This window comes from Choloepus didactylus, chromosome 6 (genome assembly GCF_015220235.1).
Source record: "Choloepus didactylus isolate mChoDid1 chromosome 6, mChoDid1.pri, whole genome shotgun sequence".
In the NCBI taxonomy this organism is placed as follows: domain Eukaryota; kingdom Metazoa; phylum Chordata; class Mammalia; order Pilosa; family Megalonychidae; genus Choloepus; species Choloepus didactylus.
The window spans coordinates 131,977,768-132,121,946 of NC_051312.1; the positions used below are offsets into that span (position 1 = coordinate 131,977,768).

The 144,179-nt window shown below is 43.0% G+C and overlaps 1 long non-coding RNA gene across 1 annotated transcript; it reads left to right on the forward strand.

The window, feature by feature from the left end:
* Positions 1–37,278: 37,278 nt before the first annotated feature.
* LOC119537657 lies at positions 37,279–104,222 on the forward strand. The gene is made up of 5 exons (XR_005217451.1): positions 37,279–37,612; positions 63,662–63,818; positions 85,014–85,159; positions 87,674–87,733; positions 104,207–104,222. It is a non-coding gene; the product is annotated as an uncharacterized LOC119537657 (long non-coding RNA).
* Positions 104,223–144,179: the final 39,957 nt, after the last annotated feature.

Sequence of the window (144,179 nt, forward strand, 5' to 3'; positions counted from 1 at the left end):
AGCTTTTCCTTTGCTGTATACCATTCCACTATATGAGTATTCCACATTTATCCACTTTGCTGTGGATAGATATTTTGGTTGCTTTCAGGTTTTCATAATTATGAATAATGTTTCTCTAATCATTTTTACAGGTCTTTTGGTATATATACTCATGTATTTTAGGGGGTATATATTTGGAAGTAGAATTGCTAGAATCATTGGGTATAGGTATGTTCAGCTTTAGTGTAAACAGTTCAGTAAAAAGAGTTTTACAAAATGGTTGCACCATATCATGGGGCTGGCCCACCTACACTCAGAGACCCAGAAGCTCATAGAAACCTCATCACCATCACCAGCTGCCGTCTTAGGTGAGCTATAGGACCTGCTCCCCCACCTCAACTCACAGTTCCCTCTTTTCATCTCGCTTGTGTCTTGGCTCTGAACTCCAGATCCCAATAACCATGCCAGGCCCTCCTTGCCTTGATGATGCCTTTGGATAGGCTTTTGTGGATCCCTGGCCAGTTGTTCTGCCCAATTAAGCCCTCAGTGGCACACTCCTCCACCCATCCCCACCCCGGTGCCACAGAGTGAGGTAAGTGTTCTGGTTTGGGCCCCAAAGAACTCACTCAGACAAGCCCCAGCTTCTGGCCTGGGTCAGGATGATCAGAGGTAGAGCCTGTCACCCAAGAAGAGAAGCAAGTGAAATCGAGGAATTCAGCATTTTTCTTTACTAATGGGCCTGATTTGTCCTGGGTGAATGGCTATTTACAAACTTTCAAGATGCCCCACCCTTTGAGCGTCTTCTCTGCATCCTGGCACAGTGAGTGTGTGCATGGCGACTGTGTGTGTGATGTGTCTGTGCTTCACAGCTCACACAACTTCCGCATCTGCAGCACAGAGCTCTGCCTGGAGGACGAAGCTGGAGGAAGCGCGCGGTGAGTCACGACATCTCTGCAAACACCCCCCTGGAACACGGGGGCAGGAACCTCGCACTTGGCAACTCGGGCTGTGGCTGCTTAGAAACAATCCATGAAATGAGTCAGATCAGTCAAGAAACAATTAAGTCAGTGGGAAAAGAAAATCAGTAAAATGAGTTATTTGGCATGGTGGAAAGAAAGCAGCCCGTTGTTTGGTGACATTTCCAGCTGGTCATGGTGACACTGACTTAGGCTGGGCTTTTAACAGTTTTGACCCAGACTGTGTCTACACAACTCTAAAACAACTGAGTGATTCAGTCAAATGATCAATCTTACTCTTTGCCTGAATAGTAATTCTGCTCTAATAACCATTTTATGGGGATCCCATAGAAAACTCCCCCAGGCTTACTCAAGAGAGACAGGGTTTTGGGGGGCCACATCTGTCCTGTTGCACTCCATGCCCGGGGACCCCGTGGTTTCAGGCAGCTCCGGATAATATCTAGCTACTGGGCGTGGGAGGCAGAGGCAGAGGTCAGATGGAATTCAAAGCTGTGAAATCATGCCACCCAAATGTTTTCCTTTCATCTAAGAGCATTGAATGAATGCCCCCAAGGAAACAAACTTCTAATTTCAGGCCTTTTGGAGATCATTAACAAATCCCCAGATTTTAAAAGAGAGGAAAGGAAGGCCCTGGGAGGTAGAGAGAGGTGCACAGGATTACATAGGTAAGACGTGGGCACTTACTTGGCTAAGTTCGACTGCACTGGCCCATCTCCAGGAAGGGTGCTGATGAATCAGGAGACCAGATGCAGTTTAGGAACTTGTGATGGACAGACTCAAAAGGTGCAGGATGTGAAGTAGAAGAATCTAAGAGCTGCGGTGATTCTCCTAATCCTTTTTAGGGCACTGAAATAGGTTGATTTGTGTCCCCTAAAAAGGCATGTCTAGTCCTTACCCCCAGTATCTGGGAATGTGACCTTATTTGGAATTAGGGCCCTTGCAGATGTAATTAAGTTAAAACTCTCAAGTCAAGATCATTTGGGATTTATGGTAGGCCCCATAACCCAATGACTAACACCCTCATAAGAGAAAGGTGAGAGAATGTTGAGACACAAAAAAGAAGGCCATTTGAAGATGAAGACAGAGGCAGATTGGAGTTATGCTGCTACAAGCCAAGGAGCTCCAGGAGCCCCCAAAGGCTGGAAAAGGAAAGGAAGGACTCTCCTCTAGGCCCTCTGGAGGGAGCATGGTCCTGCCAACTCCCTGATTTTGGACCTCTGCTCTCCAGAGCTGTGAGAGAATACACTTCTGTTGTTTTAAGCTACCAAGGTGGTGGTGCTTTGTTACAGCAGCCCTAGGAAATGAATCCAGGGATATACTGTGTATCGCAGCTGCTCTTTACCTGCAAAAGCGCTCATCAATTTCCAAGGAACAAAAGTGTCCAAAAGCAGGGGCGCGGGTATGGATGTGACTTTGACTGGAGCGTATTTATGACCTGAAGTGTGCTCTAATTGTGCAGATATTCCCATAAATGTTATTTTATTAAGTTGAGCTACAGTAAATCTGTCATCTGTATAAGTAACACCACAGTGAATCTGTAGGTGAGCTCAGAACACAGCCGCGAGCCATGCTGGGCCATTAGCTGCAGCTCGACATTGTTATCTGTGCAGTTAGAGTCTCAGGGGCAAAACTCAGGTGCTGGATAGACAAGATTTGGTTCCTTACAGATGCCCTGGCTTGCCACAGACAGCAGAAATTATCAAAGACAGAGGCAAGGAGTCCAGAGAACCCTAAATGTTTACTCCCTCTAGTCTGTTTGGAAACAGTGTGGACTTGTGTAGAGAGCTGGAAGAGGGAATTACTAGTCTTGGGTTCTATTCCTCTGCTTACGAGCCTTTCAGGCTATGGAAAATCACTTGGTGTCTCAGTTCTTAAAAGTGGTGACTCCTGTTCATGCTCCTCCAGAGAGAACACAGAGGTCCTGCACACCAGGGCACTGAGTTCTTTGAGTTAAGTGTATTCTGCTACTTGGTCCAATCTCTCCTGACCGTCCATCTGCAAGGGGCAACACTACCACCCACCATCCACCTTCTTTTTCTCCAGGGAAAGAAAAGGAAGGAGGGGAATGTGTGTCTCTGCTCCAAGACTAATTTAAAACAAGTTGATATTTAAACACATAGTTGACGAACCAGGATGACTAATCATCTACTTGCAGTATAGAAGCCAGACTATTGTAAACATCTTAACAGTCCTTAGGTATATTAGGTATTTTCCAGAGCTGGCAAAGCTTAACATCAATCAGATTCAGTCACACTCCTTGCACCCCAAAATTGATCATGGGCTACCATTTCTGGGGCAGAGCTTGAGAGTGTTCAGAAGGCACTGTCTTGGAGGGAAAAAAATTGGGAGGCATTTTCTTTAGGACAAAAGATGGAATTTATTGTTTTTCATTACAGGAAATCACATTTCATAGTTTCTAAGAAATAAGGCAAACTTTTTCAAGATTTGATTCCATATCCAGTAGACTGTCTATCCACAGCCTTCTCAGAGAGTCTTTGTAAAATGTCCTCCCCTTTTTCATTAACGTGAGAAGGAAATGAACTGAGTGCGGGCAAGGATGTTGGAGGGACGCAAGGGAAGGTTTACAGACCAGCACTGCAAACTGTGCTTGATGAAAAATGCTACAAACTAGAGTCAGCAGAAGTTCAATTACAGACACTGACTATGGTGTATCCAGATTGGATAGAGCATGTTTCTTTGTAGCAGTAAAAAAACAAGAGGCATTAACAAGCAATGATGTTTGATGCACTTAAGAAGCATGCAAAAAATGAAATGAAAAATTAAGGCATTAACCTTCCAATGCCCAGGGAGCTCACCCAGTCAGTAAAAATGCAACCCTGTCTTTCCCACCATCTCTGCTACCAATGGGAGACAGTGATTGTAGTGGGCAGAAGCCAACAGCTGCCATATGTGCTTGGGTGTCTGTCCTTCCAGGACCCTCCAGATGGCTGTAGGTGACTAAGTGGCCAGCCGAGCACAATACATTTTGATTGTGAATTTTGCCTCTCTGGCTAGCTCCCTGATACCTCCCTGATACAGGCACTGCCATATATCACTGCTTTTCCACCAGTGCGCCACCCAGATAGCATCCGTAAGATTGTAAACAGGATGATTCACAAACTGGTGGCAGCAACTAAAAGCAGCTCAGTTCACGACCCTAAGCACAATGCCAAGATTCTAAATGGAATGTTGCAACAACAAAGCCGCCTGAAGATTCTAAAACACAACTGTGTCACCGGGGCATCCACTGGGTGGTGTAACCTGTAACTGACAAGCGTGCCCGCCATCGTTTCTCCCTAGGAGAAATGCACTGGGCCTCCTTTTGCATTGCTGCCGTTTATTTGCATCCACAAGCAGCAGAGCAGGTATTCTGCAGAGAAACCCCCCAGTGGTGCTGATTCCCATAGGCCTTTGCAGCCAGCTCTAATGGAATGATTTCCAATCTTCAATTACTGAGCATTCTGACCATGATATGCAGACTATGGCAGATCTTAATGACAATAAAATCATCTCACATTTGGATGCTGTTTAACAGTTTACAAAGTGTTTTCACATACATTACCACATTTAATCCCTTCGAGGAAGATCTCCATTTCATTGGCAGCTCAGCACAGTGGAAAGAACTCTGAAGTCAGAGGGAGTTGAGTTCAAATCCTGATTGGAACCCTCAGTGGCTATCCAACCAAGGACAATTTGCTTCATTTCTGCTACTCTGTTTCTTATCTATAAGACAGGGAATAATTTCTATTTGTGGTGTGGTGAGAATTGTGTAACATATGGAAAAGCACACAGCATAGGGCCTGATGCATAGAAGCACTCAATAACCATTAGTTTCTATCTACTTACAGATGAAGAAAATGCAGCTTGAGAGGTTAAGTTGCTCAAAGTAACAGCTAGTCAACAGCAGAACTGAGGTCTCATTTATTTTACAAACATTATTGAACATTTACTATATGCCAGTGCCTTGGGCATAGGAAAGTAGATAAGACATCATTCTAGCTCTTGAGACGTTCAGAGTAGAGAGCCTGAGTCTGAAATGCAAATAATCAATTACAATCTAGTGTGATCTTTGGGGCAAAAAAGTATTTACGGACTATCCTCAAGCGATGGGTATACCCAGGAAACTTTGAAGGAGGTGGTAGGAGAGTTAAGCCTGAAATAGAATTTCACCCGGTAGATGAGGGTAAGGGAGGTGAGAGGCACTCTGGGCTGAGCACATAGATAGAAAGAGGTCAAGGGAACTTGGCATGCCTGGCTGCAACTTGGAGGGGGGACCTGAGGGGACAGGTGAGAGGGGAAAGATCTAAGGAGGCAGGAGTGAGAAGAATGGGGCGGGGGGTGGGGGTGGAGGCTTGCAGGTAATGCTGAGAAGTACGGACCTTAGTCCATACCGGGGCAAACCCCGGGATTATTTTACGTAGAGAACCAACATGGTCAGATTTACATTTTTTATTGGCAGCAATATGGAAAATTGACCAGAGGAGGGAGTTAATGGAGGCAGTAGTTCAATGAGAGATAATGAGGCTGTGAACTAAGAAAGTGGCAGAGCAGACAATTTCAAGAGGCATAGCAGAGACAGAATTGACAGGATGCAGCAATTGATTAGATGGATGTCCAGGCATGAGGGGAAGAGAGCGGGCTAGAAGATCCCCAAGCTATGAGCTTAGATGACTGGGTGAAGGGTGGTGCCCATCACTGACACAGGATGAGAAGTGGGTGTGGAAGGGCAAAATAATGAGTTCGTGTGCACTTGTTGATTGGGAGGGTCCCATAAACGTCTGAGAGAAGATGTTCCAGAGACAATAAAAAACATGGGTCTGGAGCTTGGGAGAGGACTGGAGGCTAGAAACATTGTTCCAGGGGTCACTGGTTTTTAGATGATGGTTCAAACAGCGTTTATGCCAAAATTATAGAGCATGAAGAAAAGAGGGTCCAGGAGAACTCTAGAGAAAACCAAGGTTTAAAGGGCAGAAGGAGGACTGGCAGAGAGGTGGCAGCTCTGGGAGGAAGGGGGTATCAGGGGCCAAGGGTGTCAAGTGTTTTGTGATGACGAAAGTAAAAGAAGGCATCAAACTCCATTGAGGGGGTCAAGGAAGATGGACTGAAACACTATCATACTTAGCAACTACAAGGTTACTTTGGTGACTTAAGTTTAGACAAGGTGGCTGAGAGCAGTGGCTTTTGACTTTTTTTTAAACTGTGACCATAGTTAAAAAAAAAAATCCTACTGTCACCCAGTACAAAAATTTCATGAAACAATACTTATCTTCTGATATTTCAAATTCTATTCTATTCTATTCTATTCTATTCTATTCTATTCTATTCTATTCTATTCTATTCTATTCTATTCTGTCCTATTCTGTCCTATCCTATCCTATCCTATCCTATCCTATCCTATCCTGTTCAAAATCCTCTTTCCTATCCACTAAATTGATTTTATGCCCAACTAATGTGATGCAATTTGTATTCTGAAAAATCACTGGTTTAGACAAATATAATTTTCCCACTTGTGAGAAATGAAGCGTGGGATAGAGAAAAGAACCCTGGATTTCCAGTCAGCTATTTACCAACCATGTGACATTATATGTACCTGTTAACCATTCTGTCTCTTTAATCATCAGTAAAATTCTGACAATAGGTCAGCTGCAAAAGGATCTTCTGGGCATCAAGTAAAATGTGTGAATGAAGAGAGTATATGTAAAACAATCCCAGTCATACTAAAGTTATCCCCTTCAAAAAAAGAACAAAATGGCACATTGTGTATCTCAATCATTCTGGACCCTTTAATTATCAAGCACGTGACAGTTGTCACTCTCATACCTGAATCCAGGAGCAACATCTCTCCAGAGCATACCAGAAATGGGACAGGAAATTTAATCAGGCAAAATAGGTGTTGCTGCTACAGCGTTTATGTGAAAGAAGGGAGCCAACTCCATCTCTGTGTTCCTGCAAAAGAAAGTTTTATTCTACTCATTCCTACAGGTTTTTATAGCATACAAGGTAGTCTCCTACATGACTGTTTTCAGGTGCATTTTTTCTAAAGCCAAAAGGTGTGATTGCATGTCTTTGATCTCAAAGGACAATCTCTTTGGGGCTAGATGGGAGACAGCAGGAGCAGAAGGCAGGAGCACGGAAGGAGCCCTGCGACTTTACCCTTATCTAAATTGGTTCCTGCCTTCAGACACACAAAGCTCTGGCCTTCTCCCAGCCTGGTGCCCACCTTCAGGCTCCCAATGCTTAGGAGGCGGCCCCCCTGTATAACCTATCAAGCCAGGGAAACTTCCGTGTCCCCACAAATTTATACAACAAAAATCAAGAAATTTACTGACACAGAAGCCCCTGTGCCATCCACTCAGGATCATTGTGCTCTTGTTCTACATACTTTTTTTAGCCATCATGGTTTTCTGGTTTATATCCAGAATCCTCTATTCAAAGCAGCAAATTACGAGAGGGGAGAGGAGCCGATGCAGGAAGGTATTCTCACTACAGTGTGAAATGACAGCTGCAGGGAACATTTGGTTTAGGAAATAATCCCCATGATCTTCAGTAGGCCCTGGGAGGATCACTGTATTAAGGCATAAGACAATAATTGAATTTTATGATGACTCATTCACAAACTACTACATTTGAATGCCCAATATATGCACTGACTGAGGTACAAGGAAGACAAAGAAGACAAAGGCATGGTTCCTGACCCCAGAAGTCTACAGTCAAATGGATAAGACAGACATATAAATGGGTAATTTCAATATAACAGGTAGGGGAATGCATCTGGGCATGGTAGGATGTAAATATAACATGGGGAAAAAAAGAAGAGCAGCTGGCCCAAAGTCAAGTTCAGGGAATGCTTACTGAAGGTCATCTTGCCCTAAATGAGTCTTGATACAAGGGTTAAAGGATGATGGGAAAGAAATTTCAGAGAGAATAGTCTGAGAAAGACATGGAGGTGTGAAACCCTGAAGAGTGTCTCCAATATTCCTAGAGCATTAAAAAAAATGAAAGGCAGGACCTAGGAGGTGGGTTTGGTCCCATCACCGAGAGTCTCCATAAAAGGTGACGGTGCCTGGAGGTAATTACCTGGGCTGGTGGAAGCCACTGATGGACCCTGACAAGATTAGATTTTCTCTAATAAGAAAGCCTTATTGAGGAGAAATTTAAAGAGTGGGACAGGGGCACAAATTAGGGGCAATTGCAGTGGTCCAGGAAATAAATGAGGGCCTGAACAAGAGTAGTGATAATACGGTCAGAAAACAGTTAGATTTGGGGAATATCTTGGATACTTTCTTTAGATGTGGGAACTGAGACTAGATAATAAATAATCTACTTCAGGGACAAAAGGAATAATATCATATATTGTCCTCAATGGCTTCAGGGTCCAGTATAGAGAAATTAAGACATGTCTACTAGGAACTGTCATATGAGGTAGGAGGTGCTAAGTGTTGAAAAAGAGGTATAAACCCATGACTATGGGAGTCAGAGGAAAGAAGCATATGTTCTAATTGGGTGTTCAGGGAAGTCTTCATGGAGGCAGTGGCATTCAAGATGGGCCTTAAAAGATGGGTAAGATATTGCCATTAGTTGATAAGAGAAATAGACATTTCTTGTAAAAAGAACATCCTGAGAAGAGGTACAGGATGGGAGATGGCATAGTATAGGCAAGAAAACATAAGCTCTAGAGTCACACAGACCTGGGCTACAACCTCAGCTCTGTTAATTGGGGGCAAATTACCTTACTCCTCTGAGCCTCTGCTCTTCATCTGTAAAATGAATATAATTATCATTTTTTATTGGGTCGGTGTGAGGACTTAATGAGATTATGTATATGGCCCTGCTTGGTTCAAAGCAAGAAGTAATACATGTTAGCTGTTATCCCATTATTACGATGAAGTAAGAGGGAGTGGGGTTGGCGGTAGGGTTTGTCATGCAGGGTAGAAGACATATGGCACGGAACAAAATGGAGAGAATGAGGTGGGTCAGAGAGTCAGGGAAAGATTATGGAAGACTTTGAGTGCTAACAAAGGAATTTGGACTTGAGTGGTAGTAGGGAGCCACTGAGGGTTTAGGAGCCTATTCAGGGCTGAGTTGTTGAGCTGAGTCAACTAAGATTAATTGGAAGCCATGCTAAAGATGGTTCGAGGAATCAGAGATTGAAAGCCCGAAGACCACTTATGAAATTATTACAAGAGTTCAGATGAGAGGTCATGAAGGTCTGCATTTGTGTAGTGTTAGTAAGAATGGAGAAGAGATTACAAACATGAGGGGAGGGGTTAAGGTGACAGGGATGGGCCAATGGATATGGCAATGAGGAAACGGGAAATATCATAGGTTAAGTTTTGATCAAGTTTCAAATTGTGGTTACTGGCATGAGCATTTGCAAATATTAATAAAAAACAACAGGAGAAGTAAGTCAGGGTAGGAATTATAGGAGTCAGGAAATAGAGCAAAATGGCAGTTTCAGTTTTGCAGTGTCAATTATCCCCACTATCCATTCTCCCCTGTGTTGTGCAGATGGCCATCCAGCTAGGACTTCATTTACTAGCCTCCCTTGCAACTAGGTATTGTCATGTGATTAAGTTCTAACCAATGAGAGGAGAGCAGAGTGATAGATACCACTTCTAGGCCATCCCCTTAAATAGAAGCTACTTGCTCTTCATTCTCCTTTCCTCTTCCTGAAGGTCTGGGATGGGAGCAGAGCAGTGAGGAGTGAGTAGGCAAAGGCTACATCTAGCGGAGCTGCCGTACTCCCTCTAGACCTCTACCAGTTACCTTTTTCACATAAGAGGAATATCAACCATCTACCTTGAGTAGAAGATAGCCTGGCATGTGTTAAAGCAGCAAAAACAGAGATGATGAGTTTGAGATACAGTAGAAGGTGGAAGTGGCCAAGAGAGAGCTGGGACTGAGGCTCTCTGTTGGAGAAGGCTTGGGGGTGGAGGTATTGATTTAGGAGTCATCTGAACAATGAGGATGATTGAAGCCATCTAGCAAATTGGAGAGAGAAGGAGGACCTTTATGATACATGTGGTGGGGAGAGGGGAGGAAGAAAAGGAACAGAGATTGTGACTGAAATGGAGGCAGGAATGAAATGGTGAGGTAAGAAGGAGAAAGAGAAAGTAGATGTGAATAATGGCAGGGCAATTGGGAGACTTTTTTTTCTTCCTTCATAAGAGATAGTGGCTGACAATGTCACATTCTACAGAGAGATCAAAGAGGGTGTGAACTGAGAAAAGGTCACAAAATTTAGGGGATTAGAGTATACTTCTGAAAGTAAGTGATCAAGAAAAAAAATGTGTTCAAAATTATCCATGTAACAAGGCAGGGAAATTTTATAATCAAATTTAGACAGCTCAATCTAAACTGCGTTTTTAAAAATGTGTAAAGCAAATAATATATGTAGCTACTTTTCCCTCCAAGAGATGGAGCTTAACCACCAACCCCCTCCCCCGGTACAGGCTGAACTTACGAATGACTTCCAAAGAGTAGAATTCAGAAAGGGAAAAAAAGTAATTTTACAGTGAAGAAACCTGGAAATCATCATGTTAACCAGGTGCTCAGGATTAACATCACCAGGGATAAATCACATTGATATGATGTGATGAGAAGGGACATTCTGCAAAATACCTGACCAGTACTCCTCAAAACCGTCAAGATTGCAAAAAACAAGGAAAGACTGAGAAATTGTCATAGACCAGAGGAGACTGGGGACATATGACAACTAAATGCCATGTGACATGTGGTATCCTGGATTGGATCCTGGAACAGAAAAAAGACACTAATGAAAAAACAAAACAAAACAAAATGGTGAAATCCAAATAAAGTCTGGAGTTTGGTTAATATTAATGCACCAATGTTAATTTCTTAGTTTTGACAAATTACCATGGTTATATAAGATGTTAACAGTGGGGAAAACTGGGTGAAGGGTATACAGCAACTCTCTGTACTATCTTTGTAACTTTTCTGTAATTCTAAAATTATTCCAATATAAAAATTTGTCTTTAAATTTATTATTATTATTTTAAAGTAAGGCATCGACAAAGCTTTAGGGTGGTTCTTATCGAGGAATAAGCAAGTTTGAAATATAAAATACCTACCCTTCCACTCCTCCCTCTCCCCCAAGAAAAATTTTTCCATTAGTCCATTATTACAGTACAATGGAATGTTCAATTTCACACTGTGGGTGACATTCTATGCCAACCCGAATAGTTAATGCGACTTTACATTTATGACTCTGCTTGGGTGTGAATTATTGTGTTTATGAAAATCTCCATATTAATGTCTGATTGTAAATCATTCTGCCGGCTCCCTTTATTAATAGCTCAATTCCCACTACTCACTGCTGCAAGCCATTCAAATTACTGCTACTGTACAGGAAAAGGACTGCTTCCCATTTGTTTACCATCTAAATTTAACCATCTGGGGCTTTACTCTAAAGCCACCATTCTCTGAACTGCTGAAGCCAGAGATTTTTAACTGTGTTTCTTTGTTGGTGAGTTCTGGCGGCTTCTCTGAGGAGTAGCATTTACTATTTTCTGTTCCCACATCTCCTATTCTTTAGAAACAGCACGCTGGAAAGTGATTTGGGCATGGATTCTGGAATCAGACAGCTATGGGTTCAAATCCTGTCTCTGTCACTTATTGGTTGCATGATCTTGGCAAGTTATTTAAGCTTTCTGAGTCCCAGTTTCCTCAATTAAATTGAGAATCATCACACAGACCTTCTGGAGTGGCTATGCAAATTGTATGTGGTGATGTTTGTAAAGTTAGTAGTACAATTCCTGGCAGAAAGGGAGCCCTCAATGATCTTTTTGTCATGGTAATTATACTAACAATAATGATAACAATGTTGATAGTGGCAATAGTGGAAAATAACTTTTGCTGGCAGTAGAAGTTCTGGGTTCTAGCTCCAGTTTGTCCACTGGTGATCTTGGACAAGCCATTTCATTTCTGGCTCTCTCCCAGTTTTCCTCTCTGTAAAATGAGGAAACTGCCTTTCTTGAAGATCCTTTCCAGGGCTAGAATTCTAACTCTATGCATAGAACAAGTGGTTCCCCGTAAAAGGGGTGCCACCCTTCCAGCCCTCCCACACCCCCTGCCCTTTCTCTTTGGTCCGCACTGGGCCTCAACCAGAGCTTGCAGAACTGTCCGGAAGGGGGCCTTGGTTTTCCATGCTTCCTCACGTGCCAGCTGCAATCAGACCCCCCACCCCAGGCCCCTTATGGCAGGAGGGGAAATATGAAATCTCAGCAGGCAAGGAGGTTTTTTATGCTTCTCTAAATCATTAAAGTGGCCAATATTTTTCTTTGCTGCACTTCTCTCACCTCACAATATTTTTTTTTCCTGCAGTGAAATCCATTCCACCAGCCTGGAAATGTGGGCACTTTATAGAAAATCTTTAGCTTGTACCGGCACAAACGGATGGGTCTTATTTCCTGTCTGCAGCCCATGGTGTTGCAAAGGCACTGCCAAAAACTACTGACTGAGACATAGAAGCAAAAAAATGGATGGAAAAGAATGTCACATTCACACGTACATTTACGAACACAGAGATACGAACATGGTCAAGCCCAGGTTTAAGAGGAAGAGGTTCTGCAAGGTGTGCTTCTCATTCATAGCCCTGCCCCCTACCCTGCCCACACTCAGAACCTAATTATGCACTAGAGGAGGGAAGGTAAAGTGATTTGAGGGGCCTGGGAAGCCCTAGATCCCCAAAGCATCTCTCTCATCCAGGTGTCAACATGCTGGAAACAGCATCATTAAAGACCCATCCATTATATAATTTTAAAAATTAAAAGAGAAAAACACACTGAATGCTCTGGAGTTGTTTTCATAACAATACTTCTGAATAATTGTTGTGCTTTGCAGTTTAAAAAGGATTTTTTTTTTGGGTACATGTAATGTCACATACAATCTTAACAAATTTGTGAGGATACTGTTACTGTCCCCATTTTACAGATTAAGACACTGAGGTCCACAGGATTGAGGGAACCCATTCAACATCACCCAGTTAGTAAAGCCGGGCAGCTGGGATTCAAGCATTGTCTTCTGAGCTCAATCTCAATGTCCTTTCTGCTTGATCACATTACCCCCGTGAGTATTCTGAAATGGAGGGTGATTAACCTTGGGAGCATGGCTTCTTTTTGAAAGGAGAGCTCCTGGTGTCTGTGAGAAAAGGCAAAGGAAACTGGGCAGCCAGGAAGAGAGCTGGGGCACACAAAAGTTAGTGGGGTACAAACATCACTCACTTTCCATTCACTGTGTCTGCAGAGCCAGTGGAATAGTCAGGAACCCTGGGCTTGGGCACCCAGACGTGAAAAATCCACCTCTGTCCTTTACTTACTCCCCCTGTGCCCCTGTTTCCTTGTCTTTAGAAGGGAGGGACAATAATCTCGTGCAGGTGCTGGGGAGGATTGCAAGTGTGATGCAAGCAGGCATCATTTCCTTCCTCCCTCCCGCCCTCCCTCCCTCCTTCCTTCTTTCCCTCCTTCCCTTCCTCTCCTCCTTCCTTCCTTCCTTCCTCTCCTCATCCTTCCTTCCTTCCTTTCTTCTTTCCCTCCTTCCCTCCCTCCTTCTTTCCTTCCTGCTCCTCTTTCCTTCCTTCCTCTCTTCCTTCCTTTCTTCCTTCCTTCCCTCCTCCCTCTCTCCCTTCCTCCCTCCCTCCCTCCCTTCCTTCCTCCCTCCCTCCCTTCCTTCCTTCCTTCCTTCCATCCTTCCTTCCTTCCTTCCTCTCTCCCTCCCTTCCTCTGTCCTCTTTTTCACCATTTGAACCCAAATGACCTGCATTAATTCATTCAAGGAGCCTGAATTGTCCCCATATCTGCTCTCCCCTCACCCCCACCTCCTCTTCCTTGGCTGTTCACAGCACTTTTCCTCCAGCTCAGGTGGTCCAGGGGCCACAAGCCTCCCTCCCATCAGAGACCTATGGGCCAGGCCCTGCAGGGTCCCTCAGCCCTGGCCAAACTCCTTCAGGGTGAGAAGCCTCCCGTGCATCCTCTTGTCTCGGGCAGACAGAACCCAGGCGCCTCTCCTACTGTTGGGGGAGGGCTCTTACTTTCAGGCCCCCAGGCTCTGACCAAAGCCTGGCTCCCTTGCGTCCTCCCACCCTCTCCAGGGAATCCTAGTGCATGATGATAAAAAGCCCCGAGGGGAGAGGTGGGACTCAGGGACCATGTTTGAAGGGCAGCAATTCTCTTTGCAGAGGGAAAGGGGCAACTCACAGAAGTCAGCACAATGACACCCCTTCTCAGTACTCTGTGCCACCTCAGCCCTTCACCCTGGCAGACCCACCCTCACCCTCTCCTGTGTTTCCCCCTCTTGAATCTTGTTCTCAGCGTCTCTCCGGTCCCATCACATCCCCCTTCCCAGGACTGCACCAAATTCTAGGGCAGTTAGGGGACAGTGTCTGTTTTCTTTTTGTTCCTCCTTAGATGTTCTGTTTGTTGAGCGAATTGTTTTCTTCCTGGCTCCAAGCTGGCAGCTGACTCGGCTCACCCGCGCTAATTAGCTAAGCCAGCTGGTGCGTTGGTAAGGTTTTTTTTTGTGCTCCTCAGTGTGGGTTTCTTTTTTTAACTGTGATCAATACCTTCTCCGGCTGGGCTCCCTCACACTCTTCCTATTGTTCTCCTGTTTGCATCGTGCCCGAGTTCTGGTCAAGGACTCTGCGATCCTGGGAAGACAGGCTTTTCCCCGGGGCAGGCACTCAGCCTGGAGCTGGGGACAGACCATGCAGCAGATGTGGCTGGATGTCCCCCTGCCTCCCGGGCCTGCAGTGCGGGCCACTTCCCGTAGCTGTGGACAGTGGCCTGGGAAGCCCACGTGGGCACCAGAGAGTTGAGTAACAGTGAGAATGGCCGTGTGACTCCAGGGCAAACCCTGTTCATTCTCTGGGCCTGTTTCCTCTCTCGTAAAAGGAGGGGTCGCTCCTGATTCTGGTATGATTTCCTGTGCCCTAGGAGTTTCAAAGGTCCTGAGGGGCATCCTGAGATTTGGACGCCCTGGTGGGAGCGGTATGAGAAAACACCTTCACAGACAGGGTCTCCTTGCTGCTCACCTCAGGCCTAAAGATGGACAATGCAGACCTCCAGGTGAGGGCCGGGGCGGTCTCCCCTGGCCAGCCTTGCACGCCTCACAGTCTTTAGCACCCACCTACTTAGTTCACACAAGGGACATGAGAAGCTTCTCTGAAACACTCCCTTCTCCCGCTCCATAATCCAGCTGCAGTGACTGGGTGTGTCCGAAGCGCAGACTGCAGAGAAAACGACGTCACCAGGTTTTTCCTTTACTTCTTAATTTTTTTATAAACAGACGTGTGTTCAAATATGGTTTGAACAAATCATTGTTGAAGACTCATTCTGGGGTTTACATTTTGCCTGCTGCCTCCTTTGGATTAATAGTTGTTTCCTCTGAAAATCTCTGACTGACCAGGTGCTTAAGAGATTATCTTTTACCTATGCAAACTAATGAAAAGGGTTTTTTCCCCCCTTATTCTAGAAAACAAAAAGCTATAGCAATGATCTCTTACTTTTATTGAGAACTCAGTGTGGGCCAGATATTGTACTAAGCACCTAATGTAAGCTATTTTATTAATCCTTATGAGGTACTTATGTCATCCCATTTTACAAAAGCACAGAGAGGGTACGGAATTTGCCCAAGGCCACACAAGGTAGTCAGTGGTGAAGGCCTGTCTGGCCTTGGAGGCCCTGCTCTCCTGGATCATCTCCTGGGCCACTTGTTTTGACGTTCAGCAACCGTGACTGCTAAGACACTTGTCATGTCTGATTATAGCGTGGGAGAATAGAAAAGACACTGACTGGCCTTAGGTCCAACTCCTGGCTGCCAGCCCTGACTCTGTGCCCTCTCGGCAACAAACCAGTAACCTCTCCAAGCCTCTGTTTCCCTCCTTCACACAGACACCAGGAAGATTAAATAAGATAACATTCATGAAACATTTAGAAAACTATAGAGCACTCTAGGACTATTTAGTATTGTATGTTTTCCTGACACTGGGCAAGACAGAGAATCGTGCTAACTCTGCAGGGCCTGGCATGGAAAAAGTCCCCTTGTGCCTTAGTAATGACCAAACCCCCTCCCCCAGTCCTGCCACCAAGGAGCTGCGAGTGTTAAGCAGCCCCTGGCACTGGCCTTGCAGCAATCCCCAGCTCCTTTACTCCCAAGACTCCCTCTGGATTTAGAGGAGTCTGGAATGGCTGAGTCAGCTGCATTTTCCCTCATCTTAGAGCTCCCTTAAACCTGTTACTGAAATTGGCTCTGTGGTACCAGCAGGTTTGCTTGCCATCCAGTAAGTCCCCTGGGGTAGCCCATTAATCACATTTGCTCTCTCTCCCCTTTCTGGCCAGTTCGGAGGACAGCAGGTAGCTGCACAGCGCCTCTGTGTATATGTGTGTGAGTGGGAGTGTGTCTGTCCCCTGGGAGCAGCTGGGGACTGAGTTCCCTGCAATAAAAGTGAGCTAGTTGCTGCTTTCCTGATAACCATAATCCATCCCACTTCTTCCAAGGGAGTGACAGGCCCTGGGGTGATGCATCTCCATAACTGGGAGAAATCGTCTATTTTAGTCCTTCCCTAACACAGAGCACGCTCTCGGAGCTATCCTGCAGAAGCCTGCGAGGCCCTCTGCTATTAAAACCACCCTCTTCTATTTTGTTCTTTGGTTCCCGAGCTTGCCACAATGACCCAAGTAGGCTCCAGAGCCCAGGAGACACCCGGCACTGCTCTACCAGGAAGCGGGCCCTCTTGAGGAGGTGGGATATCCCAGAGCCTTTCAAATGTTTCCACCTGCTGAAGTTCCCTTCTGGCAGAGGAGCCCAAGCATGTACCCTTAGGGGGTCTGCGGACACAGCCTGAAGCAGCCCTGCCACAAATGCAACAATTCTTTGAAGTTTTATGTTTTATCTTAGGAATTTATGTGAAGTTTGCCTTCCATTTCATCATACATACGTGTGTGTGTTTGTTTTAATTTAAAAATGTTTTAACTCTAAATCTTCAGGTAAAATGAATGCCCCAGGAAGAGATAGTCTGTTTTCTTCTATGCCTTTATCCTGTCTGGTTTTTCACTGCATACCCCCAGCAGGACAAGCTTGCTAAGTAAAGGACCATCTGCAACAAGATCAACAAGGGACGAGTCCTCAGTGTCTGACCCCTCCCCAGTCTTTTACAAATATCCCAGGTCTGTTTGCTTAGCTCTCATGCCTTTTGTTCAGCTCACTAGACTAATGGGGAGAGATGAACTGAGGAGGTTGGACTAGCTATGCTGATCCAGAATGTCTAAATGCTCCAACATGTTTTTTGAATGAATAGATTTCTCTCCTGCCTTAGCTCAAAGTTACCATCGAGTATTTGGAAGAATGGAAATTTTTGGTGATGGATGGTGATGATGGTGGCACAACATTGTGAACATAATTAACAGGACAAAATTATATATTTGAATGTGGTTAAAAGGGAAATTTTAGGTTGCATATATGTTACTAGAATACAATTTTTTTTTAAATCCATGGAACAGCACAACATATATAATGACCCCTAAGATAAACCATGGACTATAGTTAATGGTACAATTATAAAAATGCACTTTTAACAACTGTAACAAATGACCATACCAATGCCAGATGTTCATAATAGGGTGATATATGGGAATCCTGCATTTTATGCATGATTGTTCCGTAAACCCACAACTTCTCTAAAAAAGAGAGAGAGTGTTAAGGTAAACCATGAATAACAATGAAGCAAATATATAATGTATGCTTTAAAAAAAGAGATTCAAATCCTAATCAGAGATAGCACTTTAGTCAGTCCTTAGCTGATAGCAGTAACCACATATCATTGGAGAATGAAAGGGAACTTCTTCGTAAGTTGTAAATTCATAGTGAATATGATCCTGAGAAGTTTGGGGGAGAAGAATGTTGTTTTTTCCAATTCAAATTGTCTCAAGGAAAGGTCAGTTAAGAAAACAAGGGATTGAGAAGTCCAAAGAGAAGTCTAGGGGATCCTAGAAAATGAAACGGGGAGAATTGGTTTGATGAGAGGAAACCTTTTAGATAATCAAAGAGATTCAATCTGGACTAGGTAAGTAGGATAACCGGGTCACTGGAGAAAGTCCCCAGAGGCCAGACAACTCTGCTTAGAACAAATCAGAAGCTTCTCCTTGCTTGGAGGCAAGGGACTGTACCAGACAACAACAGGTTGCAGCCTTTCCTAGCCACTCCCCACTCCTTCCCCACTACCTACTATAGTCCCCAAAAGGTATAACTATAGGTGAGATAAATTATGGAATGCAACCAGATATAATATTTGCAGTATTTCTTAGACAGAGAAGGAAAACATCCAGCTCTGGTGATTTTGCTTGATACAACAATGCCAAACCTTTATCACATAAACGTATGGGGGAAACCAAGAGAGAGAGAGCTGTAAACATCTCTGCAGCTCTGCAGACAACCCCGTATGGAGACACATTTCAATGGGAGCAGCAGAGGTGGGGAGGAAAGATGAAGCTTGCCAAGTCTCAGCACTCTGATTTGCAGGGTGTGTAGCATGGATATTTGAAATCATTTCCTTTTCGTTAGTACCTGATCTCCCAGCTGTTCTCTAAGCATTGGCTCAAATGCTTGGAAACAGTCGGCCTCAAATGTAAAAGCCACAGGGCTCCTTTAAATTATGTTGTCTTGCTACATTGGTGTGTCATGTCAACCCAAAAGCCTGTACAGCTTCTGGGAGAAGGGAATTTTGTCTGATGAGGAATTTAAAGGACAATGAGCCATTTTTATCAAGGCCACTTAAAGTTAAAAATAGCTTGGGATCTGATCTTATTTGAGGACTCAGAAGTACTTGAGGGAGTTAATGTTGCAAGTACTTTCCCTGAACTCCCTTGTATCTCTCTGAACTGTGGGGTCTGAAGTAACTGGGAGCAGACAACCATCAGAAGGAAGAATCGGTATTTAACACCAGATCTCCAGATGGAACTTGATTCCATTCATGTTAATTGAATTCTGCTCTATGAACTGTTAGATCCATTCATATAAATTAACTCATTTATCCCTATGCAGTACATGGTATTGGCTCCATTTTTTTCACATGGGGAAACTGAGGCTCAGGGGGGTAAGGCCACTTACCCTAGGAGGGCATACTAAAAATCCATGTAACCAGAATTTGAACTAAGGCTTCTAATGTCAAAACTTGGGCTCTTGCTACTCCACCACTCCATCATGCAACCTCATTCCACATTCATTTATTCATAATTTCATTATTTATACACTCAATAAACATATATTGGGCATCTACTGTGTGCCAGGCAGTGGGGACGCAAACATGACTTAGATATCCCTGCACTAAAAGATTGCAGAATCTGGTGGAACTCACAGACTAGTCTTGAAATATTTATTCAACAAATATTTAACATTTAGTAGAACAAACAGCTGGCCCGATGGAGCACAATTCTCCAGCAGTTGTTTTACTGAACCGTAGTTGTTACTGCTATTGTTTATGGTGGTGGCATCCCCTCTTACTCATATTCAACAGGCAAAGCAAACTAGTGGTCCATACCCGGAAGAACTTGTCTCTGCTTTAGGAGGTCTGGGGGCTGGGGCGAGGGGGGCAGATGCTGTGGTTCTTAGAAGCTGTACAAGTGAATCATTAATTCACCAGGCAAGAATCGCTGGGAACCAAAATTTGGAGGAAACACATTCCTTTGGGAACTGGAATATAACTTTGCTTTATTAATTTTTATCTTTCGTTTTTGGCCTGGAAAAATTAATGAAGAGGATTTACCCCCTTTAGTTTATGACTTGGGGGTTTGTTATATTGAACAGACCCTCAGTCTCAGTCTAGACATCAGCCTGCTAATGTTAGACATTAACCAGTTTGAGAACTATTCATTTGAAACCAGCATTGTTCAATTGGCTTGACATTCATTCTAGCTCCTTCCATTCATGACCCTTCTGAAGCCACCCCTCTAATAGGCCTCATCCTCTGCCTCCCATTACTTCTGAAAATCTCTTTGATGCTCCTCCCCAATGTCTGTTCCCTCACCCATTCAATATCACCAAACCTTCGCGTCAGCTCTGACAACTGCTCTCAGTCTCCTTGCCCCACACTGTCTCTGGCCCCTCAGGCCCACACTCACCTGAACATACTCCAGTACCTCTAGCCTGTGAAATATGGGGCTGGTCTGGCCCCCTTCTCCACTCGGCCCTGCTTCCTAGAACCCCAGGCCCGGGGAGATCAGAGAACTTTCTAAGACCAGAACAACAATGGAAAAAGGAAGAGCCGTGGGTGGCTGTGACACCAGTCTCCTCTCTCTCCACCTCAGGCACGTATATCTTGGTCTTGGGACCAGTCGTTCACCCCAGGCCCTTGGCATCCTCCTTTTCCTTCTCCTCCTCTTCCTCCTCATCCTTCTCTCTTCCTCTCCCTCCTTCTTCTTTTTCAATTCTACCCAACATTTAACCCAAGAAAGAGGATCATCTGGGAAAAAGGAATCAAGCAATCCCAGTCCAAGTACTTTGTTTAATCCCTTTATTTTACATATAGTAAAAATGAAGTCCAGAAAGGCACAGAACCTGGCAGCACTTTTGGCTGGGACTGGAAGCCAGAGTATCTGAGTTTCCTTTCTAAGTGAAAATGAAAGGACCATGTGTTTATGTCAAGCCCTCCCAAACACAAACCTCCAGATGGCCAGGGATGTCAAGTCCCTTCTCAAGTCACTCAGACTAATACCAGGACAACTTCTCTGGTAGAACCAAGTAGAAGAGAACAACTTCCATGGGGGGTCAGGCCTGGGTCTGGGCAGGCAGCAGTTTCAGCCAGCTAGCTAGGGGGTCATTAGCATTCAGGAAATACGGCAAGCCTCTGCTCCTCGTCTTCTGCCGTGCTCTGAGCATAGCATTACATGACAGCAGTGGCCCTGGCTGAAGAAGGGAATTGAAGGCAGGACCATCCCTGCAGCTGCAGGTTAATAGTGGACAAATTACACACTTGGAAAACAGTTTTCCCCTTGCTGCATTATCTGGACCATTTCAAAGTCCTTTGTCTGGGCTAAGCTGGCTGCGGGTGATGTTTTCAGGCTGGGGACTTGCGGAAAAGATGTATTTTCTGACAGGGAGAAGGTCACCCGGGCAGAGGCCATTACAATGTGCTGTGGTCGGGTTGGAATTTCCCGGATCTGGATCGATGTGGCCTTGGGGCATTACTCAAGCATTGGGATTAGAGCGCTGGCCAAGAAAATGCTCTTCAAATTGGTCGACAACTCAAATGCCATGGGAAAGTCACCCTCTCATTTACCCTCAATCCCTCAGTGCTTAGAGCTGGGGTTCTAGGGGTCAGCAAGACTTTAGGAAGCTGGAAGGGAGAGCACAACAGATGGGGGTCCTGTGGAGGAGTGAGCTGGCGTGGGGGAAGCTGACCCCAAGAAACTCCAGGCTGGTGGGGAGGACGCCGGGGTTCCAGCCCCAGCTTTGCCCTGGGTTCACAGAGTAATCCTGAGTAGATCACTCAGTGTGCTGTGTCTCGGTTTACTCATCTAGAAAGTGAGACTAATGACTCTTATACATGTCTTTGGTTCATTAGACACAACAGATATAAAAACTCTTTGAAATCTTAAAAGTGACCCCATCTTTAGGATGTAATTCAGGGAAACAAAAGCCCTTCTTCACCAAACCCCTTAGATGTGTCTAGATAGGAACAGAATGGGTCATAATCAGTCCTTCTCACAACCCAATCAAATGTAGAATGTGATTAAAAATAATTTAGACTGAGCTCAGATCTATGAGTGTTGCTCCCAGGTGGCCTAATATGGGAAACATCTCATCTTGCCCATCCCACGTGAGCTGAGCTGTGTTCCAAATGCAAGCCTACCACAACTCTAATCTTAATTTTAGGGGATTGAGTTGGGCTAACTAACTTGTAAGATTTCTTGGTTCCCAAATGCTGCAAACTTGTGATTTTATGGTTCAAAATCAGACCCTTGATCAATTGTCTGCAATGAACTGCATCTGTTCCTAGAGACTTGAAATTGACTGGCTCATTAAACACAATATGAAACATTCTTGGGTATCGGAGAACCCTATGGTCTACCCAGTGTTTCTGTCCCCAGGAGCATGGGGACAGCGGGACACAGATATGAAGTGGGTCCAATCTCAATTTTTCACCCCAGCCTTCTGTCCATCATGACCCTGTTTCCCTAAGGCCAACACACGGGACTCCTGCTGCCTATCAATGGGAGGAAATGCCCACGATGCTCCCGGTGACAGTCCTGAGCCTCCTGTGCATTCCTGACCAGCTCCCACTGGGATCCAGTTACTCAGTTCCCATGCTATTTCTGTGACTCCACTCACCCATTCACTGCCCTGTCCTTTGTTCTTGGTGGTCACGTCTAGTATCCCCAGCTTCTGACCCTCAGCTCAGCTTCAAGATCTCATCTTAGATTTACCCCACCAGCTCTCCCTAATCCAGACCACCTGGGTGGTAGCAATTCCCCATGAAGAGAAGCCCACCATAGAGCTGTTTATCTAGACACAAGTCATTTCTGCCATTGCCCTCTGGGGCATTAAGACTCCGAAGAAAGGGAGTGAGTTTCACACACACATCACAGAACGTTCTAGCTGGAAGAACCTTTAGATCCCATCCAGTTAGTCATCGAACTCTTTCTTCTAATGAAATGTTAGACAGAACCACAGATTTTTTTAAAAGGTGGTGCTTCTCTGATTGAAGCAGAGACTCCTGAGATGCTGTCATTATCCCAGTAGCCCCTAAGGGAGTCCTTAGAGACCTAGATATTCCACTGAGCCTGGTTCAAAAATCACTGATTTGGTCCAACCCCTTTATTTTATAGGTAAGGAAACTGAGGCACAGAGAGGTAAAATATCTTTCAGCTGGGTGACTCAGATGTAGGTGGCCAAGCTGGGAAAAGTCTCCTCCTCCTCCTCCTCTCCCTCCCCCTCCCCCTCTTCCTTCTTCTTTTTCTCCTTCTTCTTCTTTATCACAGTGGATTCCAGTCTTTAACAAACATTGCTAAACTAGCTTCCTTTGTGTCTGTTGGCAACTTCAGAGGTTATCTGCTAAGACCACTGTAGTGTCTCTTCCGGTGATTCACAGCATGAGAGCCCAGGTGGGAAGGAGAACTGGCATTGCTTAGAAGAGACCTGGAATGAGAGGCAGAGGATCTTACACAGCTTCTCTGTTCTGTGCCGTCTCTTTAGAACTCACTTTGCTCGTCTTCAAAGTGGGAGGAGCACCATCCACTTTAAAGACACATTTTGAGAATCCAATGAGGTAGCGCCCATTAGAGCACTTGCCACTGTGCCCTGCACATAGCGAGCACACCATTAAAACGCATTCAATTTGAATCAGAGGCCCCTGGGGTACCAGTTTGAGGAGTTTCTGCTTCGCCTGAGTGGAGCCAGCATTTCCAGCAAAATAAACTCACCTTCTTTTCTCTATATTAATGTTGCCTTCTTTGGCTGCTTCTGTGGCCTTCGTTGAAAAATAAATAAATATACAAGAGATGGGGTGAGAGGTTGGGGGAAGGATGTTGCAAAAGACAAAGAAAGAAAGAGAGCCGGAGATTGATTTCTGGGCAGAATTTATACCTTTTGGGCTTTTGCAAAGGTAAATGAATAGATTGTTGTTTTTCTGCCTGCCGCGGAGAGTGTGTGCGGCCCTCTGTTATGTATAGACCCTTTTAAAGGCTTCTGGAAGCAATCCCTAACATTTTCTATAGGTGCAGACGAGATAATTGAATGCTTTCAAAGACTACTGTGCGGCAGGGAAAGTTCAATTTTGCAATGTGCCGCTGCCCGCATTGACTGAACCTGCAGTATGTTGTTTTCCTGGGGAAGCTGAATTTCCTTTTGCTTTTTTTCCCCACTCCTGCCCCCTCACCCCTTGCTCCCAGCCCCCCATCTCTGATGAAGCACTTAGACAGAGGACAAGAAACAATATATAATCGCCCCAAAGTCACACCAAATAAACACAGCAAAAGCTCCTAGCCACTTCTCTGGCTGTGAATGAAAAGCGCTGCCTCTTCGCTTCCGGGCCTGACCAACAGGATCCTTTCTGCTCAGCTATTATTAGAGCCGACGTGGCAGAAGCCCAGGCAGCTCTGGGCAATAGGGGGTTCTTGTTTTAATTTGTTGCCTGTGCAGGCAGAACAAAGTGACATGGGGAGAGAAGAGAGGGGATTTCCTCCTGCTGCTATTTCTCTGCACGACAGCCACTGGGTGCGTGTGTTGGCATGTACTGGGGAAGTCAGTGTGAGAGTGAGCGTGTGCTTGTGTTTGAACGCACACAGGGGCAGAGGCCAGGGGCCTGCTCGGTGGCAGGAGAAGGTGCTGCACCCAGGCAGCGAAAGACAGGAGAGATGCATAGGTCTTAACGTAAAGAGGAAAAGGAAGTCCTCCCTTCCCGACTCATGTCAAACTCAACTAACATTTACCATCAATCTTTACAAATGATACCTAGTTTAGTTCTCACAACAACCCTTTCAAATATCGCCTTTCTCATGTTTTAGATAAAGAAAACCGAGGCTTAGAAATGGTAGGTGAATTTCCTCAAGTCTAGTTCAATAGACTCTAATTTCAGGGCAATTTCTGCTATATTTGGCATCCCTGGGTGTTGGTGGGTTAGAGCAGAAAGAGAATCCCTTAGGGTTTCAGATCCAGACCCTGGGGAAGATGTAGCCAGGCTCTTCCTCCTGGCAGACAGGGCAGGACAGAAGATACGGGGTTCCACCTAGACACATGGAGAAAAGGGGTGCCCCATGGCATTGCTAGGTGTCTCCAAGACTGGACTCAAGGTCTATGTGCATTATCTCCAATCCTCAGACCACAAGTCAGAAAATATAACTCAGCTTCTCAAAGGCATCAACTAATAAGGGACCAAGCTGGAATTTTAACTTGGGTCCTTCCCTTAAGCTAAGCAGCTTTACCTTCTGGGGTGGGGGTGGGGGATAGGGGCAGCAGAGCATACTCACTTCCTGGGTTCAAGGCCCATCACATGGGTGTCTGGGTTCTCTCCTGGTCTTGTGACAGCTCCTCCCACTGGGCTGAAATGGCACTCCTTCCAAGGCAAACTTCTGTGTCCTCCTAAGCTTATCAGGAGGCTCAGCAAATGCCCTTCTGGCTTCACTGTTGTCCATTTTGTTTCTCTTCATGGAATGTAAACACTCCAAAAACTGAGCCCCAGGGCCAAGAAGTTTTCATTTACTTTTACCCTTCACCTACTCTAAGGCCTCTTGCAACCACTACACAATGTGCCAGGCTGAGTGCTTCATGTGCATTACCTTATGCAATCCTCGAAACAGTCCTAGGAGTAGGGATTATTATTATTCCCATTTTACAGATGGGGAACTGGAGGCTCAGCAAGGGTAAACAACTTACCCAAGGTTAAACACATAGCAAGTATTTGAACCATGGAACCCAAAAGTCCATGTTCTGCTTCCTTTCTTCTGCTTCACAGGGTGTGTTGAGGGCTTTTTCCCCTTTCTCTTCATCTGGTTCTCCACTACCTTCTACCCTATTCTGCTTTCTCATGGACGCCTGGTTCCCCTAGGCAGGGATCTGTCAAATTGGCAATGAGGCTCTGTTATGTAACCCTGGGGACACAGAAGCAGTCAGTCCCTGTTGTTTGGAGAGTTCTGACGTGAACCTCCCCTTGTCTGCCTCTTGTTCCCCTCCAAGGCGGTAGTAGTTAAGAGCTGGGCTCTGCAGCCAGATGGCCTGAGCTGGAATCTGAGATCTGCCACGCATTAGCTGTGGGAACTCGGGCAAGGTAATTAACTATTTATGACTTGGTTTCCTCATCTGTAAAATGGGGATAGTAATAGTATCTACCTCATGGTTTTAATGTGAATAAAATGAGCTATGTTGATAGAAAGCTTAGAACAGTGCCTAGAAGATAGCAAACCCACAGTAAACATTGGCTAATATTAATTTCAGTATTAGTATTTTCTACAGAATCATAGATTTTCGATCTGGAAGGAAACTTTAGAATCATCTGGTTGGTCCAACATCCTATCTTTAGGAGATTTGTAACCAGAAGACCTATTTTTTTTAATACAATTTTATTGAGATATATTCACATACCCTACAATCATCCACAGTGTACAATCAATTATTCACAGTACCATCATATAGTTGTGCATTTACTACCAGAATCAATTTTTGAACATTTTCCTTATTCCAAAGGAAATAAAAATAAAAATAAAATAGAACACATAAAACATTCCATCCCCCCATCCCACCCTATTTTTCATTTAGTTTTTGTCCCCATTTTTCTACTCATCTGTCTATACACTGGACAAAGGGAGTGTGAAACATGAGGTTTTCACAATCACACAGTCACACCATGGAAGCTACATAGTTATACAATTGCCTTCAAGAATCAACGCTACTGGGTTGCAGTTCGACAGTTTCAGGTATTTCCTTCTAGCTATTCCGATACACTAAAGACTAAAGAGGGATATCTAGATAGAGCATAAGAATGTCCTCCAGAGTGACCCCTCGACTCCGTTTGAAATCTCTCAGCCACTGACACTTTATTTTGTTTCATTTCACTTCCCCCTTTTGGTCTCTTTAGAGGATTTTCTCAATCCCACAATGCCAGGTCCAGGCCCATCCCCAAGAGTCATGTCCCATGTGCCAAGGAGATTTACACCCCTGTGAGTCAGGTCCTACGTAGTGGGGAGAGCAGTGAGTTCACCTGCTGCATGGACTTAGAGAGAGAGAGAGGGTCAAATTTGAGAAACAAAGAGGTTCTCTGGGGGAGACTCTTAGGCACAATTATAAATAGGCTTAGACTCTCCTTTGCCATAACAAGCTTCGTAAGGGCAAACCCCAAGATTGAGGGCTCATCCTACTAAACTGTTAGGCCTCAAAGTTTGTGAGAATATCAGTAATAACCCAGGTGGGGAAGTCCAACATTTCTGCATTTTTCCCCAGTTCCTCAATGGGGCCCTGCAAAGATATTTTTATTCTCTGCCAAAATTACTTTGGGATATATCGGGATTTCACACTAACCTGTACAAACCTACCAGATCTCACTTCCTATTCAAAGTTCCATGTAATTACGGTGTTTGAATAAACTGACCATGCAAGTTAAATTATTTAGTGTGGTGCAGAAAATATAGATCCTACACCAAACAAACCTCTAGAAGACCTAACTTTGAATCACTTATCTACCACTTACTACTGGTATCTATCACCTAGACAACTTGTTTGACCTCTCTAAGCCTCAGTTTCTTCAAATGTAAATAAAGAAGAAAACTAACAAATATCTACCTTTCTCATAGAATCATTGTAAGGATCAAATGAAGGGATGTAATGAAGAGGGGAGATAGAATTTTCCATTAATATTGATTAACACCTGAAGACAAATGAGACTCGAAGTAAAATGGTTTCTCCAGATGAGTCAGGGATATGTATGTTTTGCTTTAGCAGATACTGCCAAATAATTTTCCAAAGGAGTTATATATATTCACTCCACAATTTAAATGTTTAGCTCATCAAGCAGTCATTGAGCACCTATAATGAGCCAGGCACTCCACTAGGCACTGGGAATACTGAAAGGAATCAGGTAAAAAAACATCCATAGACTAGGAGCGCTAATAGCCTGGCAACCACACCAACTGCCAATTTTTTTATTCAGTTTTATTGAGATATATTCACACATCATACAATCATCCGTGGTGTACAATCACCTGTTCACAGCACCATCATATAGTTGTGCATTCATCACCTCAATCTATTTTTTGAACATTTTCCTTATACCAGAAAAAGTAAAAATAAGAATAAAAAATAAAAGTAAAAAAGAACACCCAAATCATCCTCCCCACCCCACCCTATTTTTCATTTAGTTTTTATCCTCATTTTTCTATTCATCCATCCATATGCTGGATAAAGGGAGTGTGATCCACAGGGTTTTCACAATCACTGTTACCCCTTGTAATCTACATTGTTATATAATCATCTTCAAGAGTCAAGGCTACTGGGTTGGAGTTTGGTAGTTTCAGGTATTTACTTCTAGCTATTCCAATACATTAAAACCTAAGAGGTGTTGTCTATATAGTGTGTAAGAACGTCCACTAGAGTGACCTCTCGACTCCATTTGGAATCTCTCAGTCACTGAAGCTTTATTTCGTTTCATTTCACATCCCCTTTTTCGTCAAAAAGATGTTCTCAATCCCACGATGCCAGGTCCAGATTCATCCCCAGGAGTCATATCCTGCGTTGCCAGGGAGATTTACACCCCTGGGAGTCAGGTCCCATGTAGGGGGGAGGGCAATGATTTCACCCACCAAGTTGTCTTAGCTAGAGAGAGGGGGCCCCATCTGAGCAACAAAGAAGGATTCAGGGGGAGACTCTTACACACAATTATAAGCAGGCCTAGCCTCTCCTTTGCATAACGAGTTCCACAAGGGCAAGTGCCAAGACAGAGGGTTTGGTATACCTAACTACCAGTCCTCAGTGTTTGTGAGAACATCAACCAACTGCTGATTTTTGTATAATATTGGAAGTGCTGGGTCAGAGGTGTGCCTAGCAGGGGAGTCCTTTCCCCAACTTTGAGGTTCTGGGGTTGGCTTCCCGGACTTCAGATAACCTACTAGAGGGCTGAGGAGGGGAGGAAGGGAGGCTGGGGGGAGAGGTTGCAGAGGCTCCCCAGGCCCTGCAAAGGTAGCTCTGCTGGCACGCGGAGCAGCCAGGCCCTGGCAAGGCTGTCAGGAGTGAACAAACGGCTGCCAGTGTGAGCGATGATTTAGAGGAGAAGCTTGAGACGTGGGTAAGATGAATGCCACCGACTCTGCTGCCATCCTAGAAGCAATCCATCAGGGTGGCTTGGCAAAGAGGGGGCATAAATCCCCAGGCAGTGAGGCCAAGCAGTGCGGAGCACGATGGGACAGCAGTTTCCAGGGCTGTCTAGGGCTGGGCCCGAGTCAGCGCCAGCATCTTGAGAAGTGTCCGTTTGGAGGAATCCCCAGAGGAGAGTTCTGGAGTGAGGGTCCCTGCACTCCGAAAGGGGCATCCCCATGTGTCACTGATCATATTTGCTCTTCATTCTGTGTCCTTGCTGGGAGGCTTGAATCGAAGGAGGATCTGCTTGCCTTTCTACTCCCCAGTCTGAATCTTGCCACACCCGGAGTTGGACTCAAATGATTTTCTTAAATGAAAGGGGAAGACTCTGGTTTGAAGTGCCCACACTCCCCCAGCCTCCGCATCTCACACTTACCACCCTCCCCCAGCAACCTGAGGCCCAGAGGGAAGGAAACCTGGAAAGTCAAGAGGAGCAGATCATTCAGTGGGAACAGCCGAGCGCGTGAGTGAATGAGAGATTTTTATGAGTGAAATTTGCTCACGAGCTTCTTTAATAATGTTATTCATCTTTCTGTCAAAAAATTGTCACATTAATGTAGCGGGGAGAGATTTAGAGGAGATGAATTAAGACTTAAATACACAAAATGACTTGGGGAATATTTAAATACAATACATTTTATTTTGGTGAGGCACCCTTCCTCGCGCGTGTCGCTCGTGACTCTTGCCAAGCTCACACAGCCTGGGAATTCACGAGTCCCTCCCGCCCTCCCTCCCACATGCTTCATTCATCCCACGTTTGTTGTGCACCCACCGTGTGAGAATTCATAGACTAGGCAGATTACACACGCGATAGCCTGGAGAGTGGGACACTGGGACGCCTGTTCTGGCTTAGACCTGACTCTTGTCCTTTTGGGGAAAATAAGGGGAATTTCACTTTGAATTGCAAAGAATGCAGAGGCTCTTCGGGGACAGTTGTAAAGGAACAAAAGGGAGCTGGGATGCAGCGTTCTGGACACCAGCTCCCCCCACCCCAGCACTCCAGAGCAGCTAATTGCTCACATCTTGGCAAATATTGGCAGCTGTATACTATTTCATTTAAAATAAAAGCACTCTGGCTTTGAAAAAAAGGAGAGGTTATTTGCTGGTTCATTCATTCATTCAACAAATATTGATTGAACTCCTGCTCTGAACCAGGCACCGTGACAAGGATTACAGATCTATCAATGAGCAAGACTGACATGGTTCCTGTGCTCTTGGCACTCGCAGCCTGCTGGGCCGCCTCTCACAAAGAGTATGTCCGGATGGGGTTAAGCAGATAAAGCTTCCTGGAGAGGTGGACTTCAGAGGCCATCTGCTTCTCCGTTTGCCGTGCCGGGCTTCTGGGCACACAGAGCTAGTGTTTCCCATGGGAGTGGGAAGATGCAGCTTTGGCTGCAGAGAGGGGGGAAGTGAGGACATGAGAGTAGAAGCCAAAAATTAGAGACAAGAAGGACAACCCAGACATTGGGCCATCTACTCTCATCCATCTCCCCACTGTATGACTGGGCCAGAGCCAGAAGCAGGAGCCCTGGAAGATTGGGTCCTAATCCCTCATCCTATCTACATTCTGCCCCCTCTCCCCTCCCCCATCATCCTCATCAACCTGTGCCATCCCTTCCCTCCCTGCTGAAACCTCTGTTCAGAGTATTTGGACAATGGGAAAAGCACATCTTCTTGGAATAGAGGTCCACCGACATCCCACCACCACCTCTGTCCTCCCTCTGAGCCAACAGCAAAGCATCTTCACCCAGAGCATTCCAACCCTCCAGAAATCCTTGCTCCCATGTCAGAGCCAGAGACACACCTCAGCCTCCCCAAGATGGTTTGTTTGGACAGGCTCTGAATCATGTCATACAGAACGCAAAGAGGAAGTGGATCCATGGGGGTCCATAGAAGCTAGGGTCAATTGCTTTGTTCTGCCTTTTAAAGCCAAGTGTCTCAATTATGCTGTGTGGATTGCACCCTTAGGTTCAAGGAAAAGAAGCATACTGAGGTGACTGCAGGTGACAACAGGTTGTTGTCAAAAGCACAGGAGAGCAGCCTTTGGAAGGATGGCCTTGGAGGTCCCTCAGGAGCCAGCCCAGCCCTTGTGACCAGGCTACAGAACCATGTGCTTGGCAGCAGGCATTGCCCCTGCTCTAGGGTTCCTCCACTATGGAGGAAAAGCTACTCTGGGTCTTCAGTTCTTTGGCTCTTATTCCACCCATTTACTTACCAGCCCATTCTCTGTACATCCTACGTTCAAACTTCTGAGGAAGAATCTGACTGTGTTGGCTAGTCCTCATCTGGGGCTGGTCACCCCAAGCTGGTGATCTGCCAAGCCAGAACACCAGGCAGACCACTGGCAGGCTAGAGGTTGTCTGCTGTGGGGTCCGAGACTGCCTCCTTGTCTTTAGCTGTGGAGACCGATAGGTAAATTGGCCTCAGGCATGGAGACCTATGAATAAAAAGCTCTCAGCAGAGGGCTAGGGCTATGAGCAAGGCAGAGCTGGCATCTGCTTTACTCCCCAGGACACTGGGGGGACCAAGAACACACTTGAAGGGAGGGATCAAGCTATAGGAACTGAGCGCCCCCAAGGTACCTGGGCAGGCATTTGCAACCGGAGCTTCTCAGAACCAGGGCTGTGTGTGACCGACTTCCTGTTTGCCCTGAAAGCAGCTTATACAGAGAAAGAATCAGAAGTCCTCAAAGAGAGCACCTCTTTTCTGCCTAACGTGTGAGTCTGAGGCAATGGTCCAGAATGCAGGTATCAGGGGGATGAAGCTGGGAAGGTAAACTTCTCTAGACACGACGGGGAAAGGGTTGGCATCCAGGCCAGAAGAATCACTGGCAGGGCACTAGCCTCTTGGCACTCCATCAGCAGAGCCATGAGTTTCTTCAGACCCCTAGCTCCACTCCAGGGAAGGATTCCAGGTGGCACGTTCAATTCAGAGAGCTCTGTGGAGGAGTAAGACCCTCAACCTTCTTCCTCCCTCTGCATTGAGTGGGTGGATCTGGTTATTCAAAGTCCATTCCCAAGCTCCTCCCTCCACAGCCCCTGAGGCCAAACTCCAGGAGAACATGCCTATTGTCTACCTTCTTTGGTAGGAAGAAAAGGAAAAAGGAAGCGGTTGCTTCCATCCCATGGCTGTGTGTGGGAGCCATTTTCCCCAGTGTTGGGGACCTCTTTGCCATTTTGGAGATGTGTTTTAAGTCAGATAGCTGGGGCAGAAATAGTGGGTCCCACAAGAACTGACGTGGCATGACAGTCAAATGTAAGAATAAATGGGAGCTGTTGCCTTGTTTCCCCGTCTCTGTCAGAAGCCAAGGCCATTTGGCAAGTCTATCATTCAGTCAAGGAACAGGAAGAAGCCTCTACAGCTGCCGCCAGGTTTCCCAGACCATCAAGGGGCCATTCTTTCTGGAGCCAGGAAAGGCATGAGATGACTTCAGGAGGCCCAGAGAGGCTTAGAGCCAGAGGATCCTCCAGAAACTGATTTCTATCTGAGAAAGACTCGAGAGGATCTTGGGACTGGGATGGGGCCCTGACTTCATTCAATAGAATGAGGCCAACTTTACCAGTTTGTTGAGCATATGCCTGCAATAACCACATCCTACTGATATTTGTACTGATAGCTTCTTCTAGCTAGCCCCCTCCCCTCCCCAATTCCTTTTACAGGTTCATGGAGAGAATCTCTCTACCTTCCAAATAACAAGATTGGGAATGTATGAATAAGCACATTTACCCCTGACAGAGCTCATGTCATATTCCCTTCCTCGTTTCCCATGTCTGTCTGCATCCTACCACATGAGGGACTTCAACCTCATCCCTCCTGGGATTACTGAGTCCTGGCTTGGACAGATGGCAGCCAGCAGCCTGGGGACAGGATAGATCCAAGTGCTCTGAGGGCCTAAAAACTCTTCTTCCTTGTATGCGTCTCGGGCAGCAGAGAGGCAATTTATGTAAAGCATTTTGTAAGCTATTTGTTGAACCTGAAGCTATTATTCTATTATTACTATTATTATTAACAGTACAACATGATTGCTGCCCTCAGATAATTGACGGTAGAATTGTTCTCCAAAGATTACAGCTCCCTTGAAGACCAGCTCTCTTGCGGGGGTATCTATTTGTAATTACTCTAACCTTTCTCTTCCAAGAGGACACAAAAGTCCCAACCAAAAAGATAAATTACCACTCTAGAGTTCAGAGGCTCAGAACTCATTAGACCCTCTATTCTAGAAATCTAAATATAAAAGAATGTATGTCTAGGAATGAGACATAAATTATAATATCAATGTAAAGGTTTTTATCTTCATCCCTACTTTCCACCACCAGGTCATAAGCCCAGGTCTCTGGCCTTCTGGTAGAATCAGGCTCCAGATGCTAAGCTGACACAGAGCACCTTCCATCCATGTAGCATCCATCATGCAATGAGGAGAGTCCCAGGCCAAGAATCAAAAAACCTAAGTTAAAATCTTCATCTGCCCCTGAATAGCTTCAGGCTCTTGACAAGCCCTTTGAACCCTTGATTTCTTCAAAAAGTAATTAACAATACTACCTATTGTTAAGATGCTGGGAAGACCAAATGACGTCATGGATATTCACTCCCAAAGCCTGGGGCATATTAAGTGCCTAGTTAATAGTCAATGAATCAGAGTTGAAAGAGCTGTCCACACGGGGTAGGTGGGATTCCAGGGAGGACTGGTGGGAACGGGCTCTCAACAGGTTAGTCAACCACAAATGAAGGGAAGCCCAGTTAGAAGCCCCAGCCATGGGACTTGTCAAGTCCTAGTAGCATGTGAATTCTGTAAATATCAGCAACACCCTTCTCTGCATTCATTAAAACAAACAACCCCTCTTATTTATCAATGCTATTCACTCCGAGTGAAGATGACAACAATCAATTAAATAAACAAATCAAGTTTAAAAAAGCTGAAGTCAAGGCAGACTTGATTAATTTCCTCATCATTGATTGACATTAACCATATTAGCCAGCTTTGCTATGGCAACAAACAAGCCCCCAAATCTTAGTGGCATATCTCCACCAACATTTATTTCTTGTTCACGGAGCATGTTGGCAGCTGCGGATATGCTCCACATGTCATCTAATTCCGGGACTAGAGCTGAAAGAGCAGCTCCTGATTTGGTACCTGCTGTTCTGACAGTAGAAAGAAACGGGCAAGAGAACTGGCGGAAACACGCCATGCTTCTTAGAGCTTCTGAACTGGCTCATTTCCCATTGACCCAAGCGAGTCAAATGGTCAAGCCTGACCAGGGGAGGATGGCACACAGGGACGTGGTGGAGAGTATACTCCACTTCCTGAAGGCCACAGCAAGTCACAGGGAAACGGGCAAGGGTGCAAAAGGTGCTAATGGGAAGGGAGTGAATATCTGAGACCAACCATACAATCCACGGCAGAGTCTGCTGACCCTCTCCTCCCCATGCCACGCATACATTTGGATTTACAGAGCCTTCTCATTTAGAAAATATTTTCTGTTCTGTTAATGTCACAAATCTGCTGCATTCAGTGAGTATGATTTGTAGTCCAAGCCAGGTCTCTGGCAGTCTTCTGTTCAGGTGGGAATCCTTCCATCAAGCCAGTCTGCAAGCCTCTTCCCAATGGCTCCCTTCATGTCTTCATGCCCTTCAGACTGGGGTCACTGAGGTGCCCTTTCCCACGACAGGTCAGCAGATGCAAGCTGCTTCGATGACCTCCTTGGATCCAATGCCAAGGCAGGATGTTCCTTAGCCCCAGGGCTTCCACAGAACCCCTGGGACAGGGTCAACCAGCTCCTCTCCAGCCATCCCCTCCAGATCGGTGCCAGCAAAACAAAGTTTCTGCTTCAGGTAATGCAGCTGCTGCTCTCTGAATAATGCATGCCACACACCACACCTGACCAAGGACAAGCGGTTGAGAAATTGGGGAGTTTTCATTTGATTTCATTATTTTGCTTTTAGACCCAGGCATTTGCTTCTGTCAGGCATTTCAAAGAGGACAAGACAACAAGCTGTTCTGAGACAAGCAGGGAAGGTCAGTCCTTCCTGGGTGTCAAAGGGACTGCAGTGGGGAAGGCAGTGCCCTCCCCACGGGGCACAAGGCTCTACCGTGGGCACCTCTGAAGAGTTTTCTGTAGGTGTCTGAGGTAGACTTGAAACCTTGAGTATTAGACTTTCTGGTGCTGCCTCCATGGAGTGTGGGGACTAATGCATCAGTTATACATCAGTTAGTGACTGAGTGAGGAGACATGAGAGATGAGCTGGTAATTAGGAATCAGAGTCAGGGTTCAAAGCAAAGGATCATCCTTCAGTAGAGCAAATGGTCCTTGATGAGGGAAATGCAACTTCAACAAATAGGTAGGATTGGAGCCAATGAAATTAGCCCAGCTAGAGTCAGAAAGCAAAGCCAAGCTAACTACCCACAGGACCCCCACAACCTGCTTTTCCTGGTTTGGGCTTCCAATGGGACCTGCCTCTGAGGTCTCAACATGGACCGCAGCTGATCCTGCTTCAAAGATGACTTGGTACCCCCACTCCAACCACCTCCAGCACCACTGCGCACACATCCTCTGCCCTGACCAGCTGCACTAGCCCCTGCAGAACACGCGTCATTTCCCATCTCCATGCCTTTGCCCACAGGAAGCCCCCCACCTGGAATCCCCTCTGCCTACTCTATCTGCCCAACCAGACACTTGCCAGGGTCTAAGGATCCCAGGTGTCCTACAGCTATTTGAGCACTGAAGTTCACATTGATCTCTCCCTTCTCTAAATTCCTACAATTACCTCCACTAATGTACTGATGACCAATTTTGTATTATTATTAATAAACACAACAATAAGCAATTTCAAAGCGTTTTCTCACCAGTCATCCACCTATATTTTTCAGAGCTATAGGGTACTCATGGTGCCTCAAGGCCACTCTGGGGGCAAGGAAATTCTGAGTCAGTGAGTGAGACTTCCCCTCCACCCTGCCACCTTCAACTACAGCAGCTCAGTTCCAATCTGTTTTATCTTAGAGTTTCACATGAGATTTTTCTTTATAAAAAGAATCACACTATTGATTTGAAGCCACTGAATTTTTTTTTTTTTTTTTTTTTCATCCTCACAAGAAGCCAGTGAGTATACAGGACTAGATATTATCAGCCATATTTGTGGCTGAGGAACCCAAGCCTCAGAGAGGCTGACCATCTTGTCCAGGGCACACAGCTAAGGGAAGCCAAAGAACCCCAACCTTTGTCTTCTGAGTCTAAATCTGTGTATTTGCAACCTACACTTGGGAGTGGCTTATCCTGATTAATTGTTACCTTCTCTCAGAAGCAGAAACTATATTTTACATTTATTTACCTTGCCTATAACCTATGTGGAGCTCAGCGGAGGGTGCACAGTAGGTGTTCACTACATACCCAGGCCCTGACTTTGCAGAAGACGCGAGGCCTGCCATGCTTCCCCTTACAGCACATTACAAGGCTGTATGAGGTACCGGGTGTTTTATGTAATCAAAGGGATACTTTCTTGCTCCCTTTCTCTTGTTGTTGACATGGTTACAAAATCTTATCATTAGCCCCGAAGATGGGGTAATAGGACATGACATTCACATTGTCACTGTTTTAAAGAGCTGCAGCTACCTCCCAGAGAATAATCTGTGTTTTGCAGCCACAATGCTGTCCCAGCTCTGGGAATGAGGTGTTCCCACCAGGAGGAAAGATGGGGTGGCCTTCTTTCTTGGGTGTCCTCTGGCCACACTTCGGGTATACAGCACCATCTCTGCCTCGTGACCCAGGAGGAGGCATAAACCGATCGACGCCAGGTAGGGAAGGAGCAGAAACAGTGTTCTGACTCACAAAGGGGGAAAAAAAATGAAAAATCGAGGTAAAATTGTTTCCAAATTGAATGTTTTTGACTATTTTCAGTGTGATGTCTGCAGTGCTTGAAGATGATTCCCTCTCGGGGGCTTCAGAAAAGCCGTAAATAGAACGAATTGCTTTTAGGGACCTACTCCGGTAGTTCGCCTCTCAAGAAAATATATGCTAATGCATGTAGACTATCATTATTGGGGAGACCTATGTACCAACTCTTTTATGTCTATAAAGAGTGGATTTCTGATTGCGAGCATTTTGCTGAAGTCTTTGTCATGCGTGGGCTGAATATCTAGCAGGAGGAGGCGGATTCAGCCATGGCTACGTGCTGTGTCTCTCCTAGGCCACGGGCAGAGGGGGGTCTTGGTTGGCCCAAGAGAAGATTATTATCAAGCCAGAAATAGGGAAAGCACGGCTTTATCTAGAGATGCAAACAAAAGCCCAGCCAGTCCAGAATCACCTGCAACTGTGGGAGGCAGGGAGGCTGGAAGGAGGCTGGGAGGTCCTTTCTGGAGGGTTCCAACTTGGCTCAGCAGGGTGTGGTGCTACACCCAGCCAGAGGGTGGCAGCATCTTCCACATGCCCCTACAGCTGTCTCTTCTGGCCCTTTGAGAGCGTTTTTTGTGGACTCGCCTTCCTCTCGCCCAGCCGGCCTCCTCGGCGTTTCCTTCTGCTATGGGAAAGTGGGTTAAACAGCGCTCGACTCCATGAGGAACACAGCCAACAAATGAGATATCAAACGCAGCTTCCCGTGTAAGAGATCAGACTCTCGGGCGCGCACACACGCCGGCACTCCGCTGGAGCTCCTTGGCTCTGCAGCCAGCTTCATTTAGAATTCATAAATACTTCCGTGCACTCCCGCACATACAGCCGCCAAAGGAATTTCGTTCTGTATCATCTGCATTCAAATGTAACAAAGTGGGAAAACGTGGACATTAAAAAGAAGGAAGAGCTCTGAAGAAAGTCTGAGTGGTGGGTGAGTGGGAGCTGATGATGGGGTGGAGGGTTCTTTGGTCTTTATTTTTCTGCAGAGGAGGAGTCCCTTGAGTTAGTGGGGTGAACGCAGCTGATACTGGCTAGCATGGGGGAACCTTGGTAATGACACTTAAAAATGCTGCCTAAGGTAAGCGTTAACTTTTAGCATCCTAAAGTCCCTCCTTTGAGGCTTCTGGGGAGCTGGACCCTTTTGAGCTACGACTCAGACCCAGGCCCGAGTAGCAAGCCCAAATGCTTTTGGAAACCAGGCCGGGAATCTAAACATGGTAAGATGGTGAGTGACTTGCTGGTAAGTGGAGCATGGCTGCCTGGCCTAAAGGGATAACAGTTAACTCAGCTCCAGTTGATTATTGCCAAGTGGGAGTTGTCAAATCTCCTAATTAACCAAAGGAAACCAGAAATCTGTATTTTTAAAAAATATAAAATCTCCCAATTTCCTAGTGATGACAACTAATTTAAAAAATGAAATACTATGCAGGCCAAACAAAACAATTTTGGCAGGTTATACCTTGTATCAATACACCCTAAATACTCTAGTCTTTCAAAGATTTATCTTCTCTGATTGTTTGTAACATTTGTGATCTGTGGTGCATAATTTGCCAGATTCTATTTTTCTGTCTTGTTCCCTAGCTTTGCATTGTTTCTTCAGCAAGACTATACGCATTTTTAAGGGCAGGGCATGTCTTAAAATTTTCCACATAGCTGACAGTAAATGCTTAGCATTTTTAGTGCATTATAACTTACTTCATTCCACAAAGGAGTTGAAGAATCCTATGTAGATACATGTACAGAGAAATAAAACTTGAGAACATCCAGGTAAATACATGGAATTGACTTGCAGGTTGGGTGCCTCTTAGGTGTGGGGCTTGTGTGAGTTTCCTCAGCATAACATCCAGTGTCCGTGTGTAGAGAAGGTGCCAGGCACATGGGAAAAGCTCACAAATAAGAGTGGATGAAGGACAAAGGGAGTGAAATGGCCTTGGAGAAGGTGGTCTATGGATGGTTAAGGAGAGAAGTAAGAATATGAGCTCCAAGCCCAGCCTGGCATAATGAATGGCAGCCTCTCTATTCAGCCTTTTTCAGTTATAAGTGATAAAAATATCACTAAATTGGGTTTTAGGTAAGGGGAATGTACTAGAAGGATATTGACACAATATTCTGGAAGGATATTGACATACTGTCCTTCCAAGTCATAGAAAAAGAGGAGATTCGTTTGCACCTACAGGAAGAACTGAAGCAGATATATTGTCACAGCCTCTCCGTGTTTCATCTCTGCCTCTTCTTTTGAGCATTGGCTTTATTTTTTTCCCTTAGCAGTCAGACTTCCTCCATGCATTAGGGAACAGAGGCACCAACGCCCCCCATGCCTTGCATCCAGCAGCTTCCATTCCCAGAGAAAAATGCTTCATTCTCTTCCTGGTAGAAAGATTAAAAACCCTGGGGAAGGGCTCTGCATGTCTGAATGTCTGTGTAGCTGCCTGTCTCAGATGCCATCCCCAGTCAACTGTGACAGCCAGAGAAGAGGTGCCATGATCAGCTGAGCTTTGGTGATGCTCACCCATGGAATAAAAAAGGTTTGTTTGGGGGAAGGAACATTTCCCAAAAGATGAGGCTTCTGTTCCTAGAAGAAGGGACCGGTTCTAGCTGGTCACAAATTCCCTGGAACCCATTTAACATCTGGCTACAAGTGGCTCTTTTATATATCTCATCTCATTTTGTTTGTCCCTTACAATACTCGGTGAAAAAAGCAGGACATTTTTTATTGTTCCCATTTTGCTGATGGAAAAAACAAGGTTTAGAGAGAGTAAGCAACTTAAACAAGCAAAGCCACATTGCTCTCCAGTGGTCAGTTCAAGATCATTTTTTTTCCCACTTCAATCTCTATGCTTATTCCCATATACCAGGAAGTGTGTGGGAAGGTTGTGAGTCTTCCAGAAAAAGAATTTCTTACCATATCTTAGAGCTATCAGAGCTTTGTCTGGTATATCTTCAACTTGGTCACTGCTCCTCAGCTCCTCTCTAAAGTTTGTTGGGATTCCCTGAGATACACGCAGCTGACTCTAATGGCCTACTTCATTCAGATTAGGGATTTTGCTGTCTGCCCAGGATTCATATCCAAGAATTCCAGCCCCAGCCCCACCCCACTCTAGACTGTCTAATTTGGGGTATTTAGGGACACTTCTGCCTCATGAAGTGGCAGGAGTCCTCTGGCCCAGAAGGACTATTGCCCATGGGAAAAAAAAGAATGGGAGGAGGGGAGAAAATTCACCTGGGGGTTGCAGTGCCAACCTGTAGGAAGAGGGCCATTTTCATTTCTTCAGTTACAAGCAGCTCCGGTTGCCTTCAGGAGGTGGCACAGCTTGTAGTGACCTCCTAAGTCAATGGCCACAGTGCATGTGGCATCTTCCATCCAAAGATGATGCAAGAAAGAGGGCTTCTCAGTTGAATTATCTGAAACGTCCAGTAGACTCACCTATGTCTCATGGCACCCCTGCTTTCGAGGCAAATCATGGACATGCATCTTTCTTTCACCCTGCATGTTAGTGCGCAAAGAAGTACTGCATCTAACTGATTAGAGCTGTATCAGCCAGACCCTGTGTCCAAGCTGCCTTGCCCGAGTGTAGTAAGTGCGGCATACTGGAAAGGAAGAATTACTTCTGACACCAGGATTATATCGCTGCCAAAGGTATCAATAATCTATGAAAGATGTGGAATAATTTAACACTAATTATCAACCGAAGGATCCCATCACAAGGAGGAGGCAAGTAAGGTTTCGATTGCCCCTTTTGGATGAATTCTACTCCTCTATCCCACAATAATTTGCTGTTCCCTAGGTTTGGCCTCATGCATAATGCAGTGATCTGTGTGGCAGGAAAATATTTAGAAAACTTCTTTTGCCTTCTCTAGGAGGCTGGGGCAAAGGTGGCTTGCAGCTATTCATCCATGCAAGGAAAGCTATCTCTACGGCAGCCTGCTGGGTGACACTGAGGCCTCTGTCTCTCTCATTCCCATTTGGTGACTTGCCTATGGCAACAGGATGATTGCTGTGACCCAGCCAGAGAAGGAAAATACAGGTTGGATAAGATCAGTTGGTGCCACCCCAGACTTTCCTGCATTCCTGAGGGTGAGGCCTAGGAGGTTTGGCTCTCTCAGAAGGAAAACTTGGTGGTTTTATATTACTGACAAAAGTGAAGGAATGGCGTTCTCTAGGGGTGTTATAAGGAAACATCTGACTTAATTGGGTAGTCCCTAATTTTATCCATTGGTTCATTCTAAAAATTTGTTGAGTGGTTACTATGTTCTAGTGCAAGGTTCTGAGAATGCAGTGGGAAACATCTTCAAAAACAAAGTATATTGGGAGAGAAAAGCAAGTATGCAGTCAATTATACTTTGCATTTCTGATGCCTGAACCATTTATTCTTTCATTTGTTTACCAGACAGATAATTATTGGCACCAAACATATGCCTGGGCCTGCACGAAATGCTAGGAATAATACAAGACAAGGTTTCTAGTGAGGAAGATGAACAAAAAATATACACACAAGATAATTACAAATTGAAATAAGGGCTTTGAAGGAAAAACTGGGTGATACAGTAGAAAGTTACTGGGGATGGGAGGGTAACATCAGATAAAATGATCTTTCTGAAGAGGTGATATTTGAGCTGAAATTTATGGATTAGAAAAAGCTTGCCATGTCAAGAAATAAACAGGAAGATTGTTGGCAGTCATGTGCTGATAAATGTTTTACAGCTGGCTAATGGAGGATGGTGGGGCTGGAGAGAGCAGGATAAAGCTGTAGCGTTTGCCAATTTCCATGGTGTAAATACTCCCACACTGTCGATTTCAAGCTGCTGGTACCATATCACTGAACGTAGAGTTGGGAAGAGATGTGCACAACGGGTTCTCACTAGCCTGTGTGAGCGGCTTCCTCAGGTTGCGTAGTCACCTGGCCATACCAAGGAGCAAGTAGGGGTTGGGTCCTGGTCAAAGTTAAGGGGTCAGGCAACCAGAGTGATGGGTGCAGAGAAAGATCTCTGGGGATATAGCTTAGGCATAAGGGGCTGCGGCATTCCAACACAACCACCAAATATTATATGGATAGCACAGACCACAATTAAGTGCAAAAGGCCCAATTTTAAAATTGGATGCCCCATACCATCAGCCTAGATATTTTTCCTCATTTTGTTCTACTTAATTTAATGAGTATAAGTGCTATTGATGTATCTGCTTATATGTATGGATTGATGGAAAAGCCATGGTTTGGGAGGTATAAGAATGAAAAATACAGAGTCTCTGCCTTCATGGCACTTACCATCTGATAGAGAAAAGGGAAACAAGGAAAGAAAAGTCACATTTATTAAACATCTACCACTAATATAAATTAGGTCAGGAGGCGATAACATGGGAAGATAACACACATTTGCTGTGATATAAAGAATGGATTTTTATAGAGCTTGATATGACTCAGAGTTTTCCAGAAGGACAGGCCACCTGAGCCAGATGGGTGGTTCCTTTGGTGCAGGCCAGGAAAAGATCACTTGATAAGATTTGTTTTCATTAATCTTTGATGATCACATTGTTTACCCATCAAGGAGATTTTGGGAGGGAAGTTTAACTTATAGAGTTTGGCCATTGGTGCCTTCAAAAATCAGTAATTTAGAACTCAGAAAGACGGATAACAACAAAGAGTTGTCTATCCACAAAATGCCTTAATAGTACCCACAAATCCATGGAAGAGGATATTACCACCTTCTATTTGGCATGCAGATGCTATAATTTAAAATATTAAGTTTATATAAAAGGGGCTGTTCTCTCTGATTGGAGTTTTGAAGGACGGTCCCTGATGGCAAGTGCACTCCCTTGCTAATAATAATTTAGCATTTGGCCTTTTCAAACAGCTTTACGAAGACATATTGACTTATCTTGCAAAAACAATGAAGAGTTTGAGATCCTGGTGGGAAAACCAGATGCAGAAATCCAGCAGGATTGCAAACCTGGGACCACTGATTGGAAGAGAAGTCTGAGCTGGTTGTGCACACACAGGAGACAGTTGGATCCTTGGGAGAGATAGAGAGCATGATTCTAAGCAAAGGAGTAACAGCATAAAAGGGAAGAGCACTTAGGGGAATGCAGATGTTAGAGGCAGGAAGAGGATCCCTAGAGGGAACTGAAGAAGAGATGTTAATTTCTAGAAATCAATGAATAGAAAACCATGGAAATAAAGTTTCACAAAGGAAGACATGTGGCCAAGATTGGGAGCAGAGGAAAGGCCATTGCAACAGGTGATCAGGGTGTCACTGGTCATCTTTGGGGCAGCAGATTCTGTAAGGCTAACCTCTGTTATCTGTAGAGTGCTTCTCAGTTTGGAAGGAGGACCTCTTTCTCATTCATTAGCTCATCTGATGCTCCTAACACGTATGATTTAAAAAGTGAGGCTCAGGTAGTAAGCAACTGACCCGGAAACTGAACCCAAGTTTTTTTCCAACTACAAATCTCATCCTCTTTCTGTTATGCTACTCAGCACCTTGGGGCCCAAGCTGGATTGCAAGGAAGAGATGAGGCAACAAGGACATAGTAAGTGGGCAGCAAAAGTAGGGCACTCTCTTTAAAAATCTGGGTGATGAACAGAGGTCAAGTAGTAATTTTAAGAACTTTTTTGTTCCCAGATAAAGAAATGCAATGTTTTGAGCCAGTAAAAAGCAAATATTGGATCTCAAGAGAGATGGAGCAATGTCCCAGAAGGGGAGAAGATAAATGAGATCAAGAATGCATGTGGAGAGACATATCATGGCAAAGAGAAAGTCTTTGAGGGGGAAAAAGGCAGAATAAATTCTGAGCTGGAGAAAAAGGAATTTGAGGAAGAACCCATTGTTGGATGAAGAGATGGGGAGGTCATCTTCTGAAACTAAGAGAGAGCCCCTGTAGGTTCAAAGCTTGAGAAGAGAGGATATTTTCTTGATGATCTCCTGACACCCCCTCATATTCCACTCATGTCTCCTGGGGTTAGTGAAGACCTAGAGACTTCCTAACCCAGAGTAGCTACCACCTTTGACCCTGACTGTCCTTCTGTGGGTTAACTGTAATGTATGGCAAAGAGTCCTGGGCTTTCAGAGGACCAACATGCAGAGAACAGTTCTGGCCTCAAGTAGTCTCAGCTTTATACCCAGGAAATCCAACTGCTGGACATAGTTCCTGAAAATCCACTCTTATCTCAAACTCAGTGGAACTAAGACCATCACAAAATCAGAGACTCAAGGGCTGGAAAGATTTCCTGGATTAATTCTTGAATCACCTTTATAGCAAAAACATCAAGGACTCTGCCTGATAATTTCCTGTGACATGGAACTCACTACTTCTTTAAGCAGCCTGTTCTACTTTTAGGCATATCTAATTGATTTAAAATTCATCCTTATATGTGTCTTAGCTCGGTCCTCTGAGCAAAACAGAACACAGCAATAAATTGGCTAATTCCTATTCCCCTGGGAGTGGTCATCAAAGATTTAAAGAGAGCCATCATGCCTCCCTACATTTTCTGTGCTTCAGGGCAAGCAAGCCAAGTTCTTCCTATTATTTCTGGGATTCTCACTGTCACATTCATTCTCCTCTGGACACAACCCACACTGGTAGGTGTGCCTCTTGTGAGCCCATCTCTGACTCTACATTTTTACCTAAAGCACTGATCCCCTCAGACCTTACCAGAGTCTTTTTGCCTCAAGTTTATCCTCTCAGGTTTATCCTAAACAATCCTGTCAGACTATCCTAAAATCTGTTTTTTATAGCTCACTTCCCTTATCAGAAAAACTGCAGTGGTTTTCCATTTACTATGAGATGAAGTACAAATCTGGTATTAAATATCCTCCAAAATAATACATTTCAGTATTTTTCTAAGCTATTCTCTGTTCATGAATATTTTTCTACAACCAAGTTTACTCATTCATGCTTCCATTCAGCCATCCATTAATTCATTTAAGAAATAATTATTGAGAGTCTATTATGTGCCAGGCACTATGATCCTTAACATGGCCCTTAACATGGAGGTGCTCACAATGTGTTGAGGCAGAAAACTATGTGTGTACACAAACAATGTGGATTATCAATTCTGGCAAAAATAACCATTAATCACACCAATAATGTGCAATGGTAACAGAAAAGGAAGTGATCCACTTGAAGTGGGCAAGAAAGGATTCACAGAAAGGTTGACCTTCAAGTTGACATTTGAAGAAATATGCATGCTTAAAGAGAAAGAAAATGCATTATAAGAAAAATAAAGAACATCTGAAAAGCCGTGTCCTAGAAACTTCAAGTTGTCTAATATTTCAATAGGGTATTGGGTATGTGGAAAAAGACGGGAGAAAGCAATGTTGAGCCAGCAAATTTTTAATGTGTCTCTTTGGAGGAAAATAATGTCCTGATTTGTGTTATTTGCCTATTTCTATGGTATAAATATTGAGAATCAAGATTGCAGAGTGAGAAAACTCCAGGACTCCAGGACTCCATCCCCACACAGAAATTTTAAGCAACAACAACAATCTTTCTCAAAGCTCTGGAAAAAAGTTAAAGGGGTGCAGTAACAAGGCAAGTGCCAGTCAAGAAAAAGCAACTTAAAAACAGTAGGATCTTGTGGTGCGCTTGCTAGCCCCTCCCCCACCATCTCTCCTGCTTGGCATGGAGTTGGCCAGCATTCCCAGTACAGGCCGCTGGTCCCAGCTCTGGAAGGGCAGAGTAACCTCTGTGCATACACTATGGTTCCTGTTTGTCCATGCCAATCCCTCTGGTAGCGGTATGAAGGACTAAACCAGGACATGAATTGCAGACTTGCCATCCTATAACTTGCCCTAGTCAAAGAAGTGGCTCATGGAGCTCTTCTATAGAAGCCTACAGTGAACAGACAGCTGCCTTGGTCACAGGATTGCTAGCATGGGAGATAAAGTGTGGGGCCTAGGACCATGAAAAAACTCTTTAATGGGTACATTCATATCCAGGTAAATGGGGGAATTCCTAGGGCCAGGGAGGCATGCCAAGGGCAAGATGCATGTGCATAAAATATTAGGGAGAATTTTATGCTTTTGCCTTGGGCTGTTCTCTAAACTCATTATTATGACAACTAAACTCTGAAGAAGATCACTTATACAGGGCAATCTGTAAAGACTGGGAAAGGTGTTATGTTTTTTTCCCCTTTTTTCTTCTTTTTTTATGTTAGCTTCTGGCATTGAAGGAAATCTCTGTTATAATACTAGCTGAATAAAAGCTTAGGAACAGATGCCTCAGTGTCTAAATCCCAGAGATAACACATTAAAATATCAAAATATCTATGTTGCAACAAAAGATCACAATATAGGATATCATTGTCATACAAAGGAGCAGGACAAAGCATTAGGAACCACCATGGCAGCGAAAAAGATCTGGAACATACCAGACAAAGAGTTTTTAAAAATGATTGTAAATGTTTTCAAAGAGCTGGAGGAAAACATGGACAAAGAACTAGATGAAATCAGGAAAATGATAGCTGAACACAAAGATAATACAAAAAAAGAGACAGAAATCATGAAAAGGAAACAAATAGAGTTGAAGATCATAGTAACAGAAGTTAGTAATTACCTGAAGGGATTCAAAAATCAGATTGGAGCTAGCAGGAAAAAGAATCAGTGAACTTGAGGATAAAACAATCAAAATCATTTAATCTGAGGAGCAGAACGTAAAAAAACAAAGAAAAGTGACCAGAGCCTGAGAAACTTGTGGAACACCATCAGGTGTATTAATATACACATTGTGGGAGTCCCAGAAGGAAAAGAGAAAATGGCAGGAAGAATATTTGAAGATACAATTGCTTAAATTTTTCCAAATTTAATGAAAGACACGAATATACACATATGAGAAGCGCAATGAATAGGATAAACCCAAATGGAACCACACTGCAACATATTACAGTTATCCCTTCCACATCACAGCTTTCCCATCACAGTTGCAATATATTATGGGTCAGCAAAAGAAATTAAATGGGAATTTTGAGGGAGTTTTGCAGAAGCCATGGATAGCATGTGAAGAAATCCTTGAAGCTGTTGCTACAGTTACACCAATAACTGCAAAGCATTTGCATTAGCCATGAGATCTCTATCTGTCATGTGCAGAAAATGCAACATTCTTTTGGGGGCAGGATTGCTACAAAAAAGGCATTCTAGTATACTCTGGCATCATATGAGAAAAGGCTAAATCCTTATATGATTCCCTAAAAGAAAATGAAAGTGAAGGGTCTACCCTACAGATTTTCAGGCTAGCAAGGGCTGGTTTGAAAAATTTTAAAAAAGGTTTAGCCTACACAATTTAAAAGTAATGGGAGAGGCAGCATTTGCCAAACAAGAGGCAGCTAGGGAGTTTCCTGAAACCCTGAAGAAAAATTTATGCAGACTTTCCAGATTGCAGGATTCTGTGCCTCTAACCCCTGCGATGTGCAAGGGATAACTGTATAATCAAGCTATCGAATATAAAAAATAAAGTGAGAAATCTAAAAGCCGTAAGAGAGAAGCAGCAACACATCATGTAACAAGGGATCCTCAATAAGGTTAAGCACTGATTCCTTATCAAAAACCATGGAGCCAAGAAGGCAGCAGGATGACATATCTAAAGTGCTGAAAGAAAGCAATTGCTAGCTTAGAAACCTATATCTGGCAAAACTGTCTTTCAAAAATGAGGGAGAACTCTGGTGTAAAACAAGATTTCATATTACTGTGGGTCTGCTTCACAGTTCTCTTTTCTGATCTTTTGGTCTATCAGTCTATCCCCAAGCCAACATCACTCTACCTTTATCACTATAGCACCAGAATAAATCTTGATACCCACTATAGCAACTTGTTCTTCAGGACTATCTAGGCTATTTTTGACTTTTTGGTTTTGTGTATAAATTTGAGAATCATCTTATCAAATTTTGTGAAATAAAATTGCAATGAATTTATGGATCAATTTGTGGAGAATTTATATCTTCATGACATCCAGTCTTCCTAACCATAAACATGATATACTTGCCATTTATTTAGATCTTCCCTAATATCTTTCAATAAAGTTTTAAGCTTTTCTCCATGATGCTCTTGTACATTATTACTTCCATTCCTAGACATGTGATATATGTGTTTCTTTGACAAATGGCATCTTTAATATTTTGCCTTTGTATCCAGAATCCTTTCAAATTCTCTTATTATTCCTAGTAATTTGTTAGATCCTTTTACTTTTTCAACCTAGATAATCTCATCTAGAGTGTTTTGTTTCTTCCATTCCAATCCTTATGCCTTTTATTTCTTTTTCTGGAGTTACTGCACAGGCTAGGATTTCTATTATAATATTGAATAAGAGGGGAGAGAGATGACACCCTTCTTCTGTCATTTTATTGATGCTTTTTTATCAGGTTAAGGAAGTTCTCTTCTATTGCTAGTTTGCTAAGAGTTTTTAATTATGAACGGAGTTTTAATTTTATCAAATACTTTATCCTTTACTTTGTTAATGGATTACAGTAATTGGTTTTCTAATGTTAAGCCTCCTTGTATTCCTGGGATAAACCCAAATTGGTCATTATGATATCTTCCTGAATTTGGCATGATAATTTTCTGTTTAAGCTTTTGCAAAAATGTCCATGAGTGAAATCAATCAATTATTTTCCTTTCCTTTATTCCTTATGCCTGGTTTGGGTATGAAAGTTACATAATAGCATCAAAAAATTAATTGGGAAGTATTACTTATTTTTCCAAAAAAAAAAAAAAAATGGGGGAGAGATTGTGACACTCCCAGATAAGTAAAAGCTGAGGGAGTTCATCACCACTAGACTGGCCCTAGAAGGAATGCTAAACAGAGTTCTTCCAGTTGAAGACTAGACAATAGATTGAAGCTGCATGAAGAAATAAAGACTGCTATTAAAAGTAATGACATGGGTAAATATAAGCACCAAGACTATTGTATTTTCAGTTTGTAACTTGACTTTCTACTTCCTACATGATCTAAAATACAAATTCATAAAAAGTAATGATGTCAATGGTTAAGACTCATATAAAGATGTAATTTCTGACAATAACTACACAAAACTGGAGGGGTGGTAGAGGGGTATAGTAACACAATCTGTGTATGCTATCAATGTTAAGTTGGAATCAAAACAGAAAGGACTGTTGCAGATTTAGGATGTTAAATTAAAGTACCATTGTAACCACACACACACACAAATCTGACAAGTATGCACAGAAGGAATGAGAATGGATTCTACATGAAAGATCAACTAAATATAAAAGTAGGCAGTAATGGAAGAATTGGAGGACAAAAAAAGTATAAGATTTTAAAAACTGAATGACAAAATGGCAGGGGAAAGTCCTACATTATCAATAGTTACTTTAAATATATATGCATTAAACTCTCTAGTCAAAAAGCAGAGATAGGCAGAACATATGAAAAAGAATAATGTAATGATACAGTGTTTTCAAGAGTCTCACCTTAAATACAAAGGCAAAAGTAGGTTGAAAGTGAATGGATAAAAAAATATTCCATGCAAATAGTAATTAAAAGGGAGCAGGTTGGCTATACTAATATCATATGAAACAGACTTTAAGTTAAAACTGTTAAAAGGGACAGAGAAGTGCACTACATATTGATAAAAGGGTTAATTATCAAGAAGCTATGACAATTATAAACATATATGCACCTAACAACATTGTCCCAAAATACATGAAGCAAACACAAACAGATTTGAATAATTTGAAGAAAGAAGTAGATGGCTTTACATTAAGAGTAGGAAAATTCACTGTCAATAACTGGTAGAACATGTAGACAGAAGATCAATAAAGAAACAGAGAACATGAACAATACTATTAACCAACTAATCCTAGTAGACATATGGACCACATCATCCAACAACAGCAGAATACTTATTCTTCTCAAGTGCATGCAGATCACTCTCTGGGATATACCATATTTCAGGTCACAAAGCAAGTTTCAATAAATTTAAAAAGATTGAAATCATACAATGTATCTTCTCCAACAGCAATGTAATGAAGCAAGAAATCAATAACAGAGGGATAATTGGATAATTCCCAATTATGTATAAATTAAACAATACTCTCTCAAACAACCAATGGGTCGAAGAAGAAATCACAAGGGAAGTTAGACAATATCTCGAGACAAATTAAAACAAGAACACAACATGCTAAAACTTACGGAATGCATCAAAGACAGTCCTCAGTAGGAAATTTTTAAGCTCTAAATACATTAAAAAGAAGAAAATCCTCAAATCAGTAACCAAGCCTCACACGTTAAGGAACTTGAAAGAACAGCCAGCCAACCCCAAAGTGAGTAGAAGTAAGGAAATAATAAAGATTAGAACACAGTAAACAAAATAGAGAATAAAAAACAATAGCAAGAAACAACCAAACCAAAAATTGATTCTTTGAAAAGATCAACAAAATTGACAAATCTTTAGCTAGACTGATAAAGAATAAGAGATTAGACACAAATAGCAAAAGAAAAAAATGAAAGGGAACACTACTACTGACCTTACAAAATTTAAAAAATTTATGAGAGGATATTATGAACAATTATACACTAACAAATTAGAACATCTAGATGAAATGGATAAATTCTCAGAAACATGCAAACTATCTAAACTGACTTAAAAAGAAATAGAAGAAGCGGGGCAAGATGGCAGACTGGTGAGCTGTATGTTTTAGTTACTCCTCCAGGAAAGTAGGTAGAAAGCCAGGAACTGCGTGGACTGGACACCACAGAGCAATCTGACTTTGGGCATACTTCATACAACACTCATGAAAACGTGGAACTGCTGAGATCAGCGAAATCTGTAAGTTTTTGCGGCCAGGGGACCCGCGCCCCTCCCTGCCAGGCTCAGTCCCGTGGGAGGAGGGGCAGTCAGCTCCAGGAAGGAGAAGGGAGAACTGCAGTGGCAGCCCTTATCGGAAACTCATTCTGCTGATCCAAACTCCAACCATAGATAGACGGAGACCAGACACCAGAGAATCTGAGAGCAGCCAGCCCAGCAGAGAGGAGACAGGCATAGAAAAAAAACAACACGAAAAACTCCAAAATAAAAGTGGAGGATTTTTGGAGTTCTGGTGAACATAGAAAGGGGAAGGGCAGAGCTCAGGCCTGAGCTCAGGCCCTGAGGCGCATATGCAAATCCCGAAGAAAAGCTGATCTCTCTGCCCTGTGGACCTTTCCTTAATGGCCCTGGTTGCTTTGTCTCTTAGCATTTCAATAACCCATTAGATCTCTGAGGAGGGCCCTTTTTTATTTTTATTTTTTTTTTAATCCTTTTTTCTTTTTCTAAAACAATTACTCTAAGAAGCCCAATACAGAAAGCTTCAAAGACTTGCAATTTGGGCAGGTCAAGTCAAGAGCAGAACTAGGAGACCTCTGAGACAAAACGCAATAATCCAGTGGCTGAGAAAATTCACTAAACACCACAACTTCCCAAGAAAAGGGGGGTGTCCGCTCACAGCCATCATCCTGGTGGACAGGAAACGCTCCTGCCCATCGCCAGCCACATAGCCCAGAACTGCCCCAGACAACCCAGTGTGATGGAAGTGCTTCAAATAACAGGCACACACCACAAAACTGGGCGTGGGCATTAGCCTTCCCTGCAACCTCAGCTGATTGTCCCAGAGTTGGGAAGGTAGAGCAGTGTGAATTAACAAAGCCCCATTCAGCCATCATTTGAGCAGACTGGGAGCCTCCCTACACAGTCCAGCAGCCCAGAACCGCTCTGGGGGGATGGCACTCACCTGTGACATAGCACAGTCATCCCTCAACAGAGGAACCGAGGTGCACGGCCTGGAAGAGGGGCTCACTTGCAAGTCTCAGGAGCCATACGCCAATACCAAGGACTTGTGGGTCAGTGGCAGAGACAAACTGTGGCAGGACTGAACTGAAGGATTAGACTATTGCAGCAGCTTTAAAACTCTAGGATCACCAGGGAGATTTGATTGTTAGAGCCACCCCCCCGCCGACTGCCCAGAAACACGCCCCATATACAGGGCAGGCAACACCAACTACACATGCAAGCTTGGTACACCAATTGGACCCCACAAGACTCACTCCCCCACTCACCAAAAAGGCTAAGCAGGGGAGAACTGGCTTGTGGAGAACAGGTGGCTCGTGGACGCCACCTGCTGGTTAGTTAGAGAAATTGTACTCCACGAAGCTGTAGATCTGATAAATTAGAGATAAGGACTTCAATTGGTCTACACATCCTAAAAGAACCCTATCAAGTTCAGCAAATGCCACGAGGCCAAAAACAACAGAAAATTATAAAGCATATGAAAAAACCAGACGATATGGATAACCCAAGCCCAAGCACCCAAATCAAAACATCAGAAGAGACACAGCACCTAGAGCAGCTACTCAAAGAACTAAAGATGATCAATGAGACCATAGTACGGGAGACAAAAGAAATCAAGAAGACCCTAGAAGAGCATAAAGAAGACATTGCAAGACTAAATAAAAAAATGGATGATCTTATGGAAATTAAAGAAACTGTTGACCAAATTAAAAAGATTCTGGACACCCATAGTACAAGACTAGAGGAAGTTGAACAACGAATCAGTGACCTGGAAGATGACAGAATGGAAAATGAAAGCATAAAAGAAAGAATGGGGAAAAAAATTGAAAAAATCGAAATGGACCTCAGGGATATGATACATAATATGAAACGTCCAAATATAAGACTCATTGGTGTCCCAGAAGGGGAAGAAAAGGGTAAAGGTCTAGGAAGAGTATTCAAAGAAATTGTTGGGGAAAACTTCCCAAATCTTCTAAACAACATAAATACACAAATCATAAATGCTCAGCGAACCCCAAATAGAATAAATCCAAATAAACCCACTCCGAGACATATACTGATCACACTGTCAAACACAGAAGAGAAGGAGCAAGTTCTGAAAGCAGCAAGAGAAAAGCAATTCACCACATACAAAGGAAACAGCATAAGACTAAGTAGTGACTACTCAGCAGCCACCATGGAGGCAAGAAGGCAGTGGCACGATATATTTAAAATTCTGAGTGAGAAAAATTTCCAGCCAAGAATATTTTATCCAGCAAAGCTCTCCTTCAAATTTGAGGGAGAGCTTAAATTTTTCACAGACAAACAAATGCTGAGAGAATTTGCTAACAAGAGACCTGCCTTACTGGAGATACTAAAGGGAGCCCTACAGACAGAGAAACAAAGACAGGACAGAGAGACTTGGAGAAAGGTTCAGTACTAAAGAGATTCGGTATGGGTACAATAAAGGATATTAATAGACAGAGGGGAAAAATATGACAAACATAAACCAAAGGATAAGATGGCAGATTCAAGAAATGCCTTCACGGTTATAACGATGAATGTAAATGGATCAAACTCCCCAATTAAAAGATATAGATTCGCAGAATGGATCAAAAAAAATGAACCATCAATATGTTGCATACAAGAGACTCATCTTAGACACAGGGACACAAAGAAACTGAAAGTGAAAGGATGGAAAAAAATATTTCATGCAAGCCACAGGCAAAAGAAAGCAGGTGTAGCATTATTAATCTCAGATAAAATAGACTTCAAATGCAGGGATGTTTTGAGAGACAAAGAAGGCCACTACATGCTAAGAAAAGGGGCAATTCAACAAGAAGAAATAACAATCGTAAATGTCTATGCACCCAATCAAGGTGCCACAAAATACATGAGAGAAACACTGGCAAAACTAAAGGAAGCAATTGATGTTTCCACAATAATTGTGGGAGACTTCAACACATCACTCTCTCCTATAGATAGATCAACCAGACAGAAGACCAATAAGGAAATTGAAAACCTAAACAATCTGATAAATGAATTAGATTTAACAGACATATACAGGACATTACATCCCAAATCACCAGGATACACATACTTTTCTAGTGCTCATGGAACTTTCTCCAGAATAGATCATATGCTGGGACATAAAACAAGCCTCAATAAATTTAAAAAGATTGAAATTATTCAAAGCACATTCTCGACCACAATGGAATACAATTAGAAGTCAATAACCATCAGAGACTTAGAAAATTCACAAATACCTGGAGGGTAAACAACACACTCCTAAACAATCAGTGGGTTAAAGAAGAAATAGCAAGAGAAATTGCTAAATATATAGAGACAAATGAAAATGAGAACACAACATACCAAAACCTATGGGATGCAGCAAAAGCAGTGCTAAGGGGGAAATTTATAGCACTAAACGCATATATTAAAAAGGAAGAAAGAGCCAAAATCAAAGAACTAATGGATCAACTGAAGAAGCTAGAAAATGAACAGCAAACCAATCCTAAACCAAGTACAAGAAAAGAAATAACAAGGATTAAAGCAGAAATAAATGACATAGAGAACAAAAAAACAATAGAGAGGATAAATATCACCAAAAGTTGGTTCTTTGAGAAGATCAACAAGATTGACAAGCCCCTAGCTAGACTGACAAAATCAAAAAGAGAGAAGACCCATATAAACAAAATAATGAATGAAAAAGGTGACATAACTGCAGATCCTGAAGAAATTAAAAAAATTATAAGAGGATACTATGAACAACTGTATGGCAACAAACTGGATAATGTAGAGGAAATGGACAATTTCCTGGAAACATATGAACAACCTAGACTGACCAGAGAAGAAATAGAAGACCTCAACCAACCCATCACAAGCAAAGAGATCCAATCAGTCATCAAAAATCTTCCCACAAATAAATGCCCAGGGCCAGATGGCTTCACAGGGGAATTCTACCAAACTTTCCAGAAAGAACTGACACCAGTCTTACTCAAACTCTTTCAAAACATTGAAGAAAATGGAACACTACCTAACTCATTTTATGAAGCTAACATCAATCTAATACCAAAACCAGGCAAAGATGCTACAAAAAAGGAAAACTACCGGCCAATCTCCCTAATGAATATAGATGCAAAAATCCTCAACAAAATACTTGCAAATCGAATCCAAAGACACATTAAAAAAATCATACACCATGACCAAGTGGGGTTTATTCCAGGCATACAAGGATTGTTCAACATAAGAAAATCAATCAATGTATTACAACACATTAACAAGTCAAAAGGGAAAAATCAATTGATCATCTCAATAGATGCTGAAAAAGCATTTGACAAAATCCAACATCCCTTTTTGATAAAAACACTTCAAAAGGTAGGAATTGAAGGAAACTTCCTCAACATGATAAAGAGCATATATGAAAAACCCACAGCCAGCATAGTACTCAATGGTGAGAGACTGAAAGCCTTCCCTCTAAGATCAGGAACAAGACAAGGATGCCCGCTGTCACCACTGTTATTCAACATTGTGCTGGAAGTGCTAGCCAGGGCAATCCGGCAAGACAAAGAAATAAAAGGCATCCAAATTGGAAAAAAAGAAGTAAAACTGTCATTGTTTGCAGATGATATGATCTTATATCTGGAAAACCCTGAGAAATCGACGATACAGCTACTAGAGCTAATAAACAAATTTAGCAAAGTAGCGGGATACAAGATTAATGCACATAAGTCAGTAATGTTTCTATATGCTAGAAATGAACAAACTGAAGAGACACTCAAGAAAAAGATACCATTTTCAATAGCAACTAAAAAAATCAAGTACCTAGGAATAAACTTAACCAAAGATGTGAAAGACCTATACAAAGAAAACTACATAACTCTACTAAAAGAAATAGAAGGGGACCTTAAAAGATGGAAAAATATTCCATGTTCATGGATAGGAAGACTAAATGTCATTAAGATGTCAATTCTACCCAAACTCATCTACAGATTCAATGCAATCCCAATCAAAATTCCAACAACCTGCTTTGCAGACTTGGAAAAGCTAGTTATCAAATTTATTTGGAAAGGGAAGATGCCTCAAATTGCTAAAGACACTCTAAAAAAGAAAAACGAAGTGGGAGGACTTACACTCCCTGACTTTGAAGCTTATTATAAAGCCACAGTTGCCAAAACAGCATGGTACTGGCACAAAGATAGACATATAGATCAATGGAATCGAATTGAGAATTCAGAGATAGACCCTCAGATCTATGGCCGACTGATCTTTGATAAGGCCCCCAAAGTCACTGAACTGAGTCATAATGGTCTTTTCAACTAATGGGACTGGGAGAGTTGGATATCCATATCCAAAAGAATGAAAGAGGACCTCTACCTCACCCCCTACACAAAAATTAACTCAAAATGGACCAAAGATCTCAATATAAAAGAAAGTACCATAAAACTCCTAGAAGATAATGTAGGAAAACATCTTCAAGACCTTGTATTAGGCGGCCACTTCCTAGACTTTACACCCAAAGCACAAGCAACAAAAGAGAAAATAGATAAATGGGAACTCCTCAAGCTTAGAAGTTTCTGCACCTCAAAGGAATTTCTCAAAAACGTAAAGAGGCAGCCAACTCAATGGGAAAAAATTTTTGGAAACCATGTATCTGACAAAAGACTGATATCTTGCATATATAAAGAAATCCTACAACTCAATGACAATAGTACAGTCGGCCCAATTATAAAATGGGCAAAAGATATGAAAAGACAGTTCTCTGAAGAGGAAATACAAATGGCCAAGAAACACATGAAAAAATGTTCAGCTTCACTAGCTATTAGAGAGATGCAAATTAAGACCACAATGAGATACCATCTAACACCTATTAGAGTGGCTGCCATTAAACAAACAGGAAACTACAAATGCTGGAGGGGATGTGGAGAAATTGGAACTCTTATTCATTGTTGGTGGGACTGTATAATGGTTCAGCCACTCTGGAAGTTAGTCTGGCAGTTCCTTAGAAAACTAGAAATAGAGTTACCATTCGATCCAGCGATTGCACTTCTCGGTATATACCTGGAAGATCGGAAAGCAGTGACACAAACAGATATCTGCACGCCAATGTTCATAGCAGCATTATTCACAATTGCCAAGAGATGGAAACAACCCAAATGTCCTTCAACAGATGAGTGGATAAATAAAATGTGGTATATACACACGATGGAATACTACACGGCAGTAAGAAGGAACGATCTCGTGAAACATATGACAACATGGATGAACCTTGAAGACATAATGCTGAGCGAAATAAGCCAGGCACAAAAAGAGAAATATTATATGCTACCACTAATGTGAACTTTGAAAAATGTAAAACAAATGGTTTATAATGTAGAATGTAGGGGAACTAGCAATAGAGAGCAATTAAGGAAGGGGGAACAATAATCCAAGAAGAACAGATAAGCTATTTAACGTTCTGGGGATGCCCAGGAATGACTATGGTCTGTTAATTTCTGATGGATATAGTAGGAGCAAGTCCACAGAAATGTTGCTATATTAGGTAACTTTCTTGGGGTAAAGTAGGAACATGTTGGAAGTTAAGCAGTTATCTTAGGTTAGTTGTCTTTTTCTTATTCCCTTGTTATGGTCTCTTTGAAATGTTCTTTTATTGTATGTTTGTTTTCTTTTTAACTTTTTTTTCATACAGTTGATTTAAAAAAGAAGGGAAAGTTTAAAAAAAAAAAAAAAAGAAAAAAGACAAACAAGTTAAAAAAAAAAAAAAAAGATGTAGTGCCCCCTTGAGGAGCCTGTGGAGAATGCAGGGGTATTCGCCTTCCCCACCTCCATGGTTGCTAACATGACCACAGACATAGGGGACTGGTGGTTTGAAGGGTTGAGCCCTCTACCACAGGTTTTACCCTTGGGAAGACGGTTGCTTCAAAGGAGAGGCTAGGCCTCCCTATGGTTGTGCCTAAGAGCCTCCTCCCAAATGCCTCTTTGTTGCTCAGATGTGGCCCTGTCTCTCTAGCTAAGCCAACTTGAAAGGTGAAATCACTGCCCTCCCCCCTACGTGGGATCAGACACCCAGGGGAGTGAATCTCCCTGGCAACGTGGAATATGACTCCCGGGGAGGAATGTAGACCTGGCATCGTGGGACGGAGAACATCTTCTTGACCAAAAGGGGGATGTGAAAGGAAATGAAATAAGCTTCAGTGGCAGAGAGATTCCAAAAGGAGCCGAGAGGTCACTCTGGTGGGCACTCTTATGCACACTTTAGACAACACCTTTTTAGGTTCTAAAGAATTGGGGTAGCTGGTGGTGGATACCTGAAACTATCAAACTACAACCCAGAACCCATGAATCTCGAAGACAGTTGTATAAAAGTGTAGCTTATGAGGGGTGACAATGGGATTGGGAAAGCCATAAGGACCACACTCCACTTTGTCTAGTTTATGGATGGATGAGTAGAAAAATAGGGGAAGGAAACAAACAGACAAAGGTACCCAGTGTTCTTTTTTACTTCAATTGCTCTTTTTCACTCTAATTATTATTCGTGTTATTTTTGTGTGTGTGCTAATGAAGGTGTCAGGGATTGATTTGGGTGATGAATGTACCACTATGTAATGGTACTGTAAACAATCGAAAGGACGATTTGTTTTGTATGACTGCGTGGTATGTGAATATATCTCAATAAAATGAAGATAAAAAAAAAAAGTAAACAACTTTCTGTATATATGTTATATGTTACAATAATGGAAATAACTGAAATTGTGGCACTGTAACCTATAACATTCTTTGAAATTTGCTCTCTAACTACTTGTTAAATCGTACTTTGAAAGTTACCACTGTTTGTATAAATGTTAAAGTTCACAATAATAAAATGCATTTGAAAAAAAAAAAAAAAGAAATAGAAGATCTAAACAGCCTAATGACAAATAAATAGATTGAATCAAAAATAAAAAAACTTCCTGTATTAGTTAGGGTTCTCTAGGGAAACAGAACCAACAGAAGATATCTGTAAATATGAAATTTTATAAAAGCGTCTTATGCAAACATGGGGATGGATGAGTCCAAATTCTGTAGGGCAGGCCACAAGCTGGCAACTCCAATGAAGGTCCCTGATGAACTCCCCAGGAGAGGCTGGCTGGTCGAAGAAGAAGTAAAGTTCTCTCTTCTCCCTTAGAAGTCGTCAACTGATTGGATTTTCTCATTGTGGAAGGCACTTCCTTAGTTGATCATAGATATAATCAGCCACAGATGCAATCAGTTGACTGATGATTTAATAAACCAGCCATGAAATGTCCTTGCAGTAATGGTTAGGCTAGTGCTTGCTTGACCAGACAACTGGGCACCATCACCTGGGACCCAGTTGACACATGGCCCTAACCATCACACCTCCCAACAAAGAAAAGTCCAGGACCGGATGACTTCACTGGTGAACTTTACCAAACATTCCAGAAAGAATTAACACCAACCTTTCTCAAACACTTCAAAAATCAAACAGGTGGTGTTCTAGTTTGCTAATGCTGCAGAATGCAAAACACCAGAGATGGATTGGCTTTTATAAAAAGGGGGTTTATTTGGCTATACAGTTACAGTCTTAAGGCCATAAAGTGTCCAAGGTAACACATCTGTAATTGGGTACCTTCACTGGAGGATGGCCAATGGCGTCCAGAAAACCTCTGTTAGCTGGGAAGGCACGTGGCTGGCGTCTGCTCCAAAGTTCTGGTTTCAAAATGGCTTTCTCCCAGGACGTTCCTTTCTAGCAAGCTTGCTCCTCTTCAAAACGTTACTCACAGCTGCACTCAGTTTTCTCTCCTTGAGCCAGCTCATTTATATGGCTCCACTGATCAAGGCCCACCCCGAATGGGTGGGGCCATGCCTCCATGGAAATATCCCATCAGTTATCATCTACAGTTGGGTGGGGCGCATCTCCATGCAAACAACCTAATCCAAACGTTCCAAGTTAATCCCCACCATTATGTCTGCCCCACAAGATTGCATCAAAGAATATGGCTTTTTCTGGGGGACGTAATACATTCAAACCGACACAGGTGGAAAATCTTCCTAATTCATTCTATGAGGCCAGCATTGCCCTAATACCAAGCCGGATAGAAATATCACAAGAAAAGAAAATTATAGACTAATACCCCTTATAAATATAGATGCAAATATCCTAAAAACAAAAAAAAAGACTAGCAAACTGAAACCAATGTACATGAAAAACATTATACACCATGATCAAGTGCAATTTATTACAGAAGTGCAAGTGTAGTTCAACATAAGAAAATTAAGCAGTGTAATACATCACCTTAATAGAATGAAAGAAAAAAAAAACACATATTCATCTCAATTGACACAGATAAGGCATTTGACAAAATCCAGCACCATTTATTGATTTTTAAAAAATAACACTCAGAAAGAAATGAATAGAAGGGAACTTCCTGAACATGATAAAGGATATATATGAAAAACCCATTGCTAACATCATACTCAATAGTGAAAGACTCATAGCTTTCCCTCTAAGATCAGGAACAAAAGAAGGGTGCCTGCTATCTATAATGTTATTCAACATTATACTGGAAGTGCCATCAAGAGGAATTTGGGATTCAAAAGAAATAAAGGGCATTAAATTGGAAAGGAGGATCTACCCCTATTTCAGATAAAATGTTCCTATATAGAGAAAATCCAGAAAAATCTATAAGAAAGCTACTAGATCTTATAAATGAATTCAGCAAAGTGGCAGGGTACAAGATCAATATGCAAAATCTGTGGTGTTTCTATACAACAGCAAAGAAAAATCTGAAAAGGAAATCAAGGAACCAATTCCATTTACAATAGAAACTAAAAGAATAAAATATCTAGGAATAAATTTAACCAAGGATGTAAAGGAGTTGTTTGCAGAAAACTACAAATCACTAATGAAAGAAATTAATGAAGTTCCACATAAACAGAAAGATCTTGCACGCTCATGGGCTGGAAAAATTAATGTCATTAAGATGTCAATACCCAAAGTGATTTACAGATTTAACACAATCCCAATCAAAATTCCAACAGTCTTCTTCACAGAAACAGAAAAGCTAATCATCAAATTCATATGGAAGGGGAAGCAACCCTGAATAACCAAAGCTATTGTATTTTCAACAAACAGTGCTGGGAAAACAGAATATCCACATGCAAAATAATGAAAGGGACACCTATCTCCACACTGTATACAAAAATTAAGGAATCAAAAACCTAAATATAGGAGCCGAAACTATAAAACTTATAGAAGAAAACATAGGGAAATATCTTTTGGGCCTTTTATTAGGCATTGTATTCTTACACTTTGCATGAAAATCATGAGCAAAAAATAAAAAAAGATAAATTGGACTTCATCAAAATTAAAGACTTAAGTGCATCAAAGGACATCATAAAGAAAGTGAAAAGACAACCACAGAACAGGAGAAAATAATTGCAAACCATATATCTGATAAGGGCTTAATACCCAGAATATATAAAGAACTGCTACAACTTGACCACAAAAAAGGCAAACAATCTGATTTAAAAATGGGCAAAGGACTTGAAAAGACATTTCTCCCAAGATGAGTAATAAGCACATGAAATGTTGAACATTATTAGCCATTAGAAAAATGCAAATCAAAACCACAGTGAGAAACCACCTCACACTTACTTGAATGGCTACATTAAAAAACAGAAAATATAAGTGCTGACAAGGATACAGAGAAATAGGAACCCTACATTGTTAGTGGGAATGTAAAATGGTACAACCACTGTGGAAAATGTTTTGGCAGTTCCTCAGGAAGTTAAACTTCAAACTACTATATAAGCCAGGAATCTCACTTCCAGGTATATACCCAAAAGAATTGAAAACAGGTATTTGGACAGACATTTGTACACTAATGTCCATAGCAACATTATTCATGATAGTCAAAAGGTGGAAGAAATCCAAATGTCCACCTGCAGATGAAAGGATAAACAAAATGTGGCATATACATACAATGGAAAAATCACTCAGCCCTAAAAAGGAATCAAGTTCTGCTACATGCTACTCCATAGATGAACACCGAAGACATATTGAGTAAAATAAGTCAGACACAAATGGACAGATATTGTATGATTCCACTTATATGAAATAATTATAATATCCAAATTCATAGAGGCAAAATGTAGAATTTAGGTTACCAGGTGCAGGGGGTGGGGTAGAAATGGGAGTTAATGCATAATGGGTGTAGATTTCTGTTTGAGGTGATGGGAAAGTTCTGATAATGGTTGGTGGTGAGCATTGTTCAACATCATGAATGTGATTAATTCCTCTGAATGGTATGCTTGGGAGTGGTTGAGATGGAAAAGTTTATGTTGTATATATGTTTCTGCAACTTATAAAAGGGTGACTAAAGAGATAATGACAATTAAATGCAATTGATGATACTGGATTAGATCTAATAGTGGAGGGGGAAAAGGACATTATTGGGACATATGAAAAAACTGAACATAAACTGTGAGCTTTATACCAATGTTAAATTTCTTGATCTTGATAACTGTAATTAAGACAGTTACAAAAGTGAGTATCTTTGTTTTTAGGGAATATACGTGGAAGTATTAAGTATTCAAGAAGCATGGTTTATCAACTTCCTTTCAAATGTTTAGAAAATAGATACAGACAGACATACAGATACAGATAAATAGATTAGATTAGATGCATAGATAGATAAATGACAGATGGATGAATAGATATGGATAGACAGATTGATATAGAAAGTGTATCAAAATATTAAAAGTTGGTGCATCTGGGTATCTGGGTGGGAGGTATGTTGGAGTTGTCTGTAAGTGTTTGGTATTATTTTTGCAACTATCCTATAAACCCGAAATTATTTCAAAATAAAAAGTATTAAAAAACATGAAATACCAATGGGAAGTCACTGATCATGGAACTGGAAAAGATTTGCTAAATGGGCTCTTAGAAGCCAGTATGAAATAGACAAGGACATGGGAAAGGCTTTACAAGCTAAGGAATTGAGATTCTGTCCTATGCAAGACAAGGGGCCACTGAAGGACTATAGAGCTAAACAATGACATGACAAGCTTTGCCTTAAGAAAAATAAGTGAAAACTGTGTGCATGTGTGTGACATGTATATGGCGGGGATGGGTTTGAAGAGAGAAGTGATCAAAATTAGGAGACTAGTTAGGAGAGTGGTTCTCAATCCTAGCCACATGCCACATGTTAGAATTGCTTGTGGCATTAAAAAAAAAAAAAAAAATCTCAGACCTCAATCCTGAAAATAATAATTAAATCTGTCTGGGGCTGAGCCTAGGCTTCAGTACTTTTTAAATGCTTCTCAGTTTATATTTATATACAGCATGGGTTGTAAGGCACTGAGCTAGGATACTATTGCTCTAAAACATGTCATCTCTTTATGCAATTTGCATGTTTTGCCTTGGGAATCTCTGCAGCTCTACCTCCAAACACTCTTTGCTTGGTTCTGCCCATTCTGGGTTGCTGGGCTTTTTCTTCAGAGTCATTTCTTTCCCTTTTCCTCTCTTGAGGTCTTTCTCTATCTTCTCTCTTTTTTAAAAAAATTCAGTTTTATTGAGATATATTCACATATCATACAATCAGCCATGGTGTGCAATCACCTGTTCACAGTACCATCATATAGTTGGGCATTCATCGCCCCAATCTATTTTTTGAACATTTTCCTTATACCAGAAAAAGTAAAAATATGGATAAGAATAAAAGTAAAAAAGAACACTCAAACCATCCCCCCCATCCCAACCTATTTTTCATTTAGTTTTTGTCCCGATTTTTCTACACATCCATCCATACACTGGATAAAGGGAGTATGATCCACAAGGCTTTCACAATAACACTGTCACCCCTTGTAAGCTACATTGTTATACAATCATCTTCAAGAGTCAAGTCTCCTGGGTTGCACTTTGATAGTTTCAAGTATTTACTTCTAGCTATTCCAATACATTAAAACCTAAAGAGGGTTATCTATATAATGTGTAAGAATGCCCAGCAGAGTGACCTCTCGACTCCATTTGAAATCGCTCAGCCATTTCGCATCCCCCTTTTGGTCAAGAAGATGTTCTCAATTCCACGATGTTGGGTCCATCTTCATCCCTGGGAGTCATATCCTGCTTTCCCAGGGAGATTTACACCCCTGGGAGTCAGGTCCCACATAGGGGGAAGGGCAGTGAGTTCACCTGCTGAGTTTCTCCATCTTCTTTTGCTTCCAGCTTGGTGTCACTCAGGAGCCAAATAACCAGTATCCCTTGGTTTAATGCCTCTCTGCTATGAGACAGCCCTGACCACTCCACTCCAAGGCCTGGCTACCAAAACTCCAACACAGGATCCTAAGCCTTCTTGAAAGAAGAAAGTTACGAAAAAGTCCAGGTAGGAGAAGATCAATCAATGAATCCCTCCACTGGGGTAGTGGCTGTGACGGTGGCAAGGAAATATTAATAACATAATAATGATCTCACAATGACTCTATGAGGTAGTACTGTTATTATAATTCCCGTTTCATGTATGGGGAAATTGGAGCACAGAGAAAACAAGTAACTTACCCAATGTCACCCGTTGGAAGTGGCAGAGCCAACATTCAGTCTCATATGAGATGGCTCAAGGGGCCATCTTCCCTGCCACGACACTCTTCCACCTCTTTCAAGAAATGCATAGGTAGAGTGGAGGAGACTTGGTTATTCACTGTATGTAAACAGAGGGAGAAGGGGAAGTCCACTTCCATGTCACTGGTGTGGACATTCAAGTGGGTAGGGGTCCCACCACCTAAAACCGAGCATTCAGGAAGAAAAGACATTCTGCAGGCTACAAGCTTGGACATGTTGGTTTGAAATGCTGTGGGAGATGTCCAGTAAATAGTTGTGTATGAAGATCTGAGGAAAGGAAATCTGAGTTGGAAACAGATTTTTGTGGTTTGTCAAGATTGAGGTGGTAGTTAAAGCCACGGGAATAGGTTCAATTGCTACAATTACCCAGGAAAGGTTTGTAGACTTGAGAAGAGAAGAGAGTCAAAGTCAAGGACCATAGAGACCAAAAATATTTAATAAGACCCAATTAGAGCACCCTGATCATGAAAAGTTAGAGGTAGATACTCCAGAAGTGGATGATCTAGGGGACCAAGGAAGTGGATTACTTCCAGAAAGGGGGGTGGGAATTGATCAACATTATCAAATACTCCTGGGGCACAAGTGAAAAAGGACAGAAAAGCAGACCAGACTTGAACATGGGTCCCTGCTAACTTTTGCCAGAGCAATTTTAGTGGGGTGGTAAAATGGTGAAAGTAGTAAGTTATAGGGTATATGAGAAGTGAAGACTATATATATGCAGTGAAGGGTATATAGAACATACATACTCACATATATGTATATGCATGTTTATATACACACATATATACACATGTGCAGGTTTATACATGTGTGGAGATGGGAATGATAAACCCTGAACGGAAAGGTCATATGGTTACAGAGATTACCAAATATTCCTTTTTTGGGGGTTAGAGGTAGGTATAGTTCACTCATACCCTCTAAGGGAATATTGGGATGAATTGTACAAGAACTAATGGAAAAGTTTTCTAACAAGAACTGAAAATCCAGCTCATACTCGAAACTCCATATTTCTAATCATCTTAATTTGCAGGACTGTACAATTTTCTTCAGCTCTACTCAGTCATATAGGTTTAGAGGTCTTGGGGGAAGATTGCAGATTGGATTTGGAGACAGTACCATGTAAGAAAGTGGGAGCAAAATAGTTGAGGTTGCAAGTGAATAATTCAAGGAAACAACTGTGGTTTTAATGGTTGATAAGAAGATAATGGAATTAAAAGGTAGCTGATGGATGAAAGGAAAATGAGAGATTCAAGGAACTGGAGACATCAGTAGGATTGAAGAACAACTACAATGGGAATTAAGAAGTAAAAGAGCTGAAACAATTGTTTTGGCAAAGACCAAGGCTCTGGCTAGGTGATAACTAGGAGATATGTGTGTGTGTGTGTCTTCATATATATATATATGAAGCAATATAATTATATAATAGTGGAAGCATGTTCACTGGAGTGGTGAAGATCAAGGAACTGAGAAGCTATTGTGTTGGATCAACTCTCCAAGAATGCTGAAACGTCTCTGTAGGATGGGATACAGAGGAAGACAATGGTAAGTGCCTATGGAAAGGTAATTACATATAAGGGCATGTAAGGGTCTGTGGAGTTACAGCCCCTTTCAGGCCTCAGGCAACTTACCTCTTCTGCCTCTTCTCCACACCAGGATCTCACTCTGCTTCCCTTGCCTCTTTAACTGAGGCCATACCCATTCTGTTGCCTGGGGCTCTAGCTCTCCAAATCTGGCTGCAGAGTGAAACAGCCTTCCCAGCTCCCAGTTCCCTGCTGCTCCTGAAGACGAGCCTTCAGGGCCTTTTGGTTCTGAGGTTTTTTATTGCTGATTGCTGTCAGGAACCGAAATGGAAGTGACAGGTACCAAATGCAGGAAGCTGCACAGTTTCTCAAATCTTACACCATTCTCTCTGGCATGATCTCTGGGGTGTATCTTCTGACTCATTTCTGGCAGGCACAATGGAAACTGCCTGGCACTTGCTTTCTTCTTGAATTCCCAAGAGTGGGACTCAGCAAACCAAATCCTTTGCCTGCCCTCAACCTCTCTCTGAAGGGCAGGCCAGCCTTGACTCTTGAAGATGATTGTATAACTATGTAGCGTACATGGTGCGACTGTGTGATTGTGGCTCACACTCTCTTTATCCAGTATAAGAACAGATAAGTAGAAAAATGAGAACAAAAACTAAATGAAAAATAGGGTGGGATGGGGGGGATGGAATGCTTTGGGTGTTCTTTTTTTACTTTTATTTTTATTCTTATTTTTATTTTTTTTGGAGTAAGGAAAATATTCAAAAATTGATTGTGGTGATGAATGCCCAACTACATGATGGTACTGTGAACAATTGATTGTACACTGTGGATGATCATATGGTATGTGAATATATCTCAATAAAACTGAATTTAAAAAAAAAGAAACCTACTGGGATTTCCATAGGATTTGCTTGAATTTATAAATTAAATTGGGGAGAACTGGCATCTTAACAATATTGAATCTTCTGATCCCTGAACATGGTATGCCACACCATTTATTTAGGTATCTTTGAATTTCTATCAGCAATATTTTGTAGTGTTCAGTGTATTGATCTTGTACATATTTTGTTAGATTTATGCCTGCATATTTTCCTATTTTGGATGTTTTTGTGAATGTATTATTTTTATTTCATTTTTGAATTGTTCATTGCTAACATATAAAAATAAAATTTATATTTATATATTGCTCCTATATCCTTAACTTGCTAAAGTGACTTATTTGTTCTAGTAGCTTTTATCATAGATTCCTTAGAATTTTCTGTATATAGCATAATATCATCTGCAAATAAACATCAATATTACTTACTTCCAAGTTGTTTTCTTTAAGGAAATAGCTTTATTTATATATACTTGATATATAATAAACTATACTTATTTCAAGTATACAATCTGGTAAGTTTTGACACATTTGTACACACCAAGAATCCATTGTCAAAATCAAGGTAGTGAATATAGCCAACAATTCCCAAATTTTTCTCATGCCTCTTTGTAAACCTTCCTGCTCACCTCCCCATCCTCTCTAGGCAAATGACTGAACCATACAGTATGGGCTCTTTTTCTGTCTGACTTCTTTTACTCAACACAGTTATTTTGATATTCATCCATATTGTTGTGTATACCAATAGGACATTCTTTTTCATTGCTGAGTATTATTCCATGGAATACCACAAGAATTTTCTGTTATGCTTTCTTTTACAAATTTTGCAGTTTAGAATTTTGCGTTTTTGCCTTAAACATTTAGGACTATGATGCATTTTGAGTTCATTTCTGTATATAGTGCAGAGCATGGATTGAAGTTCACTTCTTTCACATATGGGTATCCAAATGTCCTGAATCATTTGTTGAAAGAACTATCCTTCATCCACTGAATTACCTTTACAACATTATAAAAATCATTTGTCCATATATGTGTTATTCTGTTTCAGAACTCTTCTAGTTCACTGACCCATTTGTCAGTCTTTACACAGATGTCATGGTGTCTTCTTTACTACAGCATTAAAATAAGTCTTAAAATCAGGTAGTATTAGTGCTCCAACTTTGATCCTTTCAATGTTGTTTTGACTATTCTACACCCTTTGCTATTCCATATATTTTTTAGAATCAGCTTACGTTTTCATCCCAAAAAAAGCTTGCAGGGATTTTAATTTGGATGTTACTGAATCCATAGGTAATCTGGAGAAAATTGACATCTCAACAATATTGAACGAGGTATAGTGCTCCATTTATTTGGGCTTCCTTAATTGCTCTTAGTAATGTTTTGTAGTTTTCAGTGTATAGGTCCTGCACATCTTTGGTCAGATTTTTCCCTGTTTCACATTTTGGATGCAATTATAAACAGAGTATATTTTAAACTTCAGCTTCCATTTATAAATTCCTAGTACATACAAATGCAATAGATTTTTGTATATTGATCTTGTATCCTTCAATCTTGCTTAACTCACTGATGAATCCTAGTAATTTTTCTATGTAGATCCCATCAGATTTTCTAAATAGACTATCATGTCACATGCAGATAAAGACAATTTTTTTCTTCTCACAATCTTTATGCCTTTTGTTTCCTCTTATTTTCTTTTCTTGCTCTATTGCACTGGCTAGAATATCTAGTATAATGTTGAATAGAAGTGGTGAAAGTAACCATCCTTGCATTCGCTCTAATTTTAGAGGAAAAACCTTAAGTCATTCACCATTAATTATATTAGCTGTAGGCTTCTTATAGATGCTTTTTATCATTGATGAAATTCCCTTCTATTTTTTTAGTTTTTTAGTTGTTAGTTTTAACAGAAATGGACATTAGACTTTGTCAAATGCATTTACTGCATCTATTAAGATGATCATATGGCTTTTCTTTCTTAGTTTGTTAATATGAGTTATAGTGTTTACTTTTTAAACCAACCTTTCATTCATGAAATAAACCTTACTAGAGCATTATGTATTCTTCTTTTCATATATTGTTGGATTTGACTTGCTGAAATGTTGTCGGCAATTTTTGCATCTATATTCTTAAGGGTTATTTGTCTGTAAGTTGTCTTTAATGTGCCCAGAGAAATATTTGCCCAATCCAAAATCACAAGTATTTTTTTCTAGAAGTGTTATAGTTTTAGGTTTTACATTTAAGCATATGATGCATTTCAAGTTAATTTTTGTATGTTCTGTATGTGAAGTTTTCTTTGGGGGGGGGTGGGGTGGGAATCGTTGCCTGCATATGAATGTCCAATTTTTCCAGCACTATTTGTTGAAAACACTACCCTTGTTCCATTGAATTGCATTGGCACTTTGTCAAAATCAATTGACCGTATATTTGTTGGCCTATTTCTGAATTTTCTAATCTGTTACATTGATCTATGTATCTATCTTTTTGCCACTACCATACTGTCTTGATTACTGTAGCTCTTTATAGTGAGTATTAGAGTGAATCTTTATTCACTTTATTCTTCTTTTTAAACATTTTTGGCTATTATCCTGGGTGTGTGTATTAGTTATCAGTGGCTGCATACTAATTTAGTCCAAAACTTAGAAGCTTAAAAAAACAAACATTTATTATCTCACAATTTCTTTAGGTCAGGGATTCAGAGCAGCTTAATTGGGATTTTCTGGATAAATATCTCATGAGATTACAGTCAAGATGTCAGCCAGGACTACTGTCAACTGAAGGGTTGACTGGGCTAGAGGATCCATTTACAATTTCACTCACCATCTAAACTCCTCCGTAGGCTGCTCATGATATGGCAGCTGATTTCCCCCAAAGTGAGTAATGCGAGAGAGGCAGAGAGAGAGATGACAGATCCATCGAGATGGAAGTTGCTGTGTCTTTTATAACCTATGCTCAACAGTGATACCCTCTGGGCCTGGAATTTATTTTATTGGAAGCCTTACAAATACAAATTCTATTACTATAATGAATATGGAAGTATGCAAGTTATCTGTTTCTTCTTGTGTGATTTTTCTAAATTGTATATTTCATGGAATTTGTCCATATCTTGTTTTAGAATTCATTGGCATAATGTTCATAATATTCCCTTGTTATTCTCTTAATGGCCACAGAATTTGCAGTGATGTTTCTTCTTTCATTTGTGATATTATTAAGATGTGTTTTTCTTTTGTTTTTGACCAGGTCTGGTTAGAGGTTTATCTAGTTTGTTGATCTTTTAAAAGAACCATCTTTTGATTCCATTGTTTTTCTCTATTAATTTTCTCATTTTAATTTCATTTATTCCTTATCTTTTAATTCTCATTTCCTCTCTTCTGCTTGCTTTAAGTTTAATTTGTCATACTTTTTTTTGTCTCTTAAGGTGAAAACTTAGATCATTTATTTGAACACTTTCTTATTTTCTAATGTATATATTTAATGCTATAAATTTCCCCTTAAGCACAGCTTTACCTGTATGCCAAAGGTTTAGATTTTCTATGTTTTCATTTTCATTAAATTACAAGTGTTTGTCAATTTCCCTTGCAGCTTCCTTTTTGATACATGGGTTATTGTATTAACTTGCAGATATTTTGGAATTTTTTGTATCTTTCTGTTATTATTTCTACTTTAATTCCATCAAATCAGAGAAAATAGTTACGTTATTTTAATTCTTTAAAATTTTTGAGTTTTTTTATTGCTTTTGTGGCCCATAATGTGGTCTATTTTGATGGATATCCCATGTACACTTGGAAAAATGTGAATTTTGTTGTTGTTGGATAGAGTCTTATATAAATGTCAATTAGGTTATGTTGGTTGATAATGTTGTTCAGAGCATCTATCTTTACTGATTTTCTGTCTATTTGTTATATTAATTAGTGAAAGAAGTGTTGAAGTCTTGGATATAATTATGGATTTCTCTGTTTCTGCATTCAGTTATATCAGCTTTTTCTTCATGTGTTTGAAATATATTCTCAGCTGCATAGAGATTTAGAATTGTTATGCCCTCTTGATAAATTGCCCCCTTGATGGTTATAAAATCTCTCTTTATTCCCTGTAATAATATTCATTGTTCTGATGTCTACTTTGTCTAATATAATATAACCACTTTGGCTTTCTTACAATAATTGTTTTCATGGTATGTATTTTCCCATTCTTTGATTTTAGCTTATCTGTATCTTTATATTTAAATTGGGTTTCTTATAGACAGCAAAACATTTGAAGATGTGTTGTTCTCCAGTATTAAAATCTATGACTCTTTTTTAGTCCATGGTTTAAATTAGAGTTCACTCTGTTGTGCAGTTCCATGGATTTTTTTTAAACTGTTATTCCAGTACCATATATACAACCTAAAATTTCCCCTTAGTCACATTTAAATATGTAATTCAGTGCTGTTAATTATGTTCACAATGTTGGGCTACCATCTGACTTTTAATTTGCTTTATAAAACTTATTTTTATTAACATATGTATATAACAAAATTTGCCATTTTAATCATTGTTGTGTAGGTCTTCTTTAAATTTTTCAGCAGTTTGGTAGTTTTCAGTGTAAAGGTGTTTCACCTCCTTGTTTAATTTTATTGCTAGATATTTTATTCTTTTGGTTTCTCTTGTAAATGGAATTGTTTTCTTGATTTCCTTTTTGGATTGCTCTGGATTTTTGTGTTATTTGTCTTGTCCCCTGCCACTTTCCTGAATTCATTCATTAGCTCTAATGATTTTCTTGGGTATTCTTTGTGATTTTCTATGTATAGGATCATGTTACCTGTAAATACAGAGAGACTTTTGCTTCCTCCTTTCCAATTTGGATGCCGTTTATTTATTTTTTTTCCCTGCCTCTTTGCTCTGGATTGAATTCCCAGTACAGTACTGAACAGCCTTGGTGAAAATGGTATCCTTGTCTTTTTCCTGATCTTGAGAGAAAAGCTTTCAGTATTTCATTGTCAGTTGTGGCTGTTCCATAACGGTCCTTAATCATATGGATGACATGCGCTTCTAGTCCTAATTTTCTGCATGTTTTCATCTTGAAATGGTGTTGAGTTTTGTTAAATATTCTTTCTGTGCCAGTAGAGATGATGATGCAGTTTTTTCGTGGAGAATTACATCAAATGTTGTTGTTGTTGTTTTTAATGTTGGAACACCCTTGTATTGCTGGGATGAATGTCACTTGGTCATGGTGTATAATTCTTTTAATATGCTGTTGGATTTGTTTTGTTGGTTTTTGTTGAATATTTTTGGTTATATACTCGTATGAGATATTGGTTTGTAGCTTTATTTTTTGTCAGTGCCTTTTTCTGGTTTTGGTATCAGGCTAATGCTGGCCTCATAGAATGAAATAGGAAGTTTTCCCTCCTGTTCAATTTTTTTGGGAAGACTTTGAGAAGAATTGGTGTTAAATTTTCTTCGAATGTTTGGTAAAATTCACCAGTGAAGCCTAAACTCCAGGTCTGGACATTCTATGCTGGGAGGTTTTTGATGAATGATTCAATTTCTTTACTTGTTATAGATCTCTTGAGTATTTCTATTTCTTCTTCAGTCTTCTTCTCCATGGTGCTGTTTGTTTTCAATTTGTCCCATCTGTTCTTTGTTCATTTCTTCCACTGTTATGGCATTTGTTTGGGATTAATTGAGTAATTTTTATTATTTTATTTTATCTCCCATATGGAGTACTAGCCATATTATTTTGTTTTATTTTTAGTGATTGCTCTATGGTTCACAGTATACATCTTTAACTTATCACAATTTATCTGCAATAGTATTATACTACTTTATGTATAAGAAACATAGATAACTTCCATTTTCTCCTCCCATTCTTTATGCCTTTGTTGTTATATATTTTATTTTTACGTGTTATAAATCTCACCAAAAACCATTATTTTTCCTTACACAAAGACCTTTTAACTAAATTAAATGAAAAATATATTTTATATTTACCTCCATTTTTGCCATCTGCTGTCATTTTTCTACTATCTCCATAACTATAACATCTCTAATTTTTTTAAAATTTATTTATCAAAAAATTAAAAAAAAAAACATTTAAAACAAAACAAAATAAGGGGAGAAGAAAAACGAACAAACACTATAGGTAAAAAAAAAATTATACCTGTGGGATATATATGAAAAACCCACTGTTAACATCATACTCAATGGTGAAAGACTGATAGCTGTCCCCCTAAGATCAGGAACAAAAGAAGGGTGGCTGTTATCACCAACATTGTTCAACATTGTACTGGAAGTGCCATCAAGAGCAATTTGGGGAGCAAAAGAAATAAAGGGCATTAAATTAGAAAGGAAGATATATCCCTATTTGTAGATGACATGTTCCTATGTAGAAAAAATTCAGAAAAATCTACAAGAAAACTACTAGAGCTTATAAATGAATTCAGCAAAGTAGCAGGGTACAAAATCAATATGCAAAATCTGTGGTGTTTCTATACAATAGCAAGGAAAAATCTGAAAAGGAAATCAAGGAAACAATTCCACTTACAATAGCTACTAAAAGAATCAAATAAGTAGGAATAGATTTAACCCAGGATGTGACGAACTTATGCACAAAAAACTACAAAACATTGTTAAAAGAACTCAAAGAAAGCCTAAATACAAGGAAAGATAGTCTGTGTTCATGGATTGGAAAACTAAATATTGTTAATATGTTCAATTCTACGCAAAGCAATTTATAGATTCAACTCAATCCCAATCAAAATTCCAATAACCTTTTTTTGCAGAAATGGAAAAGCCCAATCATTAAATTTATGTGGAATGGTAAGGGGCCCTGAATAGCCAAAGCCATCTTGAAAAAGAAGAACAAACTTGGAGGACTTACACTTTCCAATATTAAAACTTATTACAAAGCTACAGTACTCAAAACAGCATGATACTGGCACAAGGATAGACATATAGATCAATGGTACCAAATTGAGAGTTAAGAAATAAGCCTTCACATCTATGTCCAATTGATGTTTGACTAGGGTGCCAAGACCTCTGAATGGGAAAGAATAGTGTCTTCAACAAATGGTGCTGGGAAAACTGAATAGCCATATTCAAAAGAATGAAAGTAGAGTCCTACCTCACACCATATGCAAAAATGAATTCAAAATGGATCAAAAATCTGAACATAAGAACCAATACTGCAAAACTAAAAAAAAAGGGAACACAAGGAAGCATCTTCAAGAACTTGTGTTTTACAATAGTTCCTTAGACTTGACACCAAAAGCAAGAGCAACAAAAGAGAAAATAGATAAATGGGACTTCAAAAGTAAAAACTTTTGTGCATAAAGGGACTTCAACATGAAAGTAAAAACACAACCCAGAGAATGGGTGAAAATATTTGTAAACTATGTATCTGGTAAGGGTTTAGTATCCAGAATATATAAAGAAACGCTGCAACTCAAAAAACAACTTAATTTTAAAATTGGCAAAACACCTGAAGAGACATTTCTCTAAAGAAGATATATAAGTGTTCAAAAGCATATGAAAAGATACTCAACCTCAATAGCCACTAAGGAAATGCAAATCAAAACACAACAAGATACTCTTTCACATCCACTAGAATAGCTACTATTTTTAAAATGGAAAGTACATGTTGGAGAGGTTGCGGTTCCTCAGAAAGTTAAGTTTCTGGTTCTTCAGAAAGTTAATCACGGAACTACCATATGACCTGAAAATCCCACTTATAGGTATATACTCATCAGAATTGAAAGCAGAGAGTCAAACAGATATTTGCACACTAATGTTCATAGTGGCATTATTTACAATTGCCAAAGGATGTAAGCAACCAACTGTCCATCAACAGGTGAATGGATAAACAAACTATGGTATATACATGCAGTGAAATATTCAGTTGTAAAAAGAAACGATCTGAAACATGTAACAATATGGATGAATCCTAAAGATATCATGTTGCGTGAAACAAGCCAGACATAAAAGGACAAATCGCACAATCTCACCGAAATGAAATAATTTGAATAAAAAAATTCATAGATTCAGAAACCAGAATGCAGGCTACCAGGGACCAGGGTGAGGTAGAGAATGAAGGAGGTAATGCCTAATGGGTACAGAGTTTCTGTTTGGAGTGATGACGATGTAGTGGCAATGGGTGGTGGTGATGATAGTGCAACATTGTGAATATATGTAATTAACACCACTGAATTATAAATTTGAACTCAGTTAAAAGGAGAAATTTTAGGGTGTATGTATGTTACTAGAATAAAAATTAAAAAAAAAACAAAGAATTGTAAAACACAAACAGTGAACCCTAATGTAAAACAATGGGCCATAGTTAATAGTATAATTATAATAATACCATTTCATCAATAGTAACACAGGTACCACACTAACACAGTGTGATAATAACAGGGAAAACTGTGTGTGAGAGGGTTAGTATATGGGAACTCAGTATTTTCTGCATATTTTTTCGGTAAACCTACAACTTCTCTAATAAAAAACAAGTATTAAAAATAGTAGTCTTTTTTATGGTAGGCAAAGCTTTTTTCTTTTTCTTTCTTTTTTTCCTTGTGGAGCTTTTTTGGGAAATTGTGGTGAAAGCTTTTCTCTAGGGCTAGTTTATCCTTGTCATAAAGCATAACCCTTTTGGGGTCTCTATTGAATTCTCCGTTTAATCAACTAAGTCTTTCCATTCTGACAGGGAGGATGTCAAATGATTGCTGGCCCTGTGTGAGTTCTGTGAATTTCCCAGGCTTACAGTTCCCCTGTAATTCTTCTTTCCTCATAAGTTAGTCCCCGTCCAATCTAGGGGAGTTTCACCCTATGCATACGCTGAGTGGTTTTCAGCCAAAGACTCAAGGCAATCCTTTGCGGATTTCTGGAGCTCGTCTTCTGTATAGCTCCCCTTCTCGAGTATTCTGCCTCAGAAATTCTTGTCACCTCGGTCTCGCTGGACTCTAATGTCTAACTTCTTAACTCAGAGAAACAATCAGTCTGTTTTGGTTCCCCACCCTGCAGTCCAGAAATTGCTTCAAGGGAGAAGTTAGGATGATTATAGTGCTCACTTGGCTTGTTTTCCTTCTCTCGGGGATTATACTCCTGTCTGCCTCTTGTTCAAGGTCTGAAAAATGTCATGTCACGTATCTTGTCCAGTTTCCTATTGACTGATGCCAGGATACCAAGTCTGGAATCTGTTAGTTCTTCATGGCTGGAGTGGAAATTTGCTATATTGTATATACACCTTGCATTTTACTAAGTATTTGTCTAATTACTTTCCTAAGTGGCTTGTCACTTGTCCTCCAGCAATGTTTAAGAATTCCTTCATTTCTCACCAACACTTGGTGTGACAGTCTAATTTTCATAAATTAAACGGTTGTTGAGCTTTTAAAGTTTGCATTTCCTGATTACCAGGAGGAAACACACCTTTCTTTTTACTTGTTTTTTGAATATCATTCTCTCCTGCTATATGCTTTCACTGTGGTTACCATACATCCTTGTTTACAGGCCCAGTCTCAGGATGCATAGACAGCAATAAATGTAGTATATTTAGGATGTTTACTGATATGTGGATTAAGTTGTGCTTTTCATTGCTGCATTTTTCTTCAGAATTTCCTGCTTTCTATTGTATTTATTTTACTTCTTTTTCATTTCCTCCTGTTACGCATTTCATTTCTATTTTTTATGTGTGTGTGGTTAGCTTTAAATTTTTAATATAGCTGCCAACTTAAAAAGTTTAAAAACCTATATTTCTACCCTCTTCCTAAACAAAACAAGGAAGTTTTAACTTTTTAACCCCAATCATGCTCCTTCCATCTTTCTGATATTGTAGTCTACTATTTTAGTTCCATCTTGTTTTTATAAATCCAAAATTAGATATTTTAATTATTATTATTTTACATAGTCAATTATTGCTTTTATGTTACTCATATATTTACCAGTTTTTTTATTCACCATTATTTTTTTCATCTTACTCTTTCCTTCTGGGTTTAATTGCTTTTTTAATTGCTCTCAATGAGACTCTATGAGTTATAAATTCTCTTAATCTTTGTTTTTGTGCATATATCTTTATTTATCCTTTACTTTTTGTATAACAGTTTAGATGGGTAAGGAATTTGGGGTTGGCAATTAATTTCACTTGGGCATTTTTAAGACATATTCCATTATCTTCTGGTCTAAATACTTTGTTAAAATGTTTGCTGCCCAAGTCACTGTTTTGCTCTGGAGTAAATTCTCTTTTCCATTTGCTTTGACTTTAGTATTCTGCAAATTAATATTCTGCATATTTCACAAAGATTGTCTAGCTATGGGTTTATTTTTATTTATCCTGCCAGAACCATTGTGTTTTTCAAATATGATTATTTACATTTTCTATCAGTTCTGAACAAATTTGCCTCATGTATTCTCTCAATTCTTAGGAACTCCTCTTGGTCTTTTATTGGAGGTTTATCATTCTACTCTCTCTGTCTCACTAACTCTTTTTCATATTTTCTGTATTTTTTCTCTTACCATATACTCCTTTGGTTAAAGTCTCCCTGATCCACCCTCTAACTCATTAATTGTTTTTTCTTCTGTTTCCAATATGTTTCCTATGACCTTTACCATATCAAAGACAATTTTTTATTCCTATTTGGTCCATTTTAAAACCTGTTTGTTCTGTTTTCATAGAACTTTGTTCATTTTGGAGATTCTACATTACTTTTTAAAGGTCTTTATTAATTTTAAACATATTTAGTCGCTTTCATCTTTCAAACTGCCACTCTATTATCTTAAAGTTTTTTGACACTCAAATCTTTGTATCCAGCTAGTGGCATGACAGATTTCCTTCAGTGCCAGGAGCTAACAAAAACAAACAAACCAATGCAAAAACCATCTTCCCTAATCTTTGGGCTTGGGCTTGGGCTTTCTTTGCCTTAGGAATTCCCCATTGACAGGAATTTCAATGCTCTCTCTACTCCTTCTGTAATAAACACCATCCCTCACCCTGTGCTCTATTGTATGACTTGAAACCGGTAATCCATTACCCCAGGCCACTTTGGCTTAATTGTTCCTTACAGTCCTTTAGCTGTCCTCAAGCTGCATCTGCTTTCAGGGCAAGTTTTGGAAAGGCAAACCAGACAGGAGTTTCCTGGCTCAGTCTTTCAGATGGCTACCTGATAGATTGGCACGGAAATACTGGCAACCCAATATGCACATAAAGGTTATTCTGCTCCCCCTGGGACAGGGCCAGGGAATACCCAATGGATGCACAAGCTGGCTCTGCCCCGCTCCAAGGATGGGGTGAGGGAAAGTCCAGCAAGGTTGTCACGAGCTTCTCCTGCCTCCCCCCCACTTTTTACAGTAGTTTTATTGAGATATATTCACACACCATACAGTCCATCCAAAGTGTACAATTCGTGCTCACAGTATATTCACAGAGTTGTATATTCATCCCCACAATCAATTTTAGAACATTTTTATTACTCCAGAAAGAAAAATCTCATACCCCTCATACCCCCTTATTATTGACACTTAGCATTGGTGTGGTACTTTTGTTACAAACAATAAAAGAATATAAAAATATTACCATTAACTATAGTCCGTAGTTAAAAATAGATTTTTTCCCCATATACCACCCTATTGTTAACGCCTTGCCATAGTATCGTACATTTGTTCTAGTTCATGGAAGAACATTCACATTCTTATATTTGTACTATTAATCGCAGTCGTTGTCTACAAGGGTCACTGTGTTACAAAGTCCCATGTTTCATCCTTTAGCTTTCCTTCTAGTGACATACAAGACCCTAAACTTCCCCTTTCAACCACAATTACACCCATAATTCAGTGCTGTTAATTACACTCATAATAATGTGCTATCATCACTTCTATCCATCTCCAAATATTTAGAATCAATCTAATTAAAAATTCTGCACAAATTAAGCATCAGCTTCCCATTCTCTACCCTCATTTTATCTCCTGGTAATCTGTATTCTAGATTTTAACTTTATGAGTTTGCTTACTATGATTAAATGATATTACTGAGATCATACAATATCTGTCCTTTTGTGTATAGCTTATTTCACTCAACATAATATCCTAAAGATTCATCCATGTTGTCACATGCATCAGGACTTCATTCCTTCTTAGAGCTGAATAATATTCCATCGTATGTATGTACCACATTTTGTTTATCATTTCTTCAGTTGATGGACACTTGAGAGGTTTCCATCTTCTTGCAAGTGAATAATGCCACTATAAACATTGGCATACAAATGTCTGTTTGTCTCCCTGATTTCAGTTCTTCTGGGTACATAGCTAGTAATGGGACTGCCAGATCATATGGCAATTCTAGAAAGAAGTAGGAGGACTCACACTTCCTGACTTTAAAATATATTACAAAACTTCAGTGGTCGAAACAGCATGGTACTGGCATAAAGTTAGATACATTAAACAATAGAAGTGAATTAAGAGTTCAATAATAGACCCTCACATCTATGGTCAATTGATTTTTGACAAGGCTGCCAAGTCCATTCAACTGGAACAGACAGGCTCTTAAACAAATGGTGCTGGGAGAACTTGATATCCATACCCAAAAGAATGAAAGAGGACTCCTATCTCACATCTTATACAAAAAATAATTTAAAATGGATCAAAGACCTAAATATAAGAGCCAGGACCATAAAACTTCTAGAAGAAAATGGAGGAAGCATCCTCAAGATCTTATGGTAGGCAATGGTTCCTTAGACTTTATACCCAAAGCACAAACAACAAAGGAAAAAAATAGACAAATGGGACCACCTCAAAATTAAATACATTTGTGCTTCAAAGGACTTTGTCAAAAAAGTGAAATCAGTCTACTCAATGGGAGAAAATATTGGAAACCACATATCTCATAAGGGTTTAATATCCAGATTATATAAAGAAATCCTACAACTCAGCAATAAAAAGACAAACAACCCAATTTAAAAATGGTCAAAAGACTTGAATAGACATTTTTCCAAAGAGAAAATACAAATGGCTAAAAAGCACATGAAAAGATGCTCAACATCACTAGGTTTTAGGGAAATACAAATCAAAACCACAATGAGATATAATTTCACACCTACTAGAGTGGCCATTATCAAAAAAAAAAGAAAACTGCAAGTGTTGGAGAGGATGTGGAGAAGTAGGATCACTCATTCACGGCTGGTGGGAATTCCACGCGGTGTAGCCACTATGGAGGACAGTTTGGCAGTTCCTCAGGAAGGGCCTACTTCTTTAAAAGTTCCTTTTCCTTGATTTGGTACTCGCCGGGTTACTACACCCCTTTAACTGTTTTCTGGAGTTTTGAGGAAGATGACTTTGCCAGTTTTTGCTAGTCATTCAAAGATTCTGTGGGGGAACAGCACCCTGGAGCACCTTGTTTGACCGGAAGCCTCAGCTCTTCTTTGTTAACAACTGTTCTTCCCATCATGGAGGTAGTCAGATTAGAGCCCAGGATGTCCCTTTTTCCTGACTGGGTCATTTCTATCTTCGCAAACTTCAAAACTTTAGTGACAAATGTCTCTATCCACCTATACCTTTATTTAAAATTGTTGTAGGTGTGGGTATCAAAACAAAAAAAAATTAGGAACAAAATTCCTGGGGGTAGGGGTATCTCAAGAACACTGGGGAGAAGGAGGAGCTGTCAGGCACCCAGACAGGGCCCTCTCTGCACATCTGCCTTCCTCTTTCTACCTTCCTTTAAATCGGCTTTCCCTGCTTCACCAGCACATGGCCAAACGTGACAACTGCACAGCTCACCCGTTTACTGTTCCTCTGTTAGGGGACCAACTCACATTGAAACTAGTCTCTTGGACTCCTTTCTAAGCTCCTGAGGGAGAGGATTGGATTGGCTCTGCTGGGTCACGAGTCTGCCTTCTTTCTCTCACTACGGGCAAGGGTGCAAGGTCACACAAATAAACAATGCTTCTGGACTACACACCTATGTGGGGCAGTAGTCAAAGAACAGGGTGACTCCGGGCTACAGAGGCATCCCAACTGATAGTTACTGTACACCCAAAATGAAAAATTATCCTTCTCATCTTTTCTCACAGAGCAACCTGGAGTTGAATAGATAACAACAATGCAGAAAGGTAGAGAGGGATCTTAGCAGATAGCTGTGAGACTCATTATGAAGGGCTAGCAGAAAGTTGACCCTCAAGTGCCTATCTTGTCATTTGATATAAGGTGAGAGGGAGAATAGGCGAGTCCCATTGAAAGGACTACACATAGAGAGAGAGACCTCTCTGGGATCTTAGGACCAGGAGATAGAGAGCACTTGGTGACAAAGTTGAACATACAGGAATTGTGTTTTATTTAGCAGTGTGCAAGTCTGGAAGGGATCCGTGGGAAAGGATTGGGAAGGTGTCAGCAGTGGGAGATCAACTGGCAGGAGGAGGTGGGAATTGCAAAGTAATAAATATGGGAGAATTCACAGGTGCACATGAACTGAGACGAGTGTTGCAGCAGGGATAAGCATAACTCTGGTGATAGCTGCCTCCAAGCTAGAACTGACTGGGTTGCTCAGGGCTCATGGGGTTTATTTCCTTTCTTTTTCCTCTTCTGTTCACTCAAGTCCCTTTTCCCTTGTGGGGCCTCTCCTGAGCACTGCGATATACATGCTCCTTCTCTCCTGCCTCCAATCTTCGCCATTCATTTGGTGGTTAAATGTGGACCACCTTGCACTATTGTCCCGAGCTGCTCTCTGTTTTCCATATCATCATTTGGCCACCCATGGTTTATATCATGTTTTACTGATGGGACTGGAAGCTCCACAAGGGGGGAGCATGTCTTATACTTCTTTGCATCTGTTATAGCATGTTAATTATTGACTCTCACACAGTAGGTGTTTAATATGTATTTATACTGATTATTGGGTTCTTGATTATGACCTTGGGCAAATCACTCTGTGACATTGTTTTCCTAAGTATAAAGCAGAGATAATAACATTAATTTTCCATTCAGTTATCCTGTCTTTCGGTAAGTATGTCTTCAGCACCTACTCGGTGTAAGGGTAAGTTTGTGGAGCAAAAGTTTATTAGCAAGATTGTTAGAAGCATCAAATAAGATAACAGTCATGAAAATGCTATGAAAAGCAGGAGGCACTCACAAAGGAAAGGCATTATTTAAACATTCACATTCAGACATGGGAACATTAACGAAATTATTTCATAAGCTCCCTCCTGAGTTCCCACAGCCCTTTGAGCATACAGTAACCATATTATATCTTATCACATTGTATTATAGTTATTTGTGTATGTTTAATTTTCTGCCCCAGACTGAGCCCCAACATTGAATCCCCAGCACTTAGCACAGTGCTGGCCACATAATGGGCCTCAGTCAGTATTTTAAATAAATTAATGAAAGAAAGAAAGAAAATCAGCATTTAGGCGTTCTCAGCCTACAAAGTGTGTTGAGACAAAAGCACACTTGACAAGAATTCTGTCCTGAGAATCTTATGGAGAAGGTTACAGATGAAAAAAAGTATCGATTTTGCCCTCAAGGAGCTTGTAAATGCAATGGAGAAGCAGAGCATATGCATATGAAAATGCCTTAAGATGATTTACCAAATAACCTAAAAGCAGGGGCAATTTAAAACTGTGACACAGACATTGATGGGTTTGGGAAGATCGATAAGAGGCAGGAGGAGTTAACGGCGGAGGAGGGGTTCGGGGAGCTTCTGGTAGAAACAGGGAATTATATAGGGTGGCAATAGCAAGATGAACAAGATCCACAGAATTTGGCACTCTATGGGTGGAGGGGGTGAATGGACCACTGGGTATTTGCAAGGGCATTTGAGACCTCTGAGAGCCATCAGGCTACGTTCTGCCTCCTGGTTCTGCCCATCTGTTGGAATCATATGCATACACATAGGCGTACACACATGCACACATGCTCGTCTCTGAGGCTAGAGGAGTGGGGTGATGGGTTTGAAGTGCTTCCTCTATCAGAGGGAAAACCTCTCTCCTCAAGGGCTTCTTACTTTGTGTTCACACCAACTCATTGAAGGTAGCAGCTTTGCAGCTCTCAAGTGCTCTCTCCCAGGACTGGGCCTGCTCTGCAAGTACCCCCATTTCCAGGAGGTAACACAGAACTCATTCAATCATGATTCTTTGTTCCAATCTCTTTGATCATCTGAGGAACCGGTAACTTGAATAGGTCAGCAGAGGTCAGAGTCAGGGTGACAGTTGTTTGCCTGTCTCAAGGTTGGAGGGGGAAAGCACAGGCACCTGCCATTGGGGGTGAATAGGGGCAGCAGGGAAGGGCGAGAGGAGGATTAAGGCAACTTACTGCCTAGATCCCCAGCCTGCCCTCCTGAACCAACATCCAGAAATACGTCCTCCAAGCGCACTCTACAACAGGAATTCCATGTTCATTGATTCAACAAATATTTATTGTACTTCTGTGATGTCCTAGCTATTATGCTAGGTACTGGGAATGCAGCTGCAAACAAGAGAAAAGGTTACCAGTTTCACAGAGATTATATTCAATGCAAAGACAAAGAAAATCAGCATGTTAAATAAACCTGCACAGTAATGTAATATAATGGTAAACGCTATTTTAAAAAAATAAACAGAGGGATGTAAAAGAAAGTGTTCGTGGAAGAGCTCCCTGAAGTTATGATATCTGAACCAAGACCTGAAGGATAATTAGGAACCAGTTATAGGAAGAACTAAGGAAAGAGCAGAGAAAACTGCGAGTCCCTGGGTACTGACACAGGAACAAGGTTGGAGACTTCTAGATATGGGCATGCGCTTGCTTACGTATGCACACACACATTCACACACCCACCAAACCCGACACACAGTCTTACACACATATGACACACACACCCACTGCACACACAAACACACACACTCTGGCCTAAGCTTAGTGAGTGGGAGGGTAGAGGGGAATCAAAACAAAAGACAGCAAAAGGCAGATGACGCAGGACTTACTAACTTATGGTGATGCATTGGGATTTTATTCTGAGTGCAACATGAAGCCATTGAACCATTTGAAGCAAGGGAATGACGTGACCTCACAGGAAAGACTCCATATCTAACCTGCCTCATGGGAGGTGGCAGCCTCTGTACTAAATTTTAGGAGTGGCCAAACTCTTTGTGTGACCCTCGACATTTCACCCCTCTTGAAATGCAGAACTTGCCATGTGCACATTGGCCACCGTTCTCAAAGGCTGCTTTAAGATATGTCAAATTAGAAAGTCCAGAATGTTGAGGTCACGTCTTTCTTGTGGGCTCCTCAAAGACCCAGGCCGATGAATGCATGAAAGACGAATCAAAACTCTTTTATAACATGAGGGTCACCAAAGTCATTCAGGCCATCTCAGAATTACTCCAGACATACCAGTGCTTCTTCACACTGAAATATTTCCTAATTAGCATCTTGTCTTTGGGTGTATTTCATTGTTCTCCCCTCTGGGGATTTTTCCCTTTGTCTAGCCTGAACTTCTCACCCTATGACTGAGCCCAACTTTTCCCCCATAAACATAGAATGTTTAATCTAGAAGAGATCTTAGAGAATATGTAATATAATCTGCTTGGTTTGTAGATGAGTAACCTGACATCGAGAGAAAGGAAATAATGATAAAATCCTATGGCCTGCTAATGATAAAGCAAGGACCAGAACCCAGGTCTTGATCTCCTTCCAGGATACTTGACTTCCCCAAAGAGGGGCCAATTGGATAAATTTAAGCTGGTCCCTTCAGAAAAAGACCTGAAAATTAAACAGCCAACATTGAGGGTCTGAAAAATGAAAAGGGAATGCTGGTGAGTCACAGGAAGTCAACGCAAGCTCCAGAATCTCTAACTCAGGACCTCCAAATAAGTGGGGGTTTTGGCAGGGGGGTCCTTATCATGTTTTTATATCTGCAGGAGGTTTGAGATGAAATTTTGGTTGGCATGGGGTGGGGGGTTGTTGACAGCAAGAGTTTGCTCTTAATTCACGGGAGCCAGATGGCTCACCTTGGGACCAGGCAAGACAGGTGCAGGGGCAGGGGTGGGCCAGCTCTCTTTGAAGGGTGAAGGGGATGGGCCCTAGTAATCCAATATCCTCTCGGTGCCACTTAGTGCTCCAGCCCAAATCCATCACTGCAAATGAACCAGGTGACAGGATTAAATATCCCCTAATTGCAGTCCCCCGGGAGGGGCTGTGCCAGCTGTCTCTTCCACATGCCTAGCCCAGCAGATGGGAGATCAGATATCAAAGGGTCACTTCTGAGGGTACAGGAGGCAGCCTGGGTCCTGAGCACCTGGGCTGAGTGGATGGAGGAGCAGAGGGCAGATTGGGGTGCTCTGTTGGATCTGAAAAACTGAATATTTAATGCTGTCTGGTCCCTTTGCTGCTTTGTAGTAAGGTCTGCACTACTCCATGGTTGCACTTATTTGTCCTTCTCATTTGCTAGGACAGGATCTGGGCTCCTGCAACTTCTCCTCCTGGCTTTTCTCTTCCTGCCCTCGGAAATGCACTGCTAGAAATGGATTTCTGTCACAGAAAACAGGATATACCTGAGGGGATGCAGAAGTCTGCCTGCCCAGCCCCTGGCTCTGGGCAGCACTGCCCCTAACAAGGATTCTCATCTTTCTTTGCAGGTCTCTCAGGAAAGAAGCTCTACCTATTTCCTAGGTTGTGTATTTCAGTATCCTGGGCTTAAATGAAAGGCAGGCTCTCTAATTTCACTGAGGACAGAGCACAAGCAAGCGAGACTTACATTTCAGCTCAAGAAATGGACTTTGGCGTAAGTAAAAGCCCCTAGCCAAGGGAGGTTGTGGACTTTTTTTCAAGGATAGAGGTTCTCTGAGAGTGCCCAGAGCAGGGGAAGGACAAGGCGACATCTGTAGGTCCTTGGCCTTTTGCCTCTAAGTTCCTTTCATTTGGGAAGCTCGGCCACTGCCTCATCTCTAGATTACTCTCACCAAAATCACCTCCCAGCACAGGGTTCTGGGCAGTTCTGTGGGAATATGATGCATTTTCATTTAGCTGAAATCATGATATTGCAAAATCAGCAGACACAAGCCAAGAATAGCTCTCCATACAGGAAAGGCAGGACCACAAGGCAAAATGAAGGTTTACTTGCCAAACCTCACTGAGGCTTGGGCAAAAATAAAAACAAGCATCAAAAGGGCCACTCAGGGCCCACAATAAGAGGACTGAAAAAGCCTCTAGAGATCTTAGAAGCAACATGGAAAACAAGAGGTCAACAGAGGGGAAGGGACTGTAGTTCTGTTTCCTTGGTGAAGCCAGAAAGCACCAAGAGTCATCAGCCCTGGGACTCAGGAGAGGGTCTGATGCATACCCATCACTAACTGGTCATTTTTCTTTTTTTTTTCATTTGGGCATTCATTCATTCATTTAAAAATACAATATTTTAAAAGATCGATTGTATTTCTAGAAACATGCTAAGGGCTACAATGGTGATCAAGATAGTGTGTTCTGTCTGATTTTGGGAAGCCACTGTTAACTGCTCTGAACTTCAACTTCATCGTCCATCAACCAGAGGCTGTGACAACTACCCTACCTCCCTCATAGGGTTGTTGAGAGGCTCACACATGATGACTGAGGGAAACTGCTCTGGAAATGCTCTTTTGCAGGTACTATAGACAGTAAGCAGTATTTGGAGTATTGCTTTACCTCTGAGAACAATATGACAGAGTCTCCAGGGAGCTGACTTAGACCTCCTTCCCTTTCTTTCTTTCCTTCCCCCCTTCTCTTACTCTAGCTCCAAACAGAGACTTATTCCAAAGAGAACCATCCCATGCTTGATGATAAAAGGGACAATGGGACTTCTGGATGCCCCTCTGGGCCACAGAGAGGAGGCTGCAGCCCAGGATACCAAACAAACCAGGTTATTTTGGAGCAAGTCGCCAGCAGAACTATAGGCTGAGAACAAAGGACTTGGCTCTTTTCCATATCTCGGCAGTGGTTGCACACCAGCTGAACACAACAGCTTCTAGTTGTGCCCTAATTTTAGGGAAGTCAGAAATCTGGAATCTTAACATACCCCCCCACCCCCACCTCCTGGAAACAGATAGTTGGAGGAGGGTGGCTCTTAGTGTTTTCTGACTTATGGTGCTTTATCCTTTAGGCCATGAGCCTAAACTTTGGAATGACCTGGGAAACTTATTAAAATACAGACACTCAACTTCCACCATGGAAAATTCTGGCTTTGAAGGCTTGGGGTCTGGTGACTCTGATGCACCCGAGAGCTTGGGAAATTCAGATATAGATAATCCACACAGCCCATATCATGTCAGTTTTTATTATATGATCATGATGGACCATAGTGCCTGGCACAGAGGAGGCACTCAACAAATGTTTGTTGACTGAGTGAATGAATTCGTTAAAATATATCCACATATGCTCAATGAAAAAGCCATGCATGGCAAAAGTGAAATGTATTTTTAAAGTTTAGAAGTCTTCTAGTTTCTAGTTGTACCTGATTGTATTTTGGACTCTCAGTTGTCATGGTACAAAAGTAAGAGGCCTAGATATACACTTTTGTGTTTTCAATTTTGTTAATTCTGAGTAAGTGGAACTTTACTCCTGTTGGCATAAAACAGAACTTGACGTAAGAATGGCTTATCTTGTTTCTTCATTCATTTATTATTATTACATTGGCAGTAATAACAATAGTAGTAAATGCTTTTACTTAAGTTTTCTCATTTCCTCATTGGGAATCATACAAAACAGATAGAGAATTATTATGCCCACTTTATAAATGGAAAAACTAAAGCACAAAGAAGTTCTATATCTCATCTACCCTGGGAGCACCTAACTGGAAAATGGCATTATCAGACTCAAACCCAAGTTCCTGAATCAGGCATGATTTTCTTAGTTTTATATCAAGCTTCCAAAAGAACCACTGGAAATTCAAATCCAGTGACTTCTTTCATAAGTCATTCCAAATATGCAAAATAGAATAACTGGAACCATTCACAAAGCAACAGGATATGTCCTTTTCCAAAGAATTCCTTTTTACAAAACTCTTCATTTTATGTAGGATCATTAAGAGGTTGAGTAAGACAGGTAATGTAAAGAATAACTCACTGCTAATTAAAATGCAGTCAAATCATCTCTGAAGTTATAATGTAAGTTAATAGGAAAAAGGAACTTGTTCTACAAAAATCTGGTTTGTGTGTGACTTTTCAGGTATGTACCTATTGCAGGACACTCACACATCAGACTCCTATATTTCAGTCTTGTACTGAAAATAAATTAGCAAACAATCTGTTTCTCCTTTCTATTCTCCCAGAGCTGGGTCCACAAGCTGTCAGAACATTCCAGCATTTCAGTGACTGCACTCAATCAGACCGTAAGTTCACTCATGTATTCTCAACTAAGTAAATTGGGCTGAAAGAAGCTTTTGATGGAGTCCCACAAAATCAGCATTCTTAGACTGGATCTAGATGATGCCCAAAGAATGAAAAATAACTGCAATTTCTGAAAATTCTAGATTTTTAAAAAATGTCATTCCCTTCAAATAGAAGGATAATGACTGACTATTTAGCCCAACCCTTACCCTAAATGTTTTAAGCAATGCCTAAATCCATGACTTTCCTTAACTCCTGACTTTGGCCATTTGGAGCTGAACTGATCAATTAATTCATCCCCAAATCAATTTGATTAGATAGCCAATCAATTCGGTTTAACAGCTGATTGTTCCAGTGAATGGGGTAACTGATAAATAGACCAACAATCTTGACAAAGCATCTTTGAGCCTGTCAAGAGATGGGGTAGGAAGCAGGAAGAGTTAGGCATTGAGAAAATCACCAGCTACCCAGTGTAGAGCCACTTGCTACAAGGCAAGGGCTAAAGCAGACATGAGCAGAATAAGAGTGTCCTTCATTATCTGTGGGTGTCTTGGATCCAAACAGATGGACAGTTATTATCCCTGGGGAATCCTGGTTGCCTAATGGAGCAGTGCACCCCCGACCCCCACCCCCAGCCATCACACATCTAGGTTCCAGTCAGTTCTAACAGGGGGTGGAGATTGGTCAGGCCATTCATTGGTTCTGAAGTTTCTTCTACTTAAACCCATTTGTTAGGTGCTTCATGATTTACGGCCACAGTGGAAAATGGGGCTGGGTATTGATTCTTGGCCTTTTCTATTGCAAATAGGTGTAATGTTTTATAGTATGTCAGAATAATAGCAGTGGGCACTCTATCAATGTCGAATGTTAAAAATGATCAGCTATTGTGATGTAGGAGATTAAATAGGAAAGCTTGATGGGTATATAAAAGTGAAATGGCAATAATAAAGGGATTTTTATGTTCGGCTCATTGCTCTCTGGAATCTACCTGGGGAGCTATTAGAGCCAATTGTGCTGATCAGTGACATATCACCATGGGTGAAAGGATGGCACAGGTGCTCCCCTCCCCAGGTGCTATTCAATCTGGCAAAGGGGATTAGGAGAACCAAGGTGGAGAGGTCAGAGTTCATTTGGCCACACCATAGGGATCTTGAGTGCAATTCCCAGGATGTCTAGGAAGGGAAGATATGAGGCACCCAGGAGCCAATAGGAAATTCCAGAGATCACTGTGTCCCCTCTTCTTCCTTTCTACCATGATGGTTCCATCTCCAAAGTAGCCAAGGGGGTCTATTCTCTTCTTTAAGGTCTCCAAAGAGAAGGCAATCCCATTCCATACAACCCCAGAAAGTTACAGCTGGAACAGACCTCATAGATCCTCTTGTACAGTCAACCTTCTCTTTTAAAACTTAGGGAATTGAGGCCCAGAGAAGTAAAGAGGTATGTGCAAGGTCACACACATAGCCAATGAATGGCAGAGCTGGGCCAAACCCAGGACAAGACTGGAACTGTTTTCACTGTCTGTGCTCAGCTGCTGTTGATGGCTGACACTGATCAGCACAGAACAGTAGAAAGGTGATTAGGGCCACATATGTAGTTTTAAATTTTCTAGTAGCCACATCAAAAAAGTAATAAGAAGCAGGTTAAATTCATTTTAATAATATATTTTATTTAACCTAATATAGCTAATGTATTATCCTTTCTACTTGGGAGCAATATAAAAATTATTGAGATAGTTGACATACTCTGCTTCAGACTAAGATGCTGCATGTAGCTGTGTGTATTTTACAATTACAGCACTTCTTTTAGGTCACATTTCAAGTAGTCAGTAGCCACATGTGTCTTAGCACTAAAGCGAGGTATCTGTGGACAGGAGAATATGTGTGTGTGTGTGTATGTGTGTGTGTGTGTGTGTGTATTTCCCCCTAGCGAGTCATCAAGGGCTTGTGGGAGGGCATGAGTACTTTGAAAAAGCAAATAAATACTACAATATACCTTTCTATTTGGAAAATGAAACAAAAACCTAGTTTATAAACACAATCTACAGATGGTAAAACTGGACAAGATCTTAGGGAGGATACACCAAAGACAGATTGTCAACCACATATCAGGATTCTCAATGAGGTAGAGAAGATGTGTTTGAATTTCTAGGGGTTTTAAGGGACATGGGATTTTTTTTCAGTATCTACGAAAAACACTCATGGATTTACAAAGGTTAAGAAACATACCAGCCCTTTGGAGAAGGGATGTGGCTGTCATCATGAAGTAAGTTACCAAACTCATTTTCCGAGAGCGAACAGAGTACCAGAGCTGCTAAGTCTCACGTGGAGGTTAAATTAAGTTCAGACTTCATTTAGAGCATCAGTTAACCCTTTGGAGTGACCAACTGCCTGAGTCATCACTATCCCCCTCTCGCACACACAGGGAAAGGGTGACCTTGTCAAGCATGCCATTCGCAGATGGGCCCATCTGTGCCCTGGAACATCCACTGGGTACCACCAAGATGTTCCCAGCTTCAACCGGGATTGCTGGCTGGGTCAGGGCCTGGAGGTCACAGCCAGTCACAATTCCAGTGAGACGGAAGGCTTCAGAAGCTGGGGGAGAGCTGAGCTGAGATCAGGATACAGGGCTGCTCTCTCAGGGTTGCCATTTTAAGGAGCAAGCAGACCATATAATACACATAAAGCCAGTCTGAGAACTAGCACACTGGGTCCCTTTCAGCTAGCGACAGGTTGTCGCTCTGACAGCTATCAAGCCAATCAGAAGGGTAAATTAAGGTGTCCTTTTTTTTTTTTTTTTTTTTTTTTTTGAGGGGCAGGGAATAGTTAAAATGCTGATCTCTGAGTGACAGGTTTCAGAGCCGAGAATGAACTGTCACTGCTGCCATCTTCACTCTGGAACCTCTCAGGAGTTGCATGTCAGGGAAACCAGCAAGCTTCTTATAGACCTGCCTGCTCCCTAAGGGCAAACAGGCACAAGCCGTGCCGTCTGCTCTGCCCCCTGGGACCAAAAGGGCGAGAGTGCCAGCCTGCACCAGTTCCCACAGCAGCGGGAGCCAGGGATCAACTTTCCACTTTTGGAGGAGAAACCCCTCCTTCTTGCCTTAATTGCAGCATTAATAAGTAAGTGGGTGCTTTAATTATGTGGGTGTCTCATTGCAGAGTGACATTGAAAATAAATGTGCATGAAAGCACACACCTCTGTGCCCATACATTCTCCTGGAAACCAGACATCAAATCCTTTAAAAAATTATCGTAAGCAAAAATTAAAAAGAAAAAAGTTTTTTTTTGTGTTTAATTACATGAGGACTTTATTAGCGGGCGCTAATTAAAGCCTGCTATGAAGTCTGACAAATGTCTAAAATTACTCACTTTAGTAAATAGTTGTGATGTGAGTAATTTGTTTAAAACTAGAAGTTGGTAGAAAAGTTCACGCAATTTTATTTTTTGCCTGGGTAGCGCTTTATGCAATGTCTGGGGGATAATTAACGATTAGCGGTTTAATGACGGAGGCACATTCATTATCCTGCTTTCCTACTGCTGCCAAGACTTTCATGACGAGGGCTCAAGGCCCACTCTACCTCCATAAGAGCTGACCTTCCGCTGACCACTGCATGCCTTTCACAGATGGGGTTTTCTACAGCTCATGGTCGCTCTCTGGTCCACTCAGAATTCCAGGGTCTGTGGAATCCTGGTCTTGTCCTTCAGTGGCAAGATGGACCATTCCCTCTCCTCACAGATGAGGTTAACTTTCTAGACCTCATGTTCTTCATAAACTCTCCTAGGGCAGAGGACAGGCCCTTCTAGGGGTTTGCTATGTCGGCCTCTCTCCCAGAAGCTTTGAGGCTGACCCAAAGGGCAGCAAATCCATTCCAAAGCCAGGAAAGCCTTCAATGACCCTCTCCCCAGCCCGTACCTGCTGTTTTCCTCTTCTGCTCTCTCATTCCTTCTCTTCACCCCAACAGGGCAAAGGAGAGCCGCAAAGTTACCCACACAAAATTAGAGGGCCACATCCACAATGCAGGCTACTCAGAAAGAGGGAGCCTCAGAGTTTAAGTCCAAATGATCCAAAGAGGCCCTGCAACCACAACTGTATCCTCCCAGCCTCCCTCCTTGCCTTGTTTTTTATGTCTATCTAGAATGGTTTATGCACTGCTCTGCACAACACACTTGGGGGGACAGGAGAATGGACTAATTGACGTCCTGGAGCTCCGTTTCAGCCTGTAAATCTGAGACAAGGAAAGGTCACTTCTTGGGCAACACTGGGGCTTGCCTCCCTGTGTCCTTAACCAAGACAGGAAGGGAGATTTAGAATAAGGCTGCAATATAGATAATATTTCCTGCTTCGTCACAGAGACTCACAGAGGATTTTCCCCTCCTTCTCCTTTTTTTTTTTCTTTCTTTTTCTTAAACCAAAGTTGGAAGCTAAATCCACTGTGGGCTGAAGGAGGCACTTTAAACTTCACTTGCTTCGAAGTTTAAATGGGAAGACTTGACAGGTATGCTAATGCTCCTCTATTAAGTCTGCAGAAAATGACATTAAAGGTATTGGTTAAAGACACGGCTCAGTGTTTGAGCAATTTAATGAAGTGTTACACACAGCTGACCTTGTAGAGGGAGAAGCTCGCGGCTCTTGCAGTATTTCAGGAGGCCCTGACCACTCTGTTTGACATCTGAGCTTAACACCAACCCCAGACTCATTACTTTCTGCAAGGTTCCGGGAACTGCCAAGGGGGAGACCAGCTTTTGCTTGTAAAGTCCAGCGGCAGCAAGGAGAGGTAAAAACTGTGGCTCCCAATCCTCAGCTTCGTGAGGCCAAAGGTGCCAGTTTGAATGACATGTTCAGTTTTCATAAACACGGGCAGTGGTCCCCTGGGGAAGCCAGAGCAGGAGCACAGGAGGGGGCTCTTAGTGTGGGCAGGGTGGATGGGGTCAGCCAAGTGTAAAGGTCAGAGCTGCTGTCCAGCATCTGATCGCCAGGTGAGCTGGGAGAGCTGGGAGGGGGGTCTCCGCCAGTGAAGAGAGCAGCCCCGCAGAGAGTCCAGCACAAGGTTGGAGAAACATTCAGTGGTGCTAAAGAGATGTGAACGCCTAGAAAGGATCAGAAGAATGGGGTTCCCAGGACCCCTAAAGTGATCCCATCTACTCACCAAATCATTCATTCATCCATGAAATGTTATGAAGCACCTGCTATATATGGTCCTTCTTTCCCTCTTCCACCCTATTCACTATATTACAGTCACATTGGCCTCCATTTCTTCCTAGGACATGCAAAGCCGTTCTCTACCACAGGGTCTTTGCACATACTTTTGCCCCTGCCTGCGATGCCCTTCTCAGCTTCTCATAAAGAGAGGCAGGCGGGCAGTTCCTGGAGTGGTGTAAGGTCCATAGTTCTTGCTGTGTACAGTAATAATTAATAATTATCCAGTATTTATAACACTTTGCATTTGCTTTTGAGTAACTCATTTTACCTTTCAAAGTTCTTTCCTATGTTCCTCCATTTGAGGTTTCTAGCAGCTTCATAAGGCAGACAGAGAACTTGCTGGTTATTCTTACTTCAAGACAAGTAACCTGAGGCCAACAGGAACCGTGAGAGCCCAAGGACAGAGGTCTAGTCCCGGACCAGGACTCAAATCACCCAACTCCCAGACCAGGACCATTTGCATTTTTATAAACGGCCCTGATTCCTCTCCTAGAAGGATGCACACTTAAGGCCTGGCCAGTTATGCAGATCCCAGGAGGCCTCACCTCAGAGGAGGTGTGACAGGTGGGCGAGCAGCCGCACCAACAAGGGCACGTCCTGCTGTGTCATGGGCATGTGGCTGGCAGAGTGGAGACACGATGAGGGTCAGCCCTGCCCTCAGGAACTGTTAGCGCCCACACTGAGCCAAGGGCTGAGGCTGAGACCCAGAGAATTTTTGACAAGTCCCTTCTGCTCTGCACTATTTTTTTTTCCCCATTCTCTTGTCCTCACTTAGCCTGTAGCTACTACAGGCTACATTCCACCTCCTGCTTTGGTAACATTGGCTTGTTCAAGAGGAATCCTTTGGAGGAAGAGCCACAAGTCCAGGCTTTATGGGGGAGAGATTCATTGATCAATGAACATCTGTTCAGCACCTCCTCCAGGCTCTCCCCTCTGTTCAGGATCTAGAAATAATAATTGACATTATTGAGCTCTTGCTGGAGCAGATTCTGTGCTTAGAGACTTAAATGTGCCATCTCTGTTCACCCTCTCAACAATCCCCTGAGAGAGGTGCAATCATATACCCCTCTTTTAGGCGAGGAAACTGGGGATTAGAGGGGTAAATTCTTTGTCTAAGATGACACAGCAACAGGCAGCATGGCCTGAATGTGAACTCAGGCTGTCTGACTCAAGGTCATTGTGAGTCAGGGTCAGAGATCAACGTTCCTGTTGGAGTCAGTGGGAACTGGGCCACCTGGAGGTACACTGTGCACAACCTGGGCAACTGCACACATCAATGCTGGCTGACTCCAGAGACAGGAGGCTTACGGTCATGGTATCCCACCTCCCTCAGGCAGTCCCTGCTTAGAGTCCCTACAAAAGAGCTAGGGGAGAGTACAAGAGAATACCTACTGCTCAGCTGTGCAGGGCAGAATACAAGAGCAAGACATCTGCAAGAGCAAGGGGGCTTTTCAAGGGTTTTAATGGTAATGGAAGGCTTCATGGAGAAAGCAGAGTTTGAGATGCCTCATCTCTGATGGATGCTGATCAATCACCTGCACTACGCAATGGCCTTGTGATGTAATTATCATTGTCATTATTATGAATAATTTTGTGCCATGTCCTCTTGAAGATATGTTACACTATCTCATTTAATTCTTATAAACAACCCTGCGAGCTAGTTAAGTGACGGAACTAGAACTCTCACGTTTCCTACACTGTCCTAACTCCAAGTCCAATGTGATATAGTAAAAAGAATAAGGGCTTCAGGTCTAACAGACTCAAATTTGAATCCTGTAGGCTTGATGTGTTTTACAATTCCAGGGTGGTGGGGTACACAGAAACAAACAAAATTAAGGCTAATGAATGGTTTTATCATTGGATTGTTGAACATAAGAAAAAATGTTGACTTATTTGTTCTAACTCAGTGAACTCTGAGGCACAGGTGGGGCTTTGGAGAGCCCTTGTGCAGTGGCTGCTGAGTGGGACTCAGCACTGGACACCTGAGTTCAAATCCCAGCTCTGCTCCCTACAAGCTGTGTGACCTTGGGCAAGTCATTCCACTTGTCTCATCTCTAAGATGAGGACAACTATAGCATTCCTTCACACGGTTGTTGTGAAGACTAGATGAATACATGCTAATGCTTGAAACAATGCCTTCCTTCCCATAAGTGTTTAATGTATTGGACTAGTATTAGTAATTCCCCAAGTCTTTTTAGTGAGCACCTATTCTGCACCAAATCCTGCTGGAAACACAAAAATGAAACAGGCCTAGTCCTGGCCCTTTGGCCCTGGTAAGAGACCTATAGCATGTACTCAAATAGCTAATACCTCCCAGAAGGTGACAAGGTGACATTTCTGCAGTGCAAGTAGAGTGTTTAGAGAAAGAGATCAGTACTGGCTGGAAGGCGCCATGATGGAGGAAGAATTTGAGCTGGTGCTTAAAGAATGGATGGGATTCTAAAAGACAGCACTAAGGAACCAGGAGGGAAATGGACAGGTATGGTGTTCTCAACACACCTGTCGATCAGGCCAAGCATCCACCAATCAGGTGTCTAACTCCCCGTGGGTGATGCATGCTAAGAAGAAAAAGAAGTCAGTTGAACTAGCATTGCCATTCCGAAATGGTGCAACTCTCCATTTAATTCCCAGTAAAGATCTTTCCAGCATTTTCAGGACCACAAGCCCCAATCCTGTTGATTTTTCATTTTGAGGCCATTATGCAGACCCAGCCCTACCCCAGTCCAGCCAGGACTTTGTGCAAAGGAAAGTGCTAAACCAACTCTGTGTGGGGTGGGTAACGGCAGCTTGATGTTCAATGGCATTCACGCCCTTGGCTTTGGGTCCTTAGCTTGGGCATGATTAGAAGGACTGATGAGGAAAGGTTTCCTGAAAAGCAGCATGAGTAGGAAGCCAGGGTTCAGACCTCAATCCGCATGGCTCTCGTAGACTAGGAACTCTCCTCCCCTCCCCTCCCTTCTCCTCCCCTCCCCTTCCACTCCATCCATCCTCCTCTTGTTTTCTTCTTTCTTTTTCTTTGTTTGGCTTTTTTTTCCTCCCTGCCTCCCTTCTTTCTGGCTGGGTGTTATTTCTGGAATTTTGATATGAACCCCTTCTGCACCCCACAAACATACACTCCAACATCTTACCTCCTCAACCCACTCTCATGAGCCCGAGACTCAACTTCCCTTTTTCCTGAATGATAATTCAGCTGGGGGTAGAGAAGAGAGAGAAACAGTAGCAGAAGTAATTCCCAAGTCAGGAGACAGGCGCCTCTCCTGAGAAGAATAAAAAGCCAGGAGAGAATTCACTCACAAACCTTTTGAAGGGACATGGAAAAAAGTAGAGATTTTTTTTTTCTCTTCTCCTTCAGGAAAAAGCTTTTAAAATAAATAGCTGACAGCATCTCTTATTTGAGTAATTTTTTTGCTGGTTATAAATGTGCCACTCTAGAGTGCTTTATTTAGAAGTTAAAAAACAAGTATTCTCCAGGAGAGAGCTCTGCATGCCAGGGAGAGCCTGGCTCCCTCTCCTTGGCCGTCCTGATGCCAAGCCTCAGTGCTGGATTCTCCTATAATCTGATCTAGGTTATATAAATTAAAAAAAAAAAAAAAAAAAAAAAAAAAGGAGGAGGAGAGGCAGCTGGTTCTCCCAAACATCTGACATTTTCCTTTATGGCTGGTTTAACTTTTTTTATGACAGACTGGGTTCACTCAAATGGAGAATTTCTCCTTTCAAATGAGCTTCGTGTTTTATGTTTGAAATTTTTTTTTTAGACAAACCTGGTAATTTTCAGGTTAAAATGTGTACACTTTAAGCACTCAGGAAGTTTAAAGATCCATCTGATCAGCACATAAATCTGAGGCTATTCATGCTGAAGTTCTTATGCTGAACTGCACTGTTTAAAAATGATAAAAAGCAAGTGACATGTTTTAGCCTGTTTTTAAGTGAACCCTGACCCCACCCACCCCCGCCCCAAATGTTAATTTCCTAAGTATTTGGTTAGTCTCTCCCCATTCTCCCTGCACATTCCTGGGTGATGGGCTGGTGCATGGCTGTGCTAGGAGTAAACCAGGTAGTTTTGGAGCAGGAAAGACAGACAGAGCCACTTTGCATCCTTTCTCTTCCCAGTGGGGTGAGAGATTTTGCCCCATCAGTGCCTGCTGCATCCTAGGCCAGCCTCACTGGGCTGCTCTCTGTCTCATTGATTTCCAAGCTCACCCAGTGTCCTAAAAAGATGTAGAATTTGGAGCCCAGGACCTGAGTTTGAGCCTTGAGTTGTCCTTGACTGGTTGAATGACCTTAGGATGCTTTCTATGCCTCAGGTTTCAATTATCTGTAAAAAGGAGAGAACACAAATGTCTACGCTACAGGTGTTACTAAGTGAGACCATGTATGTGAAGGTGCCTGGTGGACGGTAAAGCCTTCTGTGATTTTATTGGTTGGTTTCTCTCAGTGGGAAGCCAGTTTGCTTAACAGCCTGCTGTACACACAGATACAAGGGACCTCATCCATCAGTCAGGTATTGACACTGGAGTTGTCCCCATAATGTGGCCCCTGGACCAGAAGCAGCGGCATCACCCGGAGCTGGTTAGAGGTGCAGATTCTCAGGCCCTACCCCAGGCCTACTGAATCATCATCTGCATATAAACAAGACCCCAGGGAATGCTGCTGCACGCTGGGGTCTGAGATGCACAGCCACAGGCTACAGTGATATTGGCAGGATCGTGGGCTGCAGAAGAGAAACTTCCCTCCACCATATCCTACAGTGGGGGACCTGGTGCACCTACCCTAGAAAAGTACTGCCAGGCAAATGCAGAGATCACGTGGGGATGCTTCAGCCTCTTTTGTCCCTTTTTTCTCTACCACAAAGCACTCAGTTAGGGAAGAATCGGATATTCAAGCCTTGGTACTCAAGATTGAAAGTTTAGCAGCATTTGGAACTGACAGTCTAAGAGTAATACTAAGATCCTTACTTCTGTACTACTCTTAAATTTTTGCAATACATCATGTGTCAATTGATCCTCGAAGTACCTGGATGGGGGAGGAGGCAGGTAAGTATTCAGAGAAGTGAAAAAATGTGCTCAGTGCCTCAGTGCCAGTCAGAAGTAGATGCTGAGGGGGTTGGGTGAGAAGCAGGGTAGAGCTCTGGTCTGGAGCTTGGCTACCCAACTGCACAGTAATTTACAAGATTGTGCTGCTTAGATGAAACCCGGGTGGAATTTCAAGAACTTCTTCAACTGCGGGAGCCATGGATTCTAGAGATATTAAATGGAAGGTCGCAGTCCAATCAATGCTAAATCAATTAATTTAGCCATCCAAAGAGCCCTGTCCACTCACCCAGGGCAAGGCTGACTGGATTCCTGGTGAGGAGTCAAAACTGTAGATGCCACTCTCCAATCAGCCTGCAGCTTCGATTGGGCACCCACTGTGGGCAGCACACTGCACCAGGCACTGCAGGGCAGGGGGCAAGCAGGGCAGCAAATAAATTAGTTTTGGGGACTATGAAAGAGGATACATCCAAAATGCTGCTCAGTGTCCTATAGAGAGAGATGTCCAATAAATGTCTTTTTGTGCCAGACAAAATAAATCGTCTTAACAGAAGAGTTTATAGGCTTTCTTGTGTTCGAAAATAAAAGGAAACCTTTGTAATTCAATGAACATCTCTCTTTTGCCACAGCTGCCAGCAAACCTAGAGTAAATCTGCCCAAATGGCATCATCTATTCATTTCACAGGCCTGAAATCATCTACCGCTTCTACTTCTGGTGTTGGCGTGAAAACCACCTTGAATCCATTTCTGGTAATAGGCAGGGCACAAAACACACACACACAACTTCGAGGAGTTTCCCATTAGTTTGGTGAGGTGGAAGAAGGGCATGTAATAACTTCATGAGGTGTCTGATATGGAAGCAAGAGGCCCAGAATCAGCGCTGGGAGGCTGGGATCTAAGGTATCTCTCAGATTGGGTGGGTGACGTTGCGCCAAGCATTTTACCTCTCTGGGCTCAAGTTCCTTATTCATGAAAGGGGGAGGTTAAACTCACTCTGAAATTCTGCCAAGTAAAAAAGGCATAAAGCAAAACGGGCACGAGCTAGTAGAAATGCAGAATGAATGACGTGAGAGTAATTGGGTTCAAGAGGGAAGCTCTCCAGGAGCTTTGAACCAGGTGTGTAAATCAAACTTTAGTGTGTGTGTGTGTGCATGCATGTGAGTGTGTGTGTGTCAGGGGTGGGGAAGTGGCAGGGAAGGTTATTTGAGTTGTAGCAAATGAAAGAAAAAATGAACATAAATTCTTCCCTTCTGGACCATGATGAAGAGATGGATCTGGGAGTTTATTCTCCACCCCTTGCCCTTTCTTTGGTTAATGAGACATTAGCAAATGTGATGGAGCAGGAACTTGAAAGTTCATATGCTTTTGGTGTTGCCTTCCTGCTGCTTTTGGAACTCAGCCTGCTATTTTATGAAAGACACTTGATCCAGTTACCCTTATCACCCCAATCAACCAGCAGATGAGCGAGGCCACTTGGGGACTGCCAGTCAGTCCCCAGCCAACCCACCTGTGCATCGGGGAGCCCAGCTGAGATCAGCCTAGCCCAGCCCAGCCCAGAATTGCCCAGGAAAACCACGATCTAAACGAATGTTGGTTGATTTAAGCCACTCAGTTTGGGGGTGGTCTGCTATGCAACAGAAGCTAACAGACAACACCAACTGTTAAGGCATGTCTATTTGAAGACACGGGGATTAGAGCCAGCAAATCCCTTTTGGTGAGCCTTTCCCTCCCATTTGCAAAACTGAATGATTTCACACACCCTCCACCTTCATCCCCGTCCCCACTCTCCTTCCCTCTCTCATCTATCGTGCAACCATCAGGGCAGGAAGCAGACCTTCCCATTCTTTGTACACCTGCAGAAGGGGGAGAGAGGATTAGCTGTGAAGACCAGACAGGGAGCAGGACACCTGATAATTAACCCATCCTCCTACATACGCTGGCTTCCAACAAAAGGAGCTGTACAAATCGACCCAACAAAATTATCGGTGCTAATCTACCAGCCCCTCCTTCATGCTGTCCCTCTCTCGGCCAGCACCTGGCAGGGACTGTTAAGCCATCACATCCCCCCTTCACCCCCAACCCTGTCCCCACTCTCCTTTTCTCTCTTTCTCGAGTTGCTACCACACAGGCATCACATAAGGAATCAAACAGGGACAGGTCCTATTGTTCAGCAAAGAGGCAAGAAAAAAAATAATCAAAAAAGCAGGGGACTTAAAAAAAGACCAGAATTATTTCTCAAATAGAATGGGAAAATCTAACATGCCTTATCACTACGGAGAACAAGCACTGAGCAAACGCCCAGGCCTCTGACTGGCATGCCAGTTGTTTTGAATAGACGCATGACATTGTCAAAGAACCTGCCATTGTGTTGCTGAAAGGCACTTGCAACATTGCATAAAAATCAGGCGTTCGTGTCACCCTCAGACTAGTCAGAGCTGCTGTTTTTTCTTTCTTTCTTTCTTTCTTTTTGAAAGAAGAAAGAAGGAAAATAAGAAATGTCCCCAGAATAAGACCTTCAAAGCCAGATAAACGTTATTTCTGAAAGACGTCAGAAACTGGGCACCCAAGCAAAGCCACCGACTAAAGAGGTATTCTATCTGGAAAAGATGCTCGTGGGGCAATGGGGAGGTAAGAGGCTTGTGAGGGGCAAGAGGCATGGATTTTCTCGTAGATGATATTCTTCAGGCTTGTTGTCTTATCCCTCTAGATTTGGGCATCATCTCCTCTCTTCTCAGTTATTCCCACGGTAAGCTGGTATGTAATTTACTCACTTTGTTTTCCAAGACCCCTACGGTGTCCTTCTCCTTCCTCTTGCTTCCTCAGGAAAGGAATGAACCTATACTTACCTCCAGGGACAGTAGATTGCTCAACCATCCTTGGACCACACTGGGTAGCTCGGTGGGGTCGAGGGAGGCCAGAACCCACTATGGGCAGTGTGGAGGGGACTAACCGGGGATCTTCCTCTGCTTTGCAAACAGCCTTGGTCCCATTCACCGCTGGCATCTTTCCAGATATATCTCGAGCAGTCAATCAAGGCTGTAAGTGAGAGGTTGGATAGTTCTCCATGTGAAATAGAGAAGTTCTCTTCCACACACCAGAGAAGCTAGAACTTGGGAAAGTCGTCAGGGAGGCGGGTGGCACGTCTTGTCTGGTCCTTGTGTTGAGAGACAACTTTTCCCATCTCCTAGAGTCTTGCCACAGGAGAAGGTGAGATTCTGGAGTCCATGGAGAAGCTAAGAGATTTGTAAATGAGCATAATGTCGGACCGCTTTATGAACATAATCTATTGCTATCCCCCGTGGTTGCACAGATTCAACCTTTAAGAAGATGCACCTTTAATAAGAGGAAAGAATTTGACTCTGATATTGATTTGACTTCCTGTGTGCCCTTGGAGAAGAGGGCAGGCTGAGAAACCAGTTCCAGGTGGGCGCTCTGGCTGATGTGTGTGTCCTAATTGCAAGCTTTGATTGGCTGCTCCTAGATCTCTAGCGTTCAACAAATAGCCTTTAGTCTCTAGCTGCTGTCCTCAGAGAAAAGACGAAGAGCTTCTTAGCACCTAGAGGCTGCCCCTAGGAAGTGCCAAGTCCCTCACACAAGTGGGTGCAGCAAAAAGAACTGTGGACTGGAAGGGCGGGTTTTGGCTCTACTCCCAACCTCCTGTGTGTTCCTGGGTTGGCCACTTAACTGCTTTGAGTCTTAGCTTCCTCATTGGTAAAATTTACTTTATCTTATTTATTTATTAATGTCCCACTTGCTCCCACATGGATTTAAGGTGGCTTATCTGTAAAATGAGGGGATTAGAATCAATGATCCCTTCTAAGTTATCCTTCCAGCTCTAGGATGCTCAGACAGTCTTGCTTGCCACTTGACTTTGCAAAGTCTGCAGTTCAATTCCAAGTTAGAGGGATGCCAGCTGCCCCTCAAGTGTGCGTGATTCACAGTCATGGATGAACTGTGGAATTGACTGGGGAAATGTGTGCTTTGTGCCCCGTAAATTTTTTTTCCTTAGGGTTTCACATCAGCCAACTAAATTATCGGTGTTTATAAATTTCATATTCACATACCTTCAGTAGCAAAGAGTTTATATATTGGGGAAATCTCCATGAAGTGCCCTACAAATAATAATTCTCTTTTAAATACTCAGCAAAATAACACAGCCCTTTAGTGATTCTCAGCCCTGCGGAGCCTGTTGATGACCTCCCACAGCTCTGCCTACTGCTCACAGGCCACAAGAGCTTGAAGGCTGAAGAGTCTATTTGGGGCACTTCATTCTAAGAGAGACACTGACAAACAGGAGTTTGTCCTGAAGAATGTGATTAGGAAGAGAAAAGTCTAGAAATAAAGACTTATGGGGAAACAACAGGTGAAGCTGGGATGTTCAGCTCAGGAAAGAGAAGGCTGCAGAGGTTTGCACAGTTGCCATGGTAGAACGGTTGGAGCTGCCCATCAGTGGAAAGGGGTGCCTGGCAAGCACTGTAAACATCAAACAGAAACTGGTGAACACCTGTCAAGGGTTCTGCAGGAGGAATGCCTCATTTGGTACAAATTAGCAAGCACTTCTTGAGCATCTACTAGGAGGCAAACACTCCTATGGGCTAGGTAGGTGCAGTGGGAGATATAAAAGTGAACAACTCTTTACTTTCATTAGAATTCTTCCTGTTACAAGCAACAGAAACCAACTGGAGAGTTAAGCATTTATTATAAAGGTACAGGATAATCTTTATTTAAATCTTTATTTAAAGATACTGGGACATTGTTGAAATGAACCTGATATCAAGTCCTCAAACACCAGCAGGAATCATATCTTTGCTCCCTTCTACAAGTCTCTGAATTCTGCTCTCTTTCTCTTTTTCCTAGGAACCAGCTTTCTCAGATTCTCCTGTCCTCATGGTTGAAAATATGACAATTGACATATTGCAGGTCTAGCTTCCTGGAGAGAGAGAGAGTTACTCTCTCTCCTGGTTCCTTGTATTCCAGGAAGGGGCACTGATTGGTCCAACCTGGTTCACTTGTCCCGATACTTGCTACCGATAGGTATGGTCACTGGAGGGCATTGCTGTAACCTGTGGGCTGTGCTTAACTGGGAGCAATTGCTAGAACAGCATACAGATTGGAGGTGGGGATGAGGGTGGAAAGCAAAGGATGCTCACTACAAAGGCACAGTAACTGGTCTCCAGGAGGTTACAATCCAGAGGGGGAAACATATACATGGACTCTAGTATGAGATCAACAGTGACACATGCTAGAACAGAGATGCCTCATTCAATTGGTGCACAAAAGGAAGGGGTGAGAGATTCTGACTGATAGAACAGGGAGACATCATGGAAGAGATAGCATTCCAACAGGACTTATTGCCTTCTTTGTGTTACTGGTGGTGGTGGTAAGCAATTTTTAATTTCACAAATAAATACATTCCTCTTGTAAAAAAAATTACTGATAAGACTAAAGTCACCTTGGACCATCTCCCTATAGCTAATGGTGGCTACCTGTTTGATATATATCCTTTTAGACATTTATGGAGATGACTTACTTGAATATAAATATATATGATTGCTTTGCATATGTTATACATAAAATGCTAAACATATTATTTTATAACTTCCATCTTTCACTCAAAAGTACTTCTTGGAGAGCTATCCAAAGTAGTATGTAGAGACCTAACTTAACAGATATATATTATGCTGCCATATTAAAAAGATACAATTTATTTGACTATAATACAGTTTATGTATTCTTTGATGGGAGATTTGGGTTGTTTCCCATTTTTAACTTAAAGACAATGCTATAATGAACATCTTTGTATGCACCTCTTTGTACAATAGCACAAGCATTTCTCTAAACCTAAAAAACTGCAATTGTTGTGTCCTAGTACATGCACATTTAAAATTTAAAGGCAATGGATAAACTGCACTCCAGAGCAGATGTCTCAATGTATTCCTCACCATCAATGTATGAGAGTGTCTGTTTGACAACATTCACAAATTCTTGCCAATCTTTTGGTTACAAAATGGAATCTCATTGTTTTGATTTTCATTTCCCTGATTACTAGTGTGCTGGATAACTTCAGTTTGTCCCTCTGGATCCACTCTCTATCCTTCTCTACTCCCTTCCCAAGGAAGCTGACCTATAAGGGCTGTGTCAACAGGCTCTTTACCTTTTTTCTTCCAATTGGATTCAGCAAATAGAAGATCCAGAGGGTGGGAAGATAACAAGGTGGGGAATTTATTTCCTTTTCTTCTCTTCCAGGTCACCATGGCTTGGTGCAACACTGTACCAAAGCCACAGCTGCTATCAGTCAACCCTCTCCATACAGTTCTCCTGGGCTTTCACTTCTTCTCTGGCACCGTTGGTCCTTGGGGTGGTAACCGCTCCCTGCCATTACTGGCCTCAAGGCTCTGCACTATCTCTTGTTTCTTTCTTTAAAGTCAGCCCACAAGAACAATGTGGGAAGAAGACAGAGTAGGAGCTGCAGGAATCAGTCCTTCCACCAGAATGACTATTAAACAGACAGCAGCTGTCTGAATCAATGATTTTGAAACTCTGGAGTCCAGGAGAACACTGTGTAGCATCAGGAACGAGCAGGAGGGAGAGGCTGGTAAATCACAGTAAATGTCAGTGAATTGTACTCTCCGGGCAGCAGCTACCATTCCCAATCCCTATCTTTGCCCCAGGCAGCAGTGAGGAGTTCAAACCTGGCCCTGGTGCAGCTTGCTGATGGCCAGAGTGGCACAGAACACCCTAGTTCCCCAAGACCCCGGGGTACGCGGTCCAATAACTGACCACTGCTTTGATTAGCTACTTCGGATCACTGGGATAGCCTGGTTTTGAGGGCGGCCATTGTCCCACCCACTCTGGGAAAAAGTGGCAAAGGAGCCTTAAAGACCCTTCCTCAAAACTAGGGAAAACAGTTCAAAGTCAGCATTTACTGGGTAAGAAAACGCAGCTTCAAAGTGCCATAGGAGAAATTTCTGGCATCTTGCTAGCCCTCCCTCACCTCCTCCCCAGGACTGTGAAGCTTTGACCTCCAGGCAAAAGCAGCTTAAGATAGTAAGAAACAATTGAATTGGGTGGCTTGGGCCAAAAGCTTACCTGCTTTAAGTCTTGAGGTGGAGCATTGGGAGAGGGAGACATTCTGTTTCCTGGGAAGTAAAAGGAGCATTCAAATTTCTGTAAACAGGCAAACACTTAAGGCCACAGGCAAGCACAGGTCCAGGATAAGATGCAGGCCCAGAAATGACATGGGGAACTCTGAACTTCATATTCACCTTGGGCTGACCTTCTTGATAAGAGGGCTGATTGCTGAAGGGAAGCACCACCCAATGCAAAGCCAATTGGCAAAGACTGTGAAAGGTGTTTTTTGCATTGGTTTGTTTGGTTTTGTTAGCTCCTGGAACTCAAGAAAATCTCTGTCCTCCCCACCAATACAAGGTGTTAATAATAGGTTAGTATATTATGCATGTATTTTATGCATGATTGTTCTGTAACCAACAACTTCTCTAATAAAGAAAAGAAAAGAAAAGAAAAGAAGAAAAGAGAAGAGAAGAAAATCTCTGTCATATCAATATCCAATAGCTGGATACAAACCCAAAGAAACAGACTTCTCAGGAACTTGATCCCAGAGTTAACATTTTAAAGTATTAAATGTGCAGTGTGCAAGAAAAGATTACAAGACAAATATAAATACAGGAATTGATGGCTTATCCAAAGGAAGAGGATAAAATTCCAGAAAACATCGCCAAAGAATACCAGGTTGTGGACATATCAGCAAAGAAATGATCTTCAATATATTCAAGGAGATAAAGGAAGACACAGAGAAAGAAGTAAAGGAATTCAGGAAAGCAATGAATGAACAGTATCAGAATCTTAATAAAGAAAAACCTAATAAAGAAAAACTTTAAAAAGAACCAAACACAACTACTGGTGTTGAAGATCACAATAACCAAAATGAGAAATTCCCAAGAAGGTTTCAACAGCAGACTGGAGCTGGCAGAACAAAGAATAAGTGAACTCAAAGACAAGACAATTGAAATGAGCCAGGCTGAGAACCAGTAAGAAAAAAGAATTATAAAAAGTGAAAATAGCCTGAGAGACCTGTGGGACAACATCAAGCATACCAATATACGTATTACGGGAGTCTAAGAAGAAAAAGGAGAGAAAGGAGCAGAAGGAATATTCAAAGGAATAATGACAGAAAACTACCCAAACTTGGCAGAATGCATGAACATGCACATCCAAGAAGCCCATCAAACACTAAACAGATTAAATGTGAAGTGAAATATGCCCAGACACATGGTGGTCAAACTGTCAAATGCAAAGAACAAAGAGAGAGTTTTGAAAGGTTCGAGAGACAAGCAGTGTCCCAGTTAGATGGAGGTGGGGCGAGGTGGGTTAAAATGCTTTTAAAATGCTGAGAGAAAGCCATTGCCAGTCAAGAATTTTGTATTTGGTGAGACTTTCTTTCAAAATTGAAGGGGAGATTAAGACAAACTCCCCAAATAAACAAAAGGTGAAAACAAACTCCCCAGCTTAACAAAAGCTGGGAGAGTTCATTATCACTAGACCCGCCCTACAAGCAATGCTGAAGGGAGGTCTTCAGAATGAAAGGAAAGAACATTGGACAGTAAATCAAAGCACATAAAGAAATAATGGCATCTGGTAAAGGTAACCATTTGGGTAATTATAACTGCCAGTCCTATTGTATGTATTCTTTGGTAGGTAACTCCACTTCTTACTTCTTATGGGTGAGAAAAGGCAAATGCATAAACCCAGCCCACACTTTATAAATCGTCCTCCCTTCACTAAACTTTCTGCAATTGCCTAGTTTTTCCCTCTGTCTCCTGCAGTGGCCTTGAGTGATAAAACCAGTGAAGCTGAGCATCTCTTCATATTTTTTTTGGCCTTATTGATGTCGTCTGTGTCTTCCCTGTCCGTAGCCTTTGCCCGCTCTTCTATGGGGTTATGGTCTCTTTCTTGTTAGAATGGCTCCTTCATTTGTAAGCAATCTTCACATAACCTGAATAACAATCCATTGTCTGTTTTATATATTGGAAAATTTTCTTCAAGTTTGTGTTTTGCCTTTTGAACATTGTTCTTGGCATCTTTGTGACTATATAAATTTTAAGTTTTGATGCAGTTCATATATTTCAATCTTTTTACTCCACATCAGGAGTCGGCAAATTTTTTTCTGTAAAGAGTCAGATAATAAATATTTTTGGCTTTGCAAGCCATATGGTATCCATCACATTACTCAACTCTGCTGTTGTAGCACAAAAGCAGCCATAGACAATACATAAACAAATTGGCATGGCTGTGTCCCGATAAAATTTTATTTACAAAGACAAGTGGAGGGTCAAATTTGTCCCACAGGCAATAGTTTGCCAACCCCTGCTGTCTATCTTTTGCTTATTTTAATCTATTTATGAAGGCCCTCCCTACCCTGAGGTCATAAACAAAGTGTTCTATATTCATCATTCTCTTCAAAACATAGGTATCTTTATGTTTGGTTTTTTGACCGATAGCAGGTAGAGAATCTAGCTTCTTTTTTTAGTGGATAGCCAATGTCCTACTTGAATTTATTCCGCCACTGATACAAAATGCCGCCTTTATTTATTTACTTAACAAATATTTGTTGAGTCGCTACTATGTACCAGGCAAATACATACATTTATTTCTGGAGTTGGTAGTCTAGTCTATCAATTTGTCTATTTCTGAATCAATAGCACAGAATTTTACTGTTTCAAGTTATTTTATAGTATGTTTTGATTTCCATGAGGGCAAATCCCCTCTCCCTTTTCTTTCTTTCAATTATCTTGCTTTCCCTGATATTTATTTCCAATAGAGATTCAACATTAGCTCTTCAAGTCCTATGAAAAATATGACTGTATTTAATTGAGATTGCATTAAATATTTATGGATTCATTTGGGAAGAATTCACATATTTGTGATACGGATTTGCTTTATCAGGAGCATGATGCATGTCCTCATTTGTCCAGGTCTCCTTCTATGAGGACCATAATGTCTGTAAGATTCTCAGGAGGAAGAACCTTGGCTTTTCAGCCTTGTCGGTCAGCTTTGATCAAGGCAGCCTCAGACTGACAGGTCTTTGCACTCAACTCAAATTCCCCTTCCCATTTTCTAAGACCCACCAGGAAACCAGGGAGAAACTGGTTGAAGTAATTTGCAAGAAATGCTCTTATCCTAGGATTATTCTTCATCTCCAGGAAACAGTTACCTTTGGTCCAGATCACAAGAGCCAGCACTTCCTTTTATATTCAGAGTATCAGGATGCACAAGAAGTCACCTGAGATGGGGTATGTAGGAGGATGTGATCAGGTGTGTCGTGCCATCCAGCTAAACACAGTGTCTTAGTTTGCCAGGGCTCCTGTAACAAAGTACTGCAGACTAGTTGCTTAAATGAAAAAAATTTATTTTCTCACAGGTCTGGAGACCAGAAGTTCAAAATCAAGGTGTGAGCAGGGCCATGTGCTTCCTCTTAAAGGGGAGAATCCGGTCCATGCCTGTCCCCTGGCTCCTGGTGGGTGCTGGCACTCCTCAGCTCTGCCTCCGTCACATGCCCCACCCCACCCCCATATGTTTCCCACTTTCTGTGTCCAAATTTCCTCTCCTTATGAGGCCACCAGTCATGTTGCCCCAGGGCCCACCCCAACCCAGTTTGGCCTCATCTTAACTAATCACATTCTTAAAGATCCTGTCTCCAATGGGATCATGTTCATGGCATGGGGCTTAGGACCTGAGCATATCTTTTGGGGAGACACAAGTCAATGTGTAACACATGGTGATTTCAGCAAATATTTAATGAGTGACTACCAGGAGCCAGGAACAGTGTTAGCTGCTGGGATACAGCCATGAGCTTCCAGGCCAGGACTGGGGGGCAGGGGTAGGAGTCACAGACACGTAAACAAGTCCTTGTGCTTGAAGAGCAGTGCACAGGGGCCTATGGAATCACACGTAGGAGACTTAGCCACCCCGAGAGTCAGCAAGGGCTTCCTGGAGGGAGTGATGCCTGGACTGAGCCTTAATGAAGAAGTAAGATTTAGCCCAGCAAAGAAAGGTGGAAAGGGCACTCCAGGGAGAAAGAGAAACATATGTAAAAGCAGCAAAAAGCAAATCCTCCCACTGTTTGTAAGAAAAGAATTATAAGCAGTTTAGCATAACAACTGAGTACAATGCAAGGAGAAAAGAGGCGGAAGATGGGACTCTGGAGCTAGGAAAGGGGTACGTACCTTGCCCAGGTTGCCATGAATGGGTAACTCTTTTTTTCTCGTAAGTAGTTTGGATCTCTGTAAGTTTTTCTCGGAGCATGGGAATGGCTTTGTCAGAGATGTTTATTAAATAACTTGCTGACTGAGAAGGGCGGATGCATTTAATGGGTATGATACCGAAATGAGACCTTTCAGGAAGGAGTTAGATGGCCCAGTTTAAAGGTGGGGAGGACCTACCTACCTAACCAGCCACCAACCAGCCATCAGGGGTAGTGGTTAAGAGCATGGGGGCCCTGGTGGACCTAGGGACTCAGGCAAGCTTCTTAGCTGTGCTGAGCTCCAGTTCCCCTCCTCTAAAATAGAAATAATAATAACAATATCATTTATTTTTTGTGAGGCTCAAATGATATAACAAATGCCTGGCACATAGGAGAAGCTCAATAGACATTTGTTGGGTGAATGGTGATGAGGGGGGCAGACCCACAGAGTCACATTTACTGCAGACATCTAAGGGATTAGTCTGTTTGGTTTTATTTTAAAGAAGGGGCAGGGAAACTGAACTGAAAGTGGTTGTCTTATTGGCCCTGGAGGGAAAAGGCCAAAGCTGCTATAGACCACTGGAAAGGAAATAGTTTCCTTGGAGCGTCCAACAATAATCTCTGTTTGCACACATTTGATGGCCTTTGAAACACTGGTTTGTGATGGAGGACAGGACAGACTGGGTCTATGATGCAGAGACAACACATGGGCCTTCAATTGTGTGAGGGAAGAAAAGTGATATGTCCCCCTTATCCCTGAACCACGATGGTTCATGAGAGCCAAGCCCAAAGAGCAGGCAGGGAGGGCAGGAAATGGGCATCAGATCTGGTGGGGAAAAACATGAAATTTGTCTCAAAAAAAAAAAAAAAAAACAGCTTTAGCTCTTGGCTTTGCCGCAGTTATTTATTAGGTTGCCTTGAGCATGGCCTGTCATTGTGTAGTGCCTCAGTTTCCTCATTTGCAAAACAGGAATACTAAAGAAGAATAACAAGGGTATATAATAGCTCATTTTGCACAGCCATACAATTCAAAAGGAGATGGTGGAGGTGGAAACACCATTAACTATAAAATGCTGTTTAAATGTTAGTTATTATTTTGTGAAGTGAAGGTGGAGGCCTGGGGCAAAGCTGAGTATCTGGGAGCTGCTCCGCGCCACAGCCCAGCAAGCTTCAAGTCCAGGAAAGAATTCAATTATTGCAGCGTGTAATTTTCTGTTTGCAAAGCTCATATTGTGTGTGTAATTGAATCAGAATAAAGAGGTCCAAAGGCTGCGGGCCTGGGATAAGTCTTTGGGGCTGGACTCCAGCAAAGCCAGGCTGGAGAGTGGGATGGCTGGGGGAGGGCAGGAGGCAGGGGGAGAAGGCCTGGGGTGCAGAGAGCCAGGCAGGAACCTGGGAATCAGGGCCCGCTCCTAGTTTTGTGTTGTTTCACTTCATCAGAGGCTTGTTCTCCCCCATAGAGCCAGAGCTTAGAGTTCATTTCCGGGTACCATTTTATCCACTGCTGGACATGTCTTTTGCTGAGGTGGGAAGGCCACAGTCTTCACCTCCCCACCCTGCTCCGGTATGAGGGTCTTTTCTTCTAACATCAACCCATCCTCTTGCATTGGCCTCACTGCCCCTTTCCCATTCAATTAGAGTGAATTTAAAGCAGAGAAGGTGGCCCTGGAGAAGGAGCATCAGGGGCCATGGATGTGATTTGGAGTAGGGTGTGTGATGGTCCCAGTTTGCCCTGATGCTGAGCACTGAGGGAAGCCCCTTGTTCCTGTGCAAGCCGGGAAGGTTGGTCAACTTCACCCTAACTGAGCAGAAGGTGGGTTTCAGGGCAGGGAACAGTGAGACTCGGGGACCCCACTCAGAAACATGGGGACTCAAACAATCCCCTCTTCAATGTGGTCTGCCATCTCCTCCCCAAGGCTGGAAAAGAGCACCCCCTCCCCAGGGTGGGCTGTCGGGGAGGACATGGCCACGGACGACTCTTCTGAGGTCAGTCAATGCAGATGGAAGAACAGAAGAGAGGGGAGGAGGGAGGTAAAAAGGGAGGCAGAAGGAGGGCAGGAAAATTCTGTCCCCCAGTTCTCTCTGCAGTCATCAGTCCCCAAGCCCTGGCTCCTTTGTCCCAGCTTCACTGACTGCCCTTACTCGCTCCACGTGCTTCCAGTGTCCTGCACCCCCTTTCTCAGTTCTAGCCTCATGCTCCCCTCCCCTTCTTCTCTGCCAGCCTGCTACATCCCTTCTATTCCATTCCAACCCAGGGGGAATTGAGTGGGATTTGGCAGTTGGTCCAGGCCAGGGAAAGTAAGAGATTGAATTCCAACAAAGAGCCAAGAGCAAGTCTGAGTCCAGCTGCCTAATGACATTTCCTGAGCACTAACAAATCCAACTACAAGACAAACAGCCGGCAGTGCTGAGGAGAGAAGGATACTTGCAGCTAGTGGAGGGGGATGCAGGGAAGGGAGGAGGAAATGGGGACTGGGAGAAAGACAAAGCGAGAAAACACACACACACACACACACACACACACACACACACACACACGCAGAGCATACCCAACCCAATGGCCCAGAATCTCTCCCACATCTGCAGAATCAGAAACACTTATTAATAGCCAGCAAAAGGCAAAGAGGAAGTGTCTCATTGTCTGCCGCTGTCATTCCTCACGCTGACGAGCACTTAAAATGTCAAGACCCCTTTCAGCAGCTATGCACAAGCAATCAGGCCCTCTCATCGGTCACTGCAGTTTCGCAGCTGCTGCATCTCGGTCCTTATGACTTATTTCCATGCTGTGTTTGGTGACAAGGCATGTGTGAGCACATAAACAAGCACGGTCTTCTAGAAGGACGGCCCGCATCGAGGGGTCCAGGGGGGCAGGGGAAGGGTGGGAGGAGGGCTAGGGCTGGAGGGAGTGGACCAGATCCTGTCTAGCCCACTCGAGGATGTCAGACAAGGTCATCACACACAGACATTTGGAGGGTTGAGAGTCTGGGCAGGGGGTGGTGTGGAAGGTGGTTGCTGAGAGGGAAAGGTTTACCTTGAACAAGAGGGTGGGAGCAGTCAGCTCTCCAAGGAAGGGAGATTCCACCTGCAACTTGTAGACTACAAAGCACTGTTTTCTGAAATAGGACAAAATGGGCAGGAACTGCAGCAGGTGGGATTTAGGTGCGATAAAAGGAAGGACCTCCTATCAAGTAACTGTGAAACTCAACTGGGCTGGAAAAACACTTTCCCTGAGGGTATTTACCTACTGCTATAGTCCCTCTACCCAAAATAACTTGGATGGAATCCTGGGGTAAGGGGAGAGTAGAGAAGGGGGTGGACAGAGTCAAGGCTTTCTCCAGCAGGTGGTATCATTCAGAAAGAAATAATAGACCATCAAGAAGGTGACCCAGGAAGCCAGAAGCTGGAAAGACAATTCCAACATCTACACCCCTTGCATCCACGAAGGCACATTCTTATTATTTGTTTCAGCTGGAGGAGAAACAAAACCTGTTTTGCAAACTCAAGCGTTTTCTACAGTTCCTGAAGCCAAAGGGACAGTCCTAGAAGTTACAGCTGAAGGGAGCTAGCAGCTACCTTAGCCTAAAGGGCCAGCTAGTGGCCAAAACATTCTAATCATTCTAACCGGAAAGTCACATACAAGAGTGGGGACATACCTCTAAGTTCTCCATTACAGGTTTCTGGAACATTCAATATGAAAATGGAGAGGGAGAAATTTTCTTGTATTTTGCTTTACACAACCAGGGGATCTGGTTGATATAATTTTTTTTTAAATTAGCCTATTGTTCAACATTCTCCATAATGTCCATCCAATTCAATTAGTTAATAGAATCATAAAATGACAGTGCTGGAAGTGCAGAGATAATTCAATCTAAGCTTCTCGGGTTTTTTTGATGAAGAAAGCAATGCTGAGAAAAGAGGAAGAGCTGCCCTCACATACATCCAGGGTTCCATGTGGGAGAACTCAGGTTTCCGGGAGAACTCAGTGAACACGTAATGAGCACCTGCTACCACCAGGTCCCTATGCAAGGCATGGTGCTGTAGGGGGCAGGGCTGGATTGAGTCAGAAAGAACACAGCTCCTGTCCCCAGAGAGCTGACAGTCGGAGTGCTTGGGTGTGTGTCCTTCTCTTGTCTTACCTGCTGGCTCTTACACTTCGAGCTGTGGCTCATTTACCTCACCTTAAAGGATTGAGCGCAGTTTCTGTGGGCAGAAGGCAGCACACCCCAGCCAGGCCCGTCTTCCTGCTTCCTCACGGCAGCTCACAAACCAGGCATGGGGCTCTAAAAGCAGGTGTTTGAGATGCCTGGGGCCCAAGATCTGTTGTCTGGGTCCCTTACCCCAGGGCTGGTGGAGTCAGCTCCACAAATCTGCAGCCCCTTGCATCATCCTCATCCTTCCCCTCCCAGATCCTGGCGGCCAATTCACCTAGGCTAGGCTGGGAATCAGCCCTGGAGGGCAGCAGTTTGCCCTCCATCTTCACGGAGCTCTCTAGTTCTCTGGGAGCCTCGGGGTCCTAAGCAGTCCCCAGATGCCCTGGCTTTTGGGGAGCGGCGGAAGATTGAATGATAGGCTGGTTGACTCCCTCCTAGGCTCCCCCCAGAAACTGGAAAGGAATTGGGCTCTCATCCTGCTCGGATCTGAAAAGGATGGGAGCACCGAGGGAACAGGGTTTGAATTTCAGAAGGGAGTGTCACAGGAATGGGGATTTAAAAATAAACAGAGGAGCCAGCAGTTCTCTTTAGTGATAGCCATGGCAACAGACTCTGCTGGCATCAGAGCCAGCACGCAGCCTGTTCCTGAGGCTCCAGAAATGCACGCAGCCTTACATCCTTTTCCCTTCTTCTTTGTCATTGTCGTTGTTTTAAATTCTCCGGGACTGTTATCACAGCAAACCCAAACACAGGACGGTACCATGTCAATGCAACTAAACACTCTCACGTGCCCATCCATGCCCCTATTTTCCCATGTTCCTCCACACACATGTGCTCACAGAGCCCCAAACACACTCAAGAATGTGTACCCAACACTAACACAAAGAAGACACACCCTGGTGTGCTCAGAAGCTCACACAAACAGAACCACAAACATATGTGCAAGGGTCTTTGCTCATTACTGCATGTGATCCAAAATACCTTCTACAGTAGTCAGGGGCAGGAAGGAGACTTGAACCCAGGTCTCCTGGTGCCCTATCCTGGCTCCATAAACATTCTCGGGCATGCAGGCACTCACAGCTTCATCTGACTTCTTTTCTACATATTTATGTACTTGTGCAAGCTCAAGTATGTGGCTGTCTTCACACATGGCTGAAACACACTTGCATGTTCAAGGACATAAGATAAGTGTATGTCTCCTTACTCAACATGCTTGGGCACACATGTGATTGCGTTCAGCATCAGTTCCCTCAGGAGCCTGCACTTGACCAGGAGTGACTGCATCCTCACCCCCTGTCTCACCTGCCCTTGTAGTGGGTTTGCACAACTGGAAGGATGTATTTGTATGTTCAAGCACAGGTACTCCAATGTGACTGGTAGGACACGTTACCTAGAGTCACCCTTCTCACCTGTGTGTGCACTCTCTCTCGCTCTCCTTGCTTTTACTCTCAACTTCAGCAAAGCAGACTGAGTTGAATGCCTTTCATATGCCCCACCCAAGGGACAGACACAGACTGAGCTTTGAGGCCCATGGGCTCCTCAACAGGCAAAATTGAGCAGCAATGTAGCACCAGAACCAGTGTGTTCTTTAAAAATGGTGCAGATCTCCCAAGGAGACAGAGAAATCAAAGCCTCATCGTTTTAAATCCCCACACAACAGAAGGAGAAATAAAAGAGCTCTCAGAAAAGGCTAAGCCCCCAACCCCCCACTTCTTTCCTCACTCCACAGAAGAAAAGACAAAAAGAAAAAAAATCAAAAAACAAATCTGGACTGTAAAGAGAAATTGCTGAACGAACAGCTCCAGGCTTCCTTCTTACCCAGGAAATACGCTCCCTGACCCCAGCATGCAGATGAGACAGGAGATCCTGCAGGAGCTGGCCAGAGGGGCAACCTGGGCCAGGCTGACTTAAGTGATGGGATCCTTGTTGCTGGGGAACCGAGTGAAAAGATCGCAGGCTTTGGAGTGGGACAGACCTATGTTTGAGTCCAGAGTCTCTCTTCAGTAGCTGTGTCCTTTGTGCAAGTCACCAGGCCTCTGAGCCTGTTTCCTCACCTGTAAAACAAGGATAATTCAAGGTACTTATGTGTCAAGCAAATAACTGAGGAAAAGGTTCTGAATCCTATGGGAGGTCTTCTTTACTAGATCCTGCTTTCAGAAACAACAAATGCTCGGGACACCACCAAACCATGATTTGTGTCTCCACTGCTCAGGGAGGAAAGGTGTCTAAGAGAAAGGGAGAGAGATGTCACTATGTCTTCTTGTCACACACTTGATGATCTTTTCCCAGCTCCTTGCTTCTGCTAGTGATGTGCTCTCTCCCATTCATTCCTCAATAAATCAACAGGTCTTTATTGTTGTACTTACTCAATGCATGGTCCATGCTACAGTCTAGTGGGGGACCCACAGATCTAAGATTTGGTCCCTATTCCTAAGTGCTGAAATTCAGTTGAGGAGAGCAGACTGTCCCCTGGCAAATATTAAAGCATCCCTGTCCCACACGCCACCCCCTCATTGAAAGTGTGTTCCAGTTTGCCAAAGCTGCCCTTATGCAAAATACCAGAAATAGATTGGCTTTTATAAAGGGGATTTACTAGGTTACAAATTTGCAGTTCTAAGGCTGTAAAAGTGTCCAAACTAAGGCATCAATGAGAAGATACCTTCACTGAAGAAAGGTCAATGGCTTCCGGAACACCTCGGTCAGCTGGGAAGGCATGTGGCTGGCATCTGCTGGTCCTTTGCTCCTGGGTTCTGGTTTCAAAATCACTTTCTCCAAAATGTCTCGGGCTTCTGTCTCTCTTAGCTTCTCTCTCTCAGCCCTTGTGCATCCTTGCTTGTTCTCCCAGGGCGTTTCTCTCTAAGTGTCTGGAGGTCCTCTCTTAGCTTCTCTGGGGCAAACTCTGGGTTTCATCTCTTAGCCTAGCATCTCCAAACATCTTTCTGTCTGCATCTCCAAGCATCTTCAAGCTTCTGGGTCTGTGTGAGCTCTCAGCTCTCTTAAGAACTCTAGTGATCTAATTAAGACCCACCCTGAATGGGCAGGGTCACATCTCCATGGAAATAATCTAATCAAAGGCCCCACCCACAATTGGGTGGGTCACATCTCCATGGAAACAACCTAATCCAAAGTTCCCACTCATAATAAGTCTGCCCCGACAAGATGGCATTAAAGAACCTAGTCTTCCCTGGGGTACATAACAGTTTCAAACCGGCACAAGGTGGATGCCATAGAAATCAGACAAGTCAAGGAAAGGGCTGCTTGTGCCGGTAGCTTTGGCGTGAAAAAGGGTAGAGAATATAATACCACATTTGAGCAGGGAGAAAAGCATCGAAACTTAATTCTGGGGTTAGGCACTCCTAGTTAGCAAATATGAGCAAGGACAGGAGTTTATGTCTGGATTCCTTCCTGTTCCAAGCAGGCTAAGACTCAGCGAGCAGAGGATAGAATAGGAAAGGTGTTGGAAGCCAAATAGGAAAACTATCCTTCCCTTGTAGAAAGTATCTGTGCAACCAGACATAGAATGCTGTGTGCATGACCAAACGTAAGACTCAAGGAGGCAGCTGTGAGCAATCACCCTTGTCTGGTGAATGTTACAGTTCTTTCTGTGGTCAGCTCAAATATCTCCTCTGTGAACCATCCCTTGCTGCAAACACAAATATGCATACAACACAATTGCAAAACTGATTGATTTTTATTCTATGCATCCATGGTACTTGGAGCCAACCTTTGTAACAGCAAGTCCAAATTGTCAGTTACTTTTGTGAACATTTCCCACTTTCTAAGATGTAAGCTCCTTGAGGGCAGGACCTTGCCCAGCTGGTGCATAACTTTAACTCCAGAATGTAATATAGAGCCTGTCATAGGGTGACCAAAAGTCCCAACCATTTGCCTGTAACCGAAGGGTTTCCCGGGATGCTGGACTTTCAGCACTAAAACAGGGACAGTTCCAGGCAAAGCAGCATGGTCTGCCACCCTGCCTGGCACATGGTAAGCGTCTGGTAAATAGTTGATATGCTAATACTGCAATAGATGGGAAGCAAGTCTAGGAAAGAATTACAGAATGATCAGAGGGATGAGAGTGGTGGTGAAAAGCACCCTATGAAGACTTTCCCTGGCCTAGAAAGGAAGAAGCTAAAAGTAGATATGACCCAGATTTATAACACCATGAGGTGAAAACACCAGAAGTTTTAAGAATGTTGGAATATGCTCTGGCTACATGGTCATAATGGGAGAAACCAGAATGTCTGGAGCCTATTTATGACTTTCTAAGGCTGGTGTGCCAAAGGGCAATATATTCCTAAGAATCTCCTTTAGAAATATACTGGGTTTTTAGTTAGTTAATGAATGAATACATTAGACACTTTTGGGTTTTATTTGCAATTTTACATAGATTGCATTTTAATTCTTTGGTTCTTTGCTGTTTCTACTAACCCATAGCATTATTTTAATAAATGTTATAATACCAACCTAAAAAAAAAAGAAAAAAGAAAGAAATACACCCCTGGATGGTTTGGGCTGAATCAGCATAGCTGTTTCCTTTCTCCACATAAGCATTAGCATACCAGCATTAAAAGGAATTTTGGAGAAAGAAAATAAATCACTCTAGTGGACTAAACCTAACCCAATAACTAATATGCTTTTGGTACATTCCCTTTTAATCCTTGCCCATATTTTAACATAACTATAATCAGAGTGACATACACCTTTGTATGCCATTTTTTAAACCATAGATTGTGTGGCAAACACTTTTCTGCATTGTTACACAGTCTCGGTAGTTGTTCTTTCTAATGGCCATACAATAGTCCGTAACAACAATTCTCCTGTCATTGGCATTTGGATTACTTCTAGTTTTTCTACTAATGAAGATAATCTTGGAATGAGTATCTGTGTACTTATTTCTTTTTCCATCGTTTATAATATTTACTTAGGATGCATTCCTAGGATTGAGATTACTAGGGCAAAGAATAGAATAATTTTTATGACTCATCCATGCTTTCATTACATTTATTGAACACCTACTATGTGCCATATATTGTGCAAACACTGAGGATACAAAGGGCTAGTTTCTATCATGATGTGGTGATAGTCTAGTGGGGACACAAACACACATAAATGATAGTTTGATAAGTGCTCCAACTGTTGGTGGAGACCAAGCCACAGGACCTCAAGGAAGTGCTGCTAACTCAGAGGAGCAGAGGGGGATGGTCAAGCAAGCCATCACTCCACAGGGTTTACTTGCCTTGAATCTTGGAGGAAATATAACCTTGGTTGACAAGGTGGGGAAGGAAATTCCAGACAGAAAAGAACAAGATCAAAGTCATGACAACACAAGAAAATACAATCTATTCCAGGAACCACTGGTGTCCTGATAAAGCTGGGCCATAAGCTGTGGGTGTGGAGAGAATTTCGAGAGGCTATTGGTGGGAGATGGCACTCGGCAGGTACTGTGCCAAGGAGTTGGATTTTAAGCAAACTCGATACATTTTTCCAATTTGCCTTCTACATTGTTTTTGCTTATTTGCAAGAAAAGTCATTCTAAAGTCTTTGTGTTCTACTTCTCCTTGGGCTTCCTTAGACTTCTGTTCCCATTTCTACCATAAAATAGAATGAGGCAGGGAGGGAAGGAACAAATGGACTCTGGCCTGAGGCCATGATAGTGGAGTGGAAATGAACATTATCCAAAGAGTAGGAGGGGTAGGAGATGATGGAGATCTTCCAGATACTAGAGGCAGAAGCAAAGAGGTGGAGGGGTAGCTTTAGATTGGGGTGTACAGCTCCTGCCACCTCCCCCAAAAGCAGGCTAATAAAAAAAACCTAGACTCCCTCTACAGCCTCTTAAACAAAGGCTGCCTGGTCCCCTCATCCTTCTCTAGAACTTTCCCATGGGCTGTATGGCTGAGTCACACTCTCCAGAGTGGAGAATGGATATGATTCCCTAATCCCAGACACCTAGAAGGCTCTTGAGTCTCTCAAACTTCCCATCTTGCTGCCACTTGCCCACCAGAGCCCTGTAGGGACATCAGCAACTAGCCGGCCCTGTTTGTTTGTTTTTTTTCTGTTTTACTTCCGCATCTCCTCATTTCACCATGCTGGTTAAGGACCCTGAGGCTTCATGCGGTGCCTTTCCCTCAGCCGGGACTGCCATCTTCCCTACCTGTCTGGCTAACTCTTGTCTTGGTCTCTGCACAGAGGCCTCACTCAACCAAGCCCTCCTGAGCCCTCCAGGCAGAGCTGTGCTGGACGTTCCACTTATTGCTTTTGCTGTGCTTGGCAGCTGGGTTGGATCATGTGTGTCCATGCCTGTGCCTCTCCTAGACTAAACGTCTTAGGGTCGTGGACCAGTATCATTCATCTTTGATCCCAGTCCCTAAGCCTGATAACTCTAAGTGCCATCAATCACTGTTGAATTTGGTTAAATGGTATTTGTTCACGTGATCAAACTATATGAGAGGCTACAAAGGGCTCTGCACTCTGTGGAGTTTCACTGGGATGCCTAAAGGGTATTTGGAGCCCCTGAGAAGTACGGGAGGAGTGCTAGCAGCTATGTTTATCCCTTTCGTTCTTGTCTACTGCTTCTCTCTGCCTCCCCCTTTTCCTTCCCATCATCTTCCAAAGACATATCGAGACATTCTCCCAGGTATCTGCCTGCTTACCTCTCTTCCTACCCTGAACCAGGCTTTCTCCCCTTGGGCTGCAGGAGGGAGGGAAGCTGGCCTGGCCTGCAGCCATGCGTTTCCCTGCCTGATTGTAATTCCCACACCCTTATTAAATTCAGGGCTGACTGGGCTGTGTGCTCTTTCTTGGACCACCTGCTGTCTGGCCAATTCCTTTCCTTTTTTCTCCCCCTGGTGACTAATAGCTGCTCTTTCCTTCAGTGGTGTCTGCGTCCCCCTTCTCCTGGCCCCTCCTTTTCAAAGGTAGTTGAGTCTGATACCTCTCACCCACTTAACTCTCTGAAGCGCAGTTCTGGGAAGCACATCCGAGGCCTCCAGTCTTGCTCCGTAGGGCCCAGGGTTCCTCTGTTGCTGGGGAAATGAAAGCATGGCCGGGAGGCGATGGAGACCAAGGAGGAAAGCATGGGAGGAACAGAGAGGCCAAGGGCAGCCCAGGAAAGAGGGGACAAAACCAGAGAAAGGACTGAGAGTCCAAGAGAGACTGTAAGTCCCTACAGAAAGGGAGGAAGGAGCATGAGAGAAGAAAGAGAAGTGTGGAACAAAGAAGTTGAAGAGTAACCACAAAAAAAAGAGACAGTTGAGATGGAGAATCCAAAATCCAAGAGACCAAAACATCTACAAAACAAAATTTCAAAACTTGGGAACTTGCAGGGAAGAGAGAAATCCCCTTGGAGCCAATGCTTAAGGCTCCTTGGTGTAAGTAGATGAGCAAATTTGGGACTGAGGAACCAAAGCTTCAGTTGTAGAACCTGGTGTGGGGCAGGGAGGGCCCCATGAAGGCCGAGAGTACTCACGCTTACACGTGTGTGTACCCTGTGCCTGAGCTGGAGACCAGCTAGTGAGGAGGCTCAGTCCATCACCCTAATGGGGTTCTGCTCTCAGGCTGGCCGCAGCAGAAGCCACCTGGGCCAGCTGGATTTGCTGCAGTTGAGGGGATCCATCTAATGTTGGCACTGGGAGATGAGCATCAGACTGGGAGGCAGAAGGCCAGCACCCCAGCCTGTCCCTTAGCTGCACGCCCTTGAGCAGGTCCCGAAGCGTTGCAGAGTGTCTGTCCTCACCCATGTTCACCACCCCAGGCCTGCTGTCCACCATGATTCTTTTACTGAAACCTATGACAAATGGACACCAAAGTATTTTGCAAACTGTAAAGAATCCGAGAAAAAGAAGCGTGATTGCCATCTCCCATGTCAGGTGCTTGCTAAGGGGCCAGATGGACGGTGGATGACGCAGGCCTCCTTCCTCCCTGCTGCCACCAGCTGCATCTCTCTCTCAGGATCTCTCCTACTTATGCTCCAGTTAATCAGAACTTCTCTCAGTTCCTCTCTCTCTCTTACCTCTGGGCCTTTGCAATTGTTCTCTCTGCCAGAATGTTTTCATGTTTTCCCAACTTCTCTTCATTTGGTTTAGTCATACTCTGCCTTCTGGTCTCAGCCTAAACATCACTCCTTCCAGGAAACCTTCCCGGAAACACATATATCCATTTAGTGTTCCTGCTACACACTTTTATGGAACCCTGTGCTTCTTTGTGTGTGTTTGTACACGAGAAAGACAGACAGACAGACAGGTGACAGAGAGACTGTCTGTGGGTGAGTTAGGGGGAGGTGGGTAGGAGTCGCCCCCAGTGCCAATTACAGCCGACGCCGGAGCCCCGAGACCACTGTGGCGCCGCAGCCCTGGCCGAGTGTGGTGCTCCACCACCTGCCGACCGCCCGCCATTCTCTTCAGATTCTTGGGGAGAAGCCACGGGAGTCTGAAGCATTTTCTGGGTCACTGCCTAGCAACTGGTAACAGCGGCCCTCCTTCCCCACACTTGTCTCTTGCTGAGTAAGCGCCGAAGCCTCCGCACCACGCTGACACGCTTCCGCCTCACTGAGAATGAATCTGTTGCTATGGCGGCGTGGGGGTGGCGCGGGAAGCGCGCGTGTCTTCCCCCGCGAGCTGCAAGCAAGACTCCGGGCTCGGCTCTGACGTCAGGGACCTCGGCCGGGCACAGCTGCAGCCTGGGCCACCGTCCTTTGCTAGAGAACATCTGCCTTGCACGGTGCGGGTGCTGGGGTGACTGGGTCCAGGCTTCACCCCCGGATGTGCGGGGACACTGCAGAACCGGCCTTCACCTCGCGCACCTCACTGGAAGGCTGCCAGGCCCCCAAACGGGAACCGATGGAGGAGGCCTTCCCTTCACTCAGGTCTCGCACAGCGCCACCTCCTCAGAGGCTTCCCTGACTGCTCTGTCGGGAACAGCGCCACCGCCCACTTCTGCTCCTCTCTAACCCTCTCCCCTGTTCTGTTTCCCTGCACTGCACTCATCACGATCTGTTGTGGTGTCACATGCTTTTTGTTCATATATTTATTGTCTGGCTTCCTCATTAGAATGAAAGGCAGGGTCTTGGTTGATTTTCTTCCCATTGCACTGGCTGCTCTCCTCACCAGTCCTTTCTCTGTTCTTTTTGTGCTGCTCTGGCCTCAGGAGACTGACCTCCAGGTATTGCACCACCTGGGCTGTCTTGATGGCAGCTTGTTGCAGGGTGTGGCTAATGGGGACACAGGCAGGAGATCACAAGGCAGGGGAAAGAGAGGTGGGGTTTCTGCCCACTCCGCCTCAGCTTTGACACGGGGCATCGAGCAGGAGCACTCCACCAGGGCTACCGCTCTTGCCAGCCAGGCTCACTTTCCTGGTTCCAGTACTCACAAGCTCTAGGGACTCTATTTCTTTTTCCTGTTCTGTTTCTCCTGGTATCCAATCCATCACCAGGCCTTGTTTCTTCCCTTAACCTGCCCACATCTCCATAACTAGTCCCTCCAATAAAGCCTCTTCATCAGAACTATCGGGGTGAAAAATGTCTCCTGCTGAGACTCTGATACAACTACACTATGCCAAGGCCTGGAACCCTGCCAGCACAATAAATACTGTCGCATGAAAGAACAAACAAATGGTAGTGCCCAGACTGACCCCCCCTTGGAAGCCCAGGCTCTGCTCAGAAGGGTAGGGTGGAAGGCACAAGTTCAAGGGAGACATAAATGTCTCTAAATAGAACAACCCCCAATCGTTCCCAGACCAAGGGAAGAAAATTCCAAAGCCTCCCTCATGGTCTGTTCCTGCAACTCATAACTCTCTCTGGCAGAAATAGCTTCCTAATATCTCACCTAAATCCCATTTATTATAGCGAGAGCCTCCTTCTTCTTGATCTGAAGATAAAAGTTGCCGACTTCCTCCTCTCTCTGTTATTGTTCTAGGAAATCATCATGCTACATTAGCATTCTAGTATCTTAACAAATTATGGAAGGTCCAAAGAACATAGGATTCGAGTCCAGGAAGACTGGAGTCTCAGCTTGACATGTTATGCTGAGTGAGTTTAGGCAACTCATTTAACCTGCTAAGTATCTTTTGGTCTTCTCTAAAATGGGAATGATGGCAAGCCTGGCTGGGCCTACCTGGGCCCTGTTATTTGTGAACTTCAAATTAGAAGTCTCTGCACATGGGAGCACATTCTATATTCAGATGTTAGTCAACATTCTCATTCTCTTGAGAATATTTAATCCCAGGGTCTGAGGTTATCTTTAAGTTCTCTTTTTCAAGTCTGCCTGGAATGGAAGCATATTCTCCAAAGGCATCTTGCTTGTGCTATGTGTGACTGGGATGTGGCATGGGGGCCTTCACCCTGTTGGTGGGCCTCACCTATTGGTGAGCCAGGAAAATGGCAACCTGAGCAAGGGAAAGAGTCTTGGTGAGGCTGATTGATCTCAAGAGAGGATGGCAGAGCTGCTGCCCACTCGGATGATTGATGACGGACGTGAGGTGCCCTGTGTTGACAACGCCGAATGCCAACTCTCCACACCCTCACTGGAGAACACAAAGTCAAATTGTCTGCTACTGGCTGTCATCAGAAGCCCAGGTGCAAGAAATAATATCCATGGAGGATTATCTGAAGGACAAACAACACATCTACTCCTCTAGATATTCTGGATTTTATCCCTGGATCAAGACCAACAATCAAGGAGCTGAGTACCTGGACCAAATGATCTTGGTTCCTGGAAGAAGCCTATTTACTGACTTGTGTTTAGGCCTACTGTTTTAAGTTTGAACCGAGAAGTAGTTGAAGAAAAAGTGTTTTTATGGAAAAGCTCCATGAGTCTAGCTGTTATATTTAATGTAAGAGTGTTATTTTAAAAATTGCTTGTAGCATCTCTATGTCCTTTCTTGAAGTCCCACAAGGGAAATTTTCCCTAACTTTGGCTTCTCAGGGAAACTGGTATAATTGTGACTGAGGGACCATGTAAAATCTGCCACTGATTACTTTCCTTTTGTCTTTGGTTGCTAGAAAGCTCAGACTTTATGGCTAAGTTCTAGCTTTTTCTTTTGTCTCATATTCCTATTCCTCCTCTATGTCACATCATCCCAATTATTCATCTATATTTTTATCTTATGTGGAGTGTCATTATTATAGCCTATCTCAAGTCCTTTACATACTCTGCAGAAGAAGGCTAGTGACTTGGAATGGGAGGAAATTTTGGCAAAGTGGTCTGAGTACGACAGACCAAAGCAAAATGAACATATGCCTCTATTGAGAGATGGTCACCAAAGAAAACATTTCATTAATTCATCAGACATTCAGTATTATGCACTGAATGTTTAACATAATACTAAGTCCTAGGGAAACCATAACAAATACTATTCATCAATTAAAAACATATTCATTGGGTCTTGCTAGGTGATGGAAACACGATAGGGAACAAGGCAGCTGTGGCCCTTTGACCAAATGGCACTTACACAATGTGGAGAAGGCAGGTGATTTAAACGGGATATTGCCTTGGAAGGGGCACTGGGTGGGTAGGAGCATCTAATATGGGGACCCTAATCACGTCTCCTTAGAGGAGAGGTGTTTCACCTAGCTGAAGCATGACAAGGAGTTAGGCAGACAAAAAGGAGGAGGAAAGAAAGATGGTCCCGAGAAGAAGGAGCAACAAGTTCAAATATCAGGAGACTAACTGAGAAATTGGATGAAATTCAGCATAACTGAAGAGTAAGGGAGGTATAGGAGACTGAGAACTCAGGTTAGCCAGAAATGAGGCTGAGGAGGTAAGGAAGGGACAGACCACACACAGTCTTAAAAGCCATGCTAAGTCATCACAACACTGGAAGCAATCTAAATGTCTTCATCAGGTGCGTGGATTGGCAAACTTTTTACGTGCACGCAATGGAAACTGACTCAGCTATAGAAAGGAATGGACTATGGATACACACAACAACTCAGCTGGATCTCAAAGGCATCACTTCGAGGGAGAGAAGCCTGTCTGAAAAGGTTATGTTTTAGTTTGCTAAGCTGCTCAAGCAGATAGCATAAAAAGGGTTGGCTTTTAACTATGGGAATTTATTAGATTACAAGCTTACAGTTTTGAGGCCATGAAAATGTCCAAATCAAGACATCATCAAGGCAGTGCTTTCTTCTTGAAGAATGGCTGCCAGTGATCCTGGGCTCCTCTGCCACATGGAAAGGCACATGGTGGCATCTGCTAGTCTCTGCCTTCTATTCCAGGTTCCATTGCTTTCAGTCTCTTGCTTCCCTGGCTTTCTCTCTCTTTGTCTTATGAAGGACTCCCTTGAAAGGATTAAGACCCACCCTGAATGAGGAGGGTCATACCTTAAGTTACAATGAGTCCACACCCACAGGAGGGGATCAGCTTTAAGGACATGATTTTCTGGGGCCCATACAGCTCCAAACCACCACAGGATATATAATGTGTGATTCCATTTATATAACATTCTCAAAAGAAAACAATAGTGACAGGGAACAGATCATAGCTGTCAGAGGTTACGCAAGACTACAAAGGGACAACACAAGTGAGATTTTTGGGGGTGGTGGAACAATTCTGTGCCCTGATCACAATAGTCATTGCATGACTCTATACAAGTGTTAAAATTCATAGAATTGTATACCAAACACAGAAGTCAACTTTACTTTTGTTCATTTTGAATATAAAATTTAAAGCCACAAAAGAAAATTAAACAGTTGAAAAACTTGAAAAAGAAAAAGAGGAATGGAGAATTTCAACAGCATCTGCCCTGTTTTATTTCTTAAAATAAAAGATCTGAAGGAAAAAAAAGTCATGCTAAGGCCATATTTTCACTCTATCCTGATGGCAGTGGGGAACCACTGAAAGGTTTGAAGCAAGGGACTGACAGAACTGGATTTGAATGTTTAAACAATTCCCCAGACTGCAGTATACAAAGTGAATTTGAGGGAGCCCGGAGTGGCTGTGGGGAGAAGAGTGAGGGGAAATCGGGGAGGTCTGGATAGGCAGAGAGGGACTCAAAGAAGGAGGAGGAAGAAACAGGCTCACACAGGCCTCTAGACAGGCCAAGAGGACACGGGAGGGAAGGGACTGGAGGCCCTGGTGGTTCTGAGGGAGTGAGGATGGTGGCCGGTGAACAGGGCCACATTGAACAGAACCAGGGGCATCTGTCTTCTATCCAAACAGGATTCATGTTCCCCCTCATTCTGTATCCCTCAGGATAGAACCCTTGGTTTCTTTCCTTCTTGGTTGTCATCCTGTCTCCCCAGCATTGATAACAGCGACCTCTTTAGGGCTGATGGAAAGAGCCTGGCCCTGGAAGATAAGAAGCTCTTCACTCTGGGGTTTCTCAGCTACTTTCCCTCTCACCCTCTGCCATCCCCTTCCTCTCTGCCACCAGTATAGTTTGGAGAGGCAGGGATGGGTGTATAGGGGCAGAGAAGGGGAGAAGGAAAGGTGAGGAGGGATATGGTTCCCCCAAAGTCCTGCTGAGAAATGCCTTCCTAGTGCTTTATCTGCCCTGGATATCATCTGCTTGGACCTCATCAAACTAATTACCTAGCTTGGGTCTGTGCTAATTGGTTCTCTGGAGTAAAGTTACCTCCAATCTGTGTGTTATGGGTGCACAGCAGGAAGAGATTTGAGCCAAGGAAGTTATCTGTGCTGATACATCAGGAAGTGGGGGTGGGGGGGGGTGGCCAGAGGTTCATTAATGGAGGGAATTTTTCCAAAGGCCCCAACCCTTACCTAAAATGACTGGCCAGCCTCATGTTGCCGAGGACCCAAGGCCGTCTTAGGGGACAGGAGGTAATTTCCCTCCATCTAAAAAGGCAGAGAGAGAGAGAGAGAGGGAGGGAGAGAGGGAAAGAGAAAGAGAGGAAGGAAGGAAGAGGGAGGGAGGGTGGGAAAGAGAAAGAAAGGAAGAAAGAAAAAAATAAAGAAAACCCAACAAACTCTCTCTGATTCCACTGATCTCCCCAGCTACCATCCGACGTTCTTGACAATAATCTCAAGGACTCCATCTCTAGCCACTGCCTCATTTCCTCACCATCCCCGCTTCTGTAATCTGGCTTGTGTCCCAACCTGCAACATAAATCCCATTTCCAAAGGCCTTGAAGACTTAGCCTGAAGGAATATGAGGATTGGAAAGAATCTTAAAGATCATCTGGTCCAATGTGCCTCCTTCCCTAGGATGGCCTCTCTACATGGGTGCTTAGCCCATGTCCACCTGCCCACACACGGGTCAGCAGGACCCACAAGCAGTCTGGACCCTGCTCAGAATTGCTCTAACTACTGCAAAGGTTTTTTATTTTTAATATATATATTCAGCAAACCCTGTCTTCATACAATTCAATTCATCTCTTGGGTGGCAGTGAGTAACCATAAGCCTTCTTCTTCCTGGTAGCATTTCAACTATGTCCCCCTAAATTACAAAACATGACACCACCATGTTCCCCAAGATGAGACCCTGTGTGTCATACAGAACCCCGCTTTCCTCATGTCCTACATGAATAATCCATCCCGTCAGCTCTCTGCCTCCCAAACTTGTCTCAAAGTCAACCACTCCTCTGCTAGCACTGCTCTGGTCCCAGTGGCTGTCACCTCACCAAGACTACGCATCAGTCCCCCATCCGGCCCCCTGCTGATCTTCCCCCCTTGCCACCCACGATTTAGTCTCCACACAGCAACCAGAGTAATTTTTTGAAAATAGAAATTTGATGGCTTCACTCTCATGCTTAAAATCCTCCACAGGGTTCCTGTATTGAATTCACCCTGAAATCTAAAACTCTTGCCTGGACTCTGAGCCCCTTCCTTGGAGGGTGCTGCCTGTCTAAGGTCCACCCTCACCTCTGCCCGTTCTCCTCTGGTCTAGGTTCCAGCCATTAGGGATTTCCGTCCACCCCTTGAACTTGTCAAGCTCCTGCCTGTCTTAGGGTCTTTGGACTTGAAGCCCCTCCTACCTGGACCACTCTTCTCCCTGCTGTACCCTCCCTTGGCTGGCTCTTCCTGGGCATCAGGACTTCACTCAATGTCACTTACTCCATGGGCTCTTCCCTGACTCCAGAAGAGAACTGCAGCCTTACCCTACTACATCTCAATGTTTCATTTTCATTTTAGCACTATCACTGTGAGATGTTTCTTTGGGTATTTACATCTGTCTCTTCGCTACTACAATGTAAGCACCATAAAGGCAGAGACTTTGTTTGTCTTGCCCTCCATGGTTCCCCTGTGCCAAGGACAGTATCTGGCTCACACTAAGCATCAATGCATCTTTGAAGCAGCTATCATTCCTCCCCTGGCATTTTATCTTGTGATGAGCACCCTTAGTTTCTTCAGGCCTTCCTTTAATGCACCTTCCTTCTCACTGTCCTCTGAATGGACTGTCATGGGTCTTTGTCCCTCCCAAAGTACATGCCTGGAATAATATGACATTCCAAGTGTGGTCTGATGAGACTGTGTCTTTCCCCGGGCCAATGGTGCTCAAAATTTGGCATACATCAGAATCATCTGGAAGGCTTGTTAAAGCAGAGATTCCTGGGCCCCACTGCTAAAGTTTGCATTTCGAATAGGTTCTCAGGTAATGTTAATTCTTCTGGTCCAGGGACCACACCTTGAGAACCACTGGGAGACCATTGCTTCTACAATGTCTGTAACAGATGTTCACTGACATCACATCAACCCAAGTGTGCAAAACAGTAACTAGCCAAGATGCATCCTCAGGAAGGCTGTATTCATCCCGCCACCATTGAGTTCTCACCAAAACCCAGCCTGCACCCTTCTCCATCTGTCTTCAAGCTCCTTAATCTTTCAGGGACATTTGACACTGTTGGCTTTCCTCAGAAACCCGTCCCCAAGGACTCTGCACTATCCTCATTTCCTTAATAGGCCCTTCACTGCTCTCAAGTATCAATTTTGAGCTCCTCCTCCTCTTTCTGCCCTTTAAATACATGTTTACCCCAAGGAAAAAATCTAAGTCTGTTTCTTTTTTTAAAAAAATTAATTAAGTCTCTTGGCTTTGACTAACACCTTTAGGAAGATGGATTCCAAATATCTATCTCCAGCTTGACTTCTCCCTGGAGTTCCAGACCCACTGCCCTCTTACAATACAATGTCTACACCTGGGCTTTGTCATCAGCTAGACTCAAGTTCAAATCTCATTAGCTGGATGGTCTTAGGCCAGATACTTGATCTCTCCTAGCCTTAGTTTCCTCAGCTGTGTAAAACAAAATTAATATCTTCTTAAGATGGTTTTAAGGCTAAAAGGGATAGTATACCAAAAGCACCTTATAATTAGAAGAAACTTAATAGATGTGAGGTGTCACTATAATTACATTTTATTGGATATCCAATTTTCTTCACCCTTGAAGACCATGCATTCCTCAGCACCCACATAGCACAGCCCTTGGCACATGGTAAGCAGTCAAAAAAATTTTACTAAGTTAATGAATAAATGAAATTCAGTTTGCCCCTAAATAAACATCTACTTTTCCTGCCCCCTCCCCAGCTTCCCTGCTACATTTCCCTGTTTTTCTGTTGCTTCCACTCCTATTGTTTCAGTTAGCCAGCCTCAAACTTTTGGTCCTTTCCAACCCCATCATTATCTTTGCTCTCTAAATCCCAAGAGCATGTAAAGAGATAATTATTACAATGCCTCCCCTTCTACAGCCTTTGCTATAGGAGCAAAGTCCTACAGTCCCTGGGCTGGGTATTTTATTATGTGACCCAGATCCTGATCCCACCCATATACCAGGCTACCGCCGACTGGACCAGGAGTGGACACCAGAGCCAAGACTCCCAAGCTATAAACTAGCTGGCAGCTTATGACACAATAACGTGACAGGTATGAAAAACTGAATGGACCAGCTTCCCCTTCTCAGAAGTGTAAAGAGGAAGAGATTGAGCAGCTGAGTTACTTAATGGTGGGAGAACTGGAGGGTCACGGTTGACTTGGATAAGCTGAAGTTATTGAGGGAGAGGAAAAGGTATGTGATCAGAGAAAGCTGGTGTGTAGAGAGAAGAGAGCGGAGAATCTGCGTAGGGAGAAGGATTGATTCCAGGAGCCAGAGAGAGAGAGAACTACCTTATGGTACAAGAGAGAAAGTTTTCATAATGGATGATGTTGATGGTTGCATAATATGATGAACATAATTAATAGCACTGAATTATATATTTGAATGTGGCTAACAGGGAAAAATTTAGGTTGTACATAAGTTATTAGAAAAAAATTTTTTTAAATATTACTGTACAACACAGTGAACCTAATATAAACTATGGATTATAGTTCATAGTACAATTTTAATAATATTCTTTCATTAATCGTGACAAATGTACCACACTAATGCAAAGTATTAATATTGGGGGGGGGTGGTGATACGGGATTTTTTTAAAAGAGAGAAAGAGACAGAGACAGAAAAAAAAAGCAGATGCTGTAGATCTTCCTGGGTTCCTCAAGGACTTCTGGGTTCAATTCCAATTCCCATCTTGCATTCTTTACATAGCCACCCACCCATCACCTTTTACTTTACTCTGTGACATACCATTGAATGGTTTGACCAGACACCAAGTTATCCTGACTCTTCCTTCTCATGGCCTCTTACTCCTGTCCCTTGCATGCTGTCCTTGTTCACCTCATGACCCTGGAACCCAGAAGGCCCAGATCTCCCGGATGGCTTCCCTGGGGTCTCCTGGCTCTAACTGTCTTGTACTCTGTAGCTACAGGGATTGGATCCAAGCATCTCTGCCATCATTGCCACTTCCCCGCTCAGAAGCCAAGGGGGGCTCCCCAGTGCTTATGAGATAAGGTCCAAATAGAAAACACGTTCAAGGCCCCACATCTTTTAGTTCTCAGATAAATCTGTAATGCTGTCTCCCAACACAGAAACCTCCCACCGGCCATTCAAGGCTCCTCACTGACTCCCATCATCCTCTACTCCTCCCACTTCTACATCTTTCCCTTCACTTCTGAAAATTCCCTCTTTTCCTTCTTTGTCTTGCCCATGTCTTCTCCTATGTTTCTCTATTTGCCTTTTCTTTTCTCTTTCCTCTTCTTACCTAAATTCAGCTTATTTTTTTAGGACTCAGGTCAACCATTCCCTAACCTCCTCCAGCCACTCACTTATATTTCAACTGTATTGCTCTTGTCCCTCCCAGCAGACTTCAAGCTCCCAGAGGGTGTAGACTGTGTACAGCATTCCATAGCCCCGGTGGCAACTGTCAATGTTCTATGAGCTTAGACGATGTTGAAAACATCCTTGTTCAATTAATTTCAATTATAGAATTAATGAATGTGCATATGGACAGATACTTTACTTGAAGTAAGGAAGTAATGTGTGAATTGCAAGAACTTTGGCAAACCACTCTGTGAGCGTGTGTGTTTCTAGGGCATCTTTTGGCATCTCACAGAGCATACAAAGAACTTGGTTGTCTGCTCTTCCTCTGCACACCAACAGTCCTGGCTAATATTTTTCTGCATATTCTTCAATAGAATATAACTTCGGAGCTCAGTTTTTAAAAAACTTTTTAGATTAAGAAATGATATCACCTTCTAGTCATATGAATTCAATTAAAATTCAAAAAGTATTTATTAAGCAGATTGCAGAAAATAAAAAAATGATTAACAAGACCTAACCTCTTCCTTTCTCCCTTCAGGATGCTCACAATTTAGTTGGGGGAAAGGAGGAGCACATCACTGACTATATTCAAAGTAGGGCAAGATGTACTCCAAGAAAAGAAAGGTCAAAGAAAAAAGTCTTTGTAAGCTGGGAAAGCTTTTGCAGAAAAGCTTTATGGAGGAAAGGCATGCAAAATGGGCCTGGAAGGACAAGTGGGATTTTGACACCGATTAAGGGGAGAGCATTTTTGGCTGAGAGAAGAAGTAGGGTCAAATGCATGGAGGTGGGGGTGATGCAAGACATGTTGGGAGAGCCTTGAATCCTCCCAATTAATAACCCCTGCCGGATGAACAGAGCTCTGCCATTTGTAAAAGAGGGAAGTCTCCCTGACCAGGAGGTCTCAGCAACACACAGCCACCAAGAATTTGTTGGGCAGTTGGATTAGGGTGACACAGATGTGGAGAAGGCACCCTGTTGATCTATCCTATGTCAAACTCATTTGATGTGGAATAAATTGCCCACCTTCTACTTCACAAAGGCATACACATGGGGAAGAGATATTTTTCCATTCAATGAAAGTTTGAATATGATTATTGCATTTTATTAAGAAAGGTTATTACATATTCATTAAATACTGATATAAATAATGAACAAAATGATGTAGTTTATTTTTGACTCATATTGAAAGCACTGTTTTCTTCTCTCCTACCCCACGTCAAGAAAGTCTCAGAAGCTAGATGTTTCTCTTGTTACTCACAACTAAAGGTAGCTTCTGAGAACTGGAGATACGTATCTGCCCAGACAGGGGAGAGGTCGAATGAGCTCTGTGTGGCCATCACATTATCATTTGACATGAGATCTGGACGAGTTCACAGCCGGTACAGACCCGGGTCGTCTGACACCCTGCTCACTAGAGCCAATTGTGCACACTTCTTCCCAACTCCGTGATCAGTGACATCAGCTTGGCAGCTTGAATCGGCCATGGTGGGGAGAATCTGCACTGTAAGAACTGGTGAGAGCTTACAGATAAAGGCTTCTCTCCCCTGGAGAGCTGGTTAAATATTTTCCACCACACTGCTGGATCTCACTATACAAAAGACACTGATGCACAAGAGACGAAGTGACTTGGCCAAGGTCACACAACCGGTGGTCATGGAGCTGGCACTTTGTGCTGTTACCCTTTGCACCAGGAAGTGCAGCCCTGGTTAGGATTTAAAGGGTGCCTCTGACGAGATAAGAATATAGACAATGGCACCGATTATTATACAAAAGAAACAGATGCCACGGTCTTCGTGTTAATAGTTTGCCAGGGCTAAAACAGGAACAACCAAACTTCTCTCCACAGATGGCTCTGTTGTGCCCCTCCCCCACCCCCATACTCCTACTGGGGAGCGGGAGAGGCTCTTGGGAGTGGAGAGGAAGGAAGGGAGACTTCAGTTTCTTCCGGCTTCTCATTGGAGGGAGTGACGGAAAGCATCTCTCGGCCAAGCGCTGTGATGCTTTGGACTCCACTTTGCTCTGTAATTAGTGTCTATTTATCTCCTTAACTTAAACTGGTTTTCGCAATTTAGAGCCAGGGAGCCCATGTTATTTCAGTGAAGTGATAAAAAAATGAATATATAATTGAAATCCTGTTCTGCTCCTCTGGGAGCCTGGTATGTTGCTTCACAGGGCTGAATGATAAAGATTTGGGGCCCTGATCACAGGCAGATAAGTAGGCTGGTTGCTTAGGATGAATCCCACAGGAAATCCCTAATCTACTAGTCTGTTTGTTAACTATCTGTCTTTTTAGGATATTTGGTTTGCATAATATGATAATGTAATAATGCACAAGCTCTTTAAAGGTGGAAATGAACCAAACTGAGGACAAAACAGCCATAGCTGGCATCTTCACCCCCCACCTCCACCCCACCCCACCCCCCCACTGCAACAGATTGTCAATTAGCCACAGGTTTTTGTGGGTGCCTATTGTTTGCCTGGCACCATGTTAGAGGTAGAAGGGTGTCAGATGCCTCGCCCATGGCTTCAAGAAATCAACAAAGGCAATAAAGCATGCCCACAGAAAATTAATAAATGCTGTAAGAAGGTGAATGCTTTAGCAAAATAGATCAAAGGGGCCACTGTAACAGAGAAATGGATATTGGCAGAATCGAGCTTTGCAGCTGTTGAACCTCACAAGCCCCCAAAACCCTCCCTTGTAAAAAGCACTTAAGTGTTTGGCCTCATGTCAATCTCTGCAGTTAAATGGTATCTCTTCATACCAATGTCAAGACTCAGGGGTCCCCTGCCGTGGTAAGTTCCAAGAATATCCAGAACCCAGCCTGGCTCCTCCCAGCCCTCCAAGGACAGGCCTGAGGAAGTGCGCTTGAATGGGCAATTTTCTCTCTCTTCTATCTTTCTATTGGTCTTCAGTAAACACCCCAAGAATGTGTAGGCACTAGGCATTTTTGTAGGTTCTTCACATGCAGTATTCCAGCCTCACTCCTCCCACAAACCCATGAGCATGTTCGACAGAGAAACTAAGGCTCAGAGCAAGGGACTTTCCAGGGTGACCCAACTGATGTTCTGACTCCAAAGGGCATGCCTTTCCCATGATCCCTGTCAAGGCAACCCAGGAATTCCCCAGTTTAGTTGCACATCGTAATAGACAGATGTTTGAGCCCCGGCCCATAGATTCTGACCCTCAAAATCCAGGGTGGAGCTCAGGCATCTGCATTTCTAACAAACTTCCCAGGCGATACTGCACACCAGTGTTTGAAGATCTGCTGTTATCTGTTTACATGCCACCCCCTGCCCCCCACCCACCACCCCACAATCCAAGAGTGCATCATGGACAAAGATTGTGTCTCAGTCACCTCTGTCCCCGGCAACCAATGCAGTGACTGGCACAGTTCAGGTACTCAATACATTTTTCATAGAAATGCTGAGCAGCATTACATGGTTTGCCTTTTTTTGCTGCAATAGTGTAATAGGGGTGTATTACACCAGTTACCAATTGCTCGAGACTCAACTCCCTCTTGGAGGCACAAAATATTTAACAGGGAAGAACTTAAGAGATCGTTTTGTCACATGCTCACCAAAGCATGTTCCAGGGAGTCTCAACAACCAGAGGATGTTAATAAGGGTTCTGCGAAGTCAGGCTTCTATCATCAAATGAATCTGGGCCAAACCAGGTTAAACAAAAATAAACAGTTCTCCCTATTTAGGGCTTTCAAGGAATGCATTATGCTAATCTGCAGTATGATTATCCATAGATATTAGTAGAACTCCCCAAGCTTTTTCTTGAATTCTTTTTTTCTGGAATTCCTTTTCCTTGAATTTTCTCACTAATGTTGTTGAGGAATCAACTGTGAGAAATCATTACTCGGGTACAATTCTCTTTGCTTGTTGGAGCAGTACCCATTTATGGTTTGGAAAATTCTGGGCTTCCAGAAAGCGAGTTCCCAGAGGATAGTGCCCCATATGAGGATTTAACTGAACATAGAATCAATCAGTCATTTCAGTGTGAATCAGGATCCAAAATGCAGTTATCCTGAAAGGATTTGTGGCAAATCCTACTGTCTGATGGTTGGGACCCCTTGTACTACATTTGAACCTGGCAAGTTTGTTGTGAGATCTGAGCAGAAAACTGTTGCACCCCAGGCTTCAGAGAGGGTGGAGCACATTCCCGGAGATTGGGGAGAGTCTGGCCACCACCCCACTGTTCTGAGGTGCTTGAGCCTGTGCCTGGAAGATGGCAGAGAGTCCAGCCACCTCCCCAGTGCTTCGAGAGGGTGGAGCCAAGAGCATGGCTGTGTCCCCAATGCTTGAAGATGTTGGAGCCCTCACCCCAGTGTTTGGAGAGAGCAGGGCTTCTGCGTAAGACCCTGAAAAGGGTGGGGCTGCTGCTCTATCAAACCCCGAGGACAAAACATCATTCCATAGATGACTTTCATTCCTGGAAATCTAATGAAGTATGCCCTGCAGGTTTGGGGAACTGTTTGAATCCGGTGACCCCAGTTTTCCTTCCAATTTCTCCCTATGGAAATGGGAACATTCAATCTATGACTCTCTCTTTTGTATATTGGAAGTGGATAACTCGTTCTAAGTTTCACAGGTCTATGACCTGAGGGGAATTTTGCCCCAGTATAGACCATGCCTGTAACTGATTTTGATGAGACTTGGTACTTAATAATGTCACTAAATTGATTAAAGCCTTGTGATATTGTGATGGAATGAATGTATTTTGCATATGGAAAGAACATGTCTTTTGGGGGTCCAGAAGGTATAATATGGTGGTTTAAATCTGTTAGGTACCCCAGAAAAGGCCAAGTTTTTTTAATCCATTTCTGTGGGTGCAGAACTCTTGTGGGTGGGACCAATTGAGATGTGACCCTCCTCACTCAAGGTAGGTCTTAATCTTCTGACAGAGTCCTTTATAAGAGGACAAAACACAAACAGAAGCCAAGAGTGAAATTAAGAGATGCTCATAGAGAAAAGCCTCAGAGAAACCAAGAGAGGACCCACAGAAGTTCAGAGAGGAAGCCACTGGAACCAGAAACCGAAAGCAGTGAGACCCAGGAGAAACGGAACGGCAGACATTGCCATGTACCTTCCCATATGACAGAAGTGTCCCGGATGCTGGCAGCCTGTCTCCAGAGTTGTCCTGTTGTTGCCCTGAGTTGGACATTTTCACAGCCTAAGAACTGTAAATCATAAGTTAGTAAATCCCCATTGTAAAAGCCAACCCATTTCTGGCATATTTCATTCCGGCTGCTTCAGCAAACCAAAACACCCATTATGTAGATTAAGAAACAGAGACAAGAAAGGAGAAAGGACATGCCAAGACCTCACCGGGCTGTAGAGCTGGATGCAGGCCTCAGACTCAAGGATGCTGAGATCTCTGAGATCTCTTCTGGTCCCAGAATCTCACTGAGATCACCGAATGCCTGTGAGATGGCCCTTTCGGCCAAGGCTGATATCAGCAGATTTAGACATTAAGCTCCTGGGAAACATCCCCTCTCCATTGTCCAGCCTTTCACTGGGCTGAAAGGTAAGAAACTGAACTTCCAGAGACTGCTCAATCCTTCACAGTCTGCAGCTCGTCAAGCTGTTTTACATACTACACTTCCCAGAGCCTCCCCACTATCCTGGGAGGAAAGAAGCATACAGCTTCCCGATGCCACTGGATTTCAAAGAAACAGGGGCTTTGAGAGGTTAAGGAATTTGTCTAAATCATTCCACTAGTGAAATGACAGATCTGGGACTTGAATCCAAGGCTTCAGACTGATTATCCATGCAGCTTTTGACTACACCTCGCTGGTCCCAGGAAGCTATAGATCTGCTCACCATGTGGTACATGAACACTGTACCTGGGCTGGGGCTTCTTGACAGACAGAGAAGCTCTTTGCTACCCAGCTCAGGGCAGGGCTTGCTAACCTTGCCCTCCAGGGATGGGGAAGCAGAGTGAGTGACACATTTCCCCCTGGTGTGACTACGTGTCTAATTCCTTCTCAGGGCCTTCTTAAGCCCTTGGCCTCAATTATGTTCCACGACCAGCGAGTGACAAATTAATTATCTGCTGGGAAAAGAAGGGCTTTCTTTTATCTGTTTGAAAGTAGTCACCTTGTCATTTCAAGGATCGGCCTCATAAATTCCAAGGAAGGACAAAGAAGATGGCTGCCAGTGGGAGGGACTGGTGGAGAGAGAGAAGAAAGCAGGAAAGAAAGGCAGGCGAAGAGGAAGAGGGAGAGGAGGAAGAGAGGAGAGGGCCAGCATGTGTGAGAGTTAATGCAATGTTAAAGAAGACTTTTAGACACCAGTAGGGCACGCAGGAGGGGATGTTTAAATCTTCAAAGGAGGATGGAGGTCAGGGAAGGCCATGATATTTAAGCTGAGTGTTGAATGGCTCCAAAAATGCAAGATCCATGGGGAACGGGAGGTCCTGGGTATGTGCACAACCCAACCTGTTTTCTCTGAGGACAGGTCTGTGGAAGTGGGCTTTGATGGATGATTTTTCTGCCTTCAATAAATACACCAAAAATGGTCACCACTCCCTGAGCTCCTGTGGTGTGCAAGGCTCTGTGCTAGGTTCTTCACACATAATATCCCAATCCCAAGCATCCCCAGTGCCTACTGGAGAGATCAGCACACGGTCAATGCTCCATCAATGTTCATCTGTTGAATGGGTGGATTAATTAGTAGACATTGGCCAAGGAAACAGACAGGAAAAGCCATTCAGGGAAGAGGCTAGCAAACGTGAGTTGGACAGACAAGGGGTTTACTGTACCTGGAACACAGTGTGTGTTGAGGGGCCAAGGGGCAGATGCAAGTTTGGGGGGGTCAGCAGGAACTGAAGATCTGGCCAGTTGGTGCTGAGGGTCCTTGCTAATAATGGAATAACACGAGAAAATTCCTTTTACATCTGTAATATAAACCTGTTTTATCCTCACAGAGACTCTATGCTGAACCCAAGGAGGTTCAGAAAGTTTAAGTCATTTCTCCAAGGTCACAGAGCAGGAGCCAGTTCCTGATTCCGAACCCAGATCCTGTGATCTTTCCGCAATGGGAGCTCATCCCTCAGCTGTCTGCCAGGGGAAGCCGCTCATACATCAGTGCTTTGCCTCCAGCCACTGATAGTCCTCTGTGTTGGGTTGAGAACATGGATGTGTTTTCATGGCCCATAAAGATGGAAAATCTGCTTAAAAGAGAATCTGTATAACTAATTCCAAATACAAGTAGGCAGTTATGTTTTCATCATACACTGTTTGTGACTACAGTACTCTGTAGCCATGTTTATGCCCCTCAAGGGTGGGCCATCCAAAGGTGGCTACAGACAAAGGCATGAGGACTTTGTTCCATTCCCCTTGTTGCTCCAGGCTAAAGGGAGAAAGGAAGAAAAGACCTAGATAAGCCTGCAGGCAGGCCTGGCCCCAAGGACTGGGCACTCACATGACTGGCCAAGAAGTGTATTGAGGACCCAACACGAGAAGCACAAAGGGTACCATCCTTGCCCTCAAGGGATGTGAGGCAGGAGGCCAAGCAGTGCCAGGAGAGGGGAATGATGTGGGAACGAGCTGTTCTTCATGCATGCTTCCTGCTTGGGCAATGGGAGGCAATGTTACAAAGGGGCCGTGAAGCCAGACAAACCTAGGTTTGAATCCTGGATCTGACACTTGTTGGCTAGATAAGCTCAGGTACAATGAAACTATTATCTAATGCATGTTGAGGGCTGTAGCGTTCACACGCATAATCTCATTGGAACCGCAGCATACTGGGAGATAGGTAGAGCAAGTGTTTGTTAAATTCCCATTTTCTAGATGAAGAATCTAAAGTGCAGATTTGGCCAAATCACCCTGAATGCACTAGATCTGAGAATTCTATCCAGATCCCAAACTCCAAATCCCATGACTTCCCCAGTGTACTGTCCTGTGCAGGAAAAGCCGGGTCCCTGAGCAGCAACAGCAAGGAACCTTAGCAAAAGCCTGAAGTCCAAAACTAGAGTATGGATTTCAGATCCCCCAAGATTTTGTGCCAAGGGGCTGGGAAAGGGAAAACTGAGCCTCATTAACATAGAGGTGGGGACCCTGGGACTTTAGGGCCATCTTCCCAGCCTCCTAGATCCCCTGCCCACTGCCCTTCTCTCCCAGGTTGCTGCCTAATTATAGAGCTGTTGATGCAAATTATTCTAACAACTGGTGCTAATTTATACACATTTACATATAATTTGCAATTCATTTACTGTCCACATTTAGTCAGACTTCACTAATTCAGACCAAAGTGGAGATGCTTAATCTGAAATGAAGAGTCTAAGTTACAGAATAATCCAATAGTTTATCACAGTTGAGTTTTATCTGCTTTTGGAGTCAAATATGTAACATAAAAATATATGTAGTAAAAATCTTAAAAATGCTTAAAATTTTCCAAAAGCTGCATCCTCAAAAGCTCAAAACCCCAACATTTATTCCTTTTGTTTTTTCATTGAATTTGAGCTATAAAGGAGAAAACAAGGTATAAATAAAAACCTCTCTCTCTCTCTCTCTCACACACACACACCTTTTTTTTCCTCTCTCTCTCTCTTTCTTTCTGTTTTTCTAAAATTCAAGAAGTTGAAGTTCAATTGTGTGATATGGCTCCATATACTAACTCAGTGAACTAGTAAATTTTTCCTTTTGGAGCTGCAAAATTCTCCATCCCTCAAAAAGTGTAGGTTGGTGTTACCTAACTGAAACATGAGAAACCATAGCATAAATTGGGCTTAGATATTTTTGGGTCATGTAATTAGTGAACATGATTCAGACAATGCACATGTGGCAACCATATCTGGGTCTGTGGGGTATATGCTGAGTGGTGGCACTGGAGAAAGAGGTATTGTATTTAGATATACACACACACACACACACACACATATACACACACAAACACACACACACACAATTTTTTTCACACAAATGCAACCACACATCAATGTATATATAACCTTCGGTTGATCCCCCTAGAAGCAAATCCTGAGCAGGGATTCTTGTTCAAGTGATTTATTGGGAGGGAATGTTAGGGTGAGGGAAGCAGAAGAGGGCAAGGGAGAAAGTCAAGTAAAAATGTAGTCTCAACTGGAAAGTAGCTTCAGACTGATCCCATGACTAGAGCTCTAAATGTGCCACAGAGTTAGTTCCACCTTGACTACTTTTATGTTCCTCTGCAGTCATTGCCTGAGATCAGCTTCCAGGGGCAGGGAGTTGTGCCTCCCAAGTCAGGTTTCCAACACTTACAGGTGGTGAAGGGCTCTGGGTAGGGCACCAACAGCATCTACTACACTCCACCCCTTGAACAGCTCTGATCCACTTGCTTTTCCCATTGTTTACTCCATCCAGACATAGCATCTCCAGCATGCTTATTGATCACATTTCCTGGAAAACATACCAAAGGAAAATTAATAGAATGAACTATAGACTTGATACTTGTTCCCAAAGCTATAACTGCTACTCATTATCTTCCACCTCCACCACTCATTCTAGAGTGCTCTCATCTTTAGCTACTGCTTCTCCTCATCTATGTGACTTCCATGGTGGATTGACCTGGCTTGCATTGTCCAACCTAGGAGTCTTCCAATGTCACCTGATAAAAGAATATGTTGCCACCAAAACCCAAAGAAGCCTACTAATTGTAATGTTTCTTTCTTAGTGAAAAGAGGCATAAGAGCAATAACTTGTCCTTTTCTTTGGAGGAAATATCCCTAGGTCATTAATCCCCTAAAAACTTCAGCAACCCTCTGGAAACATGTATCTTACTATGGCATCCAGAGCATTTGTCACTTCTTGCTCACTGGGTTCAATTAACATGATGACGTCAATTACAATGGACCATTCTGATGTTTTGTGGGATGTCCAGATGATCTAGGACTCTTTGGATTGTATTGTGAACAGGAGAACTTCCATTCCCCTTCAGACAAGATGGTGAACGTGCATGATTGTCTGTTCCATGTGAATACTAACTGCTTTTGATCCTCTTGCTGATGGAAACGAAAAAAGAATTCATTCACCAGATCAATAGCTACATGCCATTTACCCTAGGCCATATTAATCTTCTCTAGTAAATATATCATGACTGGTTAAATTTGCAGCAGTCCACTGTCATCTGCCATGATCCATCTGCGTTTTACAAGGGCTATACATTTCCCCAGTGCCTGGTTATGTGCATAAATAGCTACAGGTCCTTTGGGGGACAAACTGGGGGAATCACTACTGTATACACTTACCGTATAGACTTTGACAGGAACCAAACCTTGGTATCCTTTAAGTCCTTTAGAGTGGCAATAATCTTTGACATCCCTTCTGGAATGTGATATTGTTTTTGATTCACTATCCTGGTAGAGGGAGGGAAGTTTCAGGGAATTCTACTTGTCTTTTCTATTCAATATTTCTTCCTTTATAAGTCAAGGAGCCAACGTAAAGGATGTCTTCTGCTGAGTATGTCCATTCCAAATATACTTTGGGAACCAGTGAAATGACCATCAAATACACCCATTTTGAGACACTTCTGCACCCAAAACTCCATTAATTGCCAGATTCCATGTGCCCTCTCTAATTGGAGGGCCATAATTCCACTCTGGGTGCCCAGCTATTAGTGTCAACTCAGATCTTGTTTCTAACAACCTACTTTTTCCCTGGTGCCCTGTTATGCAAGTAAATAGCTATAGGGACTTTAGGGAAGAATTTGGGGAATTGCTACTGTATACACTTACTTTGGTGTTGCAGGGTCCCTCTCCTTTAATCAATGAGAACTGGCTCCGGTGGGGGACTTTGTATTGGTAGGCTGAACCTGGCCTAATGCTCATCCATTCTTCATGTCTTTGACTATATAAACTAAGGAGTTTCCTTCCTGACTGCCCATCTGTCTTACCTCTAGGAACACTGTGTACTATACCATTCCCAGAAATCCCTGCAGGCTAGGCCCTCCTGGCTGCCATTCCAGCCTTGGTGCCATTATAGTCATTGTGCCCTCCCTGCTTCTGACAACTAGGTGCTGCTATTCTGGGGTTTTATTTTTCCCATTTCTACTAGGGGGACCAGTTCTGTAACAGGACCTCTGTCGATCCTAATACTGAATTTCCCAGTGATACTGGTGCCCCTTCTAGCACATTCCTTATCATCGTGGGTTTTTCGTTATTATATGACATGCACATTCTAACATGTCAAAATTCTCTGAGCCTTTTGATTTCTTCCTACACAGTTTACCATGGCAGTTCTGGCAACTCTATTTTGTTTAATGTGGGCCATTGCTTTCTCCAAGCTTCCAAGAGCCACCCAGGCAGTGTATTAGGACTGTGACTTGGGCCTCTTGCCAGGAGAGTGCCCTTTCATTGAAATACTCTCCCTATTGAGATTTATATTCTGGTCCCCTCCCAGTCCAGTATATTCTGGATCCACTCTTGGTTCTAGCCACTATATTATACTCAGATCCTGCAGGTCTTCGGAAGTATAATCTCTCTAATCCCTAGCATGCCCAATAACCCCCAGCCTGGCTATGCTGAGATTTGACCCTAATTTGTGGATCTGTGGCCAGGAGGGAGATGAGGCAGACAATGAGGGGTCAAGCATTGCTTTTAAGGCACCCTCCTCAATTAATACCCCGTCGTCATCTTCAGGCAACCAGAGAGCTCTGTCTTTTAACAAGGGGAAGTACATCATTCCTGCAGGTCCAAACAGTTCTGAGAACACTGGAGACTTGGTTCTCAGGTATATTTATCCAGATGTTTCCATCAGGTCCCACATTTTCCCTACTAGGACCCTGCTTTCAACATAGGAGACTTGCCGAAGCTGAGAACACAGTCTTCTTTGAAATTCTGCCACTCATGTAATTAAATCTGTGCCTGGTCTTTAGCTCCGTCTGCCTCTGAGGGTAAGGATGGGAGGTCTCTTTAAATGCTGCCATTTTGTTTTAAATTGTTAATTAATAGATTTGAGCCTGCCATTTTCTTTCTTGAACAAATCACTGGTGTTTAGCTAAAGCTACCTGGTTTTACAGTCTTTACGGTTGCTTTTCTTACACACCTCTCAAATACCTGAGACATTGCACCAGCTAGTGCATCCCCTTTCCAATTCACCTAGGTCAAGGTCTTAGCAATTACACTATGACAGCCTGCCAAGGACCATCAGTATTCCACCTGCCACCAGTAGTGGGGTCCTCTTTGCAGTAGTAGGGTCCTCGTTGCAGTAGTGGGATCCTCGTTTCAGTAGTGGGGTCCTCGTTGCAGTAGTGGGATCCTCGTTGCAGTAGTGGGGTCCTCGTTGCAGTAGTGGGATCCTTGTTGCAGTAGTGGGGTCCTCTTTGCAGTAGTGGGATCCTCGTTGCAGTAGTGGGGTCCTCGTTGCAGTAGTGTAGTGGGGTCCTCTTTGCAGTAGTGGGGTCCTCATTGCAGTAGCGGGATCCTCATTGCAGTAGCAGGGTCCTCGTTGCAGTAGCAGGATCCTCATTGCAGTAGTGGTGTCCTCGTTGCAGTAATGAGGTCCTCTTTTCAGTACCGGGGTCCTTGTTGCAGTAGCGGGATCCTCATTGCAGTAGCGGGATCCTGGTTGCAGTAGCAGGGTCCTCGTTTCTGTAGTGGGATCCTCGTTGCAGTAGTGGGATCCTGGTTGCAGTAGCGGGGTCCTCATTTCTGTAGTGGGGTCCTCGTTGCAGTAGTGGGATCCTGGTTGCAGTAGTGGGGTCCTCATTGCAGTAGTGGGATCCTTGTTGCAGTAGTGGGGTCCT